The sequence below is a fragment of the Somniosus microcephalus genome, chromosome 6 (genome assembly GCF_052327205.1).
Source record: "Somniosus microcephalus isolate GS21.2 chromosome 6, FLI_Smic_1.0, whole genome shotgun sequence".
In the NCBI taxonomy this organism is placed as follows: domain Eukaryota; kingdom Metazoa; phylum Chordata; class Chondrichthyes; order Squaliformes; family Somniosidae; genus Somniosus; species Somniosus microcephalus.
This window is the reverse complement of record NC_140992.1, coordinates 235,858,780-236,002,958: the sequence shown is the minus strand read 5'-3', so window position 1 is coordinate 236,002,958 and position 144,179 is coordinate 235,858,780. Positions and strand designations below refer to the sequence as shown.

The 144,179-nt window shown below is 44.5% G+C and overlaps 3 protein-coding genes across 4 annotated transcripts in view; 1 reads left to right on the top strand and 2 right to left on the bottom strand.

Moving 5' to 3' along the window:
• Positions 1 to 29,009, top strand: part of LOC147116535 (uncharacterized) — a 107,542-nt gene extending 78,533 nt beyond the window's left edge. Inside the window, exons 7-8 of one of the 2 annotated variants that reach the window (XM_085991570.1) lie at positions 7,754 to 7,828; positions 28,280 to 29,009. In XM_085991570.1, the coding sequence (XP_085847696.1) occupies positions 7,754 to 7,828; positions 28,280 to 28,316 (112 nt within the window). In that variant the 3' untranslated portion in view covers positions 28,317 to 29,009. Of the gene's footprint in view, positions 1 to 7,753; positions 7,829 to 11,651; positions 11,889 to 28,279 lie in introns of those variants that run through there. The other variant, XM_085991569.1, reaches the window with a different exon arrangement.
• Positions 24,373 to 68,554, bottom strand: LOC147116534 (dipeptidase 1-like). Its single transcript, XM_085991571.1, has 10 exons — positions 67,931 to 68,554; positions 65,319 to 65,445; positions 57,711 to 57,843; positions 57,110 to 57,260; positions 55,175 to 55,244; positions 41,152 to 41,328; positions 31,899 to 31,983; positions 31,736 to 31,811; positions 31,505 to 31,640; positions 24,373 to 27,369 (listed from the first exon to the last, which is right to left on the bottom strand). Exons 1-10 carry the CDS (start codon positions 68,215 to 68,217, stop codon positions 27,190 to 27,192), a joined length of 1,422 nt encoding a protein of 473 aa, XP_085847697.1. The 5' UTR covers positions 68,218 to 68,554; the 3' UTR covers positions 24,373 to 27,189.
• Positions 68,555 to 74,908: 6,354 nt separating this feature from the next.
• znf507 (zinc finger protein 507) lies at positions 74,909 to 135,868 on the bottom strand. The gene is made up of 7 exons (XM_085991567.1): positions 135,783 to 135,868; positions 104,625 to 106,981; positions 103,849 to 103,969; positions 97,137 to 97,248; positions 78,899 to 79,003; positions 77,244 to 77,378; positions 74,909 to 75,998 (listed from the first exon to the last, which is right to left on the bottom strand). Exons 2-7 carry the CDS (start codon positions 106,974 to 106,976, stop codon positions 75,611 to 75,613), a joined length of 3,213 nt encoding a protein of 1,070 aa, XP_085847693.1. The 5' UTR covers positions 106,977 to 106,981; positions 135,783 to 135,868; the 3' UTR covers positions 74,909 to 75,610.
• Positions 135,869 to 144,179: the final 8,311 nt, after the last annotated feature.

Sequence of the window (144,179 nt, the reverse complement as noted above, 5' to 3'; positions counted from 1 at the left end):
AATTTGTCCACAATTCTGCACCCACTGAACGCCCTACTACAAACGGGAGTAGCATGGAAATGGAGCGATGAATGTAAGCGGGCCTTTCAGAAGAGTAAGGACCTAATCACTTCAAGAGAAGTATTGGCTCACTACAACCCATCACTACCGATAAGACTGGCGTGTGATGTGTCTCCCTACGGCATTGGGGCGGTACTGTCACATAAATTCCTTAATGGTTCAGAGAGGCCGATAGCTTTTGCGTCACGCTCGTTAACTTCAGCCGAGCGTAACTACGCCCAGCTTGACAGAGAGGCCCTCAGCCTGGTGTGGGGGGTGAAGAAGTTCAATCACTACCTGCACGGTCAGAAATTTACTCTACTTACTGATCATCAACCTCTTGTCTCCATTTTCAACCCTCAGAAGGGCGTATCGATAATGACACCACAGTGGCTACAGAGGTGGTCCCTTTTCCTAGGGGCACACCAATATGACATCGAGTACAAAGGAACTAAACAGCATGGGAATGCTGATGGATTGTCGCGCCTACCGTTGCCGACGGTGGAAGAAGAACTTGCAGTGGATCCAGTGGCGATATTCCACTCGACCATAGTCGAATGTCTCCCTGTGACGAATGCAAACATAGAAAAGGAAACACGAAATGACCCGACACTCTCCTGGGTCTATGATTTAACGGTGAAGGGGTGGCCAGCACATGGCGAACCACTGCTGCCAGCATTCTCGCCGAGAAGAGAACAGCTGTCAGTGTGCAGAGGAACCTTGATGTGTGGATCCAGAGTAGTAATTCCACCCAAATTGAAGGATAGAGTGCTCAATGAGCTTCATGAGGGTCATCTGGGAGGGGTAAAAACGAAGAACTTAGCCAGAGCGTTTGTGTGGTGGCCGGGAATCGATAGAGAAATCGAAGAGATGACCAAGAGCTGTACAGGATGCCAGAAGGTCCAAAACGCCCCACCACAAGCCCCTCTACATCCATGGGAGTGGCCCTCATCTCCATGGCAAAGGGTGCACATTGATTTTGCTGGTCCATTTATGGACTCGATGTTTTTAATTGCGGTGGATGCACATTCAAAGTGGCCAGAGGTAATAAAAATGTCCTCAACCACCACAGAAAAAACTATCACAGTCTTACGAACCATATTCACCAGGAATGAGCTGCCTGAACAGATTTGCTCCAACAATGGACCACAGTTTGTGTCTGAAGAGTTCCGGAGGTTCTTAAAGAACAATGGTGTTAAGCATTACACATCCGCCCATATCCAGCCACTAATGGATTGGCTGAGAGGTTCGTTCAAACATTCAAGAAGGCTATCAAGGCAATGTGTAATGAAGATATACCCCTACAGCACAAGGTGGATAACTTCTTGTTTGCCTACCGGAATGCGACACATGCGGTTACCAACCAAACTCCAGCCATGATGTTCTTCAATCGAAGACTACGATGCCGCTTGGATTTGGTTAAGCCAAACATCAGAAGACATGTGGAGAACAGGCAGTTTCAGAATATGAATGAAAGGCCAACCAGGAGTTTTAAGATAGGTCAACCAGTTTTGGCCCAGGACTACCGCACAGAGAAATGGCAGCCAGGAACGATCTGCACACGGCAAGGACCTCTAATGTATACCGTGGACGTTGGAGAGAGCATTGTAAGACGCCATGCTGACCAGATTCTAGAGTCACTGGAAAACGTCAAATCTACACCACGATCCTATACACCTGGTGATGAAACCGAAGTACCAATTGCATCTACCTCAGAATCGGTGATATTGGAAGCAGACGAACCAAACAACGACATTGATCCCGACTCAACTTTGCCAGAAGAACCTGATACCCCAAAGAGGCGTTATCCAGACAGAATCAGGAAGCCTCCTCAAAGACTGAACTTATAATTGCTTAACTTCAACTAATGTATCTAGCAACTGTAATTGTAAATATGTTATTTCATTGTTAATCGAATGTTATGTACTGTTTAGCTAAAACGGGAGGAATTGTAGTGTATGTACTTTGCAGAAGGAACTATATTCTGCAGCCCCTGTATACTGCAGTACCAGTAGTGACCACCCCTGTATATAAGCCTGTGTAGTAACATTTGCATAGTAGTTCCAGGTTGCCTCCATTCAGTAAAGACCTGTTATAACCCACTCCTGCAGTCCGTGTCTCAATTATACACGGACATAATAAAATCACCCCAAAGTCTATGCTTCTCTAAAGTGTAGAGTCACAGCTCTTTGAGCCTATCTGGGTAATTAAGATGCTTTAAACTGGGAATTAATCTTGTTGCCCTCCTCTGCACCCTTTCCAAAGCCTCAGTATCACCCGCCATGTGAGGAGACCAAAACTGGACCGTATTCTAATTGAGGCCTAACCAAGGTCTTGTACAAGGACAAAATGTTTGTGCTATAGTGAATTGTTTTGTAAATATACCCTAGCACCCTATTTGATCTAGCTATTGCTTCATGACGTTGCACTACAAGGCTGAGAAATCTTTCTTTTTCCACCAGCTTTAGTTCTTTTCTAACCTAGTAAGGTTTTCTTTAAACATGGCTATGCTATCTCCAAGTTGAACTAGTTTAAATGCTACATAAAAGCTAGCTCGATGCTGTCTGTCAACCTTTGCGCACCCAAGGAGCTTAAGTGGAAGTCATCCCTGCTAAATGGACCCGTGAATACCTGCCAGTTGTCAATGAAGTGAAGCTTCTTTTTACAAAGATCCTGAAGCCATATGTTGAATCTAGTGATTCGGCTGTTCCTCTCCAGCGATCTGTTCATGACTGAGGCTACTACCCTTTCACCCTTGTTCTGGAGGTCTGTTGTAAGGTCTTTGTATGAGGACAGGTTGCATAAACTTGGCTTGTATTCCCTTGCATATAGAGGATTGAAGGGTGATCTGATCAAGGTGTTTAAAATGTTAAAAGGATTCAATAGAGTAAATACAGAGAAACTATTTCCTCTGGTGGGGAAATCACGAATGAGGGGACATAATCTTAAAATTAGAGCCAGGCCATTTTGAAGGGAAATCAGGAAGCACTTTTCCACACAAAGGGTAGTAGCAATCTGGAATTTTATCCCCCAAAAGGCTGTGGATGCTGAAACAAATGGAACTTTCAAGACTGAGATTGATAGATTTTTGTTAGGTAAGGGCATATGGAGCTAAGGCAGGTAAACAGAGTTGAGGTACAGATCAGCCATGATCTAATTGAATAGCAGAGCAGGCTCAAGAGGCTGAATGGCCTCCTCCTGTTCCTATGTCCTGCAAAACAAATGGATTTTTATTATTATGCCATTTGTACTAATATGTAACCCAACTACAGTATCTTGGCACTCACCTTTCGTCAGGTTATCCATACGCTCCCGGAGATCAACAACTTTAGTACCAGGGAAACAAAGGAATGCTCTTGAAAAAGCCTTGCCTCTACATAGGGTGCTGTCTGTGTGTCTTATGATGGAGTTCCTTATGAGGAGTGAATGATGCTACTCCTGATTCCTTGGCTGTGCCTCTAACCTTGTCCTCTTTGTAGCTGATGATACCAGATGGTAATTTTAAAGAAAATGGAATTATTGAATTGGTTGGTTTAAATTGATTGGTTTGTGTGGGTACCTTGATTTTGATTGATATCTTTTCACACTTGTCTATACTTGAGCAAATCAGTACGGTTAACTTAAGATAGTTTTTATTTGAGCAGATCAGAAAATATAATAGATAAATTTTAATGCTAACAACATATATAATCTGTGAGGCAAGCAAAATACAAGGCTTTGAATTGTATAGTTTGGAGTATATTTTAAACAGCAGGAATGACTGGCTAACCTTTTAAATCTGTGTTTTTAACATTTTTATTCATCCCATACAGATTAAGAAGCTGCCAGTTTACAATATTATAGCCATAACCAATGCTAATTGCGATCTCTGGTGTGTCAGTGTTTTTGTAGCAACACCAGAAGGGACAACATAGTGGAAGTTAAAAGATCATTCTTCCTTGTAGTGATCAATAACATGTCATTCTGTAGTGGACACTAGGTGGAGCAGCAGAGCTGTATAGAGCTGTATGTATAAAACTACACTACCCAGCTATATATTATATTAAGACTACATTACCCATGAGGCTAGGCTACCCACAAGGCAGCAGTCAAGATGGCAGCCTGCACACAGGCGCACACATGGAAGCCTCTACAGATACTGTACCTAGAGAACGTGTACTGAATAAATAACTAGCTAGAAGCTAGCTGTGTTCATAATAAGAATGTCTAGTTATTAATGAACATAACATTCCTGTCCCCCTCTCTCAAATTGTAAAAAGCTCTAGCAAAAAAAAGAAACAGTAGAAAATGGCATCAGTGCCATTCTGAAGCCCTTCCCCATTGGAGACAAAGGTCCTTGTGTTTTTATTTTGAGAGAGGTTGCTAGGTATAAAAAAAATACAATGGTGCAATTTACCTCCACAAATCCACTCTTTGGAATTTCACAAACCTAAGCATCTGTGAAACTATGACAGAATATAGTTTGCAGCATTTGACACACTGCACAAATGTGTATTTCCCTGGTTTTGTGCCCTTCTCAATTGATGCAGGACTAACACACTGCATCATCATTAATAGAGCAGGGGACCGAATCCTTTGTTTTAGAGTCATAGAGTTTTACAGCACAGAAAGAGGCCCTTCGGCCCATCGTGTCTGCGCCGTCCATCCATCCCTGTCCAGTCTAATCCCATTTTCCAGCATTTGGTCCATAGCCTTGTATGCAATGGCATTTCAAGTGCTCATCCAAATGCTTCTTGAATGTTGTGAGGGTTCCTGCCTCTACCACCCTTTCAGGCATTGAGTTCCACATTCCAACCACCCTCTGGGTGAAGAAGTTCCTCCTCAAATCCCCTCTAAATCTCCTGCCCCTTACCCTGAATCTATGCCCCCTTGTTATTGACCCCCCTACTAAGGGAAAAGTTCCTCTTTATCTACCCTATCTATGCCCCTCATCATTTTGTACACCTCAATCAGGTCCCCCCTCAGCCTTCTTTGCTCCAAGGAAAACAACCCCAGCCTGTCCAGCCTCTCTTCATAGCTGAGGCACTCCATCCCAGGTAACATCCTGGTGAATCTTCTCTGCACCCTCTCCAAAGCAATCACATCCTTCCTATAGTGAGGCGACCAGAACTGCACACAGTACTCCAGCTGTGGCCTCACCAGCGTTTTGTACAGCTCCATCATAACCTCCCTGCTCTTATATTCTATGCCTCGGCTAATGAAGGCAAGTATCCCATATGCCTTTTTAACCACCTTATCTACCTGTTCCGCTGCCTTCAGGGATCTATGTACATGTACACCAAGGTCCCTCTGACCCTCTGTACTTCCTAGGGTCCTACCACTCATTGTGTATTCCCTTGCCTTATTTGTAAGTCCAAAATGCATCACCTCGCACTTTTCAGGGTTAAATTCCATTTGCCACTTTTCCGTCCATCTGACCAACCCGTTTATATCGTCCTGTAGCCTGAGGCTTTCCTCCTCGCAATTTACCACCCCACCAATTTTCGTGTCATCTGCGAACTTACTGATCATACCTTTTACATTCTCATCCAAATCATTTATGTAGATCACAAACAACAAGGGACCCAGCACCGATCCCTGAGGTACCCCACTGGACACAGGCTTCCAGTCACAAAAGCAACCTTCGACCATCACCCTCTGCCTCCTGCCACTCAGCCAGTTGAGGATCCAACGCGCCAAGGCACCCTGGATCCCATGGGCTCTTACCTTCTTGACCAGTCTCCTATGCGGGACTTTGTCAAAAGCTTTACTGAAGTCCATGTAAACCACATCCACAGCATTTCCCTCATCCACCCCGCTAGTCACCCCCTCGAAAAATTCAATCAGATTTGTCAGACATGATTTACCCTTGACAAAGCCATGCTGACTACCCCCGATTAATCCTTGCCTCTCCAAGTGGAGACTAATTTTGTCCCTCAGAATTTTTTCCAATAATTTCCCTACCACAGATGTTAGGCTCACTGGCCTGTAATTCCCTGGTTTATCCCTGCTACCCTTCTTGAATAATGGTACTACGTTAGCTGTTCTCCAGTCCTCTGGTACATCCCCTGTGGCCAGAGAGGTTCTGAAAATTTGTGTCAGAGCCCCTGCAATCTCCTCCTTTGCCTCCCACAGCAGCCTGGGATACATCTCGTCCGGGCCTGGGGATTTATCCACTTTTTGGCCTGCTAAAACCGCTAGCACCTCCTCCCTCTCGATGCTAATATGTTCAAGTATGTCACAGTCCCCTTGCCCGATTTCTATGTCTGCATCGTCTTTCTCCATAGTGAACACAGATGCAAAAAATTCATTTAAAACCCCGCCTACCTCATCTGGCTCTACACACAGATTGCCACTTTGGTCCCTAATGGGCCCTACCCTTTCCCTGGTTATCCTCTTGCCCTTAATATACTTATAAAACATCTTAGGATTTTCCTTTATTTTGCTCGCCAGTGTTATTTCATGGCCCCTCCTCGCCCTCCTAATTTCTTTTTTAAGTACGCCCCTGCACTTTTTATACTCCTCTAGGGCTTCTTCAGTCTTTAGTCTTTTGTAACTGCCAAAAGCCCCCCTTTTATTCCTAATGCATTTTTGTATATCCCTTGTCATCCAAGGTTCCCTTTGCTTGTTGGTCCCACCCTTGACCTTTACAGGAACATGTTGGCGTTGTACTCTCTCTATTTCCCTTCTGAAAGTCTCCCACTGTTTTGATGTGGATTTTCCTATAAGTAGCTGCTCCCAGTCCACTTTGGCCAGATCCTGCCTTATCATATTAAAATCGGCCTTCCCCCAACTTAGAACCCTTATTTCCGGGCTGTCTTTGTCCTTTTCCATGACCACCTTAAATCTCACCGAATTATGGTCATTGTCGCCAAAATGCTCTCCTACTGACACTTCCACCACTTGCCCGGCTACATTCCCTAGAATTAGGTCCAGTACCGCCCCCTCTCTTGTAGGACTTTCTACATGTTGGCTCAAAAAGCTCTCCTGGATGCACTTTAAGAATTCTGCACCCTCTAAGCCTTTCACACTCTGACTATCCCAATTTATATTGGGGAAGTTGAAATCCCCCACTATTATTACCCTATTATTTTCGCACTTTTCTGAGATTTGCCTACATATCTGTTCCTCTATCTCCCCCTGACTGTTTGGGGGCCTATAGTACACTCCCAGCAAAGTGCTTGCCCCCTTTTTGTTTTTAAGTTCTACCCATATGGCCTCATTAGAGGAACCCGCTAATATATCATCCCTCCTTACAGCAGTAATTGACTCCTTAATTAATATTGCAACACCCCCTCCCCTTTTACACCCCCCTCTGTCTCGCCTGAAGATTCTATACCCCGGAATATTGAGCTGCCAGTCCTGACCCTCCCTCAACCATGTCTCCGTGATAGCAACAATATCGTACTCCCATGTGTTCAACAACAACTTCAGTTGCACTACTTTTGTTAAGTATCACACGATGTACTAACACAACCATAGAACCCTTTTCAGTTACTATTAAGGACACTGGAACTTGGCTCCATCTTTTTAATGTTCTATTTTATATGCTGTTGTATGGTACTTACATATGCATTTAGTGTGCACTTCATTAGAATTTACAAAATATCTGTCCACAAAGCTGTAATGAAGGTGGACTATCTTACAATTCATACTTTTCTAAATTAGTACAAGAAAATAATTCAGTATTTGACATTTCAATTTGACGAATGATATCTGAATGATTTCTCTCAAGGAACAAGAAAAAGGGCAAACACCCCTCTGATAAGCAAGTCAGCTTTCCATTTGGAACTAAAAAAGTGTATCTCAGGTAATGTATTATTCTATACTAAAGTTACTTAAGTGGTTTGTTTTGGACAGGGCTCAATCCTGCATCATGTTGCAATATATTTCTATATTATATATTCTCTTAAGAAATCTTAGCTGAGCCAAGAATTAAAAACTGGGTTTTCTTAACTGCTTTCTGGAAGGGGAATCTTATTTTTGCGTGTGTGTGTTCGCGCACACATGTGCTGAGAGAAAGTAGAGCAGATATATAATTCTGAAACAAAAACAGAAAATGCTGGAAACACACAGGTCTGCACATTTCGAGTGCAGATCCTTCTTCAGAATGGTACCAGCCAAAAAAAATCAACAATCACTGTCCCTCTCAGCATTCCCCTCCAGAATGTCTGTTCATATGTGAACAAGGCCCTTGCCATTCCCAACCTTATTGTGGATGATTGCATTGACATCCTGGTTTTGACTGAACTCAGCTCACAGATGGCAACATCTTAACCCTTATCAAAGTATCTCTACCTGGCTATATTTCCATCACCTGCCCTGCCCAAACAGCCATGATGGTGGTGTGGCCCTTATCACCAGCTCACACCTTGATCTCTCCCTCTAGTCCTCTGGTATCTCTCTTCCTTTCAGCACTTCACTTTGTTACACCTCTCTCGTCTCTCCTTTAAAATCCTCATTGTCTACCACCCTCTCAAACTCCACCCTAAGTTTCTCCCCGAAATACCTTGGTGATTTCAATCTCCATGTCAGCTCCCCTTGCCCGCTCTCCTCTGAATTCACTGCCTTCCTGTCCTCCCTAAAGCTCTCCCTCCATATTTATGGCCACTCTTTACCATGCTATCTCCCATGGTCTTTATACTCCTGTGATCTGATCCCTCATTACCCACATCTCCCTACCCACTTCCAACCATACTTCCTTCTTCATATGCCTCTGGTAAAAAGCTCTTCACAACTGCATTTCCAAATTCCCAACTGCTTAGCCTTTGTTCACCATTATACTTCTGCAGTCATCGATTTACTCAACCACTCCCTCATCTCCACCTTTCATGCTCTTGTTCCCAGCAAAACCTTTACTCTCTCCAATCCTGGTTGTTCCCCCAGATATGGCCCCCATCTTTGCACCCTCACGTCCGAGGGGCACAGATTTGAGCATATCTGCCATACAATTGCTTTAGCCATTCATCACCAGATCTGGTGGACCACATCAAGTGCAATCGGGCCTCACTATCCTCTTCCAAAACTACTTACTACTCTAGGATTATCTTGGTGAGCAAAGGTAACCCCCAGTTTCTTTAATTTTCAAGACTGAGATCCATAATTTTTTGTTAGGTAAGGGTATCAAGGGATATGGATCAAAAGTGAGTAAATGGAATTGAAGTACTGATCAGCCTAGATTTGATTAAATGGCAGAACAGGCTGAATAGCCCACTTCTGTTCCTATGTTCTCCACCACCGATAGTCTCCTTAAACCCGTCTTTCCTGCCGCTCCACCCTCGCTTCCAACAACAAATGCGAGGAGCTAATGGACTTCTACATACTAAAATTGAGACCATCCATTCAGCTGCTTCTGCTGCTCTCCCCTACCCCTTGCCCACCAACCCAAACCCCCCCTGCAGTAGCCCCATACCCACATCTCTTTCAGGTTTCTCCCCCATTTTCTCTAATGCCCTCTCCGAGCTTATGAGACCCACCTCCTATTCCATGGCCTCATTCCCATTAAACTGCTGACCATCCAACTTCTCCTCCTGGACCCCATTCTAGTTGACATCGTAAATGGTTTTCTCTTTTCAGGTACTGTTCCCCTCCCTTTCAAAACTGCTGGCATCGCCCCTTCTCAAAAACCTACTCTCAACCTCTCCATCCTTGCAAAGTACCACCTCAGCTCCAACCTCCCTTTGCTCTCTAAAACCCTTGAATATGTTGCTTCCCAAATCTGTGCCCATCTTTCCCGCAACTCACTGTAATCCACTTCGGTTTCCCCCTCTGCCAAAGTACCAAAATGATCTTAAGCACAGTCACAAACATCTTTTGTGATTGTGACTATGGTGGATTATCCATCCCATCCTCTTCGACATCTCTGTAACCTTTGACATGCTTGACCATACCATTTACCTCCACAGACTCTCCCTGTTGCCTATCCATGTAGAGCATCTCCAGCAATGATTTTTCTTCCCAACTCTGCACCATCATCTTTAGAGACCCCCAAGGATCTATCCTGAGCACCCTTCTCTTTATCATCTACATGATGCCCTTTGGCAACATCATCCACAGACATAGGGTCAGCTTCCACAATGATATTGATGACTCTCGGCTCTACCTCACCCCTCTTAACCCTCCACTGCTTCTGTTGTCAGAGTGCTTACCTGACATCCAGTCATGGATGAGCTACGACTTCTTCCAGTTAAATATTGGGAAGTTCGAAGCCACCATCTTTGACCTCACCAGCATCTTTATACCCTTGCCAGCAACTTCATCCCCCACTTCGGCCACTGTCTCAGGCGGAACCAGACTGTTTGCAACCTTGGCATCCTAATTGACCCTGTGCTGAGCTCCCGTCCCCACATTCACTCCATCACAATGACCGCCTACTTCCACACCTGCCTCGGTCCCTGCCTCAGCCCATCTGCCACTGAAACCATCCATCCATGCCTTTGCACCTCCTGACTTGACTATTCCAATAGTCCCCTGGCCAGCCTCCCATCCTCCCCCCCCCCCCCCCTCTGTAGACATCAACTCATTCAAAACTCTGCTGCCCATATACCATCCTGCACCAAGCCCCGCTCACCCATCACCACTGCCCTCTATGACCTATATTGGTCACGGTCACCTAACAAATTTAAAATTCTCATCCTGTTTTAAATTTCTTCACAGCCTCAAGGCTCCCTATCTCTCTAACTTTCTCCACCCCTACAACTACCCCAAACTCTCTGTTCTTCTGAATCTTGCCACTGTTTATCTTCATCTCCCATCACCCCACGATTGGCAACCGTGCCTTCAGACGCTTAGGCTCCACGCTGTGGAATCCCCTCTCTAAACCCCTTGCCCTTGCCACCTCCCTCTCTTCCTTTAAAACCCATCTCTTTGACCCCTCCTAATATCTCTTTCTTTGGCTCAGTGTTTTTTTTAATTACGCTTCTGTGAACTGCCTCTATGTTAAAGGTTCTATATAACTGTTAATTGTTAAGCAATTTTGGTGACAGAAATTCTCTCCTGTCTCTGAAACTTTGCAGCTTTTGCACTATAGCTAATTAAATTATATATTTATCTGTAGCAGATCTTGGGTAATGCTGACACTGGCATCAGTGCTCATTGACATGGTTTATAGTCAGGGCCTCTCAGGCTGGGAGTAATACAGCTGGATTATGGACCTGAAGCACGCAAATTATGTCCATCTATGTTGCAATTAGAGGGCTCTGAAAAAAATCTAAAAAGTCCAAAGATGTGCGGGTTAGGTTGATTGGCTATGATAAATTGACCCTTAGTGTTAGGGGGATTAAATACGTGGGGTTACGGGGATAGGGTGGGATATGTGTTGGTGTAGGGGTTACGGGGATCGGGTGGGATATGTGTCGGTGCAGGCTCGATGGGCCGAAATGGCCTCTATCTGCACTGTGAGGTTTCTGTGATTTCTGTGATCTGTGACTCTAAAAATCCCCAAATGTTTTCATATTTTGGTCTCAGAAAATGGTTTACAGTACCAGTGCAGGTTAAGTACTGTATTACTTTTAATGATTGCCTGTCTATGGAAACTGTCAGCATGAGTAAAGAGGGTTGGGAGAAACCCAAAGTGTAATATGGTTAACTTAGTCCATTAGGGTTTAAAACTAGTTCTAAATCTTTCAACTTAGGCCTGAGAGACTGAAGAAAAAAACCCATAATTTTGATGAAGAAAATAAAAACGACTATTTCACAACCCGAGCCGATTTCTTCAACCTTACTCTGGATACTCTAAAATATCAAAGCCCTTTTTTCCAAGCTACAATGGAAAGCGCAATGATATGTTACTTGGGACTGTCAAAGGGCTCTCTGACGGCAATCAAAGAACTGACTGATTACTACTGTCATTAAAATGGTCAATTACTCAATACTTGAGAGACATTTGTTTTCATTTATCTGGTAGTATTATATAAATTTAGATCAAAAGTTATACATTAATGTTTGTGCTACATATTTTACTGCTTTCATTATATGAGTTACTTTTAAAATTACAAATCAACATTTCATAAATTATTTCAAATGTTTTATATTTACACAAAAACAAATAAAATTGAAAGTCAAAAATATTAATGTGAAATATTTCTCCAGAGTACTGGCTTTTTGAGAATTTACAGAAATTGAAACTTTTACTAATAGAATTGTGCTCAAATTTTAAATTTGTTGATTTTAAAATTGATTTGTTCCAGACCTTTTCAGTTTATCAAATCAATTGGAGTTTGTCTCAAATACATAGAAACATGAAATTGTCAGCAAACATTTGCTTATTTTCTGACGTGGATTATTTTAAAGGTAGAACTGGCTGAAGAGCGTAAATTTTTTTTTTGACGGGTTTAATTTTAAATTTGCCTCTTTCACAATGGCAATTGAACACTTCTCTTGTTGGGGCTGTTTGTAGTGGGGCAGGAATACTACCAGTCTACATGCCGCCTAATGTAGGTACAGAAAGGCACCCTGCAGTATTCCTCAAAAGTTTTCAAAATAGATGCTAGTTATAACGGGCCAGATTTTGCTTACAAAGTAATGGCGTGTGAACGATGCATGCCGTTATTAATGCGCAAATTGGCCAGCAAATTGTAGTGAGCAAGAGATTGCCCGTGAATTGCAAATCGCTACAAATTGCTGGCCAATTTGTGCCACTTCGCCATTAGTTTCGCGAAAATGGCATCTCGCGCTTAACCTCCCCGTGATGTTCATGAAGTTGCTGCATTTGCACATTAATTAAATTAAGTCTAGTAATTAACAGTGTAAGTACCCTTTTAACAACGTGATAATTGTTACTACAAAAGCAAAATACTGCGGATGCTGGAAATTTGAAATAAAAACAGAAAATGCTGGAAATACTCAGCAGGTCAGGCAGCATCTGTGGAGAGAGAAACAGAGTTAACGTTTCAGGTCGATGACTTTTCATCAGAACTGGAAAAAGTTAGAGATGTAACAAATTTTAACCAAGTACAGAGGCAGGGAAAGGGGAGAGGGGAGAAAAGAACAAAAGTGAAGGTCTGGGATAGTGTGGAAGGCAGGAGAGATTAAATGACAAAATGGCAAGATAGATGCAACACCTGCCATTTTACCTCCTCCCTTCCCACCGTCCAGGGCCCCAAACCCTCCTTCCAGGTGAAACAATGATTTACTTGTACTTCTTTCAATTTAGTATATTGTATTCGCTGCTCACGATGTGGTCTCCTCTACATTGGGGAGACCAAATGCAGATTGGGTGATTGCTTTGCGGAACACCTCCGTTCAGTGTGCAAGCGTTACCCTGAGCTTCCAGTCGCCTGTCATTTTAATTCTCTGTTCCACTCCCATTTTGACCTCGGCCTCCTACACTGTTCCAATGAAGCTCAATGTAAGCTCGAGGAACAGCACCTCATCTTTTGATACGAACAATGACGGACAGGTCCATCGAGCCTGACCCACACAATTGGGATACCTTGTGTATCACCACATTTACACTTTACCCCACCTGAAACCATATGATCTTCTGTGAGAGGCAAAAAAAGATTAAAAACTCAGGCCAATTTGGGGGGGAAAAATCTGGGAAATTCCTCTCCGACCCGTCTAGGCAATCGAAACTAGTCCAAGAGATCACTCTGGCCCTGAATTCCCTGCTGTACCTGCCTTCTGTAAGAGTTGACCTCCACCCCAGCCAGACTCAGGTCCAGCTCTCGCTTGAAGGAATTCATTGAATCAGCATCCACCGCACGAGACAGCAGTCTGTTCCAGAGGTCCACTATTCTCTGGGAAAAGAACCACCTCCTGACATCTAACCTAGATCTAGCCTTATACAACTTAAATTTGTGACCCCTGGTCCTGCCTAACCTATTTAATTGAAATAAGCTGTCAGCTGGAATACAATCTATTCCCTTCATTATCTTATAAACCTCAATCAGTTCCCCCCTAAGTCTACGCTTCTCTAAGGTATAGGGCAGGATTTTAACTCAGGTGCGGGATGGTGTCCTGTTATCCGAATTTCGTGTTTCCCACACGAATCTAAATGGACGTGGGAGATTGATGCAATTTTAACTTAAGTGGCCAATTGATTTCCAACATGTGGGAAGCCTTTGCAAATGGGTTTTTCATGACTGAAAGTGCCCTCCAATGACGTCATCATTGCTGCTGCATTTAAGGTCCACAGCAAGCCTTGCTTCTTCTGCAGGCTTCCAAGCTTTCTCCATTTGGTGTCAGAGGGACCTGCAGGAAAGATGACAAGCGGGAGGCCCAGATCAGCTCCTCGTTTCGACGAGGTGGCCCTGCAGGTATTGGTGGATGGGGCTAGGGCCAACAGGGAGGTGCTCTTCCCTTCCTCAGGGAGGAAGAGGCCTCCCAAGCACACTAAGGCAGTGTGGATGCAGGTGGCTGAGGAGGTCAACTCCTTGGGAGTCACACGGCGAACCTGGATTCAGTGCCGGAAAAGATTTCATGACCTTCAGCGCACTGGAAAAGTGAGTATGAATTTCCCATCACCCTCAATCTGACCCCATTGCCTTTCCTCACCAGCACTCAGCTTTAGCAATCTCTTCCTCCACATCCCACTTGACACTGACATCCATGCACCCTTACCCATTCCCTCTCTCTCTATGCTCACATTCACATAACTATTTGACTATGCAGCCCTCACACTCCCCATCACTCTGATGCGATGAAAACAACTGACAACACACAGGGAGGGCCCTTGGTCTTGCAACCTCACTCCATCTTTGTCTCCTTCTAAGTATGTATGCTATGCAATCTCTACACTCACTCCTTCATTCTCACTCAATCTCCACTTGTCTCCCTCATTGCAGGAAAAGAGAGCTTACAACGAGAGAGAGCGAGCGAGGACAGGAGGGACAGCCTCTATAGTCCACCTGACCCCCTGTGAGGAGGCGGCACTCGAAATAGTGGGACTGGAGGATGATGCGCATGTGGGGGACGGACAGACGGGTGCAATACAGCAAGCTGGTGACAGAAAAGTTTCCCACCTCTCTCTCTGACATTGCATGAGTCGCTGATAATTATTGTGAAGCTCTAACAGATGGACTTATGAGCATCTGCAAAAAGCAACGTGCATGTAGCCTTGGCATCACATCTCTGACTCTTTCCTTTACTCCCCCACAGGACCATCACAAGCATCCGTCCCCCCTAGCCAGGAAGAGGCTGAGCAGCCAGACTCCTCAGAGGAAGCTGCAACCTCTGAGGGCGCAGCGTCACCAGAAATCTGCGCACCCAGCACCAGCGCAGACACTCACACCTCAGTGGGACCTTCGGGACATAGAGTAGTGTTGTCACCTGGTGTATCACAGCTCACAAGTGAGCATCAGCAGATTGTGGAGACAGGGACAGCAGTGGAGAGTCCTAGTCAGAGGGCGCAGGACTCTGCCAACTCGGCTCAGCAGCATGTCGACCCTCTGCCTCTGGGTCCATCCATGAGATCAGCGGTGATGGAACTCCAGGAACAGATGCAGGAGTCTCTGGCAGGTTTTGTCTCTAGGGTCGCTGCGAGTGTGGAGCGAATGGAGGAGTCCATAGCGACCATGACCAGAGCCTTTGTGGAGTCATTGGTGCATGAATGCATCGCCATGGAAAGGATGGCTACGGTAGAGGAGAGGATGGCTACGGCCATGGAGGAGCTTAGTCGCCAGGGTATAGAAACCATGGTCATTGTTCAGAATAGAATGACATCTCTTGAGGAGCAATGGGCATTTATTGAACAAAGAAACCAGACCTTCATGGAAGTCCTTCTGAGTAGGACTGCCATTGCAGATACAGGTCCCCATGGCCCCCCTGATGTGCAGCAAGGTGCTCTCCAGCCACTTGCAGGCGCTGAGGGGGACCTGACCCATGAGAGGGAGGTTGGTGGCAGACCTCAAGGAAGTGGGGGCTCCTCTCCAAGCGCTCACACTTCCATGCCACTGCAGAGCCCTCGGTCAGAGCCCCACCAGAGTCCACACCCAAGTGAGATAGGCGTCTCAACCCCTGCACAGCCACAGGAGCAGCAGACTGTTGACGAGCCCTCAAAGGCTCACCACCCCAGAAGACGCCCAACAAAGGTGTCGAGACAGGAGCAGCAGCAAAGTGAGCAAGGGGCCTCCACATCTGCTGAAGCCACAGGGGAGGCACCACGTAGGAGCATGCATAAGAGGAAAATTCTGCACAAATAGTCACAAGGGTAGTCACTTGGGTGCAATTTTGTGTTTACTGCAAAAATGCCATCACTTCGTTAATATACATAAAATTTCTGATGGCAAATGTTGCAGTTGTATCATCTGTCATTTCGCTAGTGGGACTTCCACATTGAGGGCTTAGGCATACTTGCAACTGTCAGTATGGTGGTCAGAGTGCTAGGAATCCTCTGGTTCTTGGCCATTGTCAATGCTCTGGTAAGAAGCTGCGAGGCAAAAGTGTTTGTTTGACTAGGCTAAGCAAATCTGGCCAGGATGAGTGTGTCCCTTGCATCCCGGGCAGCAATGTTGTCGCGCGCTGGCGCCTTCTGGCCTGTGGATCTTCAGGTGGGTGACTAGCAGCTTGCCGCTCCTGTTGATGCTCCTGCTGTTGGTGCTGCTGTTGCTCATGGTTCTGCTGCTGCCGCAGCTGGTCTGCATCCGAATCTGATGTCGAGGAGGAAAGGAAATAAATGTTTGCCATGCTTCTGGAATATGCCTCAGTTGAAGAAGCGCTTAGTCAAGGTGGGGAGAGGGGTTTCCCAGGAGGTCACACTGGAGATGGGTGTGAGGCTCCAACCTTCCACAGGTGTGGTTAAGCCTTCTAAAAGTTGCCCCAGACCTGAGACCACTAAGTCCTGCCACCTGCAAATCATGGCTGATCAAATCTCCTCTTTAATGGTTGACCTGCAGTTGATAGTCAGCAATCCAATAGTGCTCCCGCCAGGTTTCACATTTGTGTTTCCCACCAGGCGTGTTTCATGTGGGAAAAGGGTTAAATTCGCAAGGGCCTTTCAAAATAGGATTATAGAGGCCATTTAGTGGTTGTTAAGGGCCTTAACGACCAGTCCCGCCTGTTGGATGCGGAACGGAGTCAGGACCATCAGACACGACTGAGTTAAAATTACTCGGAGTCGGGAACCAGGCTGGGGGGGGGGGTCCCGCCCGCCAGTTTTTGCGACTTTAACCCCCCGCACGCCTCCAAGCCCGACTCCACGGCTCAATGAAAATCGAGCCCATAGAGTCCCAACTCTTTTAGCCTATCTTGATAACAAAGATGCTTTAGACTTGGAATTAGTCTAGTGGCTCCTCCTCTGCCTTAATATCACCTACCATGTGAGGAGACGTTACATCTCTAACGTTTTCCAGTTCTGATGAAAGGTCATCAACCTGAAACGTTAACTTTGTTTCTCTCTTCACAGGTGCTGCTTGACCTGCTGAGTATTTCCAGCATTTTCTGTGATAATTGTTAATGATTGACAATCAACCTCTGCTGCCCAGAAAGTAAACAATTAAAGTGTGGAGTCTTATTCCTTCAAATTGTTCTGGATTTTTTAAAATGTCAAATCTTAATTTTTCTTCTAAATTTTCCTTTCTGTCTCTCTTTTCTCTCTCAATCCAATCTTTCTTTCCCTCTTTCTGTGCCTGATTTGACATTGAATTCACTCACTAATTCACCCTCCTTCTCAGTCCTTCCTCTGTTTATTTCACAATCCTTTAATCTCATTGGTTAAGGAGATACACTGTTTGTCCCGTTGTTCACCAAGGTCCCAGATGCCCTGTTGCCCTCGCTGAGCCGTTATCAACTCACGCTTCCAGCAACTTTGTGGACAAATATTTTTAAACCTACACATTACATGGACAAGTCTAACAAACAGGGCACACCACCAGATGCCCCGCTCCAGCAAAATCTGGCCCGCTGTGTCAAATGACAATGATATTTAATTAATAGTAACTGACTAGTATTGCTTACTACCTAAATATTACCACCCCTTCCAAAAACACCATCTTCAAACATTTCAAAATCAGAATGATCTGATTCTTTACTACTCATTGTGGGAAAGTGAATGGCTTGCTGTACTTGAATACATATAATAAAAGGATTGCTAACTGCACATTTTGTATGCATGGCTTTGTTCCAGTATGCTGATCTGGTTATATTTATGTGTACAATTAGAATATTTTTGAAAAATGATGTCAAAGCATTATTTTTTTTTACTATCAGTGAGAAACTGAATAAGCTCTCAAGCTTAGTTACACTACAACTAAACAGTCAGTGACTTTGTGCTATCGCTTTGGTACAGATAAGAATGACATTTTACTGGGTAACTTTTCAGGAAACCTAAAGGTTTATTTAGTAAAGTTTTACTAGGTAAAGTTTATCTGGTACGAAGATGATTCTGCACCATTTGTGAAAATAGCATCCAAAATTTGGTACTTTGGGTGGGTGGTGCAATCATAATACCTGCCATCCGGCCAAACTTAAAATCAACCCCAGTGTGTGGAATGAAGCTTCACTGTAGTCTGACTTACTGTCGTCATTATAAGAGTCGGAACTGTAAAGATTGCATCAATTTTTTTATTAAGAAAATAGCAGTACCCCTGCTCTCCATATTGGTTGCTCTTACACTTGTATATGTATCTGCAGAATACTGCTTTCCTGCATGAGGAGTCAAATAAAAATGATTGATGTACAATTGAAGCACTGATTCCATGTCATCTTGGTATCCTCTATTCTAAACCCACTGAATCCGTACCAGTTCTTTCAAATATTCAGCACTGAGGAAGGACAAAATAGCACTTCTGGAGTCTCGGAAGGCCCAGCTTGGTGCAATATCATGTTTTTATTTATTCATGAGATGTGGGCGTCACTGGCAAGGCCAGCAGTTATTGCCCATCCCTAATTGCCCTTGAGAAGGTGGTGGTGAGCCGCCTTCTTGAACCGCAGCAGTCCTTGTGGTGAAGGTACTCCCACAGTGCTGTTAGGGAGGGAGTTCCAGGATTTTGACCCAGTGACGATGAAGGAACGACGATATATTTCCAAGTCAGGATGGTGTGTAACTTGGAGGGGAACTTGCAGGTGATGGTGTTCCCATGCGCCTGCTGCCCTTGTCCTTCTAGGTGGTAGGGGTCGTGGGTTTGGGAGGTGCTGCCGAAGAATCCTTGGTGAGTTGCTGCAGTGCATCTTGTAGATGGTAAAAACTGCAGCCATGGTGTGCACGGAGTGACTGTAGTCCAGGTCTTGCTGCATTCAAGCATGAACTGCTTCATTATCTGAGGAGTTGTGAATGGAACTAAACACTGTGCAGTCATCAGCGAACATCCCCACTTCTGACCTTATGATGGAGGGAAGGTCATTGATGGAGCAGCTGAAGATGGTTGGGCCTAGGACACTGCCCTGCAGATCTCCTGCAGCGATGTCCTGGGGCTGAGATGATTGACCTCCAACAACTACAACCCCATCTTCCTTTGTGCAGGATATGACTCTAGCCAGTGGAGAGTTTTTCCCCTGATTCCCATTGACTTCAATGTTACTAGGGCTCCTTGATGCCACACTGGGTCAAATGCTCCCTTGATGTCAAGGGCAATCACTCTCATCTCACCTCTGGAATTCAACTTTTTTGTCCATGTTTGGATCAAGGCAGTAATAAGGTCTGGAGCCGAGTGGTCCTGGCAGAACCAAAACTGAGCATCGGTGAGCAGGTTATTGGTGAATGAGTGCCGCTTGATAGTGTTAAATCCGTGAATTTTGATGTATGGTGTCCTTCAATAAATCGACAGAGACTGCAGAGGAACAATCAACAGGTGTTTACTGGATGAAGGTTACTCTAAAGCTAAAGTACAGATCCCTACTCAGGGTTTATATACAGGTGTGGTCACTGCCGGTACTACAGTATACAGGAGCTGTAAAAAGTAGTTCTCCCCTTAAAGGTACATACACAATTCCTCCCCTTTTAGATTAACAGTACCATAACATTCATTTAACAATTAACACTTTTAACATGCAACATTAACTGCAAATAGTCCATTTATAAATTCAGTTTTTGGGGCGGCTTCCTGATCCTTTCTGGATAGCACCTTTCCTGAGTGTCTTGCTCTTGGTGCAGAGGCGATTCTGGCCCCCTGTCGTCGGTTGGTTCATCAGCTTCCGATGCTACTGTTTCTGGGGTAGATGCTACCTGTATGTCGGGTTCATCACCAGGTACGCGAGACATGGGGTTGACTCGTTCCTGTGACTCTAGGATCTGGTCGACATGGCGTCTCACAATGTTCTCCCCAACATCCACTGTGTACATTAGTGGCCCCTGCCGTGTGCACATCGTTCCTGGTTGCCATTTCTCTGTTCGGTAGTCGCGGGCCAAGACTGGTTGCCCTACATTGAAGCTCCTTGTCGGCTTCTCATTGATGTGCTGGAATTGCTTATTCTCAACATCTCTTCGTACATTTGGTCTGAGCAAATCCAGACGAGATCTCAACCTTCGGTTAAAGAACATCATGGCCGGGGTCTGGTTGGTGACTGCATGTGTCGCATTTCTGTAGGCTAACAGGAAATTGTCCACCTTATGCTGCAGTGGAATGTCGTCATTGCACATGGCCCTTACTGCTTTTTTAAAGGTTTGTACGAACGTCTCAGCCAATCCATTTGTGGCTGGATGATACGGGGTGGATGTGTAATGCCTTACCCCATTCCTTCTCATAAATCTTCGAAACTCTTCGGACACAAACTATGGTCCATTATCAGAGCAAATCTGCTCTGGCAAGCCGTTCCTGGCAAATATGGTCCGTAGGACTGCAATAGTTTACTCCGTGGTGGTGGAGGACATTTTGATCACCTCAGGCCACTTCGAGTGCGCATCCACGGCTATTAAAGACATTGAGTCCATGAATGGACCAGCAAAATCAATATGCACCCATTGCCATGGAGATGAGGGCCACTCCCATGGGTGTAGAGGGGCATGTGGTGGTGCATTTTGGACCTTCTGGCATCCTGAGCAGCTCTTTGTCAGGTCCTCGATTTGCTGATCGATCCCCGGCCACCACACATAAGCCCTAGCAAGGCTTTTCATTTTCACCCCTCCCAGATGGCCTTCGTGAAGCTCATTGAGCACTCTCTCCCTGGAATTACCACTCGGGATCCACACATCAAGGTCCCCTGGCATACTGACAGCTGTTCTCTTCTGGATGAGAATGCTGGCAACAGTGAGTCGCCATGTGCTGGCCATCCCTTCACCGTCAAATCATATACCCGAGACACTGTCGGGTCATTTCGGGTCTCCTTCTCTATACCAGCGTTAGTTACTGGCAAGCATTCAATTATAGTCGAATGAAATATTTCGACAGGATCCACTGCTGGTGCTTCCTCCGCAGTAGGCAGTGGCAGGTGTGATAGCCCACCAGCGTTTCCATGCTGTTTCGTGCCCTTATACTCGATATTATATTGGTGCGCCCCTAGAAAAAGGGACCATCTTTGTAGCCGTTGCGCAGTCATCACCGGAATGCCCTTCTTTGGATTAAAGATGGAGACAAGTGGTTGGTGGTCAGTCAGCAAGGTGAACTTCTGCCCGTGCAGATAGTGGTTGAACTTTTTCACTCCCCACACTAGGCTGAGGGCCTCCCTGTCAATCTGGGCGTAGTTACGCTCGGCTGAGTTTAGTGACCGAGACACAAAGGCTACTGGCCTCTCCGAGCCGTCCGGGAATTTGTGCGACAGCACCGCTCCCATGCCATAGGGTGATGCATCACACGCCAGCCGAATTGGTAGTGCTGGGTTGAAATGAGCCAACACCTCTTTTGATGTGATCAATTCTTTGCACTTCTGGAAAGCTCGTTTACATTCGTCATTCCACTTCCATGGTACCCCCGTTTGCAGTAGGGTGTTCAGTGGGTGTAGTACTGTAGACAAATTCAGCAAGAATTTATGGTAGTAGTTCACCAACCCGAGGAACGACCTCAGTTGTGACACATTTTCCGGTGCTGGAGCCTTGACTACTGCCTCAATCTTTTCAGGGGACTTATGTAACCCCGCTTCATCAATAACATGGCCACAATACGAGATCTGCTTCTGGAAAAACTCGCATTTGTGGCGATTAGCTCGGAGCCATAATCCTTCAATCTAGTGAGCACCTGCTCCAGGTTGGCGAGTTGATCACTGTCATTTTCGCCCATGACCAGGATGTCGTCCAAATAACACTGGGTCCCTGGAATCCCTTGCAGGACTTGATCCATTGCCCTTTGCCAAATAGCCGGAGCTGATGCTACCCCGAACACCAGCCGGTTGTATTGGTAGAGACCTTTATGAGTGTTGATCATGAAGTACTGTTTCAAGGCTTCTTCTACCTCCATTTGCAGGTACGCCTGGGCCAGATCAATCTTAGTGAAGCGTTTCCCTCCAGATAGCGAGGCGAAAATATCTTCAATCCGCGGAAGCGGATATTGTACAGTGTGAAGGACTGGGTTCACTGTCACCTTAAAGTCCCCACAGATGCGAACCTTCTTTGGTTCCCCAGGCGTATTACTCAACGACCTCTTCATTACAGGAACGATGGGTGTAGCCCACTCGCTCCAGTCCACTTTGGATAGTACTCCTGAATGTTCCAAACCTTCCAGCTCTGCTTCGATGGCTGGGCGGATTGCATAAGGTACCGGTCTGGCCTTAAAAAACTTTGGGCTTGCATTTTCCTCTATTTTGATCATTGCTGTTATGCCTTTTAGTGTTCCAAGTCCCTCCTGGAACACTTCTTGTGCGTCAGTTAGCATTTTTGACAGTCGTCCAGGTGTGACGTCGTCATCCTTTTTGGCATCTACAGTCAGTGCTTGTATGGAATGCCAATCTAGTTGTATCTTCCGGATCCATTCACGCCCTAGTAGTGGTGGTCCTCCATCTGGCAATACATATAGGTCCATTGTTGGTGTTTCCTTGCCGTTGTATATCACGTTCACCCTTATTTTTCCTTTGGGGTAGACTTTTTGCCCCGTGTATGTCTTCAAGACAATCTCTGTATCTCTCAAGGGTATATGTGAGAATAGCTGCTTGTAGTCCCTTCGGTTTATGACTGTTAGGGCTGATCCTGTGTCCAATTCCATTTTCACTTGGACTCCGTCTATCTTGAGCGTGACCCAGATAGTTTGGTGATCCTCCATTTTGATTACATGATGTAGTTTCAGACAACCCAGCTCCTTGCTTCCGGAGTCTGTATCACTTTTCTGTTCGTCTGAACTACTCTCCGTCACCTTATGTACCTTTTTGTACTTCTCCTGTGGAGATTTCTTGCTGCTAGTTTTCTTTCCTGACCTGCAGACACTTGCTATGGTGTCCTACTTTTCCACACTGTCTGCACACTTGGTCCTTGAACCAACAATCCTTATGGTCGTGTGTTGTTCTGCCGCAGCGATAACACTTCACTGCTCCGTATGACATTTCATTTGTGCCATATTCTTGCGGTCTCCGTTGTATCTCCGCAGCGCCCCGTGCGGCTGCTTCGTGTGATACTGCCATGCTGAAAGCCTTGTACAGCGTAAGATCCTTTTCTGATAGAAGCCGTTTCTGGGTTCCTTCACTTTGAAGCCCACACACAAACTTATCCCTTAAAGTATCTGCTAGTCCCGTTCCAAACTGGCAGTGTTTTGATAGTTTGCGCAGTTCCGTTAAATACTCAGCATTACTTTCGTCTTTATGCTGGTTCCTTTTGTGAAACTTAAATCTTTCTGCTATCAGCAGCGGTGTGGGGTTTAAGTGGTCCTGTAGGATTGCCACTATGCTTTCAAAATCCTTTTCCACTGGCTTCTCTGGGGTTACTAGGTTTCGCAGTAAGCCGTACATTTTTGCACCCATGGAATTCAACAATACCAGTGCTTTCCTGGCATCTGGCACTTCATTCGCCTTGCAGTACACTTCTATGCGTTCTATATATGTTGCCCAATCTTCGACTTCATTGTCGAATGCTGTGACACTGCCACTCTTCGGCATCCATGGGTGTGGTTAGACTGGCTAAAAATGGCATCTCCCACGCTCTCCCTTCTTCTCCGCTGGCTCAAAATGGCGTCTCCCACGCTTCCTTTCTTCCCCCGCGGACGCTGCTCAGCCCTTGAAACCCCGGCCGCGCTCTGCGCGTTTTCCCCTCTCTCGTTGATGCCGCTCGGTCTTCAACCCCGGGTGCGCCCTGTGCGCTTTACCCTCTCTCTTACCCCGTCGACACTGCTCGGCCTTTTCCTGTGCCGTCGGTCAGCTCCAGCCGCCGCCGTCCGGGAAGGGTCTGCGCCGTACCTGCTGCCAGCCCGCTGCGTTGGATCGTCGCGACTGGGGAACCAAGCCCAGCTCTCCACCGCCTCCTCTGCGATGTTCAAGTCCTCTCCGGATGGTCAACGCCCACACTGGTGGAATCGGCCTTCTTCTACAGAGTTGCAGGTAGGTTCGAATTGACTCGTCGCCACTGTTAAATCCGTGAATTTTGATGTATGGTGTCCTTCAATAAATCGACAGAGACTGCAGAGGAACAATCAACAGGTGTTTACTGGATGAAGGTTACTCTAAAACTAAAGTACAGATCCCTACTCAGGGTTTATATACAGGTGTGGTCACCGCTGGTACTACAGTATACAGGAGCTGTAAAAAGTAGTTCTCCCCTTAAAGGTACATACACGACAGATAGCACTGTCGACGACACCTTCCATCACTTTGCTGATGATTGAGAGTAGACTGATGGGGCCGTAATTGGCCGGATTGGATTTGTGCTGCTTTTTTGGACAGGACATATCTGGGCAGTCTTCCGCATTGTCGGGTAGATGCCAGTGTTGTAGCTGTACTGAAACAGTTTGGCTAGAGGCACGGCTAGTTCTGGAACACAAGTCTTCAGCACAACAGCCGGGATGTTGTTAGGGCCATAGCCTTTGCTGTATCCAGTGTGCTCAGCCGTTTCTTGATATCACATGGAGTGAATCAAATTAGTTGAAGACTGACTTCTATGATGGTGGGCACCTCAGGAGGGGGCCGACATGGATCATTCACTCGGCACTTCTGGCTGAAGATGGTTGCAAACGCTTCAGCCTTGTCTTTTGCACTCCCGTGCTGTGCTCCGTCATTAAGGATAGGGATATTCATGGAGCCTCCTCCTTCTGTTAGTTGTTTAATTGTCCACCACCATGGCAGCACTGCAGAGCTTTAATCTGATCCACTGATTGTGGGATCACTTAGCTCTGTCTACAGCATACTGCTTCTGCTGTTTAACATGCATGTAGTCCTATGTTGCAGCTTCCCCAGGTTGGCACCTCAATTTGAGGTACACCTGGTGCTGTTCCTGGCATGCTCTGCTGCACTCCTCATTGAACCAGGGTAGGTCCCTTGGCTTGATGGTAATGGTAGTGTGAGGGATATGCTGGGCCATGAGGTTACAGATTGTAGTGGAATACAATTCTGCTGCTGCTGATGGCCCACAGTGCCTCATGGATGCCCAGTTTTGAGCTGCTAGATCTGTTCTGAATCTATCCCATTTTGCACAGTGGTAGTGCCACACAATACGATGGAGGGTGGCCTCAGTGTGAAGACGAGATTTCGTCTCCGCAAGGACTGTGCGGTGGTCACTGCTACCAATACTGTCATGGACAGATGCATCTGCAACAGGTAGATTGGTGAGGATGAGGTCAAGTAGGTTTTTCCCCTCATGTTGGTTCTCTCACCAGCTGCCGCAGTCCTAATCTGGAAGCTGTGTCCTTCGTGACTCGGCCAGCTTGGTCAGTAGTGGTGCTAATGAGCCACTCTTGGTGATGGACGTTAAAGTCCTCCACCCAGAGTACATTCTGTGCCCTTGCTACCCTTAGTGCTTCTTTGAAGTGGTATTCAACATGGAGGAGTATTTCTCTCTATAGAAGAGTGCCCTAGACCAAAGTCCACAAAACTTTTCTTCCAATATGACTGTATTTGTGCTGCTGGTATGGCTTTCATGTTATGGCTACATTGAAAAAATCAACAAGAAACAATGGGGGTGAAATTAGTTAATTAGTTTTGGGCGGTTGTGGAAAACGGGTGATAGTGAATTGGGAGCCTGTTTTACATTCTTCCCGATTTTCTTTTGCATTGAAGTGGTTTAAATGGTCAAGTCAAATGTGGAGAACAGGAGAAGCTTTTTGTTTCCATGTGAGCAAAAAGAGCTGAGCCATGAGAATCAGGAACCGAGATAAGGGGGCAGTTGCTAAGACATCACATACTGCGGTAAGAGATAGCATTGAGATACTGCTGAGGCAGTCAAAACTATTGGCCTACACATTACAATAAACAAATCTTGTAGAACAGAAGTGGAGGCCGAAAAGTTTAGAAGTGGGGTAAACAGCTCAAGCGTGACATCAGCTGGGTAGAATAGTAGGTGCAGCCCAAGGTAGCCAAATAGTATAAGGGTAGGACCTGTTCCCTTCAAAAGTTAGAGTGCTCGGAACAGTCAGAAGTCCATTCGCTGTAACGGTGACCCATGAAGGATAAGTCTGATCAGCTTGAGCATGGAGGAAACGGGTTGTATTAATTGCTTGCCATTTAATGTAATACTGTAGAAAGTTGTATAAAAACAATACTGTTATTAGTCAATGTATATTAAAGCCGATTGTTTAAAACCATTTGGGCCTGAATCACGTGGAGGTTATTGCTGCAGGACTGACAACCCTTTGTTGCAACTGTAACCATGGGAAATCAGCTAACAAAGTCAATAAAAAATAAAATTGTGAGGTGAGTAAAAGGGGCTCCTAATTCGCTCTCGCCTGTTTTGCGATACCGCCCGAATCCAATTTCACACTAATGACATTGAACTCTACCAGAAAGAATGTAGTTTGTCCACCAATAGGATTTGAGAACTTTGTCTTTTCCCATCGTCAGACTCCAAGATTCCATTTGAGACAAAGTTGAAAGATATATACAGCTGCTTTCTCACTGATCTTTATTTGTTATATGGCTTCAGATTCAATCATGATGTACTTATCGGTCTTGTGAACAAATATCTTGGCATATAATGAAAAAAAATCCCTATTTTCGATGTAAGTGGTGGAATGGAAGAACGGCAAATAATACTGTTAGACAGTTAGGAAATGTATATATAGATGCTTAGGAACAAATGTTTAGTAAGACATATGATATAGTAGTATGAATAGGTGAATCCTTTTTCTCTCCAGCTCATTTCCTCTGGTACAGTCGTAATAGGATATTAGTGAACTTCTGTCTCCTCTATATATTTAAATCTATTTCTAATATTGCATCTTTCTAATGATTACATTAAGTTCTGATTACTATTGAGGAAACAATAAACATGACTGTGTTCATAATATGAATAGTTCTGGGATGGGGAGGAGCAGCAGATGGGTAGCCAAGAAATGTTCTGCATGGGCTCTGCACCTTATCCTGAGGGATGACATCATTTGATGGCATGTTGGTATTCTGAAGCTGTCTGCTTACCTGTAAAACACACATTCATCTGGTTAACCTCACAGATACACTTGTGATATAATTCAATTGAATACAGAAAACCTTAAACACAATGAATTTGTTGAAAAAAATGGTGTCTAAATGATGGACGCTGTTATTTATGTGCAAATCGACCAGCAACTTGGACGAGGAAGAGATACTCCATGAATTGCGATACGCCACAAGTTGCTGTCCGATTTGCACCACTCCATCATTAGCTTTGCGAAAAGGACATCTTGCACTTAACCGCTGCGTGAGTTTCATGAAGTTGCTGCATTTGCACCTTAATTGCCCATTAAACTAGCCATGGAAAGTTAAGTCTAGTAATTAATAGCATAAGTACCCTTTAATGACGTGTTAGTTGTTAATGACTGCTAATCAACCCTTCTGGCCCAGAAAGTGAACAATTAAAAGTGTGAAGTCTCATTCCTTCACGTTGTGAATTGGTGTTGGAGATTTAAAAAGTCAAATTTTAAATTTACTTACTTTTCTTTTCCTTCCTGTCCCTTTTTCCCCCTCTCTCTTAATCTAATCTTTCTTACCCTCTCTTTATATTTCTTTCTGTACCTGATTTGACATTGAATTCAGCCACTCTAATTCATCCTCCTTCTCAGCCCTTCCTCTGTTTATTTCTCAATCCTTAAATCTCATTGGTTAAGGAGTTATACTGTTTGTCCCATTGTTCACCAAGGTACCAGATGCCCTGTTGCCTTCATTGCGCTGTTATCAGCTCGCACTTCCAGCAACTTTGTGGGCAAAACATTTTTGAGCTGAAGGGTGCAGGAACTAACAGGTCACATCGTGAGATGTCCTGTTCCAGCAAATTCTGGGCCAATGATTTTAAAACTGCAAAATGCTAAGAAATTTACCATTTGTAATGCTGTACTATATATTTTTGTAGTATTTCCAGCCCAAGAAAAACAAAGGAGACTGCTTGAAGTAATACCAGTGGAAATGGAGAGTTTGAATTTCCTCTTGTAATCGGCACAGTAAACATCCTCGGCAAGGAAACAGCTTATACCAATGGCAACAACCCTTGGTCAAAACATCTGTCAGTATCATTTGAGATTTTCTCTTGTATTGCTGTGCATTGGTTACCATGAAGATGTCAACATCATTCGTGACCCATGTTTTTTGCATTCCATTGCTTACTTGAGTAATTCTTTCAATAAAGTTCTTCTTAATGTTGAAAAAAATGAGGATGGTATTATAATATTTCTGTAAAATATTACACAGCTGTGGTCAAGCTGCACCAAGATCACTGGGTTAGGTTAATTGTGTTCAAATTAGCAATTCCTCTAATATATTTATAACACCTGTGTGTTGTAAGAGTAATTGTCCTGCAAAAAAAATTCTGTATATGGAGGGAAAACTGATTTTTTTTGTTTGCAGTCCACAATAATTATCCTAGTTTTAAATGTATCATCCTCCAATCATTTTGGTCTCCGTTACACTGACAATGTTTCTCTATATGAAAACATTACAGGCACATTTATCTATGAATAGTATTATTAACATAGAAATATCAACAGCTTGCATGGACTACTTAAATACATGTTATCTAAGGCGCTAAGGTTTTTATCATAATTCATTGGAATATACAGAAACCCGTATATCAGCAGAGTTCTTATTCCTGGAAGTTTTCATTATGGAACATAACCCTAATAGAGACATTAAACATATTGTATTAATTCTTTCAGTAATTAAATGTGCCTAATTTTCTAAAGACCTCTAATAAACCATAACAAAATAGATTGATATGTATTATGCCTACTATTCTCCATACATTAAGTTCCTAATGTCAGTTGTGCTGCTGTTGAGAATAATCAGAGAGTCACCCGGTGTAGCTTTTACACACTTCTTGGTGACTAATTACAGAGCAACATTGGTATCGTTCTGGGGCAAGTCCTGTGCCAGAGACATAAGGAGATTGAAACAAGAAGAAAATACCCTTTAAGAATAATGGCCTGGATTTTGTGGTGGTAATGACGGTGAAACTATCAGCGTCCGCTCTGAAACTGACAGCAACTTCAGGATTTAGTGCATGCACAGATAAACGTGGAAATCCTGGAGTTGTGGTCAGTCATTCCCTGCTCCACCACAGGCTGTGCTGTGGAACTCCCCATAGCTGGCAATTAGTGAAATCAGTTGAACTGATGAAAACTTAAGCTTTTCCGCTCTAATATTGCTGTTAAACACCCCATAATAAATTTCAACGTCTTCCTTTTTCCTCAACCGAGGATTCCCCTCTACCGTGGTTGACACGGCCCTCGACCGTGTCCGTTCTATCTCCCGCACTTCTGCCCTCACCCCTGCCCCTCCCTCCCAGAACCATGATAGGGTTCCCCTTGTCCTCACCTTTCACCCCACCAGCCTCCACATTCAACAGATCATCCTCCGCCATTTCCGCCACCTCCAAAGTGATCCCACCACCAAACGCATCTTCCCCTCCCCTTTCAGCATTCCGTAGGAACCGCTCCCTCCGAGACACCCTAGTCCACTCCTCTATCACCCCTTCCCCTTTGCCTGGCACCTTCCCGTGCAAGCGCAAGAGATGGAACACCTGCCCTTATACCTCCCCCCTTCCCACTGTCCAGGGCCCCAAACACCCCTTCCAGGTGAAACAGCGATTTACTTGTACTTCTTGCAATCTAGTATACTGTATTCGCTGCTCACGATGTGGTCTCCTCTACATTGGGGAGACCAAACGCAGATTGGGTGACTGCTTTGCGGAACACCTCCGTTCAGTCTGTAAGGGTGACCCCGAGCTTCCGGTCGCCTGTCATTTTAATTCACCGCCCCATTCCCACTCGGACCGCACCGTCCTTGGCCTCTTGCACTGTTCCATGGAAGCTCACCGTAAACTCGAGGAACAGCACCTCATCTTCCGATTAGGCACTTTACAGCCTTCCGGACTCAATATCGAGTTCAACAATTTCAGATCATAACCTCGGCCCCTATTACATTTTTACTTATATTTTTTATCCACACCTTTGTTTTGGACTTTCCCCTCCCCCCCTTTCTTTTTTTTTCTCTCTCCCACATGGTAGCTGTCTCCCATTCTGCCAGCACATTTCACACCTAATCTAGAGCCGTCTTTTGTCTCCACTAGTCCTATCACCATCTCGTCTCATTTTGAATACCTCTTAATGTCTCTTCTCTTTTGTTCTCTCCCAGCCTGGCCTCTTAATCTATTTCATTTCCTGTGCTTCTTTAGTCTTGACAAAGGGTTTTCACCCGAACCGTTGACTCTATTTTCTCTCCACGGATGTTGCCTGGCCTGCTGAGTTTTTCCAGCATTTTCTGTCGTTATTCCATAATAAATTAAGCTTTGTTGGAATTGGTGTAATTGGGGTTTTAATGGCTTATTAACTGCTGAACAATCATTCTAGCCCTGAAAAACTAATTTTATATTTGTGAAATGTCAAATTTTTCTATTTGATAAAAATTACTAGATTCTTAAAATAATTTTTAAAATGTTTTACTTTTTTTTTTTAAGTTTATGATTTTTCAACTTCTAGCTTAACCCCATGTGTATGTCCCAATCTTTATTTTGCTCTCTGTAAAAATTTTAAAAAGTGAATTGATAATCAGTGTTTTTTATTTCTTGGTTTGCTGTTTGTGAGAATTCTTCAATGTGATTGGCTGTTTAGACATCTTGATGACATCACTGCTGCTCTACAATGGGGATCCCCTTTTGACAGTGCTACAATCAAATTAAGGTCGAAAAAGCTAAAGTTTATGCCACAGAGATTGCGAGATCTTTGTGGGCAGCTTTTTGAGGTCAGCGGCGATCGCCATCGCTTTGCTGCTGACCGCAAATACTGGGCCAATAATTATCTAAACTTCACCAAAAATATAAAGATGAACATCTGAACAAGCACCCTAGTTTAGAAAGTTACAATACATTGGGGTTAAATGTGATTTGGCCTTAATGGAGAAATGCATTTTTCAGCATTTATAATAAATAGTATAATATATTGTTGATAAAAATGCAATATAATCAATTTTTTGTAATGTGTAGTGGTACTGTTTCTAATTAAACAGATTACAGCTTATATATATATTCTTATTTATAATAATGGAACTCAATGTTATGTGAACATGTTTAAAAAAAATTGCTCACTTCTTCAGCTTTCTTAAAAACTCGTACAAAGTTTAAACCAAGTAGCTTTTTAATGTCATTATCAGTCCAGTTACGCTGGAGAAGCTCAGCAATTAAAGCGGGATATTTTGAAACATCTTCTAGACCAGTTGGACCCCTTTTAAAACAAAACAAAAAGACATTATTTTTCTTATTGTCTCAACAAATGGATAATTCTAGGCTCAAAATCAGAAACAATTGCAAACTACGTACCTCTCAAAACCATCAAAGTCACTACCGATGCCCACGTGATCTGCACCAGCGACATTTCGAATGTGATCAAAGTGGTCTAAAATTACAACAGTAAACAATTTAGTAAATGCACAGAGAGTTTCATTTGGTCTTAGCATTCAAAATGGTCGCTGGTTATACTAACCTGCCACTTGGGATAAGGTAGCAGTTCCTTTACAAGAAATAAAGTTAGGATAAAAATTTACCATCACAATACCTGAATTGTTTGCCTGAAAAACAAACAAAGTGGACAATTTGTGCAATTAAACTGTATTTGAACATAAAATCACATGATACTGGAAGTTACTTGAAAAACATTTTAAGTGGTGTGATTCAGTGAATAGCACCAAGGAGCAGTGATAGGTTTTAGCCACAGTGGCCCGTATTTTCCGATCGCAGGCCTCCCACAGGCAGAGGCCTGCGATCTGGAAAAATCTACGCTCTTACCTGAGGGCTCCCAGGACGCACTCGCTTCCGCTCCTGGGCCTTTCCAAACTTGAAGTGTGCAGGGCCCACGTATCCCAGGGGCGCATGTAGTTCGCAGCATCCCTGGGATCACTTGGGCCATGGGGAGCCAATCACAGAAGGGAATCGCCCTTCATACATTTGACAGGAAGACCTGTCAAATATATGAATGGAGATCACCCCAAAAACATAGTAAAACTTTAAATAAATTTTAAAAAATCACATTTTTAAAATGACTTGAAATTACAATAAATTAAGTATTTTAAACAAAAATTTAATTTTTTGAAAAAAATAATGAGTTTTTTACGGGGCTAAAAATAAACTTACCTTTTTAAAAAAAGTATTTTTAAATGATAAATCAGTGAAAATTAAAAAAAAAACTTTTTTGAACTCTTATCCTCGTAAAAGCAGGCCTTGCTTTTACCAGGCGTAAGAATTGTAAGGGTTTTCTGTGGGCGGAGGGTCTCCAGAAAACTGAACTATCCGCCTGCAGAGGCCCTTCTCCAGGGCAGCCAGAGGATCTGTCAAGACCATTCTTGACAGTTTGGAAATGCCGGTTTTCAGCGCATGCACTGTGCATGCCTGAAACCGGCATTTCCGATGTCCCTACGGGTGGGTACACAGCACATACACACCCGTAGGGATCAGAATATCTGGGCCAATAACTTCCCAAACTCTCGGGTGCCATTAAAGTGAGAGGATAAATGAAGGCTAGCTGCTTATTTATGGGAGGAGAAAAAACAGGACATCTTGTCCCATGTTGCTCCCACACACCTCAGAGCAGCTAATCAAGACAAATCTGGCAGAAACCTAGGACCAACCTGGAGGCAGGTTGCCTGACCATTCTTCCTGATGAGCGAATTATATGTGCTGGAGAGACCTTAAAAGAGAGAGAGAATGCAAATAAAAACGAGGGGAGGCCAAACAAGAAACACATTGCAGTATATTATTGGTCTAGGCATGGGAAGTATTTGATGTATTTTCATCAGTTGTGTATTTCTAAAATGCTTCATGATTATAAATAGGATTAAAATTTCTTTCATTTTAGACTCAGCAGCACCATTTAGATGCTATGGTGATCAGTTGTAGGCACAACTTTTAGAATGTTTCATTAATATTCTTTTATAACTAATAGTTTTCATAATTTCTCATACCTTATCACCAGATCCTTATTATATTATGCTTATTGATTCTATTTTCTCAAGATTTTCAGTAGATTTCAATGATGTTTATCTAATAATGTCACCTTTATTAGGAATTCACACTTAATGAAAGTGTGAATATATACATCATAATAATTTTCTTGTCACACCATCAATCTGATAAAGGTCGGAATTTCCACATTGGAGAGCGTACGGGTTTGGGGGCAGGTCAGCGGTTAAAAGCGCAGAAATTGACAGGGCGTTGGGAACCCGCTGACTTCCGCCTTTCACTGGGGTGCATTTCAAGGCGCGCCACGGACCCACTCGGGAGAGGCGGGTGATCTCATTGAGGTTGTTAACTGCTCGTTTACAGACCCTTAACTGCCTTTTTAGCATCAGGTTTGAACTTTAACTGGTTGTGCACGGGATTCACGCACCTTGGGAACTTCGCCTGTGAAGGGGAGGCGGAAGCTCAGTGGCCATTGTGCGAGTTCATTAAGTGACAGCTGGAAAAAGCACATAAATGCACACACTTTACACCTGCTTCCTTGCCTAAGGGAAAGACTCTTGCTGACACCGTTTTGTGCAGAGATTTAGCGGTCAGGAGTTTGCAGGTGATTTCTGCAACCTTGGAAGTCACTCTAAGTACATTGGAGGATTGTGCTTCTGATCTCTACCTGCCATCTATTAGGTCAGCATGGGTGCTGCTTATGCCGTCTCACCTTGGACCTCAGAATCGGACCAAGATGAGTTCCAGCACCAACAACATTAGCAGCAGCAGCAACCACACCAGCAACCTTCTCCTCAACGTCCTGATGCCCCACAGGAGAGGGGGGATCAGTACAGGGGTGCACCACGCTGGAGGTGATACCCCCAACACAGGGTATACAGGCAGAGGATGAGCTTCCTGGACATGACTGAGCAGCAGTGCTTCAGGAGGCTCAGGCTATCATGCCAGGCAGACATTTGTAGCTTGCTGGAACAAGACTTGCTGCCCAGAGAACCTGGTGGACACACCTTACCAGTGGCTGTCAAAAGTCACCACCGCCCTCAACTTCTTCACCTCAGGCTCCTTCCAGGGATCTGCAGCAGACATTTGCAGGATTTCACAGTCGTCCTCCCACAAATGCATCACCCAGGTGACCGATGCCGTGTTTCACAAGTCAGCCACTTATGTAAACTTTGCCACTGGTGAAGCCAGTGTTACTGAGTGGACGCTCAGCTTTGCGGCTCTGGCTGGCTTCCCGCAGATGCAGGGCATCATCGACTGCACACGTGGCTGTCAAGGCACCCCCACATCACCCAGGAGTGTTTGTGAACCGCAAGGGCTTCCACTCCCTCAATGTGCAGTTCGTCTACAACCATAAAAAGATCATCATGCATGTGTGCACCAGAATCCCTGGCAGCTGTCATGACTCTTTCATGCTGTGCCAGTCCACCCTCCCTCAGCTCTTCGCACCTCCAAACAGACTTACTGGCTGGCTGCTATGAGACAAGGGCTATCCACTGAAGACGTGGTTGATGACACCGTTGAGGCCAAGTAATGAGGCCGAGGAGCGCTATAATGACAGCCATATGTACACCAGATATGTCATAGAGCAAGCAATTGGCATGCTGAAGATGCACTTCAGATGCCTTGACAGATCTAGAGGAGCCCTTCAGTATGCACCAGCCAGGGTCTCCAGAATTATGGTTGTATGCTGTGCGCTGCACAACATAGTACAGCAATGAGGATTGGAGCTGCAGGAGGAGCAAGGCGCAGAGTGCACAGCCTCTTCGGAGGAGGAGGAACCTGAGGTGGAGATGGCACCAGCAGCGGTGCACATTGCTGCCCGGGAGGCCAAGGATGGCCGCATAATGGCCTGATTTACTTAGTTTGCACCAGTGCACCCATATGGCTCCCATATGCTGTACCAACTTCCCTCCCCTCCAACAATACCACAAACCAGTCCTATAATGATCTAGCCATTTCTGTCATCCAAACCTCCATTGCTCGAGGTTAAGTAATATCTCACCATTCACTCCAAGTGACAAAGCCACTTCCCAGGTAGCAGGCACAATGGACAAGACGGGAAAGTAGTGCAAAGAAATAAATTTATGTGCATCATAAATAGAACCGAAACTTAACACTAAAATTTTGGCAAACACCTACGTGCATACCGTTGTGCATCTACGGTTGTGTCTTTTCACTTTTCTGTGTGCTTCTACAAGGTGCAACCCCTGTGGCTTCAGCAGAGGTAGAGGCAGGCTCCTCACTTCCCTGCTGCGACTGTTTTGGCACTTTTGGCAGACGTCCTCTGGGTCTTAGGGCCTGTGAGGGCCTCACCAGAGATTGCTCCTCCTGCGACTGTGCAGGGGCAGACTCGTCCATCAGGGGCATACTCGGCCATTGGGATTCAAGGCAGCATATGGGGCTCTGACTGAGGCGGAGGCAACGGGGGAGAAGTGGGAGCGGTTTGAGCAGAGCCCCCACTTCCATGTCCCCTCTCACCATCATCTCTCTCATGGGTCACCTGCACTTTTCTACTACCAAGGAGCTGGACAGCACCTTGCTGCACATTAGTGGGGTGATGAACGCCCAAGTCTATGTTGGTATTCCTTTTCGAAGTCACTGAGAGTCTGCAATCTATGGTCACAGCAAGCATGTTCTCGTTTGACTGGCGCATTTGCTGCTCCATGCAGGTTGCCATCCTTTCCATGGAACAGCACATTGTCGCTATCGCCTGTGAGATGGTGGTGCTCATGTTGGAGATGGACTCCTCCATTCTCTGTACAGTCACACACATTGCGGCTGTACAAGCTGCCAGAGCCACACGCTCCTCCAAGATCACCCTCTTTCTCGACAGCTCCCCCAAGGTTCAACGTCTGCATTCAGCTGAACAGAGCTGGAAGCATCCTGCGCCCTCCGGCGAGGAGTCTCCACTGCTGTCCCTATCTCCACCATTTGCTCTTGCTCACTTGTGATCTGTGAGTCACCAGGTGACACTAATCTATGTCTCGCTGGACCCACCGAGGTGTGTGTATCTGTGCTGGTGCTGGGTGCGCATGGGTCTGGTGATGGTGCACCCTCAGAGACTGGAGCTTCCTCTGAGGAGTTGTCTTCCTCCTTTGGCTGGACAGTTGAGGGTGGGGGGGGGGGGGGCGGGGGCACTTGATGGACCTGTGGGCGAGTAAAGACATGAATTAGAAATGTAATGAAAAGAATGCGCAACGTTACCATTATACACATGATGACATTTCACTGGCTGCTGACCTCAAGTCACCATGAGTGACTGTTGTATGCCATATGGTGTATGATATTTAATTCTGTCACCAGGTTGTTGGGAAGTTCCCCTCTCTCCATTTCCCACCACCAGCAGCTCCGCAACTCCAATGATTGGCAGCGCCTCCTCCTCTGCTGGAGTCAAGTTGATGTAAATTGGAGGGCCACCTCCGGTTCGTTGCATCACCCTGTTGTTCTGGGCTCTCTTCTCCTGCAAGGAGGGAAAGAAGAGAACTTTGAGTGAGAGTGATGGAATGAGTGTAAGGAATGGATGGGCTACATCTGTAGAGGGTGACTATGAGGGAGTGGCGTTACTTCCTATGAGTGCATTAGGACGAGGATGAGTGTCAGTGATGGTTAGTCAGATGGGAATGTGAGTAGGTGCATAGAGAGGGATGGGTGCACCTTGCAAGGTAGGTCAGTGTGAGGATTGACGTGCAGGAGTAAGCTTGGGAAGCAGAGTGATGGGGTAGGGGTGACTCGCACATCAGGGTGTAGTTGAATGTGGCATTGCACTCACTTTTCCTGACCTCAGGAGATCATTAAATCTTTCCCGGCACTGGATCATGGACCGCCTAACTACATCCCTGCTGCTGACCTTCTCTGTGAACTCCAGCCATGCCCTCTTGGTCTCACTGGAAGGTCTCTTGCGCCCACCCCCAGGGAACAGGATGTCCCTGTGTGCTCAAACTCCCTGGAGCAGGACTTCCAGGGAGGAGTCAGAGAATCTGGGTGCTGCCTTCTGCCGCTGGGACTGCATGCTTCCCTGAAGCCTCAGATGGAAAAGCTTTAGTTTCTGAACAACCACACCTCTCCCAAAGAGCTGTGATCCTCCTCCAACAACCTTCAAGTGTGATGTGTGGAAGGCCCCTTTAAATAGCTGAGCTCAAGGCGAGTCGTCGATGACGTCATCAGACCTGCTCCATTTAATTGGCCGGGAAACCCGCAGGCCTAACTCAATTGATCCAATTCAGTTAAAGACAAAGGTGGACAGCGAGCTGCCGAGCGCTGCGTGAGGCCGACCCGCTGCGCAGCACCCCCGCACCCGACTCACCTCACAGGTAAAAATTCCAGCCAAAATGTTCTGAGCTCTTCTAAACAGGTAGAAACAAGAACTTGGGCAAATTGTAACCGGAGTGCAGAAACACAGCTAACTTGCCTTCTGGTGGGCTGGCTTGGCTCAATTGGTAGCACTCAACTCTGAATTAGAAAGTTGCGGATTCAAACTCCACTCGAGGAAGAAAAGCACACAATCTATGCTGGCACATCAGTGCAGTAGTGAGGAAGTGCTGCATTTATTGGAAGTGCTGTCTTTCAGGTGAGATGTTAAACCTGTTTCAGTGGTTCAGGTGGATCATGGCACTATTTTAAGAGCAGGGTGTATTTCCTAGTTTTGTGGTCAACAGTCCCCCCTCAATCAACACCAATAAAAACAGATTATCTGTGTGCCTTCAAAAGAAATTCAATGGTTGTGAAGCACTTTGGGATGTCCTAAGGATGTGATAAGGTACTATAGAAATAAAAGTACTTTCTTTTATTTGTTTTATACTTCCAATGATTAATCATGAGTACTTCTTAATTCCAGCAAAACCCAGCACTGCATTGGATAATGACCACTAATATATGAAATGAGCTAAATTTCACTTCAGTCCATTGTTTGTAAATTAATACCGGAAAATGAATAATTTTAGAATTTTAACATCTACAGGAATGAAATATCAGCATTATACTAATGTTATTGCTTTAATATCAGAAACAAATTGCAGATTACAGCTAATGTGCCTGGTAAAGTAATGTTTATGGAGTAAAAAGAAAACCACAAATACTAAAAATCTAAAATGAAATGCGCAGTGGATGAATCAGTATCTGAAAGAGGAAAATAGGTTAATGTTTTGGTGTAATCTTTCATCATGCATGGTTTATACATGTTTAGAGTCATGTAGGATTCGCAAAAATCCAGGAAAATACAGTCTACATTGGAAAACCCCTGAAATGGCCACATTTTATGAACACAAGATGGAGTTGGCAGATCACATGACTCATTTCAGAAGGACATACCACTGCAGTATCTTACAGAAACCTGAGTCACCACCGATTAGAAGATTCCAGAACTGACTGCAATAGATATGGTAAAATGGTTACAGTAGTAACGAAGTCAAAACAAAAGTATTTACACCTCAAGGTGTGTTAATTGCTAGAAAAACGCAAACCCATCTCTGAAATCGCAGAGCACAGACAAAACCTATTATCTGTACCTAACTCAGAGGGACACAGGACAGATCCCATTAGTTTCATTTACAAGACATTAAATTAAAGTACCCGCTTTTGTCAAAGCAGCCTGCCCATTACTTTAACAAAAGAAAACCCCTGATTTGGCGCCAAGATAAGAGCAAGAAAACAGTATAACTGTTGGGAGAAAAGAGACAAAAACACAGTTTCACACAGATACGAGGTCAAAGGCAGAGCGAGTGGAGAGGTTCGATTACGGTTCGAGGAGCACGGAGGGCCTACAAGTTCGAGCAGGAGAGCAGGTTCAGGAGCCGGTCCCATAAGGAAGATTGGAGATCCCGTACGATACAGGAGCACCAAGGTCAAGGACAGTTTTACAAACCCTGGTGAGCATAGAGGCCCAACTCCACCTAGCTGATCTAGTTGAGGTATACTGTAGAGACGGGAGGGTTTTTTAATATTAAGGGCTTTGTAATTCGGGAGTGTTATTCATCCTTCGTTGTGCCGTGTGCTTTCTCCACCCCCGTTTTTATTATATCGCTGATCTAGAATTGATGTATTATGATAGTCAAAGTAACTCTTGTGTGTTAAATTTTAGTTCCCATTGAGAGGCGTGTTCATGATTTTTTGTCTGCATTGTTTCTTCATTCTCTATGTTTTATTCTCCTTAAAAATAAAGATACCTTTGATTTAAAACTTACCTTGTCTCACCTGATCCATTTGTCTTCCGAGTCACAAGTTGGGCCAACACATCAAGGTGGTCTGGCAATAAGCCCAGTGTCTAGAACCGGTGAGGGGGGAGCGCTTCGGAACCGCTCACGAGCAGTGTGAAATCAAAAACCGATCTCGCACACCACAAGCTCGTTAAAACGACCCCTTATAGTCATAAGGAATAATGTACTCAATGTGTCAAATTAGTTCTTTAACTGTAAGGTGTGATAAACCAAAGAATTTTAACATTGAATGTTTGATGTGAGTGGTAATGCCACTGTGGTAAATTGTTGCCCGTAAGGCGTAAGATGATGCATATAGATTATGCTGTAGGTATAGGGCATCAATTTAAATATATTTCCCCCATTAGTAACCATTATTTTCAAAAGCATATAGATGCATAGATTTCACAATTATCTATTTGTTATAGCAGTAATCCTGTTATGTAACTGCAATGCATTGAAGCCATGGCATTTCCTGCAACAAATCAATAAAATGAGTCCCAATGTTACTGTTCATCAGATCACTGCATCTGAAATCTCACAATGTAATTGTTGTCGTCAGTCATGATATAATCCTCCCCTCCAACTCAATGGAATGTAAAAATATAGTAGAAATCTATACAACTTCACATATTGCACAGAATTTTCTGCAAGGCAATGATACATTGCAGGATTCAAACAATATTAAATTGATCAAGTCTTGCTCTTACGGTTTCTGACATCTCAATCTCTAAATGCAAACTGCCCGTAACACACTTATCAAATATGGAAATCCACTATTTATGGGTTTTTTTGTTAATAATTCAGATAAAAATTGCCTTCAAATAGATGAATAAAGAGTTAGACTTAGACATTTTCCTGCAACTTTCAGATCAAATTTTTTTTGTGTCGTAACTTGTTGGAAGTGTGAGCTGATAACGGCGTGGCAAGGGCAACAGGGTATCTTGGACCTCAGTGAACAGCGGGACCAACTGTGCATCTCCTTAACCAATGAGATTTAAGGATTGAGAAATAAACAGAGGAAGGACTGAGAAGGAGGGTGAATTACAGTCAAATTCGATACAGACATTGAAATAAAGAGAGACAAAGAAATATTGGATTGAGAGAGAAAAGAGAGACAAAAAAGAAAATAAAAATTGGACGTTTTGTACACAATTTACTACCTGAAGTAAAGACTCCAGTTTAAATTATTCACTTTCTGGGCCAGAGAGTCAGTGATTGACAGTCATTAACAATGATCATGTCATTAAAAGGGTACTTATGCTAGTAATTACTAGACATAACTTTCTGTGGCGAGTTTAATGGGCAAATCCAGCAAGTTCTTAAAAATAACAGGGAGGCCAAGGGCGAAATGCTGTCTGTGTGAAGCAAACGGCGGAGAGACATAAATCGACCAGGAAGTTCTAGAGACTCGCAACTCATGGCGTAGCTCTTAATGTGAAAATCAGCCAGCAAGTTCAGAGGATTAATAATGGCGTGCGTCGTTCAATTGTCATTATTTTTCCAGCAAGTTCCGGCCCAATGTATTTGTTTGAAATGGTAAATAGTAGTATAGAACGTTTAAAGCATGCACATGATTACTCATACCAGCTTACGTAGAACATTATCTTGCACATTTCTGTTGTTGTGGCATAAAGCAAATGCAGAGGAATGACTGAAAATGACAGGAGCAGCTGATACTTCAAGTGTTGCCAACACTGTATCTTCAGAGACGTGGGACAAATCAACCAACATTCCCAGACGATTCATTTCTTTCACAACTTTCTGAAAGGCACATAAAGCAAACATTTGACACATTTCCATTCTTTTCTGTATGAACAATAATAACATGTTTATATAGTGCCTTTAATGTAGAAAAACATCCTAAAGTGCTTTGCAGAGTGTAAGGGAAAACATGGACCCATTGTCATCAGTCATGTAGGAGTAGTGGTGAATGGTTGTTTTTCGGACTGGAGGAAGGACCACTGCTTTTCTTGATATATATTAATGACTTGGATGCACAAGGCACAATTTCAAAATTTGCAGATGACACAGTGAACAGTGAGGAGGATTGTAGTGTATGTATCTGTCTACCTTTAAGAAAACCATTGTATGTAACCGTTCACCTTTAAGAGAACTATTTTAGGTGTGGCACTACTTTGTTGGCTTCTGTATACTGTAATACCGACGGTGACCACACCGGTATATAAGTGCTGTGTCAGGATTTATTTGGCAGATTCACCCTGACCTTCGAATAGTAAAGTCCTGTTTTAAGTTACTCTGGTGGTCTGTGTATTAATTAACTAAACAACTCACAGACTTTACAAGGATAGTGATAGACTTCAAGAGGATATCAACGGGCTGGTGGAATGGGCAGACACGTGGCAGATGAAATTTAATGCAGAAAAGTGCAAAGTGATACATTTTGGTAGGAAGAACAAGGCAAGGCAATATAAACTAAAGGGTACAATTCTAAAGGGGGTGCATGAACAGAGAGACCTGGGGGTATATGTGCACAAATCATTGAAGGTGGCAGGGCAGGTTGAGAAAGCGGTTAAAAAAGCATACGGGATCCTGGGCTTCATGAATAGAGGCATAGAGTACAAAAGCGAGGAAATTATGATGAACCTCTATAAAACACTGGTTCGGCCTCAACTGGAGTATTGTGTCCAATTCTGGGCACCGCACTTTATGAAAGATGTGAAGGCTTTAGAGAGGGTGCAGAAAATATTTACAAGAATGGTTCCAGGGTTGAGGGACTTCAGTTATGTGGATAGACTGGAGAAGCTAGGGTTGTTCTCCTTAGAGCAGAGAAGGTTGAGGGGGGATTTGATAGAGGTTCAAAATCAGGAGGGGTCTAGACAGAGTAGATAGAGAGAAACTTCCCATTGGCGGAAGGATCGAGAACCAGAGAACACAGATTTAAGGTGATTGGCAAAAGAACCAAAGGCGACATGAGGAAGAACTTTTTACTCAGCGAGTGGTTAGGATCTGGAATGCACTGCCTGAAAGGGTAATGGAGACAGATTCAATCGTAGCTTTCAAAAGGGAATTGGATAAATACCTGAAGGAAAAAAATTTGCAAGCTTACGGGGAAAGGGCGAGGGAGTGAGATTAGCTGAAGTGCTCTTGCATAGAGCCAGCATGGGCTTGACGGGCCAAATGGCCACCTTCTATGCTGTAACCATTCTATGATTCTAGAAGTAACTATTAGGAGTGGTGACCAAAACCTTGGTGAAGGAGATGGATTTTAGGCAGCGTCTTAAAGGAGAACAGGGAGATGGTGAGTCAGAGGGATTTAAGGATGGAATTGCAGATATGTGGGACCTAGGGGACAGAAGACACAGCCACCAATGGTGGGGATAAGGGAGGAGGAGATGAACAAGAAATTGGTGCAATAGATGGTAAAAGTTTTTAAAGTGTGCAGGGAGTGCTGCTGGATGCTTCCAAGGCCAAGGAGAGGACATATAAATTGGCCAGAAAAAGCAGCAAACCTGAGGATTGGGAGCAGTTTAGGATTCAGCAAAGGAGGACAAAGGGATTAATTAAGAGGGGGAAAATAGAGTATGTGAGTAAGCTTGCAGGGAACATAAAAACTGACTGTAAAAGCTTCTATAGATATGTGAAGAGAAAAAGATTGGTGAAGTTAAGCGTAGGTCCCTTGCAATCAGAATCAGGGGAATTGGGGAACAAAGAAATGGCAGACCAATTAAATACATACTTTGGTTCTGTTTTCACAAAGGAGGACACAAATAACCTCCCAGAGATGTCGGGGAACATAGGGTCTAATGAGAGGGAGGAACTGAATGAAATCAGTATTTGTAGGGAAATTGACGGGATTGAAGGCCGATAAATCCCCAGGGCCTGATAATCTACATCCTAGGATACTTAAGGAAATGGCCCGAGAAATAGTAGAAGCATTGCTGGTCATCTTCCAAAATTCTATAGACTCTGGAACAGTTCCCATGGATTGGAGGGTAGCTAATGTAACCCCACTATTCAAAAAAGGTGGTAGAGAGAAAACGGGGAATTATAGACCGGTAAGCCTGACATCGATAGTGGGGAAAATGCTAGAGTCCATTATAAAAGATGTAATAGCAGAGCACTTGGAAAACAGTGACAGGATCGGACAATGTCAACATGGATTTACAAAAGGTAAATCGTGCTTGACTAATCTACTGCAATTTTTTGAGGATGTAACTGGTAGAATAGAGAAGGGAGAACCAGTGGATGTGGTGTATTTGGACTTTCAGATGGCTTTCGATAAGGTCCCGCATAAGAGATTAGCGTGTAAAGTTAAAGCACATGGAATTGGGGGTAAGGTACTTGTAAAGTCCACGCCTCAATAATACACGGACTTCGGGAGAACAGTTTAACAGGTACTTTACTGAACAAGAGGCAGCTTGAAACTGAAACTACAGAAGCCTGCTAGGGCCTTTTATACAGGGGTGGTCACTGCCGGTACTGCAGTCTAAGACCAGTTATTCCCTTAAAGGTACATACACAGCAATTCCTCCCCTTTTAGATAAACAGTACATAACATTCATTTAACAACTAAATAATAACTAATTACAATTACAATTTTCTCAGTAATATATACATCAACTGAAATAGTCATTTATAAGTTCAGTCTTTGAGGAGGCTTCCTGATCCGGACTGGATAGCGCCTTTCTCGAGTATCCTGTTCGGTCGGTGGAGTCAATTCTGGCTCATTGTCATTGGTTGGTTCGTCAGCTTCCAATACCCCTGCTTCTGAGGTAGACGCAATCTGTACTTTGGGCTCATTACCAGGTGCACATGCTTGTGGTACAGGTTTGGCTTGTTACTGTGACTCTAGAATCTGGTCAGCATGGCGTCTCACGATGCTCTCTCCAACGTCCACTGTGTACATTAGTGGTCCTTGCTGTGTGCATATCGTGCCTGGCTGCCATTTTTCTGTTCAGTAGTCGCGGGCCAAGACTGGTTGCCCTATCTTGAAGCTCCTGGTTGGCTTCTCATTTATGTGCTGGAACTGCTTATCCTCAACATCTCATCTTATGTTTGGTTTGAGCAAATCCAAGCGACATCTTAGTCTCCGGTTGAAAAACGGTATGGTTGGAGTTTGGTTGGTTACTGCATGTGTCGCATTCCGGTAAGCAAACAGGAAGTTATCCACCTTGTGTTGCAGTGGTATGTCGTCGTTATACATTGCCTTTATGGCCTTTTTAAAGGTCTGAACAAACCTCTCAGCCAATCCATTTGTGGCTGGATGATATGGGGCAGATATGTAATGTTTCACCCCATTATTCTGCAGGAACCTCCGGAAATCCTCAGACACAAACTGTGGGCCATTGTCGGAACAGATCTGTTCTGGCAACCCATTCCTGGCGAAGATGGTCCTTAGGACTGCAATAGTTTTCTCCGTGGTGGTGGATGACATTTTAATGACCTCTGGCCATTTCGAATGGGCATCCACAGCGATTAGAAACATTGAGTCCATAAATGGACCAGCGAAATCAATGTGTACCCATTGCCATGGAGATGAGGGCCACTCCCATGGATGTAGCGCGGCCTGTGGTGGAGCGTTTTGGACCTTCTGGCATCCTGTGCATCTCTTGGTCATATCCTCGATTTCTTCATCGATTCCCGGCCACCACACAAACACCCTGGCTAGGCTCTTCATTTTTACCCCTCCCAGATGACTCTCGTGAAGCTCATTGAGTACTGTATCTCTCAACTTGGGTGGAATTACCACTCGGGATCCACACATCAAGGTTCCCCGGCACACTGACAGCTGTTCCCTCCTTGGCGAGAATGCTGGCAACAGTGAGTCGCCATATGCTGGCCATCCCTTCACCGTCAAATCATAGACCCGAGAGTGTGTCGGGTCATTTCGGGTTTCCTTCTCAATACTTGCGTTTGTAACAGGCAAACATTCGACTATGGTCGCATGGAATATCTCCACCGGGTCCACTGCAGGTGCTTCTTCCGCCGTAGGCAACAGTAGGCGCGACAGCCCATCAGCGTTTCCATGTTGTTTCGTACCTTTGTACTCTATGTCATACTGATGTGCCCCTAGAAAAAGTGACCATCTTTGCAGCCGTTGCGCCGTCATCACCGGAACGCCCTTCTTTGGGTTAAAAATTGAGACCAGAGGTTGATGATCAGTCAGTAGGGTGAATTTCTGCCCGTGCAGATAGTGATCGAACTTCTTCACCCCCTACACCAGGCCGAGGGCCTCCCTGTCAATCTGGGCGTAGTTACGCTCGGCTGAGGTTAGCGAGCGCGATGCAAAGGCTATTGGCCTCTCTGAACCGTCACGGAATTTGTGTGACAGCACCGCTCCAATGCCGTAAGGTGACGCATCACATGCCAACCGAATCGGTAGTGTTGGGTTGTAGTGGGCCAATACTTCTTTTGAAGTGATTTGGCATTTACATTCCTGAAAGGCACGCTTACACTCATCACTCCATTTCCATGTTACACCAGTTTGAAGGAGGGCGTTCAGTGGGTGCAGAATTGTAGATAAATTCGGCAAGAACTTATGGTAGTAGTTCACCAACCCGAGGAACGACCTCAGTTGCGACACATTTTCTGGTGCTGGAGCCTTGACTACAGCCTCAATCTTGTCCGGCGACTTATGCAACCCTTCCTCATCAATCATGTGGCCACAATACGAGATTTGTCTCCTGAAGAACTCACATTTGGGACGGTTGGCTCGTAGCCCATATTCCTGCAATCTCGTGAGCACCTGTTCCAGGTTGGCAAGGTGTTCATTGTCACTTTCGCCCGTAACCAGGATGTCGTCCAAATAACACTGGGTCCCCGGGATCCCTTGCAGGACTTGTTCCATTGCCCTCTGCCACATAGCCGGGGCCGATGCTACCCCAAATACCAGTCGATTGTACTGGTAAAGGCCTTTGTGAGTGTTTATCGTGAGGTATTTCCTAGATGCTTCTTCCACCTCCATTTGTAGATACGCTTGAGCCAGGTCAATCTTTGTAAAACGTTTCCCTCCAGATAGTGAGGCGAAAATATCTTCTATCCGCGGAAGCGGATACTGTAATGTGTGCAGGACTGGGTTCACAGTCACCTTGAAGTCCCCACAGATGCGAACCTTCCTTGGCTCCCCAGGCGTGCTGCTCAATGCTTTCTTCATTACAGGAACGATGGGTGTGGCCCACTCGCTCCAGTCCACCTTAGACAGCACCCCCGAACGCTCCAGACTCTCCAGTTCAGCTTCCACAGCTGGGCGTATTGCGTATGGCACCGGTCTGACCTTGAAAAATTTTGGGGTTGCGTTATCCTCAATCTTTATGGTTGCCTTTACTCCTTTTAGAGTCCCAAGTCCTTGTTGGAACACCTCTTCCGCGTCAGATAGAATTTGTGACAGACGTCCAGGTGCGACGTCATCATCTTTTTTGTCAGTCACAGTTAGTGCCAGAATGGAATGCCAATCCAATTGTAGTCTTCGGATCCATTCACATCCCAATAATGGTGGTCCTCCATCTCGTAGTATATACATGTATAGTTTCTGTGTTTCCTTTCCGTTATATTCAACTGGCACCCTTATTTCTCCTCTGGGGTAGACCTTTTGCCCCGTGTATGTCTTCAATACAATGGACGTGTCCTTTAAGGGTATGTGTGAGAATAGCTGCTCACAGTCTAGTCGATTCATGACAGTTAGGGCTGATCCTGTGTCCAATTCCATCTTCACTGGGGACCCTGCTATCATGAGGGTGACCCAAATGGTTCGGTGATCTTCTTTTGCGATCACGTTGTGTAACTTTAAACAACTTAGTCGCCTGCTCCCGGAGTCCTTATCACTCTCCTGATCTTCTGAACTACTATCTGTCAGTTTCTTTACTTTCCTGTACTGTTCCTTAGTAGTTCTTGTCGTGTTGGTCTTCTTTCCCGACCTGCAGACTCTTGCTATATGTCCCATTTTCCCCGCATTGCCTGCATATTTTGTCTTTAAACCAGCAGTCCTTCTGCTCATGGGTTGTTCTGCCGCAGCGGTAGCACTTTTCGGCTCCATACGCCATTTCGTTAGCGCTGTATTCTTGTGGTTTCTGTTGTATTTCCGCAGCTCCCCGTGCTGCTGCTTCGTAGGATACTGCCACACTGAAAGCCTGTTCTAGCGTCAGGTCCTTTTTTGAAAGTAGTCGTTTCTGGGTTCCTTCACTCTGGAGCCCGCAGACAAACTTATCCCGTAAGGTGTCTGCCAGTCCTGCTCCGAACTGGCAGTGCTTCGATAACTTGCGTAGTTCCGTAAGATAGTCAGCATTGCTCTCATCTTTGTGCTGGTTTCTTTTATGGAACTTGAATCTTTCTGCTATCAGCAGTGGTGTCGGGCTTAGATGTTCCTGTAAGATATGAACAATCTCCTCAAAACTTTTCTCCATTGGTTTAGCTGGGGTAATTAAATTCCGCAATAGGCCGTACGTACTCGCACCCATCAGATTTAATAATACCGACACCCTCTTTCCATCAGCCACCTCATTTGCCTTGCAGTACACTTCAATTCTTTCCACATACGTGGTCCAGTCTTCTACCTTGTTGTCGAAAGCAGTGATACTGCCACTTTTCGGCATCTTGGGCGATTTAAAATGGCGCCTCCCGCGCTTTTGCTTCTTCCCCAATGGAATAAAATGGCGCCTCCCGCGCTTTTGCTTCTTCCCCTTACTGCCACGCTGCTCTTAGCGTTCTATGGGGTAATGGCGGCGACCCGCAGCTTCGGCGCGTCTCGCTTTCCTTCCGCCCCCCGTTTAGTTTCTCTCCGCTGTCCTGTTCTCGAGCACCGACCGCGCCCTGTGCGCTCCACCCTCTCGTTTTCTTTTCCCGGCGACGCTGCGCAGCCCGATTTGTAGAGCCGCTCGATTGAGCTTGAGCCCGCCACAGTCGGGAAGGGTCAGCGCGCTACCTGCTACCAGCACGATTCGCTGGAACCACAGTCTCTCCCGCAATTCTCCAAACACCAGTGGATTCTTCGGGCGGTTGTCCTCGGTCGACGCCCGTTGCTCAGACTACGACCTTCCAGGACCTTCCTTTCAGGCGAGATCCCCGTGAGATGATGCCACACTGCAGGGGAGTTCGAACTTACTCGTCGCCACTGTAAAGTCCGCGCCTCAATAATACACGGACTTCGGGAGAACAGTTTAACAGGTACTTTACTGAACAAGAGGCAGCTTGAAACTGAAACTACAGAAGCATGCTAGGGCCTTTTATACAGGGGTGGTCACTGCCGGTACTGCAGTCTAAGACCAGTTATTCCCTTAAAGGTACATACACAACAGTACTGACTTCGATAGAGAACTGGTTGGCAGACAGGAAGCAAAGAGTTGGAATAAACGGGTCTTTTTCCGAGTGGCAGGCAGTGACTAGTAGGGTGCTGCAGGGATCAGTGCTAGGACCCCAGCTATTCACAATATATATTAATGATCTGGATGAGGGAACTAGACGTAATATCTCAAGTTTGCAGACGACACAAAGCTGGGTGGGCGTGTGTGCTGTGAGGAGGATGCCGAGAAACTCCAGTATGATTTGGACAGGTTGGGTGATTGGGCAGAAGCATGGCAGATGCAATAGAACGTGGATAAATGCGAGGATATCCACTTTGGTGTCAAAAACAAGGCGGCAGATTATTATCTGAATGGCAATAGATTGGAAGAAGGGGAAGTGCAACGAGACCTGGGCGTCCTTGTGCACCAGTCGCTGAAGGTAAGCATGCAGGTGCAGCAGGCGGTTAAGGCGGCAAATGGTATGTTGGCCTTCGTAGCGAGAGGGTTTGAGTACAGCAACAAGGATGTCCTGCTGCAGTTGTACAGGGCCTTGGTGAGACCACACCTTGTGTGCAGTTTTGGTCGCCTTATCTGAGGAAGGATGTTCTTGCCATGGAGGGAGTGCAGCGAAGATTCACCAGACTGATACCTGGGCTGGCAGGAATGGCGTATGAGGAGAGATTGGGTCGATTGGGTTTATACTTGCTGGAGTTTAGAAGAATGAGAGGGGATCTCATTGAAACTTATAAAATTCTAACAGGACTAGACAGACTAGATGCAGGATGTTCCCGATGGTGGGGGAGTCCAGAACCAGGGGTCACAGTCTAAGGATAAGGGGTAAGCCATTTAGGACAGAGATGAGGAGGAATTTATTCACCCAGAGAGTGGTGAACCTGTGGAATTCTCTATCACAGAAGGCAGTTGAGGCCAATTCATTAAATATATTCAAGGAGTTGGATATATTTCTTAAGGCTAAAGGGATCAAGGGATATGGGGAGAAAGCAGGGACAGGGTACTGAATTTGATGATCAGCCATGATCTCATTAAATGGCGGAGCAGGCTCGAGGGGCCAAATGGCCTACTCCTGCTCCTATCTTCTATGTTTCTATATGTTTCTAGGAAGGCCTCTGAGAAGACAGAAAATGCTGGAAATACTCAGCAAGTCAGGCAGCATCCATGGAGACAGAAACAGAGTTCATGTCTCAGGTCGAGATGCTGCCTGACCTGCTGAATATTTCCAGCATTTTCTGCTTTTATTTCAGATTTCCAGCATCCGCTCGCAGAGGAAGACGCAGAAGGAAGGATGCAACCCAGACAGCCCCTTTCTGGCTAGGATATCCGGGATGGAATCATCTGCCTGCGGTTCCAGTGACTACAACCCCAATTCCCCTTTCAACATTTGTCCCACACCTCAGCTTTCCTCTGTTACTGACCATCACCGTGTCCTCTTGGCCACAATGCTGAAATAAAAGTAACCACAAAGCAAACCCACACTGTTACTTCATCAAAGAACTCAATCCGGTTAGTCAGAAATGATTTCTTCGTAACAAATCCGTGCTGGCTGTCTCCAAGTGAGAATCAATTTTGTTTCTTGACAATGGTGTCTAGTAATTTTCCCACCACTGATGTGCCTGCAGTTACCAGGTTTATCCCTCTCCCCTTTTCTGAACAGGGGTGTAACATTTGCAATCCTCCAGTCCTCTGGCACCACTCCCATATCCAAGGAGGATTGAAAGATTGTGGTCTGAATTTTGTTGCAAGGTTTTAGTTCAGGTTTACCTGAACCAGAGCGGGACAAATATCCTTGCGGGGAGGTTTGCTAGCACGGTTGGGGGGGGGGGGGGGGGGTTTAAACTAACTTGGCAGGGGGATGGGATACAGAGGGGAGCTGAAATAGGGGGTGATGTGCTGCCAATTATAGAGAAAAAAACAAGTCAGCTTGGTAGACAGGGCAAACATATAAGGGCAAGGCTGGATGGCATCTATTTTAATGCAAGGAGTCTTGCAAATAAGGTGGATGAACTGAAGGTGTTGATAAACACATGGGAGTATGATATTGTTGCTATCACGGAGACATGGTTGAGGGAGGGGCAAGACTGGCAGCTCAATATTCCGGGGTACAGAATCTTCAGGCGAGACAGAGGGGGAGGTATAAGAGGAGGGGGTGTCGCAATATTAATTAAGGAGTCAATTACTGCAGTAAGGAGGGATGATATATTAGCAGGTTCCTCTAATGAGGCCATATGGGTGGAGCTTAAAAACAAAAAGGGGGCAAGCACTTTGCTGGGAGTGTACTATAGGCCTCCAAACAGTCAGGGGGAGATAGAGGAACAGATATGTAGGCAAATCTCAGAGAAATGTGCAAATAATAGGGTAATAATAATGGGGGATTTCAACTTCCCCAATATTAACTGGGATAGTCAGAGTGTGAAAGGCTCAGAGGGTGTAGAATTCTTAAAGTGCATCCAGGAGAGCTTTTTGAGCCAGCATGTAGAAAGTCCTACAAGAGAGGGGGCGGTACTGGACCTAATTCTAGGGAATGTGGCCGGCCAAGTGGAAAAAGTGCTAGTAGGTGAGCACTTTGGTGACAGTGACCATAATATGGTGAGATTTAAGGTGGTCATGGAAAAGGACAGGGATGGGCCAGAAATAAAGGTTCTAAATTGGGGGAAGGCCGATTTTAATAGGCTAAGGCAGGATCTGGCCAAAATGGACTGGGATCAGCTACTTGTAGGAAAATCCGCATCGGAGCAATGGGAGGCTTTCAGAAGGGAGATTGAGATCATACAATGGCAACATGTTCCCGTAAAGGTCAAGGGTGGTTCCAAAAACCACAGGGAACCTTGGATGTCAGGGGATATACGAGAATGGATTAGGAAAAAAAGGAGGGCTTTTGGCAGATACAAAAGGCTAAAGACGGAGGAAGCCCTAGAGGAGTACAAAAAGTGCAGGGGGATACTTAAAAAAGAAATTAGGAGATCAAGGAGGGGCCATGAAATAACACTGGCGAGCAAAATAAAGGAAAATCCTAAGATGTTTTATAAGTATATTAAGGGTAAGAGGATAACTAGGGAAAAAATAGGGCCCATTAGGGACAAAAGTGGCAATCTGTGTGTGGAGCCGGAAGATGTAGGAGGGGTTCTAAATGAATTTTTTGCATCTGTTTTCACTATGGAGAAGGACGATGTAGACATAGAAATAGGGCGGGAGGACTGTGATATGCTCGAACATATTAACACCGAGAGGGAGGAGGTATTGGCGGTTTTAGCTGGCCTAAAAATGGATAAATCCCCAGGCCCGGATGAAATGTATCCCAGGCTGCTGTGTGAGGCAAAGGAAGAGATTGCGGGGGCTCTAACACATATATTCAGGACCTCTCTGGCCACAGGGGATGTGCCAGAAGACTGGAGAACCGCTAATGTAGTACCATTATTCAAGAAGGGAAGTAGGGAAAAACCGGGGAACTACAGGCCAGTGAGCCTAACATCAGTGGTAGGAAAATTATTGGAAAAAATTCTGAGGGACAAAATTTGTCTCCACTTGGAGAGGCAAGGATTAATCAGGGATAGTCAACATGGCTTTGTCAAGGGAAGATCATGTCTGACTAATTTGATTGAATTTTTTGAGGGGGTGACTAGGTGTGTGGATGAGGGTAACGCAGTGGATGTGGTATACATGGATTTCAGTAAGGCCTTCGATAAAGTCCCGCACAGGAGACTGGTCAAGAAGGTAAGAGCCCATGGAATCCAGGGTGCCTTGGCACATTGGATACAAAACTGGCTTAGTGGCAGAAGGCAGAGGGTAATGGTCGAAGGTTGTTTTTGTGACTGGAAGCCTGTGGCCAGTGGGGTACCACAGGGATCGGTGCTGGGTCCCTTGCTGTTTGTGGTCTACATTAATGACTTGGATATGAATGTAAAAGGTATGATCAGTAAGTTCGCGGATGATACAAAAATTGGTAGGGTGGTAAATAGCGAGGAGGGTAGCCTCAGTCTGCAGGACGATATAGATGGGTTGGTCAGATGGGCGGAACAGTGGCAAATGGAATTTAACTCGGAAAAGTGCGAGGTGATGCACTTTGGGGGGACTAACAAGGCAAGGGAATACACAATGAATGGTAAGACCCTAGGCAAGATGGAGGGTCAGAGGGATCTGGGTGTGCAAGTACACAGATCCCTGAAGGCGGCGGAACAGGTGGATAAGGTGGTAAAAAAGGCATATGGGATACTTGCCTTCATTAGCCGAGGCATTGAATATAAGAGCAAGGAGGCTATGATGGAGCTGTATAAAACACTGGTTAGGCCACAGCTGGAATACTGTGTGCAGTTCTGGTCGCCACACTACAGGAAGGATGTGATCGCGTTGGAGGGTGCAGAGGAGGTTCACCAGGATGTTACCAGGGCTGGAGCGCTTCAGCTATGAAGGGAGACTGGGCAGATTGGGTTTGTTTTCCTTGGAGCAGAGGAGGCTGAGGGGGGACATGATTGAGGTGTACAAAATTATGAGGGGCATAGATAGGATGGATGCTGAGGAGTTTTTTCCCTTAGTAGAAGGGTCAATAACTAGGGGGCATAGATTCAAGGTAGAGAGCGGGAGGTTTAGAGGGGATTTGAGAAAGAACTTTTTCACCCAGAGGGTGGTTGGAGTCTGGAACTCACTGCCTGAAAGGGTTGTGGAGGCAGGAACCCTCACAACATTTAAGAAGCATTTGGATGAGCACTTGAAATGCCATAGCATACAAGGCTACGGACCAAATGCTAGAATATGGGATTAGATTAGACAGGGCTTGATGGCCGGCGCGGACACGATGGGCCGAAGGGCCTCTATCCGTGCTGTATAACTCTATGACTCTATGACTCTACATGAACAAATTGGTTTAATTCTCTTGCTTATTCACGCTGATCAGATAGGTTTTGTATCTTGCAGACTGTACTCTAATACTACTGATTGATGTTGGCAATGAAAGGATTCGCAAATTTCATGTCTCCCCTGAAGATTTACTTCTGGCTTATTGGAGAAACCCTGGCTGGACTGAGTTTAAAATCCAGGGCTCCAGGGCCCAACAAGATGGCTACGGTCAACCTCATGGCCAAGGCCTGCAAAGTTCAGGTTTGGACTAACAAGAAGGAATGTTCCAGAAATTAGAAGGCAGACAGGCCTTCTGCATTTATGTATGAGAAGCAAACAGTGACATTCGGGTCTCTGATTAAAACCCATCAAGGCCGTTTGCACAGATAATCAACGGGTAATAGCTGCATTCAGACCATCGTTAGCTGACTTCAACACTGTTTGGAAACGATCAACGGGGCATTAAAACTGGAATGGCCCCATCACAAGACCAGTTACACAAAGGAAAACACTTATGGGACGTTTAAAAAACGATTAACCGGCCATCCAGGTCGATGGGCCCAGAACGGTTTCCTTTGTATAGACTTCAACACGTCCAGGTCAGACAAAGAAACAGGCTGATCTGGCGAGTGATAAGGGCTCCCAGGAAGGGGTATAAGTAATCCCTCGGGAAGCCACATCTCTCTCTCTCTCTCACCTGGACTCTGGTGCCCTGCCTTACCATCAAGAAGATCGACGACGAAGAGCCCGTCCAAGGGAAGCAGGATACCTGCAGTTACATTTTAAATCACTGGGGTATCTCTGCTCTGGGTGGTGAAAACCCTAAAGACATCGGCATGCAAATCGGCACAGAGCAGGCTTTCTAACATCCGAGACTGGTGAGCATAAACTTTCTGGCCCATCGCAAGGCAACTTAGATAGGTGTAAAGGGTGGGAGTTCAGGGGATTGCTAAAATTGTCATTTTAGTCATTTTTCCCTTGATGTGTCCATTTCTCCTCCCCCGCTAAGTGTAATTGTGTTACATACATAGTGATTTCCTCTGTATAGTGTTTATTTTTCTCTATTTTAATAAACATTGGTTTTCTTTGCACCAAACCACTGGTCTCGTTTTGTTTATATCGCCGCTCGTAATAAGTCCGGTGGTCAGAACCAGAGAGGAAGCGATTCGAACCGCACGGGGCAGGAGCAGCTCAGATACGCCTGACTGGCCAGACACAAACCCCAAACCAAAACTCCCCACAGCAAACCTCATACACTTGTTTAAGGGATTATAAGGAACAACATGTCTCAATAGAAGCCTTAAGATTTTTTTGCCGTAAACTCTACATGTACATCACAACAATATTCTTTGATATAAGGACCAATAACTCTGACATAATACATCATTAATGCATGCTTTCTTTCTACACAGTAGCAATGTACTTTTGGCATGGCTCTCAAAGACACTGTTAAGGAGTGTCTAGTAAACTTTATAATACAAATCAAAAGCAACTTTTCATAGCTTCAGATACAGTTTACTAACTTTTCCAAAATCAGACAGTCCATTGACACCAGGTTTTACACCGCCACTGTCCACTCTGCTGGTATCTGCCCTGAAAAATGAGAAAAGTTAAAAAAAATGACGTTTTGATTAGATGTATTCTGCATTTGTTGGTACAAAGTAAAAAATACAGTTAGAGATTTCACCGTAGCACAATGTACTGAAAAACCTACATGCTGCACCATGGACTGATGTCAATGATTCTCAACATGCCGAGTTCGCAAGCATAGCCATGAAGAGATGCTGAGCCAATAGCAAATAGATCTCCACAGAGGGTGAGCAAAAATCAGGAACATAAGAATTAGGAGCAGGAGTACGCCATACGGCCCTTTGAGCCTGCTCTGCCATTCAATAAGATCATGGCTGATATTCAACCTCAACTCCACCTTCCCGCCCGATCCCCATAGCCCTTGATTCCCCTAGAGTCCAAAAATCTATCGCTCTCAGCCTTGAATATATTCAATGACTGAGCATTCACAGCCCTTTGGGGCAGAGAATTCCAAAGATTCACAACCCTGAGTGAAGAAATTCCTCCTCATCTCAGTCTTAAATGGTCGACCCCATATCCTGAGACTATGCCCTCTAGTCCTAGACTCTCCAGCCAGAGGAAACAACCTCTCAGCATCTGCCCTGTCAGCCCCCCTCAGAATCTTATGGGGGGGAAAATTGGATCGTGTGCGCCCCGAAAAAGTTAGCACCCCTGCACCCGAAATTCAATGGTAGCGCTGCAAGCAGGAGGCAGGGCGCTACTGGAAGCGCTCCCCCTCCCTCTTGGAGCGCTCCCATTGAATATTGCGGCGCTACATGCAGCAGCGGCACACAGTGCCGCAATACTGCAGGCCTCCCTCCCCTGATTAAAGGGGAGGGGCCTAGCGCAGCGTACACTGGGGTCCTGCTGGACCACCGGGGAGTGGGGTGCCGGCAAAAGAGCCTGGCATTCAAGAGGAGTGCCAGGCTGACGGATCGCGGCCGGCACTCTGCAGCAGGAGGCCAGACCTGCCCTTTAATTATCGCCGCCCCAGCTGCAAAAACGCCCCCCCTAACCCTGTTGGACATATTGTCCGGCGGTAGGTCAGGGGGCGCGAGCCAAGTTTGTGGCCGGGGCGCGAGCGGGGTACTGCGCACGGTGATGACGTCGTCGCTGGAGGCACAGCGCCGCAGAGTGCTACCGGCTAACACTGCCGCTAATCTCATGCTGAATTTTGCATGAGGTGTTAGCGGTGCCGCGCCCTGGCGCTAATTGCTTTGCGCCCCATTAGTGCCCCCTATATGTTTCAATAAGATCACCTCATTCTTCTAAACTGCAGAGAGTATAGGTCCATTCTACTTAATCTCTCATCATAGGACAACGCTCTCATTCCAGGAACCAATCTAGGAGAATCATTCTGTACTACTCTTGTGTAGCTCTTTAAGTCAGCTTTCAAAGTGACTTTTGGGGAGGCTTAGGATTGGGCCTAGGAGCAGAGGCCTCCTGCCTGTCTTTCAGCTATGTATGATGCATGGCATGCGCAAACTAAATTATGTTCACTCCAAATACAGCAGACACATGGATCTACTTGATAACTTTATCACAACAATCTTACAGTTTTGTTATTATTTGTGCTTAGATAATATATTTCTTAGTGGTTAAATATCCAAGTTACAGGAAAACAAACTGATCTAAACATTCATAGTGGTTACCACCTTGTTGTTAGGCAGCATGGCAAAGTCTCCATTATACTGGACACGGAGTGGGGAGTGCTTAGACACTTTTGCAGGCCCATTATTTCTACTTACAGTCAAAAGAGGACTTCCTGCCATAGCATCAATACAAGTAATTATGTTACTGTGTGAAGGGGAAAATCTGATCCTGTATTGGCCAACTCAGAGGCACTGCCACAAGTGGCTATACTTTTGTATAATTAAGCATTTTCTTACCATGGTGTATTACAGATATGTGTTAATGTCAGGTAACGGACTCCAAGTTCATAGAACATGCGCAAAGCTGCCAGACTGCTGTCGATTCCATGTCCACTTTCCATACCAATAAGGCTGGCTATTTTACCATTCTTAAATACTTCCGTGATTCCTTTAATAGAATTAATCAATATTGTTACACGTTCCAAAAACATTTTTCCTGCATACTGTCTTTTGCAACCTTATTGCTGATGCCTTGTCATCTAAAGTTCATAGCAGTATTTTGTTTAAGACTCCACCATCTAGGACATGGTAAGAACTTCTCCGAAGATAGCACCGCCTTTGTCCAGTTTCAAAGTCACAAACCATTGCTTAAATCCACCACCTCATTTTTATTAATTACCCAAATCCTTTGCTCTCCCAAATGACAAATCTTGCCTCCATGTGTTCTTCAAATAACAAGAGGGCAGTCAAATATTTGTGACCCTTCCCCATCATTCTTGTGTTCTTTAGTTTGCTAGCAAAATGTACACATTGTATGCATTTAAAATAACATCTGTTGTGCAAGGACAGGAAACTTCTTTACATTCCTCACCCAAATATGGATTAGATAATGACATACCATCTGCTGTTGTTGTTAGATGAAAATCTTCTGGGAACATCTGTATCATTCTTTTTATTACATCTATTTGTTCCAAAGTGTGGCGGACTGCATCTTTGTACTGTGCATTACAGGGCACATAAGCAACCCAAAACTGGTGCAATGAAGCAGAAACACATGTGAAATTGGACCAAAGTCAGGTAACAAAGGTTATTCAATCAGAAATACATTATCATTGGTGCCTGCATTCTCTCCTGTCCGGTCCTCGTTTCTATCATTTAAAAAAACTGTAATTCTCTTTTTCCATATCTGCTTAATATGCAAGATATAATAGAAGTACTTATCCTGACAATGTTCTATATTATTAGTGAATATTGAAATCAACAGCCAGTATTATGATTTACTTTTATTAAATTCTTGGAACATTGGTAAAGGTGAAGCCATCTTAAGGGTGAAGATGAACTGTTAACATCCATTATGTAGCAGGTGGCTCCATATTATTCATTCATTGTAATAAAAGCAATGAATTTCCTCATGATGATTGCTATGCTTTTATGCCAATGGAAAGACATTTGCATCAACCAGTGGTCAGGAGAGGTATTTACAGGAGGGGTTACTTGGATAAGCTCAGTTGTATACCCTTTGGGGTAGCAATTGGCCTAAATGTAATCTGCTGGAGTGCATAGAAATTAGAGTGCAGCCTTTAAAACCTGAACACTGCAGCAGCAGACTGGTGGACATGCAGATAAATAAGGAACAACACTTTAAGAACATAAGAAATAGGAGCAGGGGTAGGCCATTTGACCCCTCGAGCCTGCTCGGCCATTCAATAAGATCATGGCTGATCTGATCTTGGCCTCAACTCCACTTTTCTGCCCGTTCCCCATAACCTTCGACTCCCCTGTAGTTCAAAAATCTATTTCAGCCTTGAATATATTCAATGACTCAGCCTCCACAGCTCTCGGGGGTGGAGAATTCCAAAGATTCACGATCCTCAGAGAAGAAATTCCTCTTCATCTCCGTCTTAAATGGGCGACCTCTTATTCTGAAACTATGCCCTCTAGTTCTAGATTCCCCCACGAGGGGAAACATCCTCTCAGCATCTATCCTGTCAAGCTCCCTCAGAATCTTATATGTTTCAATAAAATCACCTCTCATTCTTCTAAACTCCAATGCGTATAGGCCCAACCTTTCTTCACAAGACAACCCTTCATCCCAGGAATCAACCTATGAACTTTCTCTGAACTGCCTCCAATGCAAGTATATCCCTCCTTAAATAAGGAGACCAAAACTGTATGCAGTACTCTAGGTGTGGTCTCAACAATGCCCTGTATAGTTGTAGCGGGACTTCCCTACTTTTATACTCCATCCCCCTTGCAATAAAGGCCAACATTCCATTTGCCTTCCTAATCACTTGCTGTAACTGCATGCTAACTTTTTGTGTTTCCTGTACGAGGACCCCCAGATCCCTCTGTATCGCAGCATTCTGCAGTCTCTCTCCATTAAAATAATATTTTGCTTTTCTATTCTTTCTACCAAAGTGGATAACCTCACATTTTCCCACATGATACTCCATCTGCCAAATTTTTGCCCACTCACTTAATCCCTTTGCAGACACTTTGGTCGTGTATTTAATAGAGCTCAGAGGGCGGGTTTGGAGGAGGGTCATGAGTAAAAATCTAAATGATTGACGGTGGATTGTGAACTCACCACCATCCTGTCTTCACGCTACTTTGCCAAGTGTCGGGTCTGTGAGTCCCGATCAGACACGACACCAAACGGCGGGAGAGCCATTTAAGGCAGTTAACAGCTTGTTAACTGCCATGCTAATCTTATTTTAACTGGCTGTTCCGATTTTTGAGCTTTTTCTGTGTGCTGCCTGTCGTCAGACAAACACGGCAGCTGCATTGTGCCGGGTTCAGCAAGGAGCTGAATTGTTAGCAGCTGCTCCAGCAGCTTAAAAGCGGTCCTGCAACATGGCTGAGTTTCAGATGGCACAAGTTAGTGCTTTGAGGTTTTGGCTAACATTTTGCAGCTCTACTGGCCTTGTAAGTGTTCAAGCTGAGATCCATCTGCAGCGTGACCTCCTTGGAAGACCCTCTGGCCCCTTTGACTGAGTGCTTGCAACCTCTATTGCTCAACTGAGATATCCACCAGTGGAATGGGAACCATTTATATCCTCTCATCCTGGTCGTCAGATTCGGAGGAAGAACAGCCGCAGTAGCAGCACAACCAGGCACAACAGCAGCACCAGCAACAGGAGCGCCAACTTTCTCCTCAGCCACATCATGCACAGGGCAGAGGGCGTCAGCGCATGGCTGCACTTTGCCGCAGGAGATACCCCCACCATAGGATTTACAGGCAGAGGATGAGCTTCCTCAACATGACTGAGAAGCAGTGCAAAGGAAGCTGAGACTTTCGCGAGAGGTAGTCGCAGACATCTGCACAATGCTGCACCAAGACCTGGAGCCCAGAGGAGCGGGTGGCCGCTCCTTACCAGTAGCTGTCAAAGTCACCACCACACTCAACTTCTTTGCTTCAGGGTCCTTCCAGGGATCAGCGGCATCTCCCAGTCAGCCGCACACACTTGCATCACGCAGGTTACCGATACCCTCTTTGCAAAGTCACACAATTACATCCACTTCGCCACGGATGAAGTGTAACTGCGCGTGCGGTTGGTTTTGTAAATATGGCAGGCTTGCCAAGGGTGCAGGGCATCGTAGACTGCACACATGGCCTTAAGGGCACCCAATCACAACCCAGCTGTATTTGTTAACCGCAAGGGCTTCCACTCCCTTAACGTCCAGCTGGTGTGTAACCACAGGAAGATCATTATGCAAATACCCTGGCAGTTGCCATGACTTCTTCATCCTGCGGCAGTCTACTGTGCCTCAGCTCTTCAATTGGCCAACCCAACTTTCCAGATGGCTACTTGGCGACGAGGGCTATTCCCTGAAAAAGTGGCTCATGACACCGATGAGGAGGCCATCTAACAAGTCTGAGAAGCGGTACAATCTGAGCCACATTTCCACCAGAAGCATCATAGAGCAAACCATCGGCTTGCCGAAGATGCGATTCCGATGCCTCGACAGATCTGGTGGAGCCCTGCAGTACACACCAGCCATGGTCTCCAGAATCATCGTGGTCTGCTGTGCCCTGTACAACATCGTACAGCAGCGTGGCTTAGTATGTCTGAGGAACAAGTGGCTCAGCACAGAGCCTCCTCGGAAGAAGGAGGCGGCGGCGGCAGATGAGGACACCTTGCGGGGCCGGATGTGCCAATTCCACAAGCACGCGGCCATATTGCTGGCCGTCACGCAAGGGATGCACTCATCCATGCCAGATTCGTGTAAGCTTACACTTCTACCACAGGTGGCTGGCAGATGGAGATGAATGTCTGGACGACCTTCTTACCACGCCATATAACATCTGTCCAATAAACGGTGCTTTCCTATCACTCTCACCACCTCATTACAAATGCAAGTCACCCTGGGCCCTCACTGTGCAACTTCCATTTCTCAGCACATACAGGCCAGATCTTCAATTCTTTGCCATCACTTTTGTTTAATAAAATGACAATCAGGATGACAATCGCTACTTTGTTACACCAGAAAACACCCAAGTGACTATCCTTCTGACTATTTGTGTTAACTTTCTCTTATGCGTGCTTCTTCGTGGTTCTTCCCCTGTGGCTTCATCAGATGTAGAGGCACCTTGCTCACTTCTATGCTGTGCCTACTTAGTCACCTTTGGCGGGCGTCCTCTGGGTTTGGGAGCCTGGGAGGGCTCCTCAATAGTCTGCTCTTCCTGCGACTGTGCAGAGGCTGAGACAGGGATAGATAAGGGAGAACCAGTAGATGTGGTGTATTTGGACTTTCAAAAGGCTTTCGATAAGGTCCCGCATAAGAGATTAGCGTGTAAAGTTCAGGCACATGGGATTGGGGGCAAGGTATTGACTTGGATAGAGAACTGGTTGGCGGACAGAAAACAGAGAGTAGGAATTAACGGGTCTTTTTCCGAGTGGCAGGCAGTGACTAGTGGGGTACCGCAGGGATCGGTCCTTGGACCCCAGCTATTCACAATATACATTAATGATCTAGATAAGGGAACTAGATGTAATATCTCCAAGTTTGCAGACGACACAAAGCTGGGTGGGCGTGTGTGCTGCGAGGAGGATACCGAGAAACTCCAGGATGATTTGGACAAGTTGGGTGATTGGGCAGAAGCGTGGCAGATGCAATATAACGTGGATAAATGCGAGGTTATCCACTTTGGTGTCAAAAACAGAAAGGCAGACTATTATCTGAATGGCAATAGATTGGCAGAAGGGGAAGTGCAATGAGACCTGGGTGTCCTTGTGCACCAGTCACTGAAGGTAAGCATGCAGGTGCAGCAGGCGGTGAAGAAGGCAAATGGTATGTTGGCCTTCATAGCGAAAGGGTTTGAGTACAGGAGCAAGGATGTCCTGCTGCAGTTGTACAGGGCCTTGGTGAGACCACACCTTGAGTACTGTGTGCAGTTTTGGTCGCCTTATCTGAGGAAGGATGTTCTTGCCAGGGAAGGAGTTCAGCGAAGATTCACAAGGCTGATCCCTGGGATGGCAGGAATGACGTATGAGGAGAGATTGGGTCGATTGGGCTTATACTCGCTTGAGTTTAGAAGAATGAGAGGGGATCTCATCGAAACTTATAAAATTCTGACAGGTCTGGACAAACTAGATGCAGGTAGAATGTTCCCGATGGTCGGAGAGTCCAGAACCAGGGGTCATAGTCTAAGGATAAGGGGTAAGCCATTTAGGACAGAGATGAGGAGGAATTTCTTCACCCAGAGAGTGGTGAACCTGTGGAATTCTCTACCACAGAAGGCAGTTGAGGCCAAGTCTTTAAATATATTCAAGAAGGAGTTAGATATATTTCTTAGAGCTAAAGGTATCAAGGGATATGGGGAGAAGGCAGGTACGGGGTACTGAGTTTGGATGATCAGCCATGATCTCATCGAATGGCGGAGCAGGCTCGAGGGGCCGAATGGCCTACTCCTGCTCCTATCTTCTATGTTTCTATGAGACGGCCATCTCAGTTGGGTGCGGAATCTGGGGCTCTGCCCGAGGGCTCTGCTGTGGCATGGTAGTGTGAGCACTTGGAGGAGCCCACACTTCCTTGTTGTCGGCCGCCAACATCCCTCTCATGGGTCACCCGCACTTCACTGCTAGCAAGTGGTTGGAGAGCACCTTGCTGAACAGCAGTGGGGCCATGAGGACCCGTCTCTGTACGGACAGTCCTCATAATGGGGACATCCATGTACCTCTGGTGTCTCTCCTCAATAGCTGCCCATCTATCCACCATAGCAGACCATCTATTTAGAAGAATCACCATGCTCTGTTGACACTGGCGACTTACGTCCTCCATGGAGGTTGCCACCCTCTCCATGGCGGCACTTTCATGGGCCATTGCCTCCACCAAGGCAGTGCTCGTGTTTGAGATGGACTCCTCTATTCTCTGCACACTCGCAGTTACCGTGGATGCAAACCCTGTCAGAGACTCCTGCACTTGTTCCTGGAGTTCCAGCACCGCTCTCTTTCTGTATGGCCCGAGGCACAGCATCTGCATACAGCTGAGCAGAGCTAGGAGTGTCCTGCGACCTCCGCCGAGGAGTCTCCACTGCTGTCGCTGTCTCCACCATCTGCTGATGCTCACTTGTGAGCTGTGATACACCAGGTGACAACACTACTCTATGTTGCGAAGAACCCACCGAGGTGTGCGTCTCTGCGCTGGTGCTGGATGCACCAAGTCCTGGTGACACTGCTCCCTCAGAGGCTGCAGGTACTTAAGGTGTCGTCCAGTTCTTCCTCCTGGACAGCGGGGAGGGGGGCTCTCGATGGTCCTGTGGGGGAGTAAAGGCAGGAGTTAGATATCTGATATTTAGATAGCAGACACATCCTATTACGCAGATGATCAAAAGTCAATCTCTATGTACATCATATGCCATTTCAGTCAATCATGAAATCTAAATGAGAGGGTTGAAAATCTATTCTGTCACTAGCTTCCTCTACTGCGCCCGTGTCTGCGTCCTCCACTTCCAGCTCCTCGCCACCTCCCACAATGTCGTGGGCAGCCTCCTCAGCGCTCATCGAAGTTGCTAGTGATGGTGGCCCTCCTCCTGTCATTGTTCTCTTCCTCTTATTGTGGGCTATCTTTTCCTGCAAGTGGAGTTTCAGCAAGATTGATGGAGTGACTGAAGAATCCATAACATAGAAGCTTAACAACAGAAAGTGTGATGTGATACTCACTTTTGATGAGTGCAGAAGATCATTGAACCATTTTCGGCACTGCACCTAGTGCTTACCTCCTCAGCAATTTGTAGCCAGGCTGCCTTTGTCTGCTGAGGAGGCTTCCTCCGGCCATCGGGAGGGAGTCTTCATCGAAGCATACAGCAGTCATGGTCACCTGGGCCGATTTCCAGAGCAGCACAAACGAAATGAGAAGCTAAGGCTACATGAGCCCCTTAAAAACAACTGAATGAATGACGTCATCAGAGACAAGCAGCAGACCCGCTCCCACTCATTGGGCCGGGTAGCGCGTATGGCGGGCTTAATGAGCCCACTTAATTTAAAATCATGAATTGGGAGCGGCTGAAACCGGCAGCGGAACTGGAACCCGCCCACCGAGTAACCCGACTCCAATCCTCCTCCTCAAAGAATATCGCAGCCTTTGTGTCCTCCTCACAACTTGCTTTCCCACCTATCTTTGTATCGTCAGCAAATTTGGCGACAGTACACTCAGTCCCTTCATCCAAGTCATTAATATAGATTGTAAATAGTTGAGGTGGCACCCCACTAGTTACAGTTTGCCCACTTATCCCGACTCTGTTTTCTGCTAGTTAGACAATCCTCTATCCATGCTAATATATTACCCCCAACACCATGAGCTCTTATCTTGTGTAGTAACCTTTTATGTGGCACCTTATCGAATGCCTTTTGGAAATCCAAATACACATCTACTGGTTCCCCTTTATCCACCCTGCTCATTACATCCTCAAAGAACTCTAATAAATTTGTCAAATAGGATTTCCCTTTCATAATACAATCAAGCAGAGTCAACATGGTTTTATGATTTTCTAAATGTCCTGCTACTACTTCCTTAATAATGGATTCTAGCATTTTCCCAATGACAGACGTTAGGCTAACTGGCCTATAGTTTCCTGCTTTCGGTCTCCCTCCTTTCTTGAATATGGGTGTTACATTTGCTGTTTTCCAATAGTGAGTGTATTTTCTCACACACTTGCCTCTTAGATAACTTCACTGCATGACTCAATCAGTTTCTCATAATTTAAGAAAGTCTACAGCAATACAGGCCTTTAATTCTTTGTTGCTCACAGCATTGCTGGAAATAATTCATACACAACAAGAAAAGTTTTATTTCCAGCAATGCTGTGAGCAACAAAGAATTAAAGGCCTGGTTTATAATGAGGCTTTATATCCAGAGGAGTGGGGCTGAAGTGAAATGATCACCTTCACTACTGTACTGCAAACTTATTAATGGTACAAATGATTTCCTAACTAATTTCTCTTCCCCCCATAAGATTACAGCAATATCTTTTTTTGTACATAAAGGCTGAAGAAGAATCTTCTACCTGAGCACCAACCAAACCAGCCCGGAGCTTCTCAATGTTGGTCTGAGTAACATTCCAGGTCTTAAGGTCTACTGCAGAAAGATCATTGTGCACCCTCTTCCTTAGCTGCCACGGCAGGTCATTGTGTCTGAAATAATGAAAGTTACGTCCTTTTTAAAAAAGAGAATGAATTCTTACATGGTACAGTAGATTAGTACACAGATGCATTACAGTGTGGATTGGAAGAGCATCATGGAAAGTATCCCCATGCAAGTGGGTCCCCAGTCTTAACCAATTTTTCTGTGGAGATGCTGAACTGATGCAAATTATTTCCGTTTTTCAGTTAACTGGTTTCTGACAGATGCAGAAATCCATTACCAAAGTTTCATTTTTGAGTTTTATGCTAGATATTTTACTTGTGTTTAGTATTACCAATCATTCCTGTAAGCAGACTTTGCATCCCCTATATACCAAAAATCTGCCTGATATCTGGGTAAACAATAGTGAGATTGAACAAAAAACTGTTGCCACTGTAATCTGGCTTACTGGAAAGCACCACATGCCGCCATGTGGTTCTTACTTTTGATAGGCAGATAGAATATGCATTCTATCAGACCAAGCCTCAAGTTCTAAACCAACAGATATTTAACATTAGAAGAGGTAAATGAACAGCATTCAATTTTAATTTTAACAGTGGCTGGTCGGGTTTTACGGGCCTCGTGAAACCCACCAGCCAATGGAAAGTGAGGACTGCTGGATCCAGGAGGTAAGTGCCTTTACACTTACCTCCTGCTTCCAGCGTCCCTGCCTAATCCACCCCCCACGATCGGAGGCGCCCCCCCCCTCAAACGAGGACTTTCCCCTCCCCCGCCATCTGCCTCCACCCCCACCAACTCTGGCTCCCCTATGTCGTCTGCCTCCAGCTCCCCACCCAATCATTTTCCGGATACACCTCCCCCTCCGATCATTCTCCAGACCCCCCCTGCCAGATCAGCCCCCGGCCCCATGCGATCCCTCCCTCTCCTCTCTGCAGCCTAGTGCCACAGGCCTACACACCCGCAGCCAGCCAGCCTCTCCATCTGGCTGGCTGCGGGGGTGGGGTGTGGAAACAGAGGTTTCCAATGCAAATCAGGCCCTGCCGTTAAATCCGGCAGGGTCTGCGGAAAACCCATGGAATTAAAATTGGGCAGGTTCTACAATGGATGAGCGATCTGCTCTGCCATATTACCGCCCAGGCAATGAAGATGAAAATTTACCATGTGTTGGATTACTGCGTTGCTCTGAACCCTATGCAGATGCCACATAATTGGTAAACTTTGGAAAAGAACCAGAGTACACTTCTGCTGGAGGTAGTACCACCACGTACCACCGTTGAAACTCCAAGCCTGATATATATCACTCATAATGAACAAAGATATGTGGCAGCAGCATGAAATCAACTCACTCACCTATTGTTCCTTCCAACTTCAAGGGAAGCAACTGATGAGGAGTGAGCTAGACACCGTAACATTCTAGAAGATTAAGCTGGTTAACAGGCCACAAGCTGCCCTTTGCTGACAGCAGCTTTTTGCCAAATAGTTCATGTGAGAATTCTTGGGACAACAGAAGCAGGAAGGCATTACCTGGAGGCTAGGTATGTGAACACATATCCAGTGGTTTGGTGCCTACCTTTTTTGGGTTACAGAGAGGCAAGCAGTTGCTGGTGAACCTCTCAATCTCCAACTAGTGGCATCACTGTTTGATGGGGTTTGGTGTGTCTATGCTACAGTCAGCAGGAGTTTGGCAACACATTCACATTTATTGCAAGTTGTCTCATTTACTATGCTGCTTGGGAAGAGTTCTTATTACCTATTATCTGCATATCAGAGGCTCAAACCCACCACTGTTCATTGTTATGATTGCTTAGTGACTAATCTATCCAGGAATTGTCCTCTTGGATTGGAAAATTGCCAAAGTCACTCCACTAGTGAAGGGTAACAACAACAACAACAACTTGTATTTATATAGCACCTTTAACGCAGTAAAGCATCCCAAGGCACTTCACGGGAGCGTTACAAAACAAAATTTGATACTGAGCCACATAAGGAGATATTAGGGCAGATGACCAAAAGCTTGGTCAAAGAGGTAAGAGATAAACTAGGAAATAATAGGCCTAAACACTGCTTAGGTGAATTTTTCAGTAATTTGTGCTCGTGACTCTTAAACTGGCAATAGATTTCTGTTTGTGCAAAACGCATCTAACCAACAAAAAAAAATCTTTGGTATACATTTTTGTAGTCAGTAAATCATGAATCCTAAACTTATTAATCTGATGGATCTACTTTCACTTTGCTAACTATATGTCTAAAATAAATGTAAAAGCACCAACTTAGTACCACAACTGATTAGATGGGTCAATATGATCTTATAACATGTATTCACGGCACAAAATGCAAATATTTGCTTTTGCTCCAGATTCACTTGAAACCCAGCACAGGGCCCCATGTTAATCCAAATATGATCACGTACATTAATTTACATAAATCGAGTTTGAAGACATAAGCTGTAATTTTTCTGATTCAGTGTAGAAAACCTTAAAGTTTAGAGTGTTACACGCAATTTTGACACAATAGGGAATATGATAATTTACTTACCCATCGATCAACGCAGTATTTTTCATTAACTGCTCAGCTTTCTGACGAAAATAAAGTATAGCTGTGTGTTTTTCAAAACACTGCATTAAAATGAACATCAGTAAAATATCCAGAGATTTTAGTATCATTTCTACAGGACTTTTAATATTTCTCACAACTACAATGTGCTTCTTGCAGTTTGAACTTTCTGTTAACATGCCAAGATTTTTTAAACAATGGTTTTCTGCTACAGGAAACAGTTCCCTTGTGTTTATATGGCAACACAAAAATAATGACTTTAATGGCATATCCTGTCAATGTACACTGTGGTTTAATACACAAAAATCAGGCAGGATGCAACACAGGCCTCAATTTTTTTTTAAATCTAAAAACACAAAACCAGATTACTTTTGACTTAGAATTTGAGGCACAACATTCAGTTGATTTGAGCCTCTCTAAAGAACTTCTTGTTTTTAAAACCCTCTTTGCCAGCTTTCAGAAAGCATTTCTTGTCCTTGGTAATGATATATTACTTTGATATACACTTTATGATTTAAAAATTCTAAAGGATTTCTGCTAAATTTTGTCAAAGGCTTCCCTTAGCTGTCGGATACGTGACTCACTGAGGGGCGAGATAAACTGTGATGAGATGGATGAAGGAATGAGAAATAAGGGCCAGAATTTTCCCCAGGTAGGCGGGGGGGGGGGGGGGGGGTGGTGGGTGTGGTGTTCGAGGTGGGCGGGAGGGAAACCGGGTTTCCTGCAGGCCCTGCTCATTTTACCATTTTGGCCTAATTTGAATGTGAGGCCTCGGATTCCCGCCTGCAGCCAGCCAGCTAGAGAGGCTGGCTGGCTGGCTATGGGTGGGTAGGCCTCAGTTAGGATCGCTGGTCTGGAGTCCAGGATCGCAGGAGGGGGGGTCGGGACTGAGGCTCGCCGGTCCAGGGCCCAGGATCGCGGGTTCGAGGATTTCCGGTTCGAGGGGTCGGCGATTGGGCGAGGGGTAGGCAATCGGGAAAGGGAGTGTGATTGGGGATCGCGGGTCAGTGGTCGCGGGGGGGGGGGTAGGGGGAAAAGAGGTGGCCGGACACCAGAGGATCGTGACCGGCCTCCTCATCATCATCATTTGGGGGGTGTGGGAGGCCTGGGAATGTGATTGGAGGCTTCTTGGGGAGGTCGCCGATCGCGGGGGCTATTGTCGGGTCCCTGGATCCAGGAGGTAGGTATAAATCCACTTACCACTTGGATGCAGTAATTCCCACCTTGGTTTAACTGCCGGGGTTCACAAATTGTGTGAAATCTGTCCCCAGGCAGCTAAATTCAAAATGGGAGGGAAAATAGAGCCCCCTTCTCGCCTCCGGGAAAACTGGAAGTGGGCAGATTGGAGTCGGGATTTACATTTTTAACAATTTAACTGTCCCACGCTCCAAATCCACCTGTTTTTTTTTTTAGGGGAAAATTCCGGTCAAGGTGTCTGAAAACAGCTCAAAACTTACTTTAAAAAAGTACTTGTGAATTTTTTATATATTACTTTGATGAATGTATGCAGAACTCTGAACTAATTTATGTATACATATACAAATAGTTTCTTAAACATTTTTACATTATTCAAATATTGTGTTAAGTTTCTGGCATCTAGCTTTCAAGACTTGAGCTTCAGGACTTCTGTAATTTTGGTTGATTTTTACCTTGATTTTGTATTTGCAAACTGCTTCCTATTTCAGTTTAAAAAATTTGGATATCCTGTAGTCAATCTGCAAAGAGCAGTACACACAAGGTCAGGTAAACCCTCTCAAGAAAACGCACCTCTTAGGACACTAATGAAACATTCAAACATGTCTCTCCTCAAAGGGTGCTTCAGAAAACATTTGAGCTAAACATAGCAATCAAAAGTATTTTGGTTCATAAAGACAGTTGTTTTCAGTTGGAGGTGGGGTTAAAGAGGTTACAAATTGACGAGCCTAGTTGAAAAGTTGCAATAGAGATTGATGGCTTTCATTTTTACCATTCAAATTTTTAGATTCTTATGCTATAATTTTCAATGTGTTTATGTGTGATTTGACAAAAGTAAAATGCATATTTTTTTGTTCACACATGGATGCATTCCCCCAATACATTTATCGGCCTCACACTGTTCAAGCTGTATGCAATGCCAGCCACAGAGCTTATTCTTAGCAAGGACCATATTTCTGTAAATAATAAAGCTTTTGAACAGTTTCAGCTAAAATTCAACTCCCAGGTCAACATTTAGGAATAAGCTAGATAGGTGGTTAAAGGAAAGAGGAATAAAGAGATATGGGAACAGGGTGGGCACATGGGATTAGGACCATTGCTCATGTAGGATAAACACCAACATGGACTGGTTGGGCCAAATGGCCAATTTCCGTGTTGCTACGTGATTCTATGGGTACAACAGAGAGCTCTGAACACCAAGCACTGAAATCTCCCAAATGAAAGCAGAACTATATTTGGGGGATAACACAACAGGTGGAAAAATAGGTGATATATAGAATGTATCTTGTTCAGTTTTTTTTAAGACAAAGGTTTATTACCAAATTACAAATGGTATACTGAATAAAACATAATAGATGACAAACATTACAAGTAAAATAAATTAATCTAATGTTACACAACATTTCAAGAAGTACAATAATTACAGAGGTACTACAGGTCTGGTTTTATGAACACAGAAAAGCTTGATCTGTTCTACAGTAACAGATCCATATAGCTTTTGGCATTAAGGCATGCAGCTTAATGTGTGGATCAAACTTGGATACACATTCTTACACGCGCACACTCACACAGTTCCATTATTAAAAGATATTTGTCAGTTTTCTAGAGTGCTACGCTTTGGCTAACAAAATGTTTTAGTGTTGTTGGTGACATTTGGGAAGAAAAAGTACATGTATTCAAAATAATTCTTCAGTATCAAATGGCTTGTATGTTACATTACTTATATAGCTTCCATATCCACCTCAGATATCAAATTTTAAAATGTCCTTGTTGTACAATCATGGATCTTTAACAATTATATATTACATTTTAACTAAGTGCTTTCAAAATATCCAAGTATGGGGCCAGTGGCCATCTTATGAAGCTTTTGTTTAATATTTTTCATAAATTTAATTTATTTTACGTTAATACCACTATTTATGCTTGGAAATATAAGCATATAACAATACAAATGGGAAACATAGCATCTGTGTGAATGGGATACAAAATAACAGGAATAAAACTAAATTTGTATTAGGATCTAAAGGCTCCAGATTAAGCCTTTTTAATAGTTAAACCCAATAATGTCTCCCAAAAGCAAGTTTCTCCTTACCATACAACAGTTCTGTGTGGCACGATCATATAAAATTAAACTTTTGTAAAGTTTACAATTTTCTGTCTACCAATGATGCACAGTACTTAATCTTTCAGTCAACCTCGTAATGATTCAGGATTCAGTAATGAGGGTGTACTTGTAAAATCCTTACTAACCAAGCTGAATCCTGCTTAAAGAGGAACAAAAATCTTTCTGACACCAACATTTAGATATAGATCCTTACCGTTATCCTTTCAGCCCTCTAGCCTGGAAACACCACTATCCATAATTTATTCTTAAATATATGGAACTTTATACAAACAGCTGTTTCAAGCATTTTTTTTTTTACAACCTCTAACTATTGAAAGAAATATTCTCTCCCACACCCCCTTAGTCCTCTACCCCAGTGTCAGTCACTTTAACTCACCGTAGAATGTAAAATAGGTTAATAATGTTGGCTTACAATTGGCTTTGATTACTCTAGTCAGTAGTAGAATTTGTGTAAGATTTTGAGATTTTACACGTGAGCACGGGCATTATATAGTATGTCAAGTTCTCTGCATATATTAAGTTGAACTCACAATTATTTACATCAATAGGATGTTGCCTTGTATATCAATAGGCTACAACAGCCACAATGGATTCAGTTTCTCAAAGTCTTAGTCCCATTTATAGAAAGACGACTTGCATTTATATAGCACCTTTCACGACCACCGGACGTCCCAAAGTGCTTTACAGCCAATGAAGTACTTTTGAAGTGGAGTCACTGTTGTAATGTAGGAATTTATATTGTAATTTGAAACCAAATCAGTTTTTATCTGGTTTGCAAATAGCCATATAAACAATGACACTTTAGAAACCAGATTATATCAGACTTTTCACTGTTGGTGGTCTAAATAATGTACTAAATAGGTATAATTGGGACAAAACCAGAACTTTTCCAGATCCATTCACCTCGTAGGCAGTACAAATAGGGTATTACACATTCTCAAGTAACAGCAGTTGGTATGTTAGCAGCCCACTCAACCAAGTCCCTTTGTCATTACTGTTATTGCTTCCCATTGTCATTCATATAACTGCCAGTCCACTGAGGTTTCACAAAGTTTTTGCAAACACTGCTAAGTTTTAGGAGACACATTAAGTATTAATAACCTTTGCACCACAGGGATGGTAACAAAAGTAACACATTTAAAAAAAATTATTTCTTGAAAGTTACTGTGCAAAGTACCCATTTTAATTTACAAAGCACATATGTTGCTTCTTTGTAAACACGAAAAAAAAGCAAAATCAAATTATTAAAATGAGAACAATTTGAATAAAACCATTAATAAACCCCCAAATATTACTCTTTTCATAATTTCTGCCATTAATATAAAAGGAAAAAGATATTTTATGTTGGCAATTTTAGTTTTAGGACAATAAAGGCTTTCTATAAAGCTTGAATATTGCCAATAGTTTTTGTTGCTTATAAACGCATCTGCAACAAATGATTGCTACCAAATATATATTAAAATAGGTTTGCAACCAGCACACTGATTAACATGGTTAGCTTTTAACTTCACACTCTGGGTCCTTTATAGCCACATTGTTATACCACTGACCACAAAAGTTCCAGACTGTCAGAGGTAAATGCTAGTTAAATCTAAAGGGATTATGTATATGGAATCATATTAGAAATAATTTGCAAGATCACAAAGGTTTAAACGGATAGAAAATTGATCACTTATCATTCTATGTTTCCCAATATAATTGAAACACCGTCAAATGTAGAGAACATTCAAAAGATCAGATTGAACTGCTCGTTTTCAGGTAAACATTCAAACCAATCTAAACGGGTTCCAATTACATTCCCAGATATGATGTCAATTTACGTGGCTAATATAACCAAAAAATTGGGCTTAACCAGCATTGCTTTTACCCATTTTAGACAGTGGAAATAGGCTATTATAGTGATTTCCAGTAAATCTGTGGTGCAAAGTAATTGCCAATATTCAAAGCTTTGAAAATGTGAAAAGTCAGCTAAAGTTCAACCTTCGCATTTCCTTTCAAGTAACAAAGAAAGTGACTAATGTTTAATACATACAATATGTTTTCCTGGGCAATGGCAAATGCATTTGCCACTGAATATTCAGTACAAATTTACCTCGCAATAGGCAAGGATATCCTCGCTGAAACACAATCTTCATGTTTTAAAGAGACACCAAATTCATGGGAAAGTGTTTGGCAAACCTCTTCTTATCTGTTGACAAACACGTAGCACCGTAACAGTTCTTATTGAAATGCGTTGTTCCCTTACTTGTTTGTGGTAGGGTTCATGATGAAAACAGCACACTGTTCTTCTGGCTTTTCTTACATCCCAAATACCAGTTTTGCCAAACATTTGCAAGATAGTGCTGTCTTCATATTTCTCAAAGGGCTTATCTTCATTTTAGATACTATGGGTGTAAACAGCAAAATATTTCCTCATACATATTTCGATTTTAAATAGATTTTAGACTGTTTTAATTGCTGTTTATAAGGCCAGTTTATTGATCAAACTAAACAGTTAAAATTTCACGGTGTTTTAAAATTTGAACAATAAAGTTCAAAAATGAACAGTAAATTCAAAGGTAAAACCACAAGTTGCTTAACTATCATTTAGTCACAATACCTGCATTAAAAGGAAAACATTTAACTCATTGTAAAAATCTTCTTACATCTTTTAAATTTTATTCACATCAACTTTCTCTTGTGTCTGTTAAAAGTAAATCCAGCATAAATTTTAAATCTTCAATTACATTGCCAAATTTTAGGTGGATTCCCCTGCTCTCAAATGGACTATTTCATCTGTCGTAAGTTGAATCTTAGCGAGGTACCTTATACTGCTTGTTCAGCTTATATGATTCAGTGCAATATTTCTTACAAAATGAGGGAAATCATAATTTTAAGTAGTAAAATCAAGGTTATAAACTTCAAGGACCCATTTCAAGTCAAAATGCTAATTTAAAAAAAAATGTCAGTGGCAGTCTCTTGTTGTTGGATACTGAACTGCACCAACAAAAGCCCAGGGCAAACCTCTGAGGAGTTAATGGCTCTAGAACTATTATTCCTTTAAAGATGCTTTTGAATAATTTCCACTTGTGATACAACATACTAAAATGCAGATTTGATATACTCCCTTTAAATATAGATCTCAATGTCTAGATATTTTCAGTCTGAAGCATCAAAGCCCTTGTGAATGAATGTTCCCAAACCTTAAATACTGATCTGAACTAAAAGGTATAATAAGTTAGCAGTTACCCACTCCTCCAAATAAAAAAGTTTTAAAATGTCAGTGTACACTATGGCTGGAACAGAGGTGAATTTCTGATCCCTTTGAAATAACTCAACAGTATTGTATGGAATTTAAAAGATAATCTGTCTGTAGTAAAATTAGGTATTCACGGAACAAGAAAAAATGATATCAGGCAGATTAAAGCATGACGGCCTTTCAAAGATGTACAAAAAATGTGCTAATATGCGTCAAGTTACTCAGATAATGTTCTTTTCCTTCCTATTTGGAGTGGAATCAGATTGTGTTTAAAGTCACGATAGCAAAATACTGCAGATGTTGGAAATCCGAAATAACAACAGAAAATGCTGGAAAAACTCAGCAGGTCAGGCAACATCCGTGGAGAGAAATTTGAGTTGACGTTTCGGGTTGGACCTGAAGAAGGGTCCAACCCGAAACGTCAACTCAAATTTCTCTCCACGGATGTTGCCTGACCTGCTGAGTTTTTCCAGCATTTTCTTCTGTGTTTAAAGTCAACCTGATGTAATTCATAAGTAGAGGAAAACCTGTGTAGACTTAGACAAGAATAGTTCCCTGGAAAATTGTGGCACTAATCAAAGCTTTGAATAAAACCTTTATTCCAAGCCTAAATTTATACTGCTACTTAACAAGGACAAGCTTCCACTCAACTACTCCTTCACCCATCGTTGTCCTTAAAGATTTGTTCAGTGATACGATTATAAATTAGCACCATGAGCAAAGTGCATTGTGAATACAATAACTTCACTGCCATGTAACAGCTGAAAACTACATGCATAAATATAAAAAAAGTTAAATAAATACAGAAATATCATCTGTACCTAAAACGCCAGTATTTAGGACACGGGATGGAGCAGTGTAAGAAATTGAAATATCAAAATGATCTTCGAGCATTTTGCTTGCTTCTAGGTTATTGATATGAAAGTTATTACTTGCAGTAAATTCTTACAAAGGTGAGAACTGTAATGTTGACATTTAAAAAAGACAAAAATCACTTTTTAAAATGTTGACATTCACTTTTTGTTCACACTAGTACAAGCTTATTTCATGACTTCATCCACAAAGAGCCAATATGTACTGCAAGTATAATTTTTCCAGGTTTAATTTAGTCAGAGCCGCTCTGTTCAGCCTGAGAGCATTGGTCCTTGTTGAGGATGATGTTAATGATCTCGCCCTCATGCTCCTTCATGTGATCCATCAACAGCTCTTTACTGGTGGATTCATATCCGCAGATACAGCAACAGAATAGTAGGACACAGTACTCCATGCCAGCACGAGTCTGGCTTCCACTTTTTCCTGGTGAATCAGAGACATTTATGTCTGAATTCAACTTCTGGCACTTTTCAGGGCTTCTGGTTTCATCAGTAATGCGGCCCATTGTCTCTGGAGTTGACACAAGCTTATCAGAATTTATAGAAAGAGGAGGAACTGATGGTGGTGATGATATTTCTTCAACATCCTCAGCCGAAGATTTCTTCTGGGGCTCTTGAGACCTAAAACAAGTTAGAGATTTGATATAAAATACAGAGTAAATAAGTTTACCAAATATATATAAAAAATGCTACTTCCTGTCATTTTCCATTCAAAAGTGCTATGGTTTGTTCCATATTAATTGTGTCCACACCGGGTGACACCTGGCCTGTCACTTTTTAAATATGATTTTCTCATTAATGAGACAGTCTTTGACACTGTAGTTGCAGGATGCAGCCACTGGGTGACACAGTGGAACAGGTAGTTTTCCTCCCCTCAGCTATGAATTGGTGCCATACTGGGTGGAGATGATTTTTTTTTAATGCCCCTTTCTTTAGGCTAGAAATAATCCTTAAAATGTTTCTTCAGCCAGTGCTTTCACAAGGCCACCTGTCCTTTTGGGGACTCTGGTGGCAGTGCAAGATAAAGCTATCTAGGGCCGAGCTTACCAGTGTGTCTCGACCCTCTAAAAAATTTAAATTTCACAGCATCAATCTCCTCACCCACTGCCATCCCATATATGCTACATTAGGTGTCAGTGTCTCCTGAAATGTGACTCGCTGGATACAGTGAAGTGGCCTGCGTATGATGACGTTTGCGTCCCTGAACACCAACACTCTCCCCTCATAACTTGCCCTGCTGGAATGAATAGTTCACCACAACTTGTTTACCTGGCCCCAACTTCAGCTTGCAGATAATTAACTATTTGAAGTCAGTAGCTGTTAGGAGAATCCCTACCTACAAATTCCTCCCCACTTGAGTAGAAAATTGGAATTGGGATCTTCATAGCCTGCCTCCCCATTGTCACCCAAAATCTCTCTTCTCCCCCACCTAGAAGAAAATCATGTCCCCAGTGAAGAAAGCTTTCTCTCCCACTGGTGGAGGAAGTACACTTACTAACTCCCTCACCTTCTCCTCCCCTCCCTATGAGAAATAATGGGAATTGAAGGCCTGTGAGATGGGAGTCCCTTCACCAAAAATCAGGGCCTTAGGAATGCAGACCATCTCCTCGCCCCCCCCCCCCCAACCCAAAGAGAAGAACATCTCCATGCCTAGCAACCCTCTTCTTCTACACAACCATAAATATAAATTACTACCTCTACAAATAGAGTGCAACCTAGCATTGAAAATTATTTAAATCACAGTTGATCAAACAGTGCTTAGTGCAATTACTAAATCTGAAGATGTTCAATTACCCACAGTTGAATCAAATGCTCACAACAAAGGGACCATTAGAAGCTTCCACTATCAAATGCATTTATTCTCACCTGCTGCTCTGAGAAATGGCTTCATTTATGGCCTTATTCACCTGTTCATAATTATAATTTTGGTCACTTGCATGTTTCCACATATGAGACTTCAAAGATGGAGGATGGCTACACACATAACCACATAGAGAACACCTATCAAGAAACAAAACCAGATAAATTGATCTGCATTTTTGTTTTCATCCAGGTAAATACAATATTAATAAAACCCAATATAATCAAGTAGTCTCATAGCTATAGAAAGAAGACCCTTAACCAAAGAGTCACAAATCTGAATTGCAATCTTGATTAATATTCAAACGAGTCCATTACCAATGGCTAAGTTTCAAGTTCTTGGGCAATCAGAAGAGATGCAACAACAATGGCTACAACAAAGCTGGTGATCCAGGCCGACTTGCTCTCCTGGCTGGAGATAGCAGTGATAATTTAACAGGGTAAATAAACAAAGAAATATAACAAGGAAGGAAAACATTTCCTGCTCCTCAAACACCTGGTGAAAAGTAGAATCTCATATTCTAACTTTACAAAGATCATGCAACTCAGATTCTTAAACTGCAGGTCCATGGTTTGTTTGTTAAGGATTTTTCTGAACTCCCCAAATTATGCTGTATATTATATGATGTAATCAAATGGATATGCAATGATTTAACACTTTAAACTTTCTTCGCTGGTTACCATATTTAAATACATTCTAAAGTTTAAAGCACTTACTATTCAGGGGCACCAAGGGGAAAAATCTAAAATTCATTAATTGGAAGAAACTACTTAAAGCTGGTAAATATACTTCAACACTTTCCATAAGCATTTAGGAGCCAGAGGGATTGATTTTTAAACAAGTAACATAATCACACATAAATATATGCATTCTTCAGTCATTTTCCACTGCTTTATTATTTGAATACCAGAAGGCCCACCCCCAACAATGAACTCACCAACTATTTGGCTGCACCAGATTATAGCATCTGCACATAAAGGCATGCCTCCACATTGTCACATTTTAAAAAGTAATTTAAATGAATTAGTGAAATGAGTGGAAGTGTGTTAGGAATATACATAACAATTGGTACTTTACTAAAATGCTCTTCAGACTCATGTTTTAGTGATAAACACTTAAAACAAGGATTAGAAAATGGTTTAGACCAAATTTAACTCTAGATGAGGGCGAATATAGAAAAGTACCTCACAGTATTTTACATATCTCCACTTAACAAGCAGTATTGTTTGCTGTAGCTTTGATTCATTGTCTGACAGTTCAAAAGCTAGTGTGAGCATTGGTAGATTAGCATCATGAATGGCTATCATCCTTAAGTCTGGAAATAGCAAACAGTATATCCAGCTGGGATTCAAATACAGCTTATGAAGTCTGGACAGCTTTAAAAGTCAGTGAAGTAACAAATGCTAGGAATGGATAATTCCCCCCCCCCTCCAATTGTTGAACAGGGCAGCTCCTTGAAGTACCATACTTGAACAAACCTACGGTATGGTAGCTAGGCAAACTAAAATGAGTGAATACGAGCCACACATTGATTTATCTTCAATTTAGTCTTGCAATTTTGACAAATTTTATATTAAAACACAATTTTCCATCATAAAGAAAATAAAGATTTTATTTATTCATTTGCAACTACAGAATTGTCTGTTTAGAATTTACTTACTTGTACTGTTCCAGCAACTGAACAGCCTGTGGTTCCTGTGGATGGCGCCTCATATGACACTTTAAGCCATTCATATTTGTTGTAGCAAAGTCACAACTGTTGCACCTGTAAATCAATCAGGGACTGAACATGAGCATGTGTCTTTAAATGTTTGTTTGCTGTAATATAGTACTGACTTTCAGTTTAATATCTTATAAACTAGAGAAGTGAGGTTCACTAAAACTCCTCACCATTTCCCTCAAAAGTGCTAACAGATTATTTTTGTAACAAAATATTGGGATATATATATTTTTTTTAAGGTGAGGGTGTGAGGACTAAGGGAAAGTAACTTCCACTTTTTACACAGGAAAGGGTCAGAATTAAACAAAATAACTGAAATCACTGGTTCTTTACAAATTCAGGAGGGTAATGCATACAGGACTCAAAAAGCAAATGTTTAAAAAGGTTTCTCTATCAGGTAGGAATTCATTGGTGGGGGAAGAGAGTTTCTTTGTTTGTAATGAGGTTGTAAAGTGTTCATTATACATTTGGTTACAATTTCACTGCAGACAGTGGAAACCTTCCCCTATGTTTCTATACATTCTATAAAATCATAAACAGTGCCCTATAAACAGTTTTGATAAATGTTCCACACCTGAAAACGTTAACTCATCTGTTCTCTCCACAGATGCTACCTGATCTACATCGATCGGAAAATCCGGCCCGGAGGCTTCCTGCGTCCGATCTGGAAATATCTACGAACTTACCTGCTGGCTCCTGGGCCTCCCCTGGTGCGCGCTGTGCGCAGAGACCTAGGTATCCCAGGGGCGCAGGCGGTTCGCAAGCGTACCTCAGATCATGCGGGCCATGGGGAACCAAAGAAGGGAATCCCCCCTTCATACTTTTGACAGGTCGCTCCGCATAGATCTGTCAAAAGTATGAATGGGGATCACTCAAAAAACACACTAAAACATTAAATAATTTTTGTAAATCACCTATTTAAAATGACATAAAATTAAATATTTTAAACAAAAATGTATTTTTTTGAAAAAATAATTAAATTTTTTTATGTGGCTAAAAATAAACTTACCTTTTTTAAAAGTATTTCTAAATTATAAATGAGTGGAAAAAAATATTTTTTTACTTTTTTAAACTCTTTTGCTCTTTGCCAGACGTAAGATTTTTAACGGTTTTCAGCGGGCGGAGGTTGTGCAGAAAGCGGCACTCTCAACCCTGCAGAGGCCCTTTTCCAGGGCAGGCGGATGATCTGTCAAGAGGATTCTTGACAGATTGGAAGTGCCGGTTTTCCGCGCATGCGCTTCGCATGCCTGAAACCGGCACTTGCGAGGCCCTTATGGGTGTGTACACAGCTCGTACACACCCGTGGGGGTCGGAAAATACGGGCCTCAGTGTTTCCAGCATTTTCTGTTTTTGTTTCAGATTTCCAGCGCCTGCAATTTTTTTGCTTTCTGTTTATATTGTTTAATTCATTGCCACTTCCCTTCCGGGAATGGCTACCCTGAAAAAGGTCTATTACTCTCTTTGATGTGATTTGTCCCTTTTACCTGGTTTACCTTCACTACTATCTCATTCCCGTCTTGTTCTTCATCATGTATTTATGTATTTGCCAAGATTCGCTTTCACAGCCACATCTCTTTTCAGCACCTGTCTCCAGCTCAGATTCAGAATTTGGATTCCAGCTCAAATATCACTCTTCCTTTTTCTCATCCACCCATAATCAACATCTCCATGATATTCAATGTTCCTCTAACCATGAATCCAGCCTCTCCTCCATATCACAAGCATGCTCTTGACCCCTCTCTTCAGCAGCACTAACTCACTATTTCAGAGCTGTCCTGGTTTTCAGTTCCATATCATCCATTATCTTATCCAGTGCTCGTCAGGTAGCAAGAACCGCAAGCTTCAATAACAGTTGGATGCCAGCCTACCTCCTGATCCCGCTTCACTTTCTTCTGACCCCTACCTCTCCTTTCAATCTCACCCTTTGCCATATTTTCAGTATCCTCTCTGGCCTTTCCCTTTCTGATTCTGAACGATCCATCCTTAGCAAGGGCGTCAGCTTCATCCCCGTACACATCCACCAAAAGTGCTTTAACGAGGGGTCCACTCCCAAAACGTTAATCCATCTCTTCTCACCCTAGAAGTTGCCTGACTTGCTGAATGTTTCTAGCAATTCTGTTTTTGTCCCAGAGAAGATCTCCTATTTATAGTTCTCCACATTGTGAGGAGGTTAAAAAAATCCTGAATTGGTCATGGAATAAAAAATGGTAAACTTCTTTTGGAGAAACAGATTTATCAATTTAAACTACTGAAATGATTAAAGACATCAAGCAAATTCACAATGTATTTGCAGTTTGAAAAAAATGAATAAAGCGATTTATAAAAATATAAGGACTTGCATTTATATAACACCTTTAACAACCTCATGATGTCCCAAAGTGCTTTACAGCCAATGAAGTACTTTTGACGTGTTGTCACTGTTGTAATGTAAGAAATGCAGCAGCCAATTTGCAGACAGCAAGGTCCCACAAACAGCAATGTAATAATGACCAGATAATCTGTTTTAGGAATGAATATTGGCTAGGACACCGGTAGAACTCCCCTGCTTTTCTTCGAAATAGTGCCATGGGATCTTTTACGTCCTCCTGAGAGGGCAGACAGGGTTCTGGTTTAATATTTCATCTGAAAGCCACCTCTGACAGTGCAGCACTCCCTCAGTACTACACTGGAGTGTCAGGCTGGATTATGTGCTCAAGTCTCTAAAGTGGAGCTTGAACACATAACCTTCTGACTCAGAGGAGAGAGCCACGACTGACATGAAAAGTTATCTTCAAAATGTAGTTAATGATATAACCGAGTAATAGTTTATTTTCTAATTCTAGTGAGATCCCTATAGGATTAGTTTAGAAAAATATACAATGGGTTCAATGAGGAGGTCACATCTATCAGGATCCCAATCTGTGATTCAGAACGTAGCTATTGCTTGAACAGAACAAGTTATAAATATGTTCCTTCATTTTGCTGCCATCTGGTGTCTGGGAATGTTCAGACATTAAAGCAGCAAAATTGAAAGGCATTCAACTTACTCAAAGAAGTAAACTGAACAGTTACTTTATCAATACAACATAGGTAGAACTGCTGAGTGTTACTTTGTGTAATAATGACTTCCTTGTTGTAGTATCTGAAGAATCAGATAACACAGGCATAGAATTAACTTTGGCCAGTGACAGAGTTTGTTACAGATTTTGAACTGAGAAACTATTTTACTAGTGCCCTCTCATGTCACACACCTTGTTTGGCATTATATTCTTACACCATTTTATCTTGTAGCAGCAGACTGCTGTTTTTGATTCAGCTTGAAAGCAAGAAACCTGCAGAAAGAGTTCACAGAACTATTGGATTCTAAAAGGAACAAAGTGATTTCCTGCAATAACAAGTGACAATGGGAGACCAACTCTCTACATGGATATACTACAAACTTATGCAATTTCATTACAAAATAGTCCATGCAGTTCCTATGGATTCCATTTTATGCAATCAATGGACAATTCATTACGAAAGGTTCCTCTAGCACCACTGCTATGACATAGGAAATCATGACAGGATTGTGCTGCAGATGTATATGCAAGAACAACTATAGTAACAAAGATAAACATCAAAAGACAAAGAACAATAATTGCTGCTAATTTTTCCTAAGTTTATTTATTTCAAACTACTAAATACTCCACAGTGTAAATTACAACAGTACACTATTGAAGTGTGTTTTTATCTTGCAGCTACTATTCTGAACATGGTATCTGTATACTGTATTGTGCAGCTGGCTGACCCATATTATACGGCTGGTTGTGCCTTGTTATGATCATATTGAGCTCAGTGACAGGTTTAGAAGTCTACTCCCTAGGCGATTGATTCTTAATATAAGGCACGTGGGGTTTGAGAGCTTTGCTTCCCACATAACAAAGATTCCATACTAAGTTTACAAATTGCTGAGCTAGGACTCAAAAAAAATGTCACTACACCAGGCAGGAGTTGTATTATTCCTGATGCAATGTATGCAATAATCAACTGGCTTGGTTAACCCATGCAACAGTTTGTAACTGACAGCTGATTGTCTTTTTAAAAAAATGTCAGAGAATCAATTTGCAAAATTTAAAAGCTACAATTTGTGCGTAGTCATCACATCTACATACTGGAAACCTCCACATTTAGCAATCTGTCAGTTGTGCCAAAAATATACTTTCTTTAATGAACATGCATTAAAATCTCTCAACATAATTTGTATTTGTATTGTTTACAGAGTCCTGGTGGAAACTTTGATGGGGGGGGGGGGGGGGATTAAATAATAAAATATGACCCTATAAAAGTCTCAAGACCTCATTATTGCTCCCGTTTAGATTACAAACTGATCAATTTCTCAATAGTTAAAATGGAATTTCTTGACATTCTTTGGGGAAAGAAATAAAATTCTTTGGCATTTGAGATATTGTAACCATAGCTTCAAAATAAGAGTTTTTTGAGCACCAAAGCTACTTTATAGAATGTATTTTTTTAAACTCACTGCTGCAATTATTATTTATTGCATACCTTTGTTCACACTTGTATAACTTTGTTCATGAAAGTATAACTTTGTTCATGAAAATGATTAAGTAAGAACAACCCAGAAATGCATCAAACTGGGTTCCAGGAAGCCACATGAAACTAGCCCTTTCAGGTTTAAGGACAAACACAAAGAAACAGATTGCCTAACTAATGTCCATTTTTGGAGATGCTGTGTGTTGAATAAACAGTACATTGAGTTGGTTATATTAATGCCAAGGTCAAAATCTGAAAATTAGTCATTAAATTTATAAACAGTTTGGGCTAACAATTAACTTGAAAATAAAGCTGTGCTTAACACTAGGGTTTCAGAAATCATTCTTAGTAACCTGACTTAGAATACTGACTTGCCCGTGAAGGTAAGTATGTCAACATCAGGGAGACAATTTCTAAATTACAATTTTTACTCATAATTGCAAAAGGTGAGAGAATGCAGTACTAGGTCTACCACAGACAATATTGCAGCAACTGCAACTTTTATTCAGAAACCTTAAAATGTATCCAAAAAAATAAACATCCCAAGATATCACACACTGGGCTAGAAATTGACTTTGGGGCGGCCAGCTCGCTTGCGCCCAGAAATTACCGCTGCGCGTGGAGCCACTTGTGCCCGCCGGATATTCAGTTTCAGCGCCCCAAGTTGAAGCCGTCCGCAAATCAAGGGTTTCGGCGCCCCCGCTTGGGGCGCTGAAACTGAATATCGGCGCGCTAAGTGCCGCAGCGCCACCCGCTGCGGAGCGGCAGGCTGCGGTACTGCAGGCCTTCCTCCCTCTCTTAAGGGGGAGGTGCCTGCAACAGCGCGATCGCCGCTCGCTAGTGCCGGCAAATGAGCCCGGCACCACGGAGAAGTGCCGGGCTCCCGGAAAACAGCCGGCAATGCCACGGGGGGGGGGGGCGGGTGGAGGAGGCCGGGGAAGGAGGTGCGAGCAGGCGGCCGCCGAAAAAGCGGCCGGCCGCACATCCGCCTTAACTCGCCCCACTACCGCATCAGGTAGGCCCCGTTTTCTGGTCGCTGTTTGCGGCCGCCGCGGAAGAGGCGGCCGCAACTCAATATGGCGGTCGGGCTGGTAGCGGGGCGGTAGCGGGGCACTGCGCACACCGATGACGTCATCGGTGGCGGCGCAGCGCTACTGGCTAACGCCGCCATTACCGCACCGCTGAATATCGGGGGAAGTTTAGCAAGTGGCGCAAAAGCCCTCTTTGGGCGAAAACTGGGCGCAAAGCCAACCGAATTTCTAGGCCACTATGTGTTAAACGGCTGTTAGACTGTCAAGGGACTCCACAGTCACCTAATTAATACTATAGTACCTTATCCAGCTTTCATATTTCACCAGTAAAAACAAATTGTATTTTCTTGTTTGCCGGACTTACAGTTTATGAATAAAACCCATTTAAGTTGGCAATAATCTACTGAGAAAGTCTGACATCCAATTTCATATGAAATCTCCCACCATTAATAGGTTTATTAACACATTTCTAGTTTTATGGTCTGAGCCAGTGACAAGCAGGTTGTCACACACCCAGACTGCAGAAAATATATATTTTAATGGATCTTTTAATAAACTCTGCCTGTTGTAAACAGGTATTTCTAGATCACAGGAGGTACTTAGATCATAGAAGTAAGTCACTGCACTTACATTTGTGAAGTACTATTGACAAAGGTTGCCGAGATTGATATGCAGGTGAATTGGTATAAAACAATGTTTTAGGATTTTTGCCTGCATTAGATAAAGTCTAACATTTAATCCAGCCATGCGGTGCTTGTACATATGTGCTGCATCTTTCCAGGGATGTTTCATATCTGATTTTATCCCAAACTTGCCAATGAAGTTTTGGAGGAGTGGGGGGGGGGGGGGGGGGGGGGCAGGTGGGAAGAGGAGGAAAGTATCTGCTATTAAAACATATTGATCAGTAATATACTAACTTGACTTTAATCCTTTTATAAAGAGTCAAGCTTAATACAGTAGATGATTAGGTCCAGTTCCATTTGTACAATATTGCAGCTTCACAGTATGTCTTTTTATACAAAATATCAAAAACTACATAGGGCCTCAAACATCACTGGCTTAGGCAGCAAATCCAAATGATGCTTCAGTATGCCCTCTGCAGTAAAAGGAAAGGAATAGAATTATAGACCATTTATTAAATGATTCAAGCTTTATAGCAAAGCATTAAACAATTACAATTATGATGGGCCAGAATTTTCTGGAGTGAGACATCATGCAGCGTGCCCCATTAGATAGACTTATTCGTGCATGTTTAGGTTTTAAAAGCCTTTGCCCACAAAGTTGCTGAATGTGCAAGCTGATAACGGTGCAGCGAGGGCAACAGGGCACCTGGTCCCTTGTGAACAATGGGGCAAGCAGTGTATCTCAGAAATACACAGAGGAAGGACTGAGAAGGAGGGTGAATTAGAATGGCTAAATTCAATGTCAAATCAGGTACACAAAGAGAAATAAAGAGAGGGAAAGAAAAATTGGACTGAGGGAGAAAAAGAGACAGAAAGGAAAAGTAAGAAAATAAATTTTAAATTTGACGTTTTTTAAATCTTGTAAAACAATTCACAACCTGAAGGAATGGGACTCCACACTTATAATTGTTCACTTTCTGGGCAAGAGAGGTTGATTAATAACATAAGAATTAGGAGCTGGAGTAGGCCATTTGGCCATTCAACAAGATCGTGGCTGATCTTCTACCTCAACTCCACCTTCCCGCACTATCCCCATATCCCTTAATTCCCCAAAGTTTATCGATCTCCATCTTGAAAATAACGACTGAGCATCCACAGCTCTCTGGGGTAGAGAATTCCAAAAGATTCACAACCCTTTCAGTGAAGAAATGTCTCCTCATCTCAGTCCTAAATGGCCAACCCCTTATTCTGAGACTGTGACTCCATGTTCGAGATTCCTCAGCCAGGGGAAACATTTTCTCAGCATTAATCTTGTCAAGCCCCTTAAGAATTTTATATGTTTCAATTAGGCCTAGTCTATTCACTCTCTCCTCATAGGGCAATCTCCTCATCCCAGGAACCAGTCTAGTGAATCTTCATTGCACTCCCTCTAAGGCAAGTATGTCTTTCCTTAGGTAAGGAGACCAGAACTGTACACAGTACTCCAGATGGGGCCTCACCAATGCACTGTATAATTGTAGTAAGACTTCTTTACTCTTATACTCTAATCCCTTTGTAACAAAAGCTAACATACCATTTGCTTTCCGAATTGCTTGCTGTACCTGCATGTTAACTTTCTGTGATTCATGTATAAGGTTCCTCTGAGTGCAAACATTTCTCAGTCTCTCACCATTCAAAAAATATTCTGCTTTTTTGTTTTTCCTACCAAAGTGGATAACTTCACACTTCCCCACATTGTATTCCATTTGCCATGTTCTTGCTCACTCAGTCAACCTGTCTATATCACCCTGCAGCCTCTTTGCGTCCTCCTCACAGCTTACTTTCCCACCTAACTTTGTATCAGCAAACTTGGATACGTTAGATGAAGGGATCCAAGTCATTAATATAGATTGTAAATAGCTGAGGCTCAAGCACTGATCCTTGCGGTACCCCACTAGTTACAGCCTGCCAACCCGAAAAAGTCCCGTTTATTCCTACTCTCTGTTTTCTGTCCATTAACCAATCCTCAATCCATGCTAATATATTACCCCCAATCCCATGAGCCCTAATTTTGTGTAATAACCTCGTGTGGCACCTTATTGAATGCTTTTTGAAAATCCAAATACACCACATTCACTGGTTTCCCCCTTAACCATCCTACTAGTTACATCTTCAAAAAACTCGAACAGATTTGTCAAACACGATTTCCCTTTCATAAAACCAAGTTGACTCTGCCTAATCATATTACAATTTTCTAAGTGCCCTGTTACCACGCCCTAATAATAGATTCTAGCATTTTACCTACTACTGATGTCAGGCTAATTGGTCTATAGTTCCCTGTTTTTCTCTTCTTCCTTTCTTAAATAGCGGGGCTATGTTTGCTACCTGCCAATCCTTGGGGACTGTTCTAGAATCTAGGGAGTTCTGGAAGATTAATACCAGTGCATCCACTATTTCTGCAGCTACCTCTTTTAAAACCCTAGGATGCAGGTTGTCAGGTCCAGGGGATTTGTCGCCACTTAGACGCATTAATTTCTCCAGTACTATGTCTTTACTTAGACTGATTTCTTTAAGTTCCTCATTCTCTCTAGACCATTATTTCCAGAATGATTTTTGTGTCTTCTACCATGAAGACAGATACAAAGTATTTGTTTAATGTCTCTGCCATTTCCTTATTGCCCACTAGCTAAAGTGCCCGGCGGTGCCGAGGGATTTTTGAGGGCATGTTGTTGGAAGAGAGAGAGAGAGAGAGCAACTGGGGGGAAGAGAGAGCGCGACTGGGGGGGAAGAGAGAGCGTGACTGGGGGGAAGAGAGGGCGCGACTGGGGGGAAGAGAGAGCGCGACTGGGGGGAGGGGGGGAGGAGGAGGAGGAGGAGGGGGAGGAGGAGGAGGAGGAGGAGGAGGAGGAGGAGAAGGGGGGAGGAGGGAGGAAGGGGAGGGGGGGGGGAGGAAGGGGAGGAGGGGGGAGGAAGGGGAGGAGGAAGGGGAGGAGGAAGGGGAGGAAGGGGAGGAGGGGGGGAGGAAGGGGAGGAGGGGAGGAGGGGGGGAGGAAGGGGAGGAGGGGGGGAGGAAGGGGAGGAGGGGGGGAGGAAGGGGAGGAGGGGGGAGGAAGGGGAGGAGGGGGGAGGAAGGGGAGGAGGGGGGAGGAAGGGGAGGAGGGGGGGAGGGAGGAAGGGGAGGAGGGGGGGAGGAAGGGGAGATGGGGGGAGGAAGGGGAGAGGAAGGGGAGGAGGGGGGGGGAGGAAGGGGGAGGAAGGGGAGGAGGGGGGAGGAGGGGAGGAGGGAGGGGGGAGGAAGGGGGGAGAGGAAGGAAGGGGAGGAGGGGGGGAGGAAGGGAGGAAGGAGGGGGGGAGGAAGGGAGGAGGGAGGGGGGAGGAAGGGAGGAGGGAGGAAGGGAGGAGGGAGGGGGGAGGAAGGGAGGAGGGAGGGGGGAGGAAGGGAGGAGGGAGGAAGGGAGGAGGGAGGAAGGGAGGAGGGAGGGGGGAGGAAGGGAGGAGGGAGGGGGGAGGAAGGGAGGAGGGAGGGGGGAGGAAGGGAGGAAGGGAGGAGGGAGGGGGAGGAAGGGGAGGAGGGGGGGAGGAAGGGGAGGAGGGAGAGGGGAGGGGAGGGAGACGGGGGGAGGAGGGGGGGGAGAAAGGGAGGGGGGAGCCAGCAGACCCTCTCCCGGCGATGGGGGTGAAGGGGGAAGGAGGGGGAGAGGGGGGGAAGGGGGAAGGAGTCCCCGAGCCCCGCCCCCTGATCTCCCGACGCCGATCTCTGGATGTCCCGAGCCCCGCCCCCCCCGATGTCCTGAGCCCCACCCCCCGCCCTGCCGAGGCCCGATCTCCCGAGCCGCGCCCCCCGATCTCCCGAGGCCCGATCTCCCGAGACCCCCCCCCCCCCGATCTGCCGAACCCCGATCTCCCGAGCCCCGCCCCCCCACCCGAGCCGGCTTCAAGAGCAGAGAGAGAGACGCCGCCGCGCAACCTACCGCGTGAGGCCCGGCCGGACTCAAGTCGCGCGCGCTGACTCCTGCCCCACCCGCCTTTACTAAGATGGCGGCGGGTGGCGACGCTCGGCTCAGGCCCACCCCCTCCAGCCTTCACAAAGATGGCGGCGATAGCGAGCCGCTTGTTGAGCGTGACGGGTGGTGCCTAGCTCGGGCGTGGCTGGGCAACAGAGGCCCAGGCTTACAGGCCTGGAAAAACGGTGAAAGGTAGGAAAATTCTAGATGTTAGAGAAAAGATTTACAAATTAATTAACTTTTTTTAAAAACAATGTGTGTTTTAAAAGCAACTTTTTTTTTTGCTGGAAATGTAGATTTGAAAAGAAACACGCAGAAAGTGGGAAAAAGAAATGAAAAGTTTGGAATCAAGATGACGGCGACTCACCTCGGGTCAGAATGATAAGGCCTGCCCACACACGCACCGATTGGTCAACCGTCAGGTCACTGAACTGTAGGATTGGTCAATCATCACGTCACTCAACTGTAGGATGGCCCGCCCGCGCACACAATGAACCCGCCCCCACTCGATGCAAATGAGCGGATAATGAGAGGAATTTTGAACGTTTTTTGGATACCGTCGGCACAATTTTTGTCCGAGCAAAAAGTAAATACGCCTACAAGAGTCCCCTAATGATGAGCTTTCTTTTGATATAACATATGTGCAGGTACGCTCTATAACTTTTGATTGTATAGCCGGCCAGAGAGACAGACAGAGAGCCAGAGAGACATATCCTTTTATATATATAGATAGATTATAATTTCTCCTGCCTCTGCCTCCATGTTTACTTTTACTAATCTCTTCCTATTTACATATCTATAGAAACATTTACAATCTGTTTTTATGTCTCTTGATAATTTACTCTCATATTCTTTTTTCTCTTTCCTCATCAATTTTTTGGTCCTCCTTTGCTGAATTCTAAAATCCTACCAATCCTCAGGCTTGCTACTTTTTTTTGGCAACATTATAAGCCTCTTCCTTTGATTTAATACTATCTTTAACTTCTCGTTAGCCACGGTTGGACCACTTTTCCTGTGAGATTTTTGTGCCTTAAAGGAATGTATATTTGTTGTAAATGATGTATTAATTCTTTAAATGCTAGCCATTGCTTGTCTACCACCATACCTTTTAATGTAGTTTCCCAATCTTCCTTAGCCAACTAGCCCCTCATACCTACGTAGTTTGCTTTGTTTAGATTGAAGACCCTAGTTTCGGAATTAACTAAATCACTTTCAAACTCAAGATAAAATTCTATCATATTATGGTCACTCTTTCCTAAAGGCACTTTTATTACAATGTTATTAATTAACCCTTTCTTATTGCACAATACAGGAAACTTTGGTTTATCCGGAGGTTGTATGTCTAGAAACCTCGATCTACCAGCAGAAATCAGGAGCCGTTTTGTTAGGTTTTTTTTCTTCTTGTGGCTTTGTTTTCAACAGTCAGGCTCTGGAAAGTCTCTCTGAAGCTGTTGCTAAGCTACAGAGACGCTTCCAAGGTACGGGCCGACTGTTTACAAGCTGTTGCTAAGCAACAGTGTTTGTTGTCAGATACGGAGATGAAAACCTCCGTATGCTTCAACATTAACTTTGTATGTCCGACAGCTCGGTCCCGTCGGTGCCGGATATAACAAAGTTTCCTGTACTAGATCTAAAATAACCTGTTCCCTAGTTGGTTCCCTCAACATACTGATCTAGAAAACTATCTTGTATACATTCCATGAACTTGTCCTCCACACTATTACTGCAAATTTGGTTTGCTCAGTCTATATGTAGATTAAAGTCCCCCATGATTACTGTATTACCCTCATTACATGCTCCCCTAATTTCCTGAATTATACTCTGCCCTACATTACAACTACTGTTTGGGGGCCTATAAGCAACTCCCACCAATGTTTTCTGCCCCTTGCTGTTTCTTAGCTCCACCCAAACTGATTCTACTTCTTGCTTTTCCGAGCCAAGATCCTTTATTATCAGGGCTACCCATCCTCCTTTTCCATTTTGCCTAGCTCTTCTAAATTTAAGTATCCTGGAATATTTAGTTCCCAACCTTGGTCACTTTGCAACCATGGCCCCGATTTTCCCGAAGGTGCGGAGAATTGTCGGGTTCCGACCCGAATCTAAATGGGTCAGCCAGCTGCACGCAATTTTCCCTCAATTGGCCAATTCATTTCCAGCGTGTGGGAACCCTTGCTAATTGACTATTTTCAGTCAGAAAGCCCCACAGTATGATGTCATCATTCGTGGTGCTTTCAAGGTCCACAGCAAGCATTGCTTCCTCTGTTGGCTTCCAAACGAACCATACAGGATGGCAGAGGAGCCTGCAGCAGCTGTGGCCAGTGCCAGACCCCGAGCTGCCTCCAAATTCGACGAAGCGTCACTGCAGGCATTACTGGATGGGGTTAGGGCCCACAGGGAGGTCCTCTTCCCTAGGTCAGGCAGGAAGAGGCCTCCCACTGAGACCAAGGCTGCATGGATGCAGGTGTCAGCAGATGTCAACTCGCTGGGAGTCACCAGAAGAACCTGGATACAGTGTCGGAAACGATTCCATGACCTTCACCGTACAGGAAAAGTAAGAATGAAGTTTCCAACACCCTCAGCCTGATCCCCATTGCCTTTCCCCACCAGCACTCAGCTTTAGCACTCTCGTCCTCCACATCCCACTTCACAGTCACATCCATGCACCCTTACCAATTTCATCTCTCTCTCTGCTCACATTCACATAACTATTCCACCATGCAGCCCTCACACTCCCTCTCACTCTGATGCTTTGAACACAGCTGACAACACACAGGGAGGGCCCTTGGTCTTGCAGCCTCACACCATCTTTGTCTCCCTCTAAGTATCTATTCTATGCAATCTCTACACTCACTCCTTCCTTCTCACTCAAACTCCACTTGTCTCCCTCACTGCAGGAAAAGAAAACTCACAACAGGAGAGAGCGAGCCAGGACTGGAGGAGGCCCACCCGACCCCCTGGGAGGAAAGAGTGCTGGAAATTGTTGGGGCTGATGTGGCCGAGGAAGTTGGGGAAGGAGAGACAGGGGCAGTCCCGCAAGCTGGTGACATAATAGTTGCCATCTCTCTCATTGACATAGCATGAGTCGTTGTTATGATTCTGAAGCTACATCATTTGGACTTATGAACATCTGCCAACTCCAATGTGCATGTAACCTTGGCATCACATCTCTAACTCCTTCCTCTATTCCCCCACAGGACCATCCAGAGCCCCCGTCCCCACTGTGGAGGAGGAAGAGGCTGTGCAGCCAGACTCCTCTGAGGAAGCTCCAACCTCTGAGGGCGCAGCGTCAGCAGAAGTAAGCGCACCCAGCACCAGCCCAGACACTCACACCTCTGGGGACCTTCGGGACATAGAGTAGTGTTGTCACCTGGTGTTTCACAGCTCACAAGTGAGCCTCAGCAGATTCTGGAGACAGGGACAGCAGTGGCGAGTCCTCGTCGGAGGGCGCAGGACTCTGCCAGCTCAGCTCAGCTGCGCTGCATGTCGACCCTCTGCCTCTGGGTCCATCCGCAAGAGAAGAGGTGATGGATTTCCATGCACAGATGCAGGAGTCTCTGGCAGGTTTTGTCTCCAGGGTCGCTGTGAGTGTGGAGCGAATGGAGGAGTCCATAGCGACCATGAGCAGAGCCTTTGTGGAGTAATTAGCGCATGAACGCATCACCATGGAAAGGCTGGCAACCTCCATGGAGGAGATAAGTCGCCAGGGTATGGAAAACATGGTGAGTGTTCTGAATAGAATGACATCTCTTGAGGAGCGATGGCCATCTATTGAACAGAGAAACCAGACCTTCATGGAAGTCCTTCTGAGTAGGACTGCCAGTGCAGATACGGGTCCCCATGGCCCCCTAATGCGCAGCAAGGTGCTCTCAAGCCACTTCCAAGCGCTGGCCCCTTCTGGCCTGTGCAGCTTCAGGTGAGTGAGCAGCAGCCTGGTGCTCCTGTTGCTGATCCTGCTGTTCCTGATTCTGCTGCTGCCGCCTCTGCTGCTGGAGATCCTCTAATGGCAAGAAGGGAAGGAAAAAAAGGCGTCCCATGCTTCTGGTAGATGTCTTCGCTGAGGAAGCGCTGAGTGAGGGTGGCGAGAGGGGCTTCCCAGGAGCTCACATTAGAGAAGTGTGTGAGGCTCCAACCTTCCACAGCTGTGCCTAAGCCTTGAACAAGTAGCCCCAAGCCTGCAACAACAAGGTCCTTCAACATACAAATGCTCTCCGATTAGATCTCAGCTTTCCTGAATGACCTGCAGCTGAGAGCACGCAAGCCGGGATGCTTCACACCAGGTTTCATCCCCGGGATTCCCCGCAGGCGTGTTTAGCGTGGGAAACCCTTGAAAATAACAAGGGCCCCTTAAAATGGCATTAAACATGGCAATAATTGCTGATTAGGGTCCCGATGGCCAATCCCGCCAGCGGCGGGCGGGACTGATTCGGGTCGGAGAGAAACAGCGGTCCGAAAGTCGGATGGGGCGGGGAATCAGGCGGGGGGGGGGGGTCGCGACCCCCTGTTTTTGCAATTTTCCCCGCCCACACGCCTGAAAACCCGCCCGACGGCTGGGGGAAAATCAGGGCCCATGTCTCTGTAATGGCTATTAGATCAAACCTATTAATTTCTATCTGATCATTCAGATATAGTGCCTTTAGCTTTGACTCTTATTTACCCCTGATGACACCTTAGTCACTGATGTCTTATTACCTTTGTTACTTTCTCTGTCCCTTCTTGACCCACTCTGCTTATTTTTTACCCCAAATTCTGCTCTATTCCAGAGCCTTGACATTTCCCTTGTTGATTTTAAATTTACTCTTTCCTGCATTCTCCCACCTCCCCTTCATTATTTTAAAGCCCTGTCTACTGCCCTAGTTATTCGATTTGCCAGGACGCTGATTCCAGCCCGGTTTAAGTGGAGCCCGTCCCAACAGAACAGGTCCCTCGTTCCCCAGTACTGGTGCCAGTGGCCCATGAAGCGAAACCCCTGCCTCCCAAACCACTCTTTCAGCCACGCATTTATAATTGGGCAGTCATTTATAATTATCACATCGTTAAAAGGGTACTTACTGCTGTTAATGACTAAACTTAACTTTCTGTGGTGAATTTAATGGACAACCAACGTGCAAATGCAGTAACTTCATGAAAATCATGGGGAGGTTAAGCGCAAGATACCGTTTAAGCGAAGATAACGGCGGAGTGGCGTAAATCAGCCAGCAACTTGCGGTGATTCACAGAGTATCTCTTCCTCGCTACAAGTTGCTGGCCGATTTGCACATTAATAACAGCGTGCGTCGTTCACATGCCGTTACTTTTTCAGAAAAAAGGTTAGCAACTTGAAGTCCATAGGATTAAAGGAACAGTGGCAGTGTAGATACAAAATTGACTAAGGGACAAAAAGCAGAAAGTAGCGGTGAACGGTTGTTTTTCAGACTGGAAGGACCTGATGGCTTACATCCTAGGGTCTTGAGAGAAGTAGTGGTAGGGATTGCGGATGCATTGGTGATAATTTTCCAAAACTCCCTGGATTCAGGAAAGGTCCCAGCAGATTGGAAAACTGCTAATGTAACGCCCTTATTTAAAAAGGGAGGTAGACAAAAGGCTGGAAACTATAGACCAGTTAGCCTAACATCTGTGGTTGGTAAAATGTTGGAGTCCATTATTAAGGAAGCAGTAACAGGACATTTGGATAAGCATAATTTAATCGGACAGAGTCAGCATGGTTTTATGAAGGGGAAGTTATGTTTGACAAATTTGCTCGAATTCTTTGAGGACGTAACAAACAGGGTGGATAAAGGGGAACCAGTGGATGTGGTGTATTTGGACTTCCAAAAGGCATTTGACAAGGTGCCACACAAAAGATTATTGCACAAGATAAAAAATCACGGGATTGGGGGTAATATACTGGCATGGGTGGAAGATTGGCTATCTAACAGAAAACAGAGAGTTGGGATAAATGGTTCATTCTCGGGTTGGCAATCAGTAACTAGTGGTGTTCCACAGGGGTCAGTGCTGGGACCCCAACTCTTTACAATCTATATTAACGATTTGGAGGAAGGGACCAAGTGCAACATATCCAAGTTTGCCAACGATACAAAGATGGGAGGGAAAGCAGTGAGTGAGGAGGACATAGACAGGCTAAGTGAGTGGGCAGAAATTTGGCAGATGGAATATAATGTTGGAAAGTGTGAGGTTATGCACTTTGGCAGAAAAAATCAAAGAGCAAGTTATTATCTAAATGGAGAGAAACTGCAAAGTGCTATAGTACAAAGGGATCTGGGGGTCCTGGTGCATGAAACACAGAAGGTTAGTATGCAGGTACAGCAGGTGATCAGGAAGGCCAATGGAATCTTGGCTTTTATTGCAAGGGGGATGGAGTATAAAAGCAGGGAAGTCTTGCTTCAGTTAGACAGGGTACTGGTGAGGCCACACCTGGAATACTGTGTACAGTTTTGGTTTCCATATTTAAGAAAAGTTATACTTGCTCTCGAGGCAGTTCAGAGAAGGTTCACTCGGTTGATTCCGGAGATGAGGGGGTTGACTTATGAGGAAAGGTTGAGTAGGTTGGGCCTCTACTCATTGGAATTCAGAAGAATGAGAGGCGATCTTATCGAACCATATAAGATTGTGAGGGGGCTTGATCGGGTGGATGCGGTGAGGATGTTTCCACTGATGGGTGAGACTAGAACTAGAGGGCATAATCTTAGAATAAGGGGCTGCCCTTTCAAAACTGAGATGAGAAACTTCTTCACTCAGAGGGTAGTAAATCTATGGAATTTGCTACCTCAGAGAGCTGTGGAAGCTGCGACATTAAATAAATTTAAAACGGAGATAGACAGTTTCCTAGCTGATAAGGGAATTAGGGGTTACGGGGAGCGGGCAGGGAAGTGGACGTGAGTCTAGGTTCGGATCAGCCATGATCCTATTGAATGGCGGAGCAGGCCTGAGGGGCCGTATGGCTTACTCCTGCTCCTACTTCTTATGTTCTTATACAGCGGTGTTCCCCAGGGGTTGGTATTAGGACCACTGCTCTTTTTGATATATATTAATGACCTGGACTTGGTTATACAGGATATAATTTCAAAATCTGTAGAGGACACGAAATTCAGAAAAGCAGTGAACAATGAGGAGGATAACAACAGACTTCAGGAGGACATAGGCAGACTGATGAAATGGGCAGACACATGGCAGATGAAATTTAACGCAGAAAAGTGTGAAGTGATACATTTTGGTAGGAAGAATGAGGAGAGGCAAATATAAACTAAAATGATACAATTTTAAAGGGGGTGCAGGAACAGAGAGACCTGGGTTGTATGTATGCAAATCTTTGAAGATGGCAGGCCAAGTTGAGGCAGCTTTTAAAAAAGTATATGGGATCCTTGGCTTTATTAATAGAGGCATAGAGTACAAACGCAAGGAAGTTATACTGAAACTGTATAAAGCACTGGTTAGGCCTCAGCTGGAGTAGTGTGTTCAATTTTGGGAACCACACTTTACGAAGGATGTCAAGGCCTTGGAGAGGTGTGGAAGAGATTTACTAGAATGGTACCAGGGATGAGGGATTTTGGTTATGTAGAGAGACTGGAGAAGCTGGGGTTGTTCTTAGTGCAGAGAAGGTTAAGAGGAAATTTGATAGAGTTCAAAATCATGAATGGTTTTGATAGAGTAAATAAGGAGAAACTGTTTCCAGCAGCAGAAGGGCCAGTAACCAGAGGACACAGATTTAAGGTGATTGGCAAAAGAATCAGAGGCGACATAAGGAAACATTTTTTTACACAGCGAGTTGTTGTGATCTGGACTGCACTGCCTGAAAGGGTGGTGGAAGCAGATTCAATAGTAACTTTCAATAGGGAATTGGATAAATACTTGAAGGGAAAAACTGGCATGGGCTAGGGGGAAAGAGCGGGGAAGTGGGACTAGTTGGATAGCTCTTTCAAAGAGCCAGCACAGGCAGCATGGGCTGAATGGCCTCCTTCTGTGCTGTATCATTCTATGAAAATCTGCCCTGATACGTTCAGATGTATGTTTACAAAATTTTGACTGCAAATACCTGTAAGGTTTATCAGAGTTGTGGATTCTCCTGTGGTTTCTTACACCAACATATGTCGAACTTGTGTAGTCACACACATCGCACTTGTACAGTTTCTGAGTTGACAGTATTTCTAGATAAAAGGAGTTAAAAGAATTAATATTAAGAGTTATTGAGGATATTAAGTCAGAATTGCCATAAAAGGCAATATAACCAAGATTTAAAAACTGATTTTCCACTTGATGCAGGTATCTTTGTTGTTTAATGCATATACAATAGCGTTTATACAGGACATACAATACACCATGTCAGTGCTTGCTGGTATCCATGTACTTTTTTTTTTGGGGGGGGGGGGGGTTAATGAAAAGTGTAAGGGGTTAATGAGAAGTGCAAGGTTACAGAAAATAAAGTTAGTCTATCTCAATGGTACAGCACATTTTGTCACAAACTCATGCCAGCGCGGACATTGTCGTATATATCAATCTTCACCAGGCTTGCCCATCATTGCTCAATGGTCAATTTCAGGATGCTAGAGGTCCATCGTAATGCTCATCATTTTAGATAGGGGTCATCATCTGAGAATGTTTGAAAAGAAAACAGTTTTGGATAGAAAGTAATGGAAGCTACCATTTTAATTTACCGTTGCTGGATAGCCTCGCCACCATAACCTTTATTCATAATAGTCACCTGTAGTTTAGTTGGCAAGCAGTTAAAGATAAAGAAATTTAAATGACAATGTAGCTGCTTGTTGATTGTGTGAATCTTAATTATCAGTGTAACTGTCTCAGCCCTCCTTCACAGAACCAAACCGCCAAGTGTCTATTCCAACATTCAGACAGACCCGCATATATGGAGGAAACAGAGAAAGCTGTCAACAAAATAGAAACCTTGTATGGCTCCCAGATTGTGAGAAATCTCAGTGGAACTATTAAAAAATGTAGTTGGCCACAAAGCTATCAATCAACTCCACAGCCACTTAGTAAAGCCTGGGAAACCAATGCTCTTCCATAAGACATGAAAAAGGTTATGATACTGCTTTTTGTAAATGGAGATGGGTCTCTAATCAGACTGTCAAAATATTGAAGCCATTACTCCATCAGTGGCTGCAAAATCATTTGTGGCTCACTCGTGCTCAGCTGCCTGCAACAGCACCGTCATAGCATACTGAAGTCCATAGCTGAGGCACGTACACCAAATGTTTATCCTGAAACAAGTAACCACTCTTCATTGCTTGAGCAAGACATTTCACTCTTTCAACCGTGCTAAGTTTAGAACATATGCGTGTTTTTGGAAAATTGAATTCTGTACTGGCCTAAGCATAGTTAATATAGGGATTTGATATTTCTTAAATGCATAGTACATGGCTCTACCTGAACTGGAACGGGAGCTTGAGACCACATGGCCACAGATCACAATTATTCAGAGGACAGCGATCATTGCCGATTACAGAAGCTCCTGTAGCAGTCCTTGTTGCCTTTAATTCAACAAAATTACTGGACTGCAATATAAACTGACAGAATCTGAAATTCCATCACCAGCACATTTTATCCCTTGTGAGCTCACAATAAGTCTAATATTGACCTGAATTTTGCATCTGGTAGGGATCGTGGGAGGTGGTTGGCCGACCGTGTGGTGTTTGAGGCGGGGGAGGGGCAGCCAGTCGTGTGGTGTTGGGGGGGGGGGGGTCAGCCAAGCACACGGTGTTGGGGGAGGGGGGGGGGGGGGTTTGGGCCGATCGCATGGTGTGGGTGGGGGTGTGGCCGAGCGCGGGAGGCATATCACTGCAGGTTTGCTTGAAGGGCCGAGTGGGGGAAGCACTCCTGCTCCTTCTGGCCCATAAATAGTGCTGGAAAAGCACTTCGCTGCTGGATCTGGCAGTTCCCGCGTCCCTTCGGCAGCCGAGTTGCCCAAGCCCTGGGAAGTACTGCCAAAATCTGAGGAATGCAGCCACATTTAACGTAGTAAAATCACTGACCGGTCTCTCCAGTGCAGGTAACTTGGACAACCCCAAACCTGCCCCAGTTAAACCAGAAGTGGGTGCACTTGCGGCGGGTTGGGGCGGGGGGGGGGGGGGGGGGTCAGGTTTCATAATTTTAACACTTCCCCTGCCCATCGTCGGGGGGCTAAAATACCCCTCACATTAATTCTGCTGGGCAGGAGTCTGTGCAACACCGCGAGATGAAGCCTGGGCAAACCAATTGTTAAAAGGGGCAGATATGTTGTTGACATAAGCTAGGAAAGGCTGTCACTGTTGAAACAAGGCCAGCTAAGAACTTTGCAGTGGTAACTTACTTCATCTGCACCTTTTTCCAACCAATCATTGTGCACTGAAAGGACAGATGCCCGATTAGAAAGCAGGCCATCTGTCTTCAGAAATAAAGGGGGTGAAATTTGGTTAGCTAGCACCTCCCGTTAGCGCCTGGCGTGGGCGCTAATGAAAACGCCGGGTGCTAGGCTATTCCAGCGCCGCACGCCAAATCCAGTCGCCCCTTAGCGCCGCCACTAACAGTGCCTAGGGCTATAGTGCCAGGCAGATCGTGATGTCAGTGAGCGTGCAACGCTCACTCAGCGCCCGATCTGCCAAATTGATTATCGCCCCCTGCCTTAGCGCCTTGCCCTGACAACGACAGGAAGAGGAGGCGTGAAGCAGGCGGATGGCGGCTCCAGGGGCGCTATTTAAAGGGATCAGTCACAGCCGTCAGGTTAGTGCTGTTTCACTGCTTCCTCAGTTTGCGAACTTGCATAGTCATTTGAAGGTTCTTTAGTATCAGTATTGTGGCTACTAAAAATGTTACATTTATTCTGACAAAATTTCCAACAGTTACGTTAATGGGGGCTGTACTGGCAGTCGACCTCGCCCTCCAGGATCTACTGCGGAGGGAGCAAGAAAGATTGCAAGATATGGCCAGAGGGAGGAGGGGGGCCTTCAGGGCTCTCAACAGGAGGCCTTACCCGCCGAGGGTATTCCGAGAGCACTTCTCCTACCTCCAATTATGCGAGCAGCAGTGCATTAGAAGGCTCCACTTCAGCAAAGATGTGGTCACCGAACTCTGCCACCTCCTGCAACTAGACTTCGAGCCTCAGATCAGGTAGACCACGGCGCTCTCAGTGCGACCACAGACAGCGAATCCTCAATGTGAATGCCCGCTATCCTGGCAGCAGCCACTATGCCTTCATCATGCGCCAGACCGATGTGCCAGCACTCTTCCAGTCACCACGTCAAGCTCGCAGCTGGCTAGTCGGAGACAGGGACCAACAGCTCTCCACCTGGCTCATGACTCCCCTCCGCAACCCCAGCACTCCTGCTCAGCACTCTTAATGAGAGCCATGCTGCCACCAGGAGCATCATCGAGCAGACCATCGGAGTGCTTAAGCTGCCTTGACCGCTCGGGAAGAGCCCTCCAGTTCTCGCTGGAGTGGGTGTCTTATTTCATGGTGGTCTGCTGCATGTGCCACCACTTGGTCATCATGAGGGCCCAGCCCTTGTCACCAGGGATTACGGGACCACCTCAGGAGGAGGAAGAGGGAGAGGAGGAGGAGGACGAGGACAAAGAGGAAGATGAGGACGAGGACAAAGAGGAAGATGAGGAGGAGGAACAGGAGCGAGGGAGAAGGCAGCCACTCAATCGGCCTTCTGGAAGGGTGGTCCGTGACCGCCCCATCAGGCTGAGGTTCCAATAAATTAAACCCAGATCCCTGTTGCTCACCACATCCCATCCCTGTCGCAGGCCATATCACAGAGCAAAGCTGAAATGAGAGACACCACAAAATCATCCAAAGCCAATTAATAAACTTATCAAAAATCAGTGAACACATATTTACAACATTAGCTATTCACCCTTGTGCAAACCCTTAGTGCCCCTCGTTACAGTGCCTTTGCCTATTCTAGTGCTCCTACGAAGTGTTGGCCAGTGGCTGAAGCACGGCGGGTGGAAGGCTGTTGAGTGTCCATGTGGGAGACTTCAGCTGGCCTTGCAGGACGCCCTCGACCAGCTCTGGGCCTGCAAGGCCCGGCTGTAGACTGCACTACCTTAGCATGGGCATCAGCAGTCTGGGCTGGCTGGATGACAGGCAGCGACAAGGGCAATGGCGGAGCGCCAGTGGTGAGAGCAGGAATGCTGTCATCCTGAAAGAGGCCAGCAGCTTTCTGCTCCAGACACACTGGCATTCCCTCGGGACAGCACCTCCGCATCACTACCAATCTGCTGGAGCACAGATTGCTGGCCTGCTGCGACACCGTGAAAGCCCCGGTAGATGGTGGTCGACCCAGCCATGATGGCAGCAGTCAGGGCTTGCATGGCATCAAGCTGAGATTGCATGAGAGCAGTCTGAGAATTGATGGCACCAAGCATAGACTGCATTACAGCACCAAGACGTTGTGTGGCTTCCACCTGTGCTGCAATAGAAGCTGCGACATCGCCCATCACACGCGACATAAGGTCTGGATCACCACGGTCTCTCTGGGAGTCCACCATCCTTGGCAGACTGCAAATGATGGGCTCCATGGTGTGCGCAGAGCTCTGTGCCATGTTGGAGGTGGACTCCTGCACGCTCCTTACCATTGCCGAGAGGCTCACAAGCACCCTTGCCATTGCACCTATCATCTCCATGTGCATGTCCATCACCCTTCTTCTAAAGGCCTCCCCATTGAGGTCCTCATCCGAGTCCTGTGCAACAGAACTCGCGCAAACTCGCCCTCCGGGGAGCTGACTCCTGAGCTACCCTTTCCCCTGGCCTTGTTGCAGCCCACTTGTCCCCGGTGCATCACCTTGTGCAGATCCCACTACAGGAAACTGTGTGTTATCCGGAGGCGAACCGTCCGGCAAGCTCGAGCCACCGGCAAAAATCAGGAGCCGTTTTTTATTCTTTTCGTTTCTTTTCTTTGCTTTTTTTGAACAGTCAAGCTCTGCAACGTCTGTAGCTAAGCAACAGCTTCAGCTAGAGACGCTAGCCGACTGTTTAGAGGCTGTTGCTAAGCAACAGGGTTTGTTGATTCATACGGAGATGAAAATGAAAATCTCCGTATGTTTCAACATTAGCTCTGGAGTGTACGGCAGTTTTGAGGGAACGGCAGCAGCTCGGTCCCATCGGTGCCGGAGAGCACAAAGTTTCCTGTACTATATTAGCCTCTAAAGAATGCGGATTGCCAGTATCCGAGCTGGTGCCTGCGGGCGAGACATGCAGTGACGTGGTGTGTTCTTCGTCCTCCTCTTCTTCTGCCTTGCTCTCTATGGTACCCTCAGGGACAGGCTGCTCAGCTGCTTGCTCATTATCTAAAAGCATAAAGGCACAAGAGTCAGGTTAAGGTGAGGGGAGGGGGGCAGGAAGGGAGAAAGGCATGCATACTGCATGATTAGCTGGAAAGTGGGAAAGGCTTGTGTGGTGAGGGGGAAGTGGGATGCGAGGAGGCGGCGTAGGGATGAACATACCATTGTTGTCCCCAAGGGGATCAACGTCACCGATGGCCACGGCGCCCACCACATGGCACCCAACGATTTGCAGCACTCTTTCCTCCAGCTCAGAAAGTGGTTGGGTGTCAGGTTGTCCCCCGCCTGTGCGCTCCTGCTCCCTGTTGTGAGCGACCTTGGCCTGCAAGAGAAAGTGTGTGAGTGTGTTTGGGAGATGTGCCTGCAATAGTTGAATAGCTGTCATTGTGTGCAAGCTGTGAGATGTGGGTGTGAGTGTTGGTAGGTAGAGATTGTTGGTGGGTGAGTGCTAGGGGTGTGGTGCTTTAGGCAGTGTGTGCAGACTGAGGTTCAGATGGTGGTATGTGGCATTTGTTGAAGCACTGACTCACCCTGACCACCCGAGTGAGGTTGTTAAATTTGTTCCTGCACTGTGTGGGGGTCCTGGGGACCACAGTGCTGCCCGAGACCGGCTGGGCTACCTCCCCGCACATGACGCGGAAGACTTGCGGCGAGGGCCTCCTGTCACTTGCCGGATACAGCACTGCCCTCCGTCTCTCCACAGCGAAGACCAACTCCTCCAATGCCTGGTCGCAGAATCTGCAAGCTCTCTCCCTGGGCTGCTAATCTGCCATAATGACACCTCCTTCAATGTCCCTTCTCCTTGGCCTTCTGATGCTTGTTGAGACAGCTGCAGAACCAGCAATGCTGAGAATGAGGTTCTGCAGCATGACTGAACCATCCCTTGAAAAACTGGAAAGAGCCTGTGGCAATGATGACTAGCGATTAGACTGCACCTGAAATTGCTTGGCGCTTTGAGTCGAACGCCACTGAGCTAGGTCATTAGCACTTGATTTAGCGCTCCCATCCTTTCTTTGAGTGATGACACTGAATTTTGCGTGCAGCGAGATTCATTAGCGCCTGGCACTAAATCTCAAACTTTTCAGAAGTTAGCGCCCATTCCTGGGCGATAATGAATTTCTTCCCCAAAGCCTCTTAATTTCACCTTCAGGTCCAAGTGAAACCCAATTATCTAAGCCAGGTACCTCTGTAAAGAGGAAACACACTCAGGTATCAACAGTATATAGCTGTAAAGTTTAGCATTCATTTTATGTTGAAGGCTTGCTCCAAATGGCATCAAACGCTACTATAACTACAACTAACTTTTGTGCCTAGAACATGCAAATCTAATAGCAAAAAAAAACCCAATTCAGCATATTTAAGGTATTTTATGTAATGCGCAAAGGACTTACCTTGTTTAAATACAAATGTTTAATTAGCGACACTTTTTGCATATAAGAATGCACACATCTAAATATTCACATTACCCTCTTGCATGCTTCCAGTTTCCCCTCCTCTACTATGGTCAGTATTTTCATCATTTGTTCCCACTGTCAAGGAAATGTCGGAGAGACTATGTTGTTCACGCTCATGGTTCCGAAGTTGACTCTGTCAGAAAGATGCCCAGAATGTCAAAAAATCAATGAGCCACACATTTGCACTGAATGAATCTAACAAACACCAACCTACAAGAACCAAAATTAAAAGCGCTAATTTTTCACTTCATAGAAAACAGTTTAGTAACGCTTATATATAGTATACAGTCACGGATCACGAGACAAAGAAAACACATTTGAAAGCAGACATTTGGATGGAATTTAAAGACTCAATAGCAAGGTACTTTAAAATTTTAATCCAAGTGAAAATATTACACATTTTGAAGTCAAAACGGAAATAATTGCTCAGAAAGGCATAAAGCTACTTTACAATGTTAAATCCACAATCTTCAAAATAATGGTCAAGAAGTTTTTTTTTAGAAAGCAAAGCCTGATTGAGCCTCTGAATTCACAAGTACCTAAAATACTGTTAAATATAGTTAGAAAGTAGCTCTTTAATCTTAAAATTTTAAATAAGTGTCCCAAATTTACAAATGATTGCAATCCATAAACAATTTAACATCTTTGAGAATGCTTTACTCTATCAATGAACTTGACTGATATGCAAAGCCATTTTAACAAATGGCTGTGGTAGTATTTTAGTTTCTATACATACACATTAAGTGTGACATATCTAAATCGTGAAACTATTTAAATAGTCAGTTTACCTTATAATAAAATGCTTCACTGCACCGTTTGCAGTGATACATCCTAGTCTTGCAGTGGTTTATCATATGACTCTCCAGACTATTGCTATCAGCAGCAATGTGATCACAGATTGGACACTGGTAAGGCTGCTGTTGCCGATGAACTCTTAAGTGCTGCTTGATGTACCCCTTGTTACCACTGCTATAGTGACAGAGGCGACAACGGTAAGGCCGCTCTGTGTTGGGTATATACTCCACTAGGTTGCTTGGTGAATTCAGATCATTTGAAGGTTGACATTGTGCATTATCCTGTAATTCCTTCAGGATATCTTCATCGGAAGCATTTTGGTCAGTTCTTTCTCTCAATTTTTCAATCACGGTGAGTAGTGACACGCTGATGCCCATTTTCATTGGTACTTCAGAAAAGTCAGATTTAGCCTTATCAAGCTGCAAGTCACTACTTGTGCCATCTACAGGAATGGAAGGGCCGATTTCCATACTTCTCTGCCCTGTGTCAGGCTCAGGGTTTTTAACGCTTGATCTGGTTAATTCTGGTGCTCTCATTGGCATAGCAACAAGAGCTTCAGCAGCCAATGAATGAAGCCTCAAAGATTCAGAATTGGTTCGCCTCCGTGCTGGTGGAACATTTTCATCAACTGCCACAGGTTCAGTAGATTTTAATGCGTTATTACTTTCTTCAGGATTCCACCCCAAGGCAGCTGCTTCCACTGCAGCTGTACTGTTACTTTGTTGATATATTTCTGAAGAATCTTCACAATAGATCATGTGAGACTTTTCAGAGATAAGTCTCTTCTCAACTTCAATGTCTGGGGTCATCAGAAAGTGCTTTTCTGGAACGGCGTCTCCAGCTCCTGGGACACGCTCCACTATAACATTGACATGTCCTGCCTTGTTAGAACTGCAGTTAATGATCTTCTGTGCAGAGGAAAGAAGGCTATCTGAAATTGTGCTTTCCTGTTCACAATCCAGTACCAGAGGCTCCTCCTCAATCATTTCCACTACTGTAGGACTGGGTGCTTTTAAGTGGGTAATAGCAGAATCTTTCACAGTAGTATCAGATGGTGAGGGCTTGCTATCCAATGAGTCCATTACAGTAACTGGAGCCACACTACAAAACTGCAATTGATTTGAACCAGTGCAGTGCACACTTTCTGATTTACTTGTTGGTGAAAAAACAATTATTGGTTCGTCCTCATGAGTTGCGAGACCTGCAGAAGAAACTGCTGAGGTAGCTGGCTCACACTCCTCCTCAAAAATTGGGTATGAACAATCTACTTCACCAGCATGTTTCCATGCATGCGTTTTTAACATTCGCTGGCGATCACAAGCGTAACTGCAAATCAAACACCTATACATGCCATACTGGTCATATGTATACCACTTTCTTGGGCCTGGTTCAGTGTCCAAACCAACATTTCCTGATTTTACATCTTTGTTGTCCACACTACCTGTAGTACTTGACCCTAATTGCTGCTGAATCTGTGGCAACAGCTGTTTTCTCTGCATCTGTACATCCTTGAGGTGCATCCAAATATGAGCTTCAAGTTCCTCTTGTTTTTTTGAAACAAAACAACACTCAGAACACATCAATACCACCTCACTTGACTTTCCATGTTGCTCAAAGTGCTCCTTTAACTGTGGAAAAGTCAGTGAACTGAATTTGCATAAATTGCACTGGTATTGGGTGAGTTTCTTGTGCAAATATTTGTGTTCTACAAGATCTTTAGAAACCGTAGTAGCTAAGTTGCACTCTTCACGTGTGTAGGTTTCAGTGTTGTTATGGCTACGTATATGGGCACAGTAGACAGATTGCTCTACAGTAACAAAGTCACAGGTGGTACAATAGAAGCTCTTTGAAGCTTGAGTTTTAGCTGCAGAGTTAAGAGTCTTCAGATCTATTCTGTTACAACTCTGAGGCAGATCTTCTGTCTTAAAATAGGTCTGACTAACGGAGGTGTCATGCTGTAAATTATCCTGGTCTGTATCCACAAGTTTTTTGGCTGTGCTCTCACAGCTGTCAGTGTGTTCAATCACTGCACTTTTTGTGTCAGAAGCGCGAGTATAAGGCCTCTTTTGGCCAGCTAGAGAACGCTGCTTTGATCTTCCCTTCTCCACGATCTTGCTCAATTTTTCAATCACCTGAATTAACGAGCCTGATCTCTCAATTTTTGATACAATTTTACTATCTACAAATGAACGAGTTGCTATCTGCTTCAAGAGATGTCCGTCGCACTTGTGCTTTGTTGTACAGCCATGGCTTTGTGGTTGAGATTCTGCAACAGCATCTGAAATCATACTGTCCTGTCCACTGGTGTGTTGTATTAACAGTGCAATGCTGCTAGATTTTTCCATTATACCTACAAAAGAAACAGAAAACATTTAACTTTTACAAACCCACATGCAAATTACATATTCCTAACAACATACTACTATTAACTTTTGTAGTAAAAATAAAACTCAATTTTTCAATTCCTGACAAGCATACACTTAAATGTGTTTAACATTTCACCAGATCCAATTCCAACTCTGCATAGCCCACAAACAACAGGTTCGGGGACCCTCTTTTTTGAAAAGTTATTTAAAACATCCTATGCTTACACTGTCAAACTTCATTGTTATATACCGAAGACTATGTACAAACAACTTGCATTTATATAGCGCCTTTAACAGAGAAAAACACCAGTAGAGGGATCGAGAGAGGTGGAGTAGAGGTCGAGCTGGGTGTCATCAGCATACATGTGGAAGCTGACCGTTGCATATTTGTAATTTGAATGTTACATCTTCGACCATTTTTATTTTGTAATCAAACTCCAGATTAATTTGCCAACCTAATTTAATGTTTTAAACCCTGTAAATCACATTGACGTCACTTAACTGGAGGTACTAGAGGTAATAATGGTTTTCATAAGTTTTGAATCGATGGGAATACTTCACACACTAATCTTAAGAATGACAAACTATTTTAATCTCTTTCTAATAATATTCTTCTGGAATAAACTCATACTTGAAGATGATGAGTACACAGGAAAATTGTACAACTCAGAGAGTGGGCACGAGACTTGGGTGGGTTTACCATATTTGATAGCATGAGTGATTGAACCATCATCTATTTGTTTAAAGAATTCGATGCCAATTTCCGCCTTTTGTTCTGGGGATGCATAAGAATTACAAATTAGTCACTCTCCTAGTCAACAAATCACACATTTCTACCCAAACGATCTTGAACTTTCCTTTATTCAAAAAGTAAAATCAGCTCTTTTCGGAATTTCATGTTCTTCCCCATCAGCAATTTTACCCATATTCCTCCTCACTCAAATTCATTCTATTCCCTGCAGCACCGTCTTAAAATGCCATACTATTTTTGACTGCTGATTGGGACAAAGAATTGAATTGTAAGGTAGTGACAGTGCTACATTTTTGTAACTGGGTACAAAATAATAAATCCATTACAACAATCAAAACAAAGGATTGCCTATTTTCACAGAAGTTCTTCCGAAGGACAGGATTTGTAGCTGGCTTTGATGCACTTCATTATATATCGAACACACAATATTTTGCTTTATGACTAGTGATTGAGAACTGTTCCAGAATTCTCTACACATTAATCACACATTTCAAACAGCCAAAAGTGCCAAATTACAAATTTGCTCCTTTTGACTCAACTAAAATGCATACCAGCAGCTACAAAAACTCTGCCAAAACAAATTCTTCTTGTTGATAGCTGCTGACACGGTGCTTCTTTTATCACCCATGTCTGAGCTGGATTTCAACTGTGTCCAGAGGACAGAACAAGTGCTTTTGCATTAAATCAGAAAGATGCTCCTTCCCCAGTCCCTACTTTGCACAACTGCAAAGTTATCATTATTCCAAAAGAGTAATTTGCTGTGTAAATGCCTTTCAATTCCATCTGTTAAATGCACACTGCTTGTGAAATGTTTTGCAACTTGGCTCAGCAAGCCAGCTAAGAAAGGTCATCGACCTGAAACGTTAACCCTGTTTCTCTCTCCACAGATGCTGCCTGACCTGCTAAGTATTTCCAGCATGTTCCGTTTTTATTTCAGCTAAGAACAGTCTGCCTGTTGGGAGTCTTTCATAGATTAACATTGACAGTTTCAAGTATAGAACCAAATATTATAGGCACAAGTCAGAACTTCAGATGTGGACTTATTTATCACATTACATTCCCTTTGAAAGATATTTAGGCCTAGAAATTCCCTTGGGTTTGCGCCCATTTAGGGGCGCAAGAGTGGGTTGCGCCGGAAGTTGCGTCGCCGCTGAAATTAGGTGGGCCTTTAAATCGGCGTAAGCCGGTAGCGCTACGCCGGCACCGATGACGTCATCGGTGTGCGCAGCGCCCCGGTACCGCCCGAAACCACGCCGATCCCCATCTTCAGTAGCGGCCGCTAACAACGTTATGAAAACCTGGCCGTGCTGCAGCCTTAGAGGCGCTATTTAAAGCGGAGGTGCGGCCGGCCGCTTTTTCGGCGGCCGCCTGCCCGCACCTCCTTCCCCGGCCTCCTCCACCTCCCCCCCCGCGGCATTGTCGGCTGGTTTCCGTGGAGCCCGGCACTTCTCCGTTGTGCTGGGCTCTTTTGCCGGCACTTTCAACGGGGCTCCGGCCATTGCAGGCACCTCCCCCTTAAGAGAAGGGGGAGGCCTGCAGTACAGCAGCCTGCCGCACCGGGTGGCGCAGCGGGACCGGCAGCGCTGAAATTCACTTTCAGCGCCCCAAGCGGGGCGGCCAAACCCTGTACCAGCGCCCGCTTCCGCTTTGGGGCGCTGAAAGTGAATTTGGGGCGGGCACAACTGGCTCGGCGGCGGGCGCTAAATTTCCGGCGCAAACGTGCTGGCGGGGCGTCACCGAATTTATAGGCCACAATCTTCTATGAATGTAACTATAAATGGATTGCAACTCAAAACATGGTACTGTACTCTAATAAGTAGTTAGATTCTAGTTCAACATATTTGCACTTGAATTCCATTACTTGTCATAATTTCCAATAACATGAAGTGTCTAAGGGGTTGTCTGCAAATTGAACCACTTGCTACAGAGATAGCATGTTGTTTATTTTTTTGGAGTTAGGGGGCGAGGGAGGAAAAAGGGAAGAATTAATGTGCGTGGGCAATTTCTTCTCTTTGAAGCACTAACAGAAATGCATTTTTAAGATGTATAGCTCTACAAATTATTGAGGCATTTAATTCTAGAAAGCCAAGAACCTTCACTCAATTTGGGGGCACGATTGAAATCTTACATTCGATTAGTCAGAAGTGTCATGAATCTCATCATTCATGAAGAAATGACTCCATGAAATAACACTGGGCGGCCAGCTGGTGGCGCCGTCCAAGGAGTATAAATACTCGGGCGTGGGCCCAGCTTGCCCAGGATATTTCTGTAACCAGGAACTAGTGATGTAACTAGAAATCTCATGGTTTTGAAACAGTTGATTAAAGCCTTGTTTTATACTCAAACCAAGCACTCAGTAGTCTTTTTACATCAATTTAATCAACTGTGTATCAGCTCCACGCTCCGAGTGGTCTTGGGAACAGACAGCTACGACTCAAACCGTAGAAGGGAACTCGGACGAAGTAATCGATCCATCATGGAGAAACTACTCAGACCCGCCCGTCTCGACCTGGACCTGAATTCAGTTACAGCTGCTAAGGTATGGAAACACTGGTATCGTACCTTCAGCAACTTCCTTGAGGAGTGTGGTGAGAATGTTCATAAGTTACGAATGCTTGCCAATTATGTATCCCCTCATGTGTTTGACTATATCGAAGACTGTGTAGACTATGACGCCGCTATCCAAATACTACAGCAACTATATGTTAAGGCCCGAAACAAGATTTTTGCTTGGCATCTACTGGCCACAACTCGACAACAACCCAGGAATCACTTGACTAATTCCTTCAGAAACTTCGCAGGCTCAGCAAGGATTGTAATCTTAAAGCTGTCACAGCTGAGCAGTACCAGGAGAAGTTAATTCGTGATTCCTTTATTAATGGAATTGTGTCTCCCTTCATACGTCAGCGTCTGTTGGAGAATAAAACCCTCAAGTTACAGGCTGCCTATGACCAGGCATGTTCTCTGGACTTAGCAAAGAGGAATGCAGACACCTATCTTTCATCACGTGCACAGGCTGCTGCTATCACTTTTAGTGATTCCTTCGATAGGCCTCGGGCGGAAGCCCTCACTGATGATGACTCCAACCTGGCGGATGACAACCCTACCCTAGAAGCCTTCACTGATGATGACCCTGCCCTAGCGGCATCTTGGCAATCTGGAAGGAAGTGTTTCTTCTGTGGAGGTGCATTCCACTATAGGAAATGTTGTCCTGCTCGTAACGCAATCTGCAATCATTGCAGTAAGAATGGCCACTTTTCTAAGGTATACCAGTCGAGAGCCCCTGTTAGTTTTGCAGCTACTATCTATAAAACTGCTCCTCCCCCAAGAGCCACTACTAAGGTTACAGCTGCAATCTATAAAACTGCTCCTCCCCCAAGAACCACTACTAAGGTTACAGCTGTCAAGGGTAAAACTGCCCCTCCTCCCATCACAGCTGTTTTTCCCCCAAAGGAGGCGGCTACGGCCATCATCGAAGCGGTACGTAAATGGAGTCATTTTCTCGCTTGTCGCCATTTCACGCTTATAACCAATCAGCGCTCCGTGGCCTTAGTGCGTTTCCGGTTATCCAGCATAAAGATTAAGAATAACAAAATACAACTCTGGAGGATGGAATTGGCCGCCTTTGGCTACACCATACATTATCGACCCGGCAAAGAGAATGTGGCCCCGGATACCCTCACGCGTGCATTCTGCTCTTCTATGTCAACTTCGACTCTTGCGGATCTTCATCCTGGCGTTACCCGTATGTTTGTGCAATCTAAAAATCTCCCATTTTCTACGGAAGATGTGAAAAGAACTTGCTCCACCTGTAGAATCTGTGCGGAATTAAAACCACAATTCTTCTGTCCATCGGATGGCTCGCTCATATACGCTATGCAGCGACTCAGCATTGACTTTAAAGGGCCATTGCCTTCCTCAACGCGAAACACCTACTTACTAGGTGGACGAATATTCACGTTTTCCCCTGTCCCAATATGCTTACTTCCAAAGTGATCAAATGCCTCGATCAAGTCTTTTCCCTTTGCGGGACGGCCAATTTCATCCACTCTGATCGGGGTCCCTCCTTCATGTCAAGCGAACTCAAAAGTTATCTCTCCCAACGGGGAATCGCCACAAGTAAAACAACACCGTATCATCCCATCGGTAATGGACAGGTTGAGAGATACAACGCTATCATTTGGAACGCTGTTCGTCTTGCACGGAGGTCTTGCAGAGGTCACGCAACCTACTAGACCAGCAGTGGGAAACTATGCTCCCTGACGTGTTGCATTCCATCCAGTCTCTTCTTTCTACGTCCACCAATGTCACTCCTCACGAGCGATTCTTCAGGTTCCAGCGACGCTTCACTCATGGGATGTCCCTACCGTCATGGTTGGCAGCTCCCGGCCCCGTGCTACTCCGAAGATTCGTCCGATCTTCCAAAAACGATCCCCACATCGACGAGGTGGAACTAACAGACATTAATCCCACATACGCGCACGTGCGGTACCCTGATGGCCGGGAGTCCACCGTTTCACTCAGAGATCTGGCTCCCGGTCCCACGGACCCAACTGATAGAGGGACCCATAGTAATGATGCTGACACTCTGTGCCCCTTTGAGGACGACGCCCTACCTGGGACATCAAGGGATCTGCCGGCTACTCCACTGGATCAACTCGGGGAGATGAGCGCTCCCCACAGGATGGCCACCCGAAGCCAGGACACCGGTCAATCCCCGGCTACCAAACAAGATGAAGCCAGCTCTGCACCTGTGGGGACCCGCACCCGGAGTCACGATCTCCCTCCGGTCGATCAAGGCGACACGGGCCCTGTCGATCTACCAGTACGGACCCAGGGACCAAGACACGGGCCTTCCAGCCACAAACAAAGATCTAAAAGACTGCGGCTATTCGCGGTCCGCCTAATCTGCTAGAAGGAAGTCGTCGGCCTTCCAAATCTTTCAGGCGGGAAGAATGTCATGAATCTATACAGCACGTCGGCCGGCAGCTCCTTGGCGGGAAGCTCGCAGTCCGACTGGGAGGGGGGGGAGCCGGGCATGGTAGCCAGAGGTCGGATCGTGAGCGGGAGAAGCAGGCCACCACATGTGGAGCCGGCAACAGTGAGTAGGAGGCCGCGGTGACAAGGAGGACGGAGCGGCAGAGGGACATCGAATTGACTTTCTGAACACGGCGCTGTAAGAATAGCTGACGTGTCCCTACGGGGAGTAAGCATTCCATTGTACTAGTACTAGTTACATATGGCAAATAAAATTGAATTGAATCTTATCATTCATGAAGAAATGACTCATGAAATATCACTGGGCGGCCAGCTGGTGGCGCCGTCCAAGGAGTATAAATACTCGGGCATGGGCCCAGCTTGTTCAGGACATTTTTGTAACCAGGAACTAGTGATGCAACTAGAAATCTCATGGTTTTGAAACAGTTGATTAAAGCCTTGTTTTATACTCAAACCAAGCGCTCAGTAGTCTTTTTACATCAAGAAGCTTATCCTTTTATATGTTTGAAGTTCACATTTCATAATGTTCCTCTACAGGGATCAAACAATTCATCAATACACAGTCTTTAATGTTTATAAACAGGATCAAAGATAGACTCTCATGGTCCTTGAGGAGTATTTTCTTGCCCAAGCAGGGCACAGCTTGATTCCATGGAAAAGGCACTCACTTATTCTGGGTAAACAGCCAGCACTGAGTAGCCTTAGTTGCCTGCCTTCTATAATGCTTGAGTTCTCTAGACAGCCCCCAAACTTAATGCTTTCATACTCTTTTGACATGCATTTTCAATAGGTTATGGAGCTAATATAAAGCTGCCAGTGTATAACACATGTAATAGAATAAACTGAAAGCAGTATAAAACCCATCTAAAATTTTTGCTTAAAAATGGAATCTTAATTGCAAATTAGCTAAATATAGTATAGTCTATGGTAAAAACAACTACAAAGTGTAGTGTAAAGAGCGTTGCAGCAACTATCATTCAAAGTGAGCTGGACTCGGGAGATAATCTAAATAGCCTAACTAAGACATGGGGAACCTATGAACTAAAGAGAATGAGGCAGAAATCCCACTTCCCAACCTGCGATTTCCCTTCCATTAAAAAGCCCAAAACAAAGTCAAGAATTAATGTGCTGAGGACTGTGAGCCAATACAGTTCAGCAAGGGCAGGGTGATGGGCGAATGAGACTTGGAATTAGATAGGATACAGGCTGCAGAGTGTTGGATCAGCTAAATTCTGCAGAGGATGGAGATTTGGGGGCCTGTGACCATGACCATGATACATTATTCCTTATCCTCAAATTCTCTGTAGCCTTTGACATGTTCGGCACTAATCTCCTTCAACACCTCTCTTCTATTGCCCAAGTTCAGTAGGACTGCCCTTGCTTGTTTCCACTCTTACTTAACAGCATTTTCTGTTGTTATTTCTTACTCAACAGATCTCAGGCAGAGCATCTCCAGTAATGGCTTCTCTTCCCACCTCCCGAGTCTCCCAATGATCCATTGCTGGCCCCTTCTCTTCCTCAACTACATAATGCTCCTTATAAATCAACATCTGTAGATATGGGGTTAGCTTCCACATGTATGTCGATGATACAAAGCTCTACCTTTCCATGATACAAAGCTCTACCTTTCTGTGAATTCTCTTGAGCACTCCACTGTCTCTGTCCAACATCCAACCTTGGATGAGCCACAATTTCCATTAACTAAACACTAGGAATACCAAAGCCATCATCTTCAATACTTGCTGGTGACTGTATCCCCATTTCTGGCCACCATCTCAGCCTGAATCAGACTGCTTCCAACCTTCATCTATACCGTTGTCACCTCCAGACTCAATTATTCCAATGCTCTCCTAGCAGGCCTCCAAATCTCCATCCTCCGCAGAATTTAGCTGATCCAACACTCTGCGGCCTGTATCCTATGTAGCTCCAAGTCTCATTCGCCCATCACCCTGCCCTTGCTGAACTGTATTGGCTCACAGTCCTCCGCACATTAATTTAAAATTTTCATCCCTTCATGGCCACAACCCTCCCGATCTCTGTAGCCTACTCCAACCCGACAACCACCTCCCCAAACTCTTCATTTCTTTGACCTTGGCCTCTTGTGCGTACCCTCTTCTCCCTTCACCCCACCATCAGCATCTGTGCCTTCAGCCACCTACGCCCCCAATTCTGGAATTCCTCCTTAAACCCCTGTTTCTCCACTGCCCTCTTCTCTTTTAAGAGCTCCTTTGAATCCACCTCTTTGACAAAGCTTTTGGTGCCCATTTTTGATTACACCTCTGAAATGCTTTGGGATGTTTTCCCATGCTAATGGCACTAGATAAACGCAAGATGCTGTTGAATGGGCAGAAAATCATGGGCTAGCGAACACAGATGCAGAATTTCTATCGCAATATGTTAAAATGAGATGTTAGCATGAAAACAAAATCAAGAACAAGGACAGGAAAATAAAGACAAAATACTGGTTAAAGGAATGGAAGAATTAAGCAGTTATCATTTTTAAATACAGCAATCAGCAAATTTTTGCAGCCATAAAGTTAAATTTATATTATGAGTGAGAATCACTGTGTTCTATTATAAAATGATTAACTCAACCAATGAGTTAATGTTTTCTCTTAAATCTAGGGCACTGGGGGGGGTGGGTGATTTGAGAGATTAAGGCACCACATAAACAAACGAGTAAGAAAAAGTGTAATTAAAAATCAATGTTCTTCATGAAAAATAAAACCGAATGGAAAAAAAGTTTCTATATTACAGCTATTACTCCAAACTCTCAAAAGATATATTTTGTGGAGATTAAGTGCTATTTCTTTGCTTGCATGTTCCAGTGATGTTTGGGCCCATGGATAGTTGCCAAGTATCTAAAATTTGAACAATAAGCTACCAGTTAATAAACTTGTGTTGAGCTATTGAAGGACAGGAGCAATTTAAAAATCAACAAAATTGTCCCAGCTCTCAAACATCAGATAGACCAGGTGTGTTCAACCTCCAGCCTTATGACCAGGTGTTCCCCAAGCCCTTCCAATTCAGCCCTCAAAGTCCAGAGAACTTAACTTATTTCTGCTTGTTTATTACTTGCTGTTTTTCCCCTAACTGAAATTTATAGGTCTGTAAGTTTGGAAGGGACTGTTTTTAGTGATGTTGCCTCATTGGTGCAAAGTACTAAATCAGAACACCAAGATGTGTTAGTCTCATCAATTTGAAATTAATGGGACATGGAGTTAAACTTTATGTGTGACACTGCAGTAGTGCAGAAGATCAGTGATGGGTACCAGAGGTACCTCAGGGCTCCAGGATTCCACATGTAATATGAAAGGATGGACATATATTTTTTGCAACACTGAGCTGGTGTTTCTCCATTTCAGGAGGTGGGATGGATATGCAACTTGCAAAGCAGAACCACTTCCTGCAGCAGTTCTATAATAGACTATAACAGTAGCAAGTAGCAAGGTCAATGCAGAATTTACTCCCATTTACACAGCTTACTAGTTCAGGCTACATTTTACAAGTTATTTGCTCTGCTGACTTCACTGAATACGTGGCAAGATTCTTCCAGTCCATTCATTTGTACAGTACGATTTTACATGCACCTTTCAGACTGATGCTAAGACCACTGTTATTCACAGCTATTTAGATAACTGATGGGGAAAATAGGTATGGAAATGTGGTTGGGGCTCAGAACAGTTTAAGCAGTTACCACTACAGTAGGACTCCACCCTACTGACTTAAACAAGGCTGGGCACATTCAGTACAGCTTTTTTTTTTGGTTAATTGTTTTACAGTTACATATAGGCCGTGTGAGGGTATGTCATGTGTTTCAAGGAGGAAAGTGCTTGACAAATCAGAGTTCTTTGAGGGATTGACAGATAAGGTGGATGGGGGAAAAGGCAATGGGTGTGGTGTAACATGGACTTTCAGAATGCCCACACATGAAGGTACCACATGTGAAAATATTGAAGATTAAGGGGTATAGAAGTAGGGGAAGGGTAGCAAATTGGATTAAAAACTGGTTATAAGGCAGGAAACAGGAGAGTAAGAATTAAGGGCAGTTTCTCAGAGTGGGTGGAAAAGTGGGTAGAGGTGTCCCACAGGGCTCTGTTGTGGGACAGCTTCTGTTCACTGTGTACATGGATGATTTGGATATAGGGCTAGAGGGAGTGGTGTTCAAAATTGCAGACAACACTAAAATAGGAGGCATAATAAATCACTGAGGACCAAAGGAAGCGGCAAAGGGATACTGATAAATGGTGGCATGGGCAAAAAAGTGGCAAATGGAACTACATGTCAGCAAGTATGAGGTGGCATAGTTTGGTTAAAAATATAGAAGTAATACTTTGGGGAAAGGTTGGTTGATGAGCAGAGGGATTCACAAGACATTAAAAGCAACACATGGCAATAAAAAGAAACTAATATAATTCTGGATTTTATGGCAAGAGGTATAGAATATAAAAGTCAAGATGTAATGGGGGACCTGCATAAAATTTTAGTAAGGCCACAGTTGGAGTATTGCATGCTGTTTTGGGCTCCACACTATAGGAAGGATGTTAAGGCAATAGAGTAGGTACAATGCAGATACAGTAGGATGCAGGTTCAGTAGAAGGAAATACAAATATAAAGGCTTGAAAAATTGGGACTGTTTTGTTAGAATAGAGATTACAGGGTGTTATTGATAGAGGTACTTAAAATGGGACATAGTAGAGAGAAACAGACTGTTTTCAGTAATTGAGGCATCTAGAATGTGGGAACATAAGATATAAGTTTAAATGCAAGAGATTTAAGGAAAAGAGCAGTAGAAAGTTTCTTTTTTTACATAGAGGATCGTGAGGTTGTGGAATGCATTGCTGGAATGATTGAAGCAGAGACCATGTCAACTTTTAAGGATAGTTAAGAAAGGTGGTTGAAGGAAAAGGGGATGGAAGGGGATATGGGAACAGGGCAGACACATGGGATTAGAACTACTGCTCATGTGGTGAACAAACACCAGCACAGACTGGTTGGGCCCAATGGCCTGATTCTGTCTCGCAATTTCTACATCGTCAATCAGTAGGGTCCTACAGTATTACAGATGTTATTTTTCATTGGCACTAGTAGCATTTTTTAAAAATATAGAATTTTAAAGTAGAGATATAATGGGAAACATGTATAAAACTTTAGTAATACCACGGCTGCTTGGTCTTGTAGCTTCTAAAACCCCCACCCCTTCAATACAACTCATGCCCCTTATTTCTATACTGTTCAGAGTGGGTGCAAATCACTTCAATGAATTGAGCCTCAAAAACAGTGTTATACAAAGAACATGAATCTTCTAACATTTTAATAATTTCAACACAAAAAGCTTGTGAAAGTATTTATATCTTGGCATACTTTTACATACAAATTGTATTTGAAAATTAAATGTCCCTTAAACTGCTGTAGCTAATCTATTTCAAAAAGTAATCGGACTGAAATTATACAAATCAAATTGATGCCTAGTCTGTATAAAACTTAGCCTAGCATCAAATGCAAATTGATGGGCAAATCAGAATCAGCCCTGGTCTTGATTTTCAATGGCCCAAGAGTTAATTTGAGCCTCCTCAGCTGACTTAATATTGATTACAGGTAAACAACTTACAATTTCTATTAAGTCCAGATCTGTTTCCACCCCATCCCCATTTTGCTATTCTCTTACCCTCACACATACTTCAGTTGGGAGGATGAAAGGATCAAGTGTGGCAAGTACACAAACAGCAGTCAGTAATGTTTTTGAAAGTTTTTTTTATTTTTAAAAAAAAAATCAGATAACTAGTTCAACTAGGGTTCTCGCAAATTGATAGCATAGTGCTGGGTAGGGACAAATAAAATCCACGTATTGGACTGCAATGAAAATCTGAAGCTAGTTACCTTGCGAGCTATCTTTTCCATGTCACGTAATAGGTTAGCCGAATGGCCTGTTTCTGTGCTGTATAGTCTATGTAATTCTATGTAAGATCTTTCAATGTTTTCAGTTGCTGCATGGGCTTTCAAGCACAATAAGATGTTAAAATCTCCATGGCATTTTTATAAAAAGCCAAAAACAGACATCTCCCAAATTGCCCATTTTCTGGGAAGGAAGTCACTAATGAAATTGAAAATATGAACAAGCATTTGAGATGACTGTTAAAGTTTGGGCTTCTTCAGGTACCTTTTCTCCTGCCCAACACAAAAGACAGCTCATGAATTGAAGTGAAATCTTATGTACAAAGTGCCTTGAATAGACCCATTTATCGTCTCTGAATTACATATAGGATTTCCACTGTGTGCCCACATCACTTCCAGAGGACGATTAATATTAATAACACCACTCAATAGATTAAACAACCTAACAGGCTTATCTACAGATACAATCATTGCAGAACCAAGCAATAATTGTGAGCTGTTGAAGTGAGTCCAAGTAACAGCAGCTTTGAGCCAGATCACAAAAGAGAGAGCCATCAGTTAAGTTCTGGGCAAATAAAGCCAAAACACATCTCGGAAGGAGCAGCCTACCAGTTACATTCTTTCTCAGAATCACGCAAGGGTTCCCATCTACGATGCTACATTTTACCTCTTGTGTATGTCGCGACCAGATCGAAACTGGTTTATCAAAAAGTGGTAGATTCGTATATCCATAAAACCCTTTGAAATACAATCTTGTTTTTAAAGTCACAGAGGTATTTTACTCAATAATGGATAGCAGGCTCCATAACATGTTAAAAAAATGCGATATGTCATGTCTCTGTGGCATTTTAAAAGTGCTGCTTGTGTTAAGGCTACTGGTTAATTACATCAATTAATAACCTAGCGACACTGGGATGTGCTTGATGAATGTTTGCCTAGATGCATACTTCTGTTAGTAATCAACTTGTATTGACTTGAATTGTCTATTCTTTATATATTTTTTGTGTATAATCACAAGAACAATCTTGAAAAATATTGCTAGTTACCCAGATAATTGGTTAAAGATTGAGATATCTACAACAAGTTGTCCATAGATAGTACTTCTATGGCAGTTGGAAATTTCACCTGGGCACTGAAACTTCCAGCTACTGGAGAGAGATGGAGAGACCATGGGGGAACCAACCATGAGCATGTGAGATACAGAGACATGGACAAACACTCCAAGAGAGAATAGGGGGGGAAAAAAGAGAGCTCATGCCAGACAGTGGATGTAGGCTGGGATTTTTCGGTAATATTGGATTTGCTGAATAGAATACAGCGAATTGTAGACTGGAATTTTGCATAGTGTCACCACCACTTAGGAGTTATAGCAGATCAGTCAGTCACCTTCATTTTCATAATACGAGCCCCAACAATCCATTACTGGATTCTTTTTCCCACCAAAAAAAACCTACAAGTGTAGAGCGGTAGTGGCAAAAAAGAACTAAGACACAGTTCAAAGAGATAGGAGACAAATGCAAGGAAACAAATGCAAGGAAAAGTGGAAATCCAGCAGACTGGGTGAGTTATAAAATGCAACCAAGGGATACAAAAGGAGAAAAAAGTGCAAAAGTGACTGTGTAAAAAAAACATGCAAGGAATATCAAAGCTAACAGCCAAAGATTTATCAATATAGAATCATAGAATGATACAGCACAGGAGGCCATTTGGCCCATCGTGTCTGTGCTGGCTCTTTGGTAGAACTGTCCAATTAATCCCACTCCCCTACTCTAGCCCTGTAAAATTTTCCTTCAAGTATTTATCCAATTCTCTTTTGAATGTTAATATTAAATATATTCAAGGTGGAGATAGACAGGTATTTGAGCTACAGGGGAGTGAAGGGTTATGGGGAGCAGGCAGGAAAGTGGAGTTGAGGCCAAGATCAGATCAGCCATGATCTTATTGAATGGCGGAGCAGGCTCGAGGGGCCGAATGGCCTACTCCTGCTCCTATTTTTGTTTTTATGCCTCTACCACCCTTTCAAGCAAGTGCATTGCAGATCACAACTCGGTGTAAAAAAACATATTTCCTCACCTCGCCTCTGGTTCTTTTGCCAATCCCCTTAAATTTGTGTCCTCTGGTTAGCGACCCTTCAGTTTCTCTTTATTTACTCTATCAAAACCATTCATGATTTTGAACACCTCAAATCTCCTCTTAATCATCCCTGCTCTAAAGGAGAACCCCAGCTTCTCCAGTCCCTCATCCCCGGTATCATTCTAGTAAATCTCTTCTGCACCCTCGCTAAAGCTTTGACATCTTCCTAAAGTGTGGTGCCCAGAATTGAACACAATACTCCAAGTGATGCCTAACCAGTGTTTTATAATGGTTTAGCATAACTTCCTTGCTTTTGTACTCTATGCCTCTATTAATAAAGCCAAGGATCCCATATGCTTTTTTTATTAAAAATAGCCTTCTCGACTTGTCCTGCCACCTTCAAAGATTTGTGTACATACACCTTAGGTAGCTCCGTTCCTGCACCACTTTTAAAATTGTACCAGTTAATTCATATTGCCTCTCCTTATTCTTGCTCCCAAAATGTATCACTTTACACTTCTGTTAAATTTCATCTGCCATGTGTCTGCCCATTTCACCAGTCTGTCTATGTCCTCCTGAAGTCTGTTACTGTATGCCTCATTGTTTATGTATTGAGAGAGTGGTAAAGAGGAATGTGAGTCCATTAAAGATGGATGCAGGTGAGACTATAATGGATAATAAGGAAATGGCAGACTACTTTGTATCAGTTTTCACACTGGAGAAAGAGGACAAAAGACCGGTAAGCCTGCCATCGGTAGTGGGGAAAATGCTAGAGTCCATTATAAAAGATGTAATAGCAGAGCACTTGGAAAACAGTGACCGGATCGAACAAAGTCAACATGGATTTACAAAAGGTAAATCGTGCTTGACTAATCGACTGGAATTTTTTGAGGATGTAATTGGTAAAATAGATAAGGGAGAACCAGTGGATGTGGTGTATTTGGACTTTCAAAAGGCTTTCGATAAGGTGCCGCATAAGAGATTAGCGTGTAAAGTTAAGGCACATGGGATTGGGGGCAAGGTATTGACTTGGATAGAGAACTGGTTGGCAGACAGAAAGCAAAGAGTTGGAATAAACAGCTCTTTTTCCGAGTGGCAGGCAGTGACTAGTGGGGTACCGCAGGGATCGGTCCTTGGACCCCAGCTATTCACAATATATATTAATGATCTGGACGAGGGAACTACAGGAAACTTTCTGGTATCCGGCACGGACGGGACCGACGTGTTGCCAGTTCATCAACAATTCCGGATAACCAAACGCTAGAGTAAAAGATATGGAGCTCAGAGCTCCGTATAAAGCAACAAACCCTGTTGCACAGCTTCAAAACAATCGGCACAAGTTGCAAGCGTCTCTGTAGCTTAGCAACAGCTTCAGCTACACCCTTGCACAGCAACAAATGGAGTAAAAAAAACTAAAAGTAAAAAAAAGTTACCTGAACCGACTCCTGAATTTTGCCGGTGGATAGAGCGTTCCGGTTATTTAGGGGCCGGTTAATCGAAAGTTTCCTATAGATGTAATATCTCCAAGTTTGCAGACAACACAAAGCTGGGTGGGCGTGTGTGCTGTGAGGAGGATGCCAAGAAACTCCAGTATGATTTGGACAGGTTGGGTGATTGGGCAGAAGCATGGCAGATGCAATATAACGTGGATAAATGTGAGGTTATCCACTTTGGTGTCAAAAACAAGGCGGCAGATTATTATCTGAATGGCAATAGATTGGGAGAAGGGGGAAGTGTAATGAGACCTGGGCGTCCTTGTGCACCAGTCGCTGAAGGTAAGCATGCAGGTGCAGCAGGCGGTTAAGAAGGCAAATGGTATGTTGGCCTTCGTAGCGAGAGGGTTTGAGTACAGGAACAAGGATGTCTTGCTGCAGTTGTACAGGGCCTTGGCGAGACCACACCTTGAGTATTGTGTGCAGTTTTGGTCGCCTTATCCGAGGAAGGATGTTTTTGCCATGGAAGGAGTGCAGCGAAGATTCACCAGGCTGATACCTGGGATGGCAGGAATGACGTATGAGGAGAGATTGGGTCGATTGGGTTTGTACTCGCTGGAGTTTAGAAGAATGAGAGGGGATCTCATTGAAACTTATAAAATTCTAACAGGACTAGACAGACTAGATGCAGGAAGGATGTTCCCGATGGTCGGGGAGTCCAGAACCAGGGGTCACAGTCTAAGGATAAGGGGTAAGCCATTTAGGACAGAGGTGAGGAGGAATTTCTTCACCCAGAGAGTGGTGAAGATATGGAATTCTCTACCACAGAAGGCAGTAGAGGCCAATTCATTAAATATACAGGAAACTCTTTGGTATCCGGCACCAACGGGACCGGGATGGTGCCGGTTGATTAAAGATTCCGGATGACGGAGAAGGTTATATACCGAGGCTATTTTTAAACAAACAAAGAGTCCCGACTCCTGTTATTGAGGTGATCGGACTTCCGACAGCGCCAAGAAGCCGAGTAGTGGCAGTTTGGAGAACTACCCCCACTGACTGACTCGGCCACCGCAGGAGACTCGGACACATTTCCGGTTATTGAGGTGTTGTTTTCGGAGTATGAATTTTGCCGGTTAATAGAGAATCCCGGATATTTAGGTGCCGTTTAAACGAGAGTTTCCTGTATTCAAGAAGGAGTTGGATATATTTCTTAAGGCTAAAGGGATCAAGGGATATGGGGAGAAAGCAGGGGCAGGGTACTGAATTTGGATGGTCAGCCATGATCGCATTGAATGGCGGAGCAGGCTGGAGGGGCCGAATGGCCTACTCCTGCTCCTATCTTCTATGTTTCTAAATAGCAGCGGTACAAGGGAACCTAAAAGTTATGGGGAGGAACGTTTTTTTTAAGAAGTGGGGATGTTAGAAACCAGGTAGTTACAGACCTGTCAATATAGCATTAATTGTGGGAAATTACTGGAATCTATCAGAGACAAAGCGACTGAGCACATGGACAAATATCAGCTGGTCATGTCATGTCGAAAATCTAGTTGAATTTTTGAGGTCACCATCATAGTGGATAGGGGAGTGTCTATGGAAGTTTTTTATATGGACTTCCAGAAGGCATTTGTCAAGTTTCCAAACAAGAGATTATTAGTAAAAATGAGAGTGCAGGGAATTGGAGGTAGCCTTATGACATGTAATTGGTTGGGAGGTAGGAGACAAGAGAGTAGGGATAAAAGATTTGGTGGGATGTGACAAGTGCATTCCTCAGGGATCTGTACCGGGGCCACAGCTTTCCACCATATATATTAATGACTTAGATAAAGGAATAGCGAGTTGTGTATCCAAGTTTGCAGATGACACTAAGTTAAAAGGCACAGTAAAGTAAGGATGGGAGCAGGGAGTTGCAAAGGGACATAGACAGACTAACAGTGCACAAAACTAATCGCTGATGGAGTTCAATGTGAGGAATTATGAGGTCATCCACTTTTTGAATCGGAGGAAGACAAATCAGAATATTTTCTTACTAAGAGCTGTGGAAGGAAGAGGATTTAGGTGTCTATGTACACAAATTAAAAGCTAGTGCATAGGTACAAAAAGTAATCAAAAGGCTAATAGAATGTTGGCCTTTATCTCGAGGAAATCAAGTGAGGAAGTGATGCTTCAGTTGTACAGAGTATTGGTCAGACCCCATCTGGAGTACTGTGTTCAGGTTTGGGCACCAAATCCTAGGAATATACTGGTTTTGGGAAGGGTACAGCACAGATTCATGAGATTGATAAAAGGGCTTAAAGGGTTAAATTATGAGGACAAATTGGATGAACTTGGCATCTATCCGACAATGTGGAAAACTTCCCAGGTATGTCCTATCCACAAAAAGCAGGACAAATCCAATCTGGCCAATTACTGCCCCATCAGTCTACTCTCAATCATCAGCAAAGTAATGGAAGGTGTCATCGACAGTGCTATCAAGCGGCACTTACTCACCAATAACCTGCTCACTGATGCCCAGTTTGGGCTCAGCAAAGACCACTCTGCTCCTGACCTCATTACAGCCTTGGTCCAAACATGGACAAAGGAGCTGAATTCCAGAGGTGAGGAGAGAGTGACTGCCCTTGACATCAAGGCAGCTTTTGACCAAGTGTGGCATGAAGGAGCCCTAGTAAAATTGAAGTCAATGGGAATTGGGGGAAAACTCTCCACTGGCTGGAGTCATACCTAGCACAAAGGAAGATGGTTGTGGTGATTGAAGGTCAATCATCACAGCCCCAGGACATCACTGCAGGAGTTCCTCAGGGAAGTGTCCTAGGCCCAACCATCTTCAGCTGCTTCATCAATGACCTTTCCTCCAACATAAGGTCAGAAATGTTCGCTGATGACTGCACGGTGTTCAGTGCCATTCACTACTCCAGTCCATGCCCGCATGCAACAAGACCTGGTCGATGTTCAGGCTTGGGCTGATAAGTGGCAGGTAACATTCACGCCACACAAGTGCCAGGCAATGACTATCTCCAACAAGCGAGAGTCTATCCACCACCCTTTGACATTCAATGGCATTACCATCGACGAATCCCCCGCCATCAACATCCTGGGGGGTCACCATTGACCAGAAACTTAATTGGACCAGCCACATAAATACTGTGGCAACAAGAGCAGGTCAGAGGCTAGGTATTCTGCGGCAAGTGTCTCACCTCCTGACTCCCCTCCTGACTCCCCAAAGCCTTTTTACCATCTGCAATGCACAAGTCAGGAGTGTGATGGAATACTCTCCACTTGCCTGGATGAGTGCAGCTCCAACAACACTCAAGAAGCTCGACACCAAATAGGACAAAGCAGCCCGCTTGATTGGCACCCCCTCCACCACCGGTATACCGTGGCTGCAGCGAGTACCATCTACAAGATGCACTGCAGCAACTCGCCAAGGCTTCTTCGGCGGCACCTCCCAAACCCGCAAACTCTTCCACCAAAAAGAACAAGGGCAGCAGGTGCATGGGAACACCACCACCTCCAAGTTCCACTCCAAGTCACACACCATCCTGGCTTAGATGTATATCGGCGATCCTTCATCGTCGCTGGGTCAAAATCCTGGAACTCCCTACCTAACAGCACTGGGAGTACCATCACCACACTGACCGTAGCGGTTCAAGAAGACGGCTCACCACCACCTTCTCAAGGGCAACTAGGGATGGGCAATAAATGCTGGCCTTACCAGCGACGCCCACATCCCATAAACTAATAATAAAAAAAATTCTCGAGTTTAGAAGATTGAGAGGTGATCAAATCAAAGTGTTTAAAATGATAAAGGGATTGAATAGGGAAGATACAGAGAAACTATTTCCTCTGGTGGTGGAATCCAGAACAAGAGAACATAGGCCCAGAAATTCGGTTCTCCACAGGTGAGTACGCATGGGGTACTCACCCGTAGGCCGAATGGAAGTGCCGGTTTTCTGCATGCACTGCGCATGCGCGGGAAATCGGCACTTCCGATCCTCTGAACGAAGGGGTTCAGAGGTCGAACGCGCGCGCAGGAGAGGCTGCGCGTGCGCTTTGAACTTAGTTTTTTTTTGCAGGTTTTCCCGGGATCGTAAGCCTGCAGGATTTAGAAATGTAAAAAGCAGGCGTAAGGTCTGCTTTTTACAAGTGGTCAATGAATTAAAATTAAAACACTTTTTCCACAGGTTTATTATTTTTAAATACTTTAAAGCAAGGTAAGTTTATTTTTAGCCCCGTTAGAATATAAAATTATTTTTTCCAAAAATTTAAATTATTGTTTAAAAGTTATTTAATGTAATTTATAGTTTATTTAAAAAGTGTGATTTAAAAAAAAATTATTTGAAGGTTTACTGCTATTTTGGGGCTGTAGTATTTATAAGTCTTGACAGGTCTTCCTGTCAGACTTATGAATGGGCTTTTCCCTGCTCCGATTGGCTGCCCATGGCTCACGTGATCCCAGGGAACGCATCGAACTAATTGCGCCCCTGGGACACGCAAGCACTGCAGCTGGGCCAGGCCCCGGATCGGAATTCCACGGGGCCCTACAGCTCAATGGCCGGCGCGCAAGCTAAGTGCAGGTCAGGGGCTTGCACCCGCGGGAAGCCCCCGACCCGAATTTCTGGGCCATTATCTTAGAATTATAGCTAGACCATTTAGGAGTGATATCAGAGTACTTTTTCACACAAATCTGAAACTTGCTCTCCCAAAAGCATGTGGATACTGGGTCAATTGAAATATTCAAGACTGAGAATGATAGATTTGTGTTAGGTAAGTGTATCAAGGAATATGGAACAAAGGTTTTTAAATGGAGTTGAGGTACAGATCAGCCATGATCTATCTAACAGAATGGCAGACCTGGCTCAAGGGGCTGAATGACATACTCCTGTTCTGTGACGCAGAGAGTGAAAGAGCAAAAGGCAGACACTGAAACAGGTGTTCAGTTTTTATCCTATTCATGAGGAGCAACGATTTCCAGAACAAATTGTGACCCAGGCTGAAATTGTATAAATAAGTGACAGAACAAAAAAGTCATTTTTCATTTTTTTCCCTACAGTTGAGCCAGTAAATAAAATTTCTATGTTAATGGTGGCGTTACGGGTGAGTTTTTTCTGTGTTGCTAAGGGATCTGATGTTTTCCCCCAGGGCCAAAGGGTGATGCGATTTTCCGCTTGACTACAGATATTGCGGCCAGAGGTAAGCAGCCTGTCAGGCCAAACTATTACACATAGTCAGGTGCTGTTCGGTGGCTGAACAGTGGGGAAAAAACCTCTGCCCGTAGCACACCAATGAAAGTGTCAATGAGATCTACAAAGCCAATGTAGGAAAAGATTGGGGTGGGGGTATTCTTTTATTAGGTTAATAGTTGAGGAAAGAAAAGTTGAGGAGGGCGGAACAATTAAAGTACTTAACACCTTAAACAAATACTAAAATCCATTGTGGGAAAGAGCAAAAAATATTTCAGAATAGGATTTCGGACTATGCCACCACAGAGGGATGGACCTTAATGTAATATGTTAAAAATGCTCCTATTGAGCTAAACTTGGCTCTCGCAGGGTTAAATCCACAGGACAGCAGTGCTGTCAGGTGTTAAGTAGTTATCAAACAGGGCATCTGAACCAGCATGCTGGAGACAAGGAAACATAGTTTGATATCCAGTGATCGTTCACGCTAATTACTTCTGCATCGACTCTATTCATTTGAACTTGGCAGAGGCCAGAGGCCACTGGCAAGTTAGGCTGGTGGATTCTTCTCTTTTGGGGGGAGGGAGGGGGCAGGGGAACAGGGTAGTCAGTTTGACTAAAAGCTGACACTGGAGACAGACAAAAAGAAACAGCTGCAAAAACTGGAAGTAGTCAAGCTGCAAAGGGCTGCAAGAAGGATTGAATACATAGGAGAATTAGAAAATTAGATTTAAGTCAAGGAAGATGACCCACTGAACTGTGGTAGCACAGTCCATTCATTCTTTTTCTATTACGTGAAGACAAGTTGTTTCGAAAGAAATAAGTGAAGCCGATCAGAACCGTTGTTCTGTGCGCTCATCTGATGGGAAATAAAACAGCTTAACAATTCGTATCAAGTCTCATCTCACCAAATGTTTGCTCAGTCTGCCTTTGGAGAAATCTAGTCCTGATCACAGGAGGATACCGTCATTGTATCCCTGCATTATGCTACTGTCAGAAAGAAAGAAAAGACTTGCATTTATATAGTGCCTTTCACGACCCCATGATGCCCCAAAGTGCTTTACAGCCAATGAAGTCCTTTTGAAGCGCAGTCACTGTTGTAATGTGGGAAACAGCAACCAAACTGTGCACAGCAAGTTCCCACAAACAGGAATGAAATAAATGACAATCTTTTTTAGGTGTTGGTTGAGGGATAAACAGTGGCCAGGACACTGAAAAAACTCTCCATGTTCTTCGTCTAATAGTGCCATGGAATTTTTTACGTTCACTTGAGGGGCAGACGGGGCCTCGGTTCAACATCTCATCCAAACGACAGCACCTCCAACAGCGCAGCACTCCCTTAGTACTGCATGCCTCAATGTCCTGCTGTACGCTGTGGTCACCTAGACTTCAGCCACTCACCCGCCTGCCCTCTTGCACCGCCCCCCCATGCTCCCCCCAGTAGGACCATGGCTATCTTACTTCTAGCTGCCTAACTGCACGCGGCTCCATTTGTATATTTAAATTAAGGGCAGTTCCACTCATCCCGTTTCTTTACACTAATTATACTGAAAATTACCCCGGAGGTTTATTGTATTTTAATATAATTTTTTGCATTCAAACTTTTGTATTTTAACCAAGTTTAGGATGTACAATTAATTTTAATGTGAAGACAAGTTGTTTTGAAAGAAGTAAGTGAAGCCGATCAGAACCGTTGTTCTGTGTGCTCATCTGATGGGAAATAAAACAGCTTAACAATTCGTATCAAGTCTCATCTCACCAAATGTTTGCTCAGTCTGCCTTTGGAGAAATCTGGTCCTGATCACAGAATTATGGACATTTTTATATTTTTAATAGTCGCCGTTTAAATACGGTTTCAAGTATTTCAAAAAATCTAGAAATTATTGCTGCAGGTAGTAGCAGACACACGCTTTGTATATTTGTCTGTAATTTCAGTGGAATCATTAACTTATTTAAAATAAATGGGCTAAAGCCCGTGTTAAAATATTGGTACGGAAACATATAAATAACTAAATAAATAAGGGCCCGTATTTTCCGATCGCAGGTCTCCCGCGGGCGGAGGTCTGCGATCTGTAAAAATCGACGCCCTTACCGGAGGGCTCCCGGGACGCACACGCTTCCGCTCCTGGGCCTCTTCAAACTTGAAGTGCGCAGGGCCCACGTATCCCAGAGGCGTAGGTAGTTCGCAGCATCCCTGGAATCACGTGGGCCATGGGGAGCCAATCGCAGAAGGGAATCTCCCTTCATACATTTGACAGGAAGACCTGTCAAATATATGAATGGAGATCAATGAAAAAATAGTAAAACTTTAACTAAGTTTAAAAAAAAAATCACATTTTTAAAATGACTTGAAATTACGATAAATTAAGTATTTTAAACAAAAATTTAATTTTACGGGGCTAAAAATAAACTCGAATTTAAAGTATTTTTAAATGATAAATCTGTGTAAAAAAAATTATTTTGACTTTTTTCAACTCTTATCTTGGTAAAAGCAGGCCTTACGCCTTGCTTTTACCAGGCGTAAGAATTGTAGGGGTTTTCTGTGGGCGGAGGGTCTCCAAAAAGCGGAACTATCCGCCCGCAGAGGCCCTTCTCCAGGGCAGCCGGAGGATCTGTCAAGACCATTCTTGACAGATCGGAAATGTCAGTTTTCAGCGCATGCGCTATGCATGCCTGAAACCGGCATTTCCGATGTCCCTACGGGTGGGTACACAGCACGTACACACCCATCGAGATCGGAATATCTGGGCCAAGACCTTCGATGAAATAAGAGCGTTGATGAAGGTAGTGCAGTTGATATTGTGTATATGAACTTTCAAAAGGCATTTGATAAAGTGCTACATAGACTGAATAGCAAAATTGAAGCCCATGGGATTAAAAAGGCAGTGATAGCATGGATATGAAATTAGCTGACAGTGAAAGCAGAGAGTAGTGGTGAACGGTTATTTTTCAGAATGGAGAGAAGTGTACAGTGGTGCTCCCCAGGGCTCTCTGCTATTAGGACCACTGCTCTTTTTGATATATATTCATGACCTGGACTTGGATATAGGAGGCAAAATTTCAAAGTTTGCAGAAGACACAAAACTTTGAAATGTAGTAAACAGCGAGGAGGATACTTTAGGAGGACATAGACAAACTGGTGAAATGGGCTGACAAATGTGAAGTGATGCATTTTGGAAGGATGAGGAGAGGCAATATAAACTAAAGGGGGTACTGGAACAAAGGGTTCACATACACAAATCTTTGAAGGTGGCAGGACAAGTCGATAAGGCTGTTTAAAAAAAAAACACAGGATCCTTGGCTTTATAAACAGATGCATTACATAGAATTTACTGCACAGAAACAGGTTACTCGGCCCAACAGGTCTATGTCAGTGTTTAAGCCCCAAGCCAGCCTCTTCCCACCATAATTCATTTCACCTGAGCAACAGATCCCTCTATTCCTTTCTCCCTCATGTACTTATCTAGCTTCCCCTTAAATGCGTCTTTGCAGGCAGAGTACAAAAGCAAGGAAGTTATACTAAACCTTTATAAATCACTGGTTAGGCCTCAGCTGGGGTATTGTGTCCAATTCTGGGTACCACACTTTAGGAAGGATGTCAAGGCATGGAGAGGGTGCAGAGGAGATTTACTAGAATGGTACCAGGGATGAGGGACTTCAGTTATGTGGAGAGACCAGAGAAGCTGGGATTGTTCTCTTTAGAGCAGAGAATGTTGAGGGGAGATTTAACAGAGGTGTTCAAAATTATGAAGGGCTTTGATAAAAGTAAATAAGGAGAAACTGTATCCAGTGGCAGCAGAGTCAATAACCAGAGAACACAGGTTTAAGATAATTGGCAAAATAACCGGGGGTAGATGAGTAGAATTTTTTTTATGCAGTGAGTTGTAATGATCTGGAATAGTGCATTGCGCCCGAAAGGGTGGCAGAAGCCGATTCAATAGTAACTTTCAAAAAGGAATTGGTACATGCTTGAAAAGGAAAAAATTGCTGTGCCATGGAGAAAGAGCAAGAGAGTGGGAAGAACTGGATAACTCTTTCAAAGAATCGACACAGGCACGATGGCTATCTTTCCCACAATTACATGTTTGAATCCCTCCAATCAAGTTTCCGCCCTTGCCAAAGTACCGAAAAGGCGCTCAAACTCACAAATGACATCCTTTGTGACTGTGATAAAGGTAAACTATCCCTCCTTGTCCTTCTTGACTTGTATGCAGCCTTTGACATGGTTGACCACTCCATCCTTCTCCAACGCCTCTCCACCGTCATCCAGCTAGGTGGGACTGCACTCACCTGGTTCCATTCTTATTTATCTAATTGTAGCCAGAGAATCACCTGCAACGATTTCTCGTCCCGCTTCCACATTGTTACCTCTGGTGTCCCCCCAAGGATCTATCCTTGGCCCCCTCCTAATTCTCATCTACATGTTGCCCCTTGGCGACATCATTCGAAAACACAGCATCAGTTTCCACATGAACGCTGATGACACCCATCTCTACCTCACCACCACTTCTCTCAACCCCTCCACAGTCTCTAAATTGTCAGACTGCTTGTCCGACATCCAGTTCTGGATGAGCAGAAATTTTCTCCAATTAAATATTGGGAAGACTGAAGCCATTGTTTTTGGTCCCTGCCACAAACTCCGTTCCCTAGCTACTGACTCCACCCCTCTCCCTAACATCTGTCCGAGGCTGAACCACACTGTTCGCAACCTTGGTGTCATATTTGACCCTGAAATGAGCTTCTGACCACAAATCTGCAGCATAACTAAAACCGCCTATTTCCACCTCCGTAACATCGCCCGTCTCTGCCCTTGCCTCAGCTCATCCGTTGCTGAAACCCTCATCCATGCCTTTGTTACCTCTAGACTTGACTATTCCAATGCACTCCTGGCTGGCCTCCCACATTCTACCCTCCGTAAACTTGGTGATCCAAACTCAGCTGCCCGTGTCCTAACTCGCACCAAGTCTCGTTCACCCATCACCCCTGTGCTCGCTGACCTACAATGGTTCCTGGTTAAGCAACACTTCAATTTCAAAATTCTCATCCTTGTTTTAAAATCCCTCCATGGCCTCGCCCCTCCCTAGCTCTAATCTCCTTCAGCCCCACAACCCCCCCACCCCTCACTAGGCCCTAAGCTCTAGAATTCCCTGCCTAAACTTCTCCATCTCACTAGCTCTCTTTCCTCCTTTAAGACGCTCCTTAAAACCTACCTCTTTGACCAAGCTTTTGGTCACCTGCCCCAATTTCTCATGTGGATCGGTGTCAAATTTTTTATCTTATAATACTCCTGCAAAGCATCTTGGGGTGTTTTACTACTTTAAAGGCGCTATATAAATACAAGTTGTTGATATTATTGGTTGAACGGCCTCTTTCTGCGCTGTATGATTCTATAGCGAGCTGGACAATGGAAGAGAGGTGTTGAAGGAGATTGGTAGCCAAACACGTCAAGGGCTACAGAGAATGAGGAGAAGGCCTCCTACTGTGCTGTAAGATTCCAATGATTCTAAGTGTTTGTCCATTAATATCTGACCTTAAATGTTAACAACTGATAGTTTTAGGCTTTGATCATTTACTTGAACTATTAGTGGACTGGACTGGTCATTGTGAAAAACAAATGAAATATGAATTATTTCTAGCCAACCAATTAACAGCCACTAAAACAGATTTAGATTTAGAATTTAAATCCTTTGGGTATTAGCAGAGTTGAGTTATTGTACTGGTGTGTGTTGAAAATTTGGGTGCAGAACATCCAAATGATCCCAGGCTCTAGTTCCCAGCATACCTCATTCTGTACAACATGTTTAATAGAAACCAGTTGATAACTCACATAGTTGATGAACTTTTGTACATGGTATTTTGCAATATCAAAAAACCATTACTCTCAAGTTTTTTTTTGGTTTAAAGTTCTATCTCATGTCTAAGAGTATGAATTAAACTAACTAGTTTACATAGCATTTAGATTTAATCTGCTAACACCTATTAACAAATATATTCATCATACTTCAGAGTCATAGCTGACTGAAAATAAATTGTTCATGCTGCTAGGATTTTGCTCATTCTGAAATCCAAAATATGCATTTCATCTTCTCTTTTGCATGCATAGTGTTTTCTTACAGCTGCCAATAATCTAAATCTTATATTGACTCATTGTCAAGGTTAAAGAAACTACAGGTGGACATTTTAAGTACAACTCCATACCACTCAATGTCTAAGCTGCATTCTGAAAATGGAGAAAATAAGATGTAAAGAGGAAAAAGGCTTCAGTTTAGGCAATTATGACATAAGCAAAGCTTGGCTTCCAAAATTCCACAGCTGAAACTATTGAGGGATACTGCAGTTGCATTGCAATTTGTTACCCCCAAAAGTGAAAATGAACTTTATATTTTTAATTCCCAATTTTCCAAATATGAGGTTGCGTGAGCTACTGCTGCCAAGAGAATCTTTAACTGAGTGTACAGGGAGCAATACCTGTGTGAAAAAGACCCTTTTAATAAAAATGATTAGGGAAACATTTTGATATACTTTTTCTTATAAAAGTGACTGTTTCTCTCTCCTTCCTCTCCCTCTCTTCTCTTCCCCCCCAATTTTTGCAGTGGATAAATGTGTTGTGGCACTGGGACATTTGCATCAGAAAGGTTTAAGATTTCAATCACTGCTCTGTGCTGAAATAGACTATCAAAGCAATCTATAAAATTAATACCAAACTGCAAAGGCATTTATACTACCTGGTTCGGCCTGCTAGTTTACAGATTGAACCAAGACAGCTATGAGTTCCCACCTACAGCAATACCCTGTTTCCAAAGCTCAGCTTAGAGTCGGCTAGAACACAGATGTAGAGAACAGTTTGATTCAGCCCGAGACAGTGGCCGGGGAAGAGTACAGAATCGGAGGCGGGCGTACAGAGTTTGCGGCAGAGGCTGAAGGCTATGGATTCGGACTTTTCAATGTTTAACTGGAGGAAGCTGTGGCTTATCCAGGATTGTATGTTGAACAAGCAGGTTGACGACACAAGAGGCAGTGGAGGTGTGGAGAGAGGTGAAGAAGTAGAGCCGAGTGTTGTCAGCGTACATGAGGAACCTGATGTTAAGTCTTTGGATGATGCTGCTGAAGGGCAGCATGTAGCTGAGGAAGAGGAGGAAGCCAAGGATAGATTCTTAGGAGACTTCAGAGGTACTGGTGTGGGGCAGAAAGAGAAACCATTGCTGGAGATGCTCTGGCTACAATTGGATAGGCAAGAGTGGAACCAAGCGAGGGCAGTCCCACTCAGCTGGATAATGGAGAAGAGGTGCTGGAGGAGGATGATGTGGTCAACTGTGTCAAAGGCAGGTGTTAAGAATGAGGAGGGGTAGTGCATCATAGTCACAGAGGATATCATTTGTGGCTTTAATTAGTGACGTTTCAGTGCTGTGGTGTGCCATAAACCTCATTGAGGAGATTCAAACTTAGAGTTGCAGCAAATATGTGCATGGATTTGGGAGGCAACATGTCTGAAGACTTGAGAAGGGAGGTTGGAGATGGGGCAGTAGTTTGCAGAGACAGAGGAGTTGAAGATGGATTTTGAGGAGGAGGGTGATGATGGCAGTTTTGAAGAGGAAAGGGGACAATACCCATGAACATCGAGAGCCACTGTTCCTATCAAAAAGCAAGGTCAAAAATTGCAAGCAGGTCCGAGGTTAATGGGTTGTTTTATGTGCTGAGATTTTAACCCAATGGATCTTGTCACTTTGAGACAGATACTCAGACAAAAACACTTACAAAACCACCATTCTATTGAGATGCAATGTCAAATGCTAAATTTCTCCAAAAACAAATTAAACGGTTTAAAAGGTAGCGCAGGTTGGCCCAACGTCGGAAATTTCGTATTTCTGAACAGGATTGAGTTTCTGTTCCAAAGTAAATACAGCTGTCACCAGTGAGTTTATAGAAGTTTAACAATCCCCAAATTCTGATATGCACACAATTCGGTTTACAAGACATACACTGAATGAAATGCATTTACTGACTGCCAGCACGGCAGGATGTACAGCCGCCAAATTTGCATTAAAGCAACTTTCGGCGGAAAGTAAACTCTAACAGAGGAAAACAAAAACAAAGCGCAGCAAGAGGCAAGTGCAGTCCAATACAACGACCCGATCACATTCGCTTCAGCATACAGGATTGATTTTTTTTTTGTATTCCACAATTCCTTTAGCCTAAACCGAACTGTTATAGCTGGTGGCCGAGCCGCTCCGCAGCGGTGTGCAGCATGCGGAATGCCGAGCCTGTCACTCCACCTCTACCCCCACACATCACACACTGCACGTCAGTCACTCTTAACCACAGGCCGCGGTGGCGAGGAGCGGGGGTCCCTGTTGGGAGCGGGGAGGAGGTGAGAGTGGTTATTCTCTCAGGGCGTCCCGTGTAATTTAAGTCGGACTTCCTGAAGCAGAAGGCGAGTTTTTTTTTTGGTTGTTGTTTTTACCTGATAATCCCTATCTCCAACTCCACGCTCGCGTCACCCTCAACAAAATGCCACCCCGTCCCACGGCCGCGCATGCACCAAGCTGGAGTCTCGCGATACCGCGTCCGCCGCGAGCCTTCGGCACACGTCACGGAGCGCACGGGGCGGGCGAGGTTGCCGTAGCAACTAACGCACCGGCGGAGGGGTGGGGCCTATCCGTTATCCGGCCTTCAATCCCCGTGCCTGGTCTCTGATCTCGGGTCAAGTGCAGCCTCGAGGACTCCAGGCGTTCGACCCCTGAAGTCAATTCTGCTCAACCTAAGATTTCTGGTCAAGTCAACCAGTTAGTTCAAGGGTCCACTCCCAAAACAGCAACCTGCCGTTTCTCTTTACAGTTGCTGGCCCACCTGCAGGGCATTTCCACCATTTCACCGCTTTTATTTCATTTATTTGAAATTAACTCTGTTTAGATTAGTTCCCCAATGATTTCAGATCATCTCTGCCATGGTCAAGGCAATTCCCGGGAGCATAGATCTCAAGTGGTCTGTGAATTTTGATCGATATGATCCCCAGGATACCCATTGCAGCTGTACGCGCAGATACAGAGCAAAATACATTTTTTGGTGGAGCTAGTTCATCAGAGACCTGCTGAAAACTACAGGACCAGACTAAAGAAAGCACCCTACCTTCCTCTCCAGAGATGCTGAGTGTTTCCAGCATTTTTTGTTCTTATTACTAAAGAAATAACTTGCATTTATCTAACACTTTTCACATTGTCGAGGTACCTCAAAGTGCTTCACAGACCCCAAACTGCACCGCTCATGGAGTGTGGAACAACATAGCTGAACAGTTCAGAAAATTCCATAAAGGTTGGGAAATGTCTGGGTTGTGAATTTGGTTTCCAGCTTCCATTTACATTGTTCTACTGCAATCAGTGTTTTTGTGTGGTTCTCTACACTTTTTTTTTGTCTTTTTTGTTGTTGGTTGCTTTCTATTTAAGTTTTGTACTGACTGATTTGAACAGTTCAACCGATTTAAATACCCCTCAAACAGTTGCTGGGGTTTGTTAGATTTAAATAACTGCTCAATTCAAAAGGAACTGCCAGCCATACATATAACTGATCAAATCACAGTACATTTTTTGTCTAAATGTGGCTTGACTTCTCCCCTGGAGCTTTCTGTAAACAACCACATACACCTTTGAAACATTTGTATTGAGTTAAGCTGGGGAGATGATTTTGTCTGCAGTTGGATTTTAAACTCCTTGGGGCTAGTTTTCCTGGCAGCCCTCTGCCCTGGCACTGGACAGGCCAGGTGAGCCTGAATTTCCCAGAGGGCAGCAGTCTTATAGAAGAGGGCAGAAGATTACTCAGACCTCACTTGTCCACTTATTTCAATGTTAACTCACAGTAACAAAATTGATCATTATTAATGGAAAACAAATTCACATTTATAATAAGTTTACATGCTGAATTGTGTCAACCAACATCATTGAAACATGTTATCTTGTCATTACCTCATTTTTGTTTTTGGGACCTTGCTGTGCACAAATTGGATGCCGCGTTTCCTACATTACAACAGTGACGACACTTCAAAAGGACTTCATTGGCTGTAAACATAATAAGAACATAAGAAATAGGAGTGGGAGTAGGCCATTTGGCCCTTCGAGCCTGCTCCGCCATTTAATAAGATCATGGCTGATCTTCTACCTCATCTCTACTTTGCTGCACTATCCTCATATCCCTTGATTCCCTTAATATTCAAAAATCTATCGATCTCTGTCTTGAATATAGTCAACAACTGAGCCTCCACAGCCCTCTGAGGTAGAGAATTCCAAAGATTCACCACCCTCTGAGTGAAGAAACTTCCCCTCATCTCAGTCCTAAATGGCTGACCCCTTATTCTGAGACTGTGACCCCTGGTTCTAGACTCCCCAGCCAGGGGAAACATCCTCCCTGCATCTACCCTGTCAAGCCCTGTAAGAATTTTGTATGTTTCAATTAGATCACTGTATATGTACCTTTAAGAGAGAACTACTTTTACAGCTCCTGTATACTGTAGTACCGGCAGTGACCACACCTGTATATAAGCCTTGAGCAGGCATCTGTACTGTTAGTTTTTAGACTACCCTCATCCAGTAAACACCTGTTGATTGTTGATCTGCAGTCTCCATCTATTTATTGAAGAACACCATACCTTAAGATTCATGGATTCAATAGTGGCGACGAGGTCGATTCGAATCTACCTGCAACTCTGCATTTCCTCCCAAGGATTCGCTCCGGGAGGACAGTGGAAGAAAGTCGAGGCCAGAAGCACGGGCGTCAACCACGAGCAACCGCCCAGTCATCCGGCAGAGAGTGAACATTGCAGGGGAGGCTGTTGAGAGCTGGGCTTGGTTCTCCAGCCACGACGATCCAGCAACAGGCTGGCAACAGGTACAGCGCAGACCCTTCCCGGACAGCGGCGGCTGGAGCCGCCCGACGGCACAGAAAAGGCCGAGCAGCGTCGACGGGGTAAGAGAGAGGGTAAAGCGCACAGGGCGCAGCCAGGCGTTGAAGACCGAGCGGCGTCAACGGAAAACAAAAAGAGAGGGTAAAGCACAGCTGGGGTTCAGGACCGAGCGGCGGCAACGAGAGAGGCGCACAGGAGAACGCGCAGAGCACAGCCAGGGCTCAAGGGCTGAGCAGCGTCCGCGGGGAAAGAAAGGAAGCGCGGGAGACGCCATTTGAGCTGCGGAGAAGAAGGGAGAGCGCGGGAGATGCCATTTTTGAAGCCGCAGCGGAGAAGAAGGGCGAGCGCGGGAAGAAAGGAAAGCGCGGGAGACGCCATTTTGAGCCAGCGGAGAAGAAGGGAGAGCGCGGGTGACGCCATTTTAGCCAGTCTAACCACACCCAGGGATGCCGAAGAGTGGCAGTGTCACAGCGTTCGACAATGAAGTCGAAGATTGGACGACATATGTGGAACGCATTGAGGTGTACTGCAAGGCGAATGAAGTGCCAGATGCCAGGAAAGCACTGGTTTTGTTGAATTCCATGGGTGCAAAAACGTATGGCTTACTGCAAAACCTAATAACCCCAGAGAAGCCTGTGGATAAGGATTTCGAAAGCATAGTGGAAATCCTACAGGACCACTTAAACCCCACACCGCTGCTGATAGCAGGAAGATTTAAGTTCCACAAAAGGAACCAGCATCAAGACGAAAGTAATGCTGAGTATTTAACGGAACTGCGCAAGCTATCGAAACACTGCCAGTTTGGAATGGGACTAGCAGATACGTTAAGGGACAAGTTTGTGTGTGGGCTTCAAAGTGAAGGAACCCAGAAACGGCTTCTATCAGAAAAGGATCTTACGCTGGACAAAGCTTTCAGCATGGCAGTATCACACGAAGCAGCCGCACGGGGCGCTGCAGAGATACAACGGAGGCCGCAAGAATATGGCACCAATGAAATGTCATATGGAGCAGGGAAGTGTTATCGCTGCGGCAGAACAACACACGACCAGAAGGATTGTTGGTTCAAGGACCAAGTGTGCAGACAGTGTGGAAAAGCAGGACACATAGCAAGAGTCTGCAGGTCAGGGAAGAAAACCAGCAACAAGAAATCTCCACAGGAGAAGTACAAAAAGGTACATAAGGTGATGGACAGTAGTTCAGACGAACAGAAAAGTGATACAGACTCCGGAAGCAAGGAGCTGGGTTGTCTGAAACTACATAATGTAATCAAAATGGAGGATCACCAGACTATCTGGGTCACGCTCAAGATAGACGGAGTCCAAGTGAAAATGGAATTGGACACAGGATCAGCCCTAACAGTCATAAACCGAAGGGACTACAAGCGGCTATTCTCACATATACCCTTGAAAGCTACAGAGATTGTCTTGAAGACGTACACGGGGCAAAAAGTCTACCCCAAAGGAAAAATAAGGGTGAACGTGATATACAACGGCCAGGAAATACCTAAAATGGACCTATATGTATTGCCAGATGGAGGACCACCACTACTAGGACGTGAATGGATCCAGAAGATACAATTAGATTGGCATTCCATACAGGCACTGAAGGTTGAGGCCAAAAAGGATGACAACGTCACACCTGGATGACTGTCAAAAATGCTAACTGATGCACAAGAAGTGTTCCAGGAGGGACTCGGAACACTAAAAGGCATAACAGCGATGATTAAAATAGAGGAAAATGCAAGCCCAAAGTTTCTTAAGGCCAGACCAGTGCCTTATGCGATCCGCCCAGCCGTCGAAGCAGAGCTGGAAGGTTTGGAACGTTCAGGAGTACTGTCCAAAGTGGACTGGAGCGAGTGGGCTACACCCATCGTTCCTGTTATGAAGAGGTCATTGAGTAATACGCCTGGGGAACCAAAGAAGGTTTGCATCTGTGGGGACTTTAAGGTGACAGTGAACCCAGTCCTTCACACGGTACAATATCCGCTTCCGCGGATTGAAGATATTTTCGCCTCGCTATCTGGAGGAAAACGCTTCACTAAGATTGATCTGGCCCAGGCGTACCTGCAAATGGAGGTAGAAGAAGCCTCGAAACAATACCTCACGATCAACACTCACAAAGGTCTCTACCAATACAACCGGCTGGTGTTCGGGGTAGCATCGGCTCCGGCTATTTGGCAAAGGGCAATGGATCAAGTCCTGCAAGGGATTCCAGGGACCCAGTGTTATTTGGATGACATCCTGGTCACGGGCGAAAATGACAGTGATCACCTCGCCAACCTGGAGGAGGTGCTCACTAGATTGAAGGAATATGGGCTACGAGCTAATCGCCACAAGTGCGAGTTTTTCCAGAAGCAGATCTCGTATTGTGGCCACGTTATTGATGAAGAGGGGTTACATAAGTCCCCTGAAAAGATTGAGGCAGTAGTCAAGGCTCCAGCACCGGAAAATGTGTCACAACTGAGGTCGTTCCTCGGGCTGGTGAACTACTACCATAAGTTCTTACCAAATTTGTCTACAGTATTACACCCACTGAACACCCTACTGCAAACGGGGGTACCATGGAAGTGGAATGACGAATGTAAACGAGCTTTCCAGAAGTGCAAAGAATTGATCACATCAAAAGAGGTGTTGGCCCATTTCAACCCAGCACTACCAATTCAGTTGGCGTGTGATGCATCACCCTATGGTATTGGAGCGGTGCTGTCGCACAAATTCCCAGACGGGTTGGAGAGGCCAGTAGCCTTTGCGTCTCGGTCACTAACCTCAGCCGAGCGCAACTATGCCCAGATTGACAGGGAGGCCCTCAGCCTAGTATGGGGAGTAAAAAAATTCAACCACTATCTGCATGGGCAGAAGTTCACCTTGCTGACTGACCACCAACCACTTGTCGCCATCTTTAATCCAAAGAAGGGTGTTCCGGTGATGACTGCACAACGGCTACAAAGATGGTCCCTTTTTCTAGGGGCGAACCAATATGAAATAGAGTATAAGGGCACGAAACAGCATGGAAACGCTGATGGGCTATCATGCTTGCCACTGCCTACTGCGGAGGAAGCACCAGCAGTGGACCCTGTCGAAATATTTTATTCGTCGATAATTGAACGCTTGCCAGTAACTAACGCGGATATAGAGAAGGAGACCCAAAATGATCCGACACTGTCTCGGGTATATGATTTGACGGTGAAGTGATGGCCAACACATGGCGACTCACTGTTGCCAGCATTCTCATCCAGAAGAGAACAGCTGTCAGTATGCCAGGGGACAGTGATGTGTGGATCCCGAGTGGTAATTCCACCCAAGTTAAGGGAGAGAGTGCTCAATGAGCTTCACGAAGGCCATCTGGGAGGGGTGAAAATGAAAAGCCTTGTTAGGGCTTATGTGTGGTGGCCGGGGATCGATCAACAAATCGAGGACCTAACAAAGAGCTGCTCAGGATGCCAGAAGGTCCAAAATGCACCACCACATGCCCCTCTACACCCATGGGAGTGGCCCTCCTCTCCATGGCAACGGGTGCATATTGATTTTGCTGGTCCATTCATGGACTCAATGTTCTTAATAGCAGTGGATGCGCACTCGAAATGGCCTGAGGTGATCAAAATGTCCTCCACCACTACAGAGAAAACGATTGCAGTCCTACGGACCATATTTGCCAGGAACGGCTTGCCAGAGCAGATTTGCTCTGATAATGGACCACAGTTTGTGTCCGAAGAGTTTCGGAAATTTATGAGAAGAAATGGGGTAAGGCATTACACATCCGCCCCGTATCATCCAGCCACAAATGGATTGGCTGAGAGGTTCGTACAAACCTTTAAAAAGGCAGTAAGGGCCATGTGCGATGATGACATTCCACTACAGCATAAGGTGGACAATTTCCTGTTAGCCTACAGAAATGCGACACATGCAGTCACCAACCAGACCCCGGCCATGATGTTCTTTAACCGAAGGTTGAGATCTCGTCTGGATTTGCTCAGACCAAATGTGCGAAGAAATGTTGAGAATAAGCAATTCCAGCACATCAATGAGAAGCCGACAAGGAGCTTCAATGTAGGACAACCAGTCTTGGCCCATGACTACCGAACAGAGAAATGGCAACCCGGAACGATATGCACATGGCAGGGGCCACTAATGTACACAGTGGATGTCGGGGAGAACATTGTGAGACGCCATGTCGACCAGATCCTAGTGTCACAGGAACGAGTCAACCCCATGTCTCGCGTACCTGGGGATGAACCCGACATACCGGTAGCATCTACCCCAGAAACAGTAGCAGCGGAAACTGATGAACTAACCGACGACAGGAGGCCAGAATCGCCTCCGCACCAAGAACAAGACACTCAGGAAAGGCGCTATTCAGAAAGGATCAGGAAGCCGCCCCAAAGACTGAATTTATAAATGGACTATTTCAGTTAATGTGCATGTTAAAGTGTTAACTGTTATTTGAATGTTATGGTACTGTTAATCTAAAAGGGGAGGAATTGTAGTGTATGTACCTTTAAGAGAGAACTACTTTTACAGCTCCTGTATATTGTAGTACCAGCAGTGACCACACCTGTATATAAGCCTTGAGCAGTTTTTAGACTACCCTCACCCAGTAAACACCTGTTGATTGTTGATCTGCAGTCTCCATCTATTTATTGAAGAACACCATACCTTAAGGTTCACGGATTCAGCAATCACCTCTCATTCTTCTAAACTCTAGAGAATATTGGCCAAAGTAAAGTGCTTTGGGATGTCCTGAGGTTGTGAAAGGCACTATATATATGCAAGTCTTTTTTTAATAATTACAGTCTTGAACTGGTTATAAAAAGAATACGGCTAGTTTTTGTGGTGTATGTGCCTTTAAGAGCCCCCTGTGTACTGTAATGCCGGTAATGGCCACTTGGGCTATATAAGCCTGTATAGTGTCTTGTATCTGTTAGTTCACCTCCAGACTTTGTTCAGTAAACACCTGTGAAACCAACTCCTGCATTCCGTGTCTCCATTAACACACGGATACAACAGTGGCGACGAATTGGAAACGGCCTTACCTGCAATTCGGCAGCACCTCAAGGAGATCGATTCCTCACACGAAAGTCGAAGAAAAACAAGAAAGAAAAAAAAACCTGTGGTTTCACCAGCTAGCCGAGCTGGCGGCAGGTACTGCAATAATCCTTCCTGGGCGGCGGGCTGGGGCTCCATCGGCTAGCTCTGCGCGGGGCCGAGCAGCAAAGGCGGAGGCAAACAGAGACAGAGGGGGGGAGCACTCGGGAGACGGCTGGCGCTGCAAAGCAGGTCGGCGTTCGGACCAAGCAGAGGGAGGGAAAAGTCCCAGAGAGTCCGGCGGGAACGAGTCTCCACCTATTGAAAAAAAACCTATGTAAATAAAAACCGCGGAGAACTGCGTTGTCAGCAGCAGCAGCAGCGGTGGGAAAGCGCGGGAAGCACCATTTTTTTTTCTGCAGGGAAGAAAGGAAAGCGCGGGAGGCGCCATTTTTTTTCAGGATGCCTAAGGCTGGCAATATTAATGCTTTCGATAGCGATATAGAGGATTGGACCACATATGTGGAAAGAGTGGAGGTATATTGCACAGCAAATGAAATAGAAGATGATAAAAAGGCATCAGTACTTCTAAATCTAATGGGCGCAAGGACATACGGGCTGTTACGAAACTTAATCACTCCAGCCAAACCAAAGGACAAGAATTTTAAGGAGATTGTTGATACCCTACAGGAGCACTTAAACCCAACACCGCTGCTGATAGCGGAATGATTCAAATTCTTCAAGAGGAATCAGCACAAGAATGAAAGTAACGCTGATTACCTCACCGAATTAAGGAAGCTGTCAAAGCATTGCCAATTCGGGGCAGGACTGGCAGATTCTCTTCGAGACAAATTCGTCTGCGGTCTCCTAAGTGAAGGAACACAGAAAAGGCTACTTTCTGAGAAAGAATTGACACTGGACAAGGCTTTCAGTATGGCTGTATCAT

Coding starts and splice junctions, on each gene's coding strand:
- LOC147116534 (XM_085991571.1), bottom strand. CDS start 68,217: ATGCCATTAAAGTCATTATTTTTGTGTTGCCATATAAACACAAGGGAA. Junction 57,261..57,710: donor TCTAACAACAACAGCAGATG/GTATGTCATTAT, acceptor ATTCTATTAAAG/GAATCACGGAAGTATTTAAG. Junction 31,641..31,735: donor GACTTTGATGGTTTTGAGAG/GTACGTAGTTTG, acceptor TTGTTTTAAAAG/GGGTCCAACTGGTCTAGAAG.
- znf507 (XM_085991567.1), bottom strand. CDS start 106,976: ATGGAAAAATCTAGCAGCATTGCACTGTTAATACAACACACCAGTGGA. Junction 103,970..104,624: donor GTGAAGCATTTTATTATAAG/GTAAACTGACTA, acceptor TCTTTCTGACAG/AGTCAACTTCGGAACCATGA. Junction 77,379..78,898: donor CAGTTGCTGGAACAGTACAA/GTAAGTAAATTC, acceptor GTTTCTTGATAG/GTGTTCTCTATGTGGTTATG.